The following is a 144,179-nucleotide window of genomic DNA, read 5'->3' as shown; positions in this document are numbered from 1 at the left end:
TACAGTCTTCTTGTACTTATGTCGGCATTGTGAATTTTGTATTTAATTCCGATGCAATTACTGTGTTTCATCGACAATAAGAAGGTCCAAGGTATACAGTAAACCTGAAGTGAAGCATCGCAATCTATAACCAGTGTCACAGGAATGGTTCAAAACATAGTCAGTAAGAAGAGTCGGTCTTCATGTCCTTAAGTCGGCATAGTGCCTTTTTTATTTAATTCTGGTGCAATTTCTGTGTTTCATCATCAATAAGAAGGTCAGATGGATACAGAAAACCTGAACTGAAGCATCGGAATCTATAACTAGTGTCACAGGAATGGTTCAAAATATAGACAGTAGGAAGATACAGTCTTCTTGAACGTAAGTCGGCCTTGTGCCTTTTCTATTTAATTCCGATGCAATTTCTGTGTTTCATCGTCAATAGGAGGGTCCGAGGGATACAGTAAACCTGGAGTGAAGCATCGGAATCTATAACTAGTGTCACAGGAATGGTTCAAAACATAGACAGTACTTAAGTCGGCTTTGTGCCTTTTGTATTTAATTCCGAAGCAATTTTTGTGTTTCATCGTCAATAAGAAGGTCCAAGGGATACAGTAAACCTCGAGTGAAGCATCGGAATCTATAACTAGTGTCACAGGAATGGTTCAAAACATAGACAGTACTTATGTCGGCCTTGTGCCTTTTGTATTTAATTCCGAAGCAATTTTTGTGTTTCATCGTCAATAAGAAGGTCCAAGGGATACAGTAAGCCTGGAGTGAAGCATCGGAATCTATAACTAGTGTCAATGGAATGGTTCAAAACATAGACAGTAAGAAGAGTCAGTCTTCTTGTACTTAAGTCGGCATTGTGCCTTTTGTATTTAATTCCGGTGCAATTTCTGTGTTTCATCGTCAATAGGAAGGTCAGAGTAATACAGTAAACCTGAAGTAAAGCATCTAAGTCTATATCTAGTGTCACTGGAATGTTTCAAAACATAGTCAGTAAGAAGAGTCAGTCATCTTGCCCTTAAGTCAGCCTTGTGCCTTTTCTATTTAATTCCGATGCAATATCTGTGTTTCATCGTCAATAAGAAGGTCCAAGGTATACAGTAAACCTGGAATGAAGCATCGGAATCTATAACTAGTGTCACAGGAATGGTTCAAAACATAGACAGTACTTATGTCGGCTTTGTGCCTTTTGTATTTAATTCCGATGCAATTTCTGTGTTTTATCGTCAATAAGAAGGTCCAAGGGATACAGGAAAATTGAAGTGAAGCATCGAAATCTACAACTAGCGTCACAGGAATGGTTCAAAACATAGTCAGTAAGAAGAGTCAGTCTTCTGGTCTTAAGTCGGCATTGTGCCTTTTGTATTTAATTCCGATGCAATTTCTGTGTTTCATCGTCAATAAGAAGGTGCAAGGGATACAGTAAACCTGGAGTGAAGCATCGGAATCTGTAACTAGTGTCAATGGAATGGTTCAAAACATAGACAGTAAGAAGAGTCAGTCTTCTTGTACTTAAATCGGCATTGTGTCTTTTGTATTTAATTCGTGTGCAATTTCTGTGTTTCATCGTCAATAGGAAGGTCAGAGGGATACAGTAAACCTGGAGTGAAGCATCGGAATCTATAACTAGTGTCACATGAATGGTTCAAAACATAGAAAGTAAGAAGATACAGACTTCTTGTACTGATGTCGTCATTGTGAATTTTGTATTTAATTCCGATGCAATTACTGTGTGTCATCGTCAATAAGAAGGTCCAAGGGATACAGTAAACCTGAAGTGAAGCATCGCAATCTATAACCAGTGTCACAGGAATGGTTCAAAGCATAGTCATTGAGAAGAGTCGGTATTCATGGACTTAAGTCGGCATAGTGCCCTTTTTATTTAGTTCTGGTGCAATTTCAGTGTTTCATCATCAATAAGAAGGTCAGATGGATACAGAAAACCTGAACTGTAGCATCGGAATCTATAACTAGTGTCAAAGGAATGGTTCAAAACATGGTCAGTAAGAAGAGTCTGTCTTCTTGTCCTTATGTCGGCATTGTGCCTTTTGTATTTAATTCCGATGCAATTTCTGTGCTTCATCGTCAATCAGAAGGTCCAAGGGATACAGTAAACCTGGTGTGAAGCATCGGATTCTATAACTAGTGTCACAGGAATGGTTCAAAATATAGACAGTAGGAAGATACAGTCTTCTTGTACGTAAGTCGGCATTGTACCTTTTGTATTTAATTCCGATGCAATTTCTGTGATTCATCGCCAATAAGAAGGTCCAAGTGATAGAGTAAACCTGAAGTGAAGCATTGGAATCTATAACTAGTGTCACAGGAATGGTTCAAAACATAGACAGTAAGAAGAGTCAGTCTCCTTGTACTTAAGTCGGCATTGTGCCTTTTGTGTTTAATTCCGATGCAATTTCTGTGTTTCATCGTCAATAAGAAAGTCCAAGGGATACAGTAAACCTGGAGTGAAGTATCGGAATCTATAACTAGCGTCAATGGAAATGGTTCAAAACATAGACAGTAAGAAGAGTCAGACTTCTTGTACTTAAATCGGCATTGTGTCTTTTGTATTTAATTCTGGTGAAATTTCTAAGTTTCATCGTCAATAGGAAGATCAGAGGAACACAGAAAACCTGAAGTGAAGCATCGGAATCTATAACTAGTGTCACTGGAATGGTTCAAAACATAGTCAGTAAGAAGAGTCAGTCTTCTTGTTCTTAAGTCGGCCTTGCGCCTTTTCTATTTAATTCCGATGCAATTTCTGTGTTTCATCGTCAATAAGAGGGTCCGAGGGATACAGTAAACCTGGAGTGAAGCATCGGAATCTATAACTAGTGTCACAGGAATGGTTCAAAACATAGACAGTACTTAAGTCGGCATTGTGCCTTTTGTATTTAATTTGGATGCAATTTCGGTGTTTCATCGTCAATTAGAAGGTCCAAGCGAAACAGGAAACCTGAAGTGAAGCATCGGAATCTATAGCTAGTGTCACAGGAATGGTTCAAAACATAGTCAGTAGGAAGAGTCAGTCTTCTTGCCCTTAAATCGGCATTGTGTCTTTTCTATTTAATTCCGATGCAATTTCAGTGTTTCATCGTCAATAATTAGGTCCAAGGGATACAGTAAACCTGGAGTGAAGCATCCGAATCTATAACTAGTGTCAATGAAATGTTCAAAACATAGACAGTAAGAAGAGTCAGTGTTCTTGTACTTAAGTCGGCATTGTGTCTTTTGTATTTAATCCCGGTGCAATCTCTGTGTTTCATCGTCAATAGGAAGGTCAGAGGGATACAGTAAACCTGAAGTGAAGCATCGGAATCTATAACTAGTGTCACTGGAATGGTTCAAAACATAGTCAGTAAGAAGAGTCAGTCTTCTTGTCCTTAAGTCGGCCTTGTGCCTTTTCTATTTAATTCCGATGCAATTTCTGTGTTTCATCGTCAATAAGAAGGTCCGAGGGATACAGTAAACCTGGAGTGAAGCATCGGAATCTATAACTAGTATCACAGGAATGGTTCAAAACATAGTCAGTAGGAAGAGTCAGTCTTCTTGCCCTTAAGTCGGCATTGTGCCTTTGTATTTAATTCCGATTCAATTTCTCTGTTTCATCGTCAATAAGAAGGTCCAAGGGATACAGTAAACCTGGAGTGAAGCATCGGAATCTATAACTAGTGTCACAGGAATGGTTAAAAACATAGTCAGTAAGAAGAGTCAGTCTTCTTGTCCTTAAGTCGGCCTTGTGCTTTTGTATTTATTTCCGAAGCAATTTTTGTGTTTCATCGTCAATAAGAAGGTCCAAGGGATACAGTAAGCCTGGAGTGAAGCATCGGAATCTATAACTAGTGTCAATGGAATGGTTCAAAACATAGACAGTAAGAAGAGTCAGTCTTCATGTACTTAAGTCGGCATTGTTCCTTTTGTATTTAATTCCGGTGCAATTTCTGTGTTTCATCGTCAATAGGAAGGTCAGAGGGATACAGTAAAACTGAAGTAAAGCATCTAAATCTATATCTAGTGTCACTGGAATGTTTCAAAACATAGTCAGTAAGAAGAGTCAGTCATCTTGCCCTTAAGTCAGCCTTGTGATTTTCTATTTAATTCCGATGCAATATCTGTGTTTGATCGTCAATAAGAAGGTCCAAGCCATACAGTAAACCTGGAATGAAGCATCGGAAACTATAACTAGTGTCACAGGAATGGTTCAAAACATAGACAGTACTTATGTCGGCTTTGTGCCTTTTGTATTTAATTCCGATGCAATATCTGTGTTTGATCGTCAATAAGAAGGTCCAAGCCATACAGTAAACCTGGAATGAAGCATCGGAAACTATAACTAGTGTCACAGGAATGGTTCAAAACATAGACAGTACTTATGTCGGCTTTGTGCCTTTTGTATTTAATTCCGATGCAATTTCTGTGTTTTATCGTCAATAAGAAGGTCCAAGGGATACAGGAAACCTGAAGTGAAGCATCGAAATCTACAACTAGTGTCACAGGAATGGTTCAAAACATAGTCAGTAAGAAGAGTCAGTCTTCTTGTCCTTTAGTCGGCATTGTGCCATTTGTATTTAATTCCGATGCAATTTCTGTGTTTCATCGTCAATAAGAAGGTGCAAGGGATACAGTAAACCTGGAGTGAAGCATCGGAATCTATAACTAGTGTCAATGGAATGGTTCAAAACATAGACAGTAAGAAGAGTCAGTCTTCTTGTACTTAAATCGGCATTGTGTCTTTTGTATTTAATTCGTGTGCAATTTCTGTGTTTCATCGTCAATAGGAAGGTCAGAGGGATACAGTAAACCTGGAGTGAAGCATCGGAATCTATAACTAGTGTCACATGAATGGTTCAAAACATAGACAGTAAGAAGATACAGTCTTCTTGTACTAATGTCGGCATTGTGAATTTTGTATTTAATTCCGATGCAATTACTGTGTTTCATCGTCAATAAGAAGGTCCAAGGGATACAGTAAACCTGAAGTGAAGCATCGCAATCTATAACCAGTGTCACATGAATGGTTCAAAACATAGTCAGTGAGAAGAGTCGGTCTTCATGTACTTAAGTCGGCATAGTGCCTTTTTTATTTAATTCTGGTGCAATTTCTGTGTTTCATCATCAATAAGATGGTCAGATGGATACAGAAAACCTGAACTGAAGCATCGGAATCTATAACTAGTGTCACAGGAATGGTTCAAAACATGGTCAGTAAGAAGAGTCTGTCTTCTTGTCCTTATGTCGGCATTGTGCCTTTTGTATTTAATTCCGATGCAATTTCTGTGCTTCATCGTCAATCGGAAGGTCCAAGGGATACAGTAAACCTGGTGTGAAGCATCGGAATCTATAACTAGTGTCACAGGAATGGTTCAAAATATAGACAGTAGGAAGATACAGTCTTCTTGTACGTAAGTCGGCATTGTCCCTTTTGTATTTAATTCCGATGCAATTTCTGTGATTCATCGCCAATAAGAAGGTCCAAGTGATAGAGTAAACCTGAAGTGAAGCATTGGAATCTATAACTAGTGTCACAGGAATGGTTCAAAACATAGACAGTAAGAAGAGTCAGTCTCCTTGTACTTATGTCGGCATTGTGCCTTTTGTATTTAATTCCGATGCAATTTCTGTGTTTCATCGAAAATAAGAAGGTCAGAGCGATTCAGTAACCCTGAAGTGAAGCATCGGAATCTATAACTAGTGTCACAGAAATGGTTCAAAACATTGTCAGTAAGAAGAGTCAGCCTTCTTGTACTTGAGTCGGCATTGTGCCTTTTGTATTAAATTCCGATGCAATTTCTGTGTTTCATAGTCAATAAGAAGGTCCAAGGGATACAGTAAACCTGAAGTGAAGCATCGGAATCTATAACTAGTGTCACAGGAATCGTTCAAACGTAGACAGTAAGAAGAGTCAGTCTTCTTGTACTTAAGTCGGCATTGTGCCTTTTCTATTTAATTCCGGTGCAATTTCTGTGTTTCATCGTCAATGAGAAGGTCAGAGGGATACAGTAAACCTGAAGTGAAACATCGGAATCTAGAACTAGTGTCACAGGAATGGTTCAAAACATGGTCAGTAAGAAGAGTCAGTCTTTTTGTACTTAAGTCGGCATTGTGCCTTTTATATTTAATTCCGATGTAATTTCTGTGTTTCATCGTCAATAAGAAGTTCCAAATGATACAGTAAACCTAAAGTGAAGCATCGGAAACGCTAACTAGTGTCACAGGAATGGTTCAAAACATAGACAGTAAGAAGAGTCAGTCCTCCTGTACTTAAGTCGGTATTGTGCCCTTTGTATTTAATACCGATGCAATTTATGTGTTTCATCGTCAATATGGTCAGAGGGATACAGTAAACCTGAAGTGAAGCATCGGAATCTAAAACTAGTGTCACAGGAATGGGTAAAAACATAGACAGTGGGAAGAGTCAGTTTTCTTGTACTTAAGTCGGCATTTTGCTTTTTGTATTTAATTCCGATGCAATTTCAGTGTTTCATCGTCAATAAGAAGGTCCAAGGGATACAGTAAACCTGGAGTGAAGCATCGGAATCTATAACTAATGTCAATGGAATGGTTCAAAACATAGACAGTAAGAAGAGTCAGTCTTCTTGTACTTAAGTCGGCATTGTGCCTTTTGTATTTAATTTCGGTGCAATTTCTGTGTTTCATCGTCAATAAGAAGGTCAGAGGGATACTGTAAACATGAAGTGAAGCCTCGGAATCTATAACTATTGTCACAGGAATGGTTCAAATCATAGTCAGTAAGAAGAGTCAGTCTTCTTGTCCTTACGTCGGCATTGTGCCTTTTGTATTTAATTCCGATGCAATATCTGTGTTTCATTGTCAATAAGAGGGTCCAAGGGATACAGTAAACCTGAAGTGAAGCATCGGAATCTATAACTAGTGTCACAGGAATGGTTCAAAACATAGACAGTAGGAAGATACAGTCTTCTTGTACTTAAGTCGGCATTGTGCCATTTGTATTTCATTCCGATGCAATTTCTGTGTTTCATCGTCAATACAAAGGTCAGAGGGATACAGTAAACCTGAAGTGAAGCATCGGAATCTATAACTAGTGTCACTGGAATGGTTCAAATCATAGTCAGTAAGAAGAGTCAGTCTTCTTGTCCTTAAGTCGGCATTGTGCCCTTTGAATTTATTTCCGATGCAATTTCTGTGTTTCATCGTCAATTAGAAGTTCCGAGGGATACAGTAAACCTGGAGTGAAGCAACGAAATCTATAACTAGTGTCACAGGAATGGTTCAAAACATAGTCAGTAAGAAGAGTCAGTTTTCTTGTACTTAAGTCGGCATTGTGCCTTTTGTATTTAATTAGGATGCAATTTCTGTGTTTCATCGTCAATAAGAAGTACCAGGGGATACAGGATACCTGAAGTGAAGCATCGGAATCTAAAACTAGTGTAACAGGATTGGTTCAAAACATAGTCAGTAGGAAGTGTCGGACTTCTTGCCCTTAAGTTGGCATTGTGCCATTGTATTTAATTCCGATGCAATTTCTGTGTTTCATCGTCAATAAGAAGGTCCAAGGGATACAGTAAGCCTGGAGTGAAGCATCGGAATCTATAACTAGTGTCAATGGAATGGTTCAAAACATAGACAGTAAGAAGAGTCAGTCTTCTTGTACTTAAGTCGGCATTGTTCCATTTGTAATTAATTCCGGTGCAATTTCTGTGTTTCATCGTCAATAGGAAGGTCAGAGGGATACAGTAAACCCGAAGTAAAGCATCTAAATCTATATCTAGTGTCACTGGAATGTTTCAAAACATAGTCAGTAAGAAGAGTCAGTCATCTTGCCCTTAAGTCAGCCTTGTGATTTTCTATTTAATTCCGATGCAATATCTGTGTTTGATCGTCAATAAGAAGGTCCAAGGTATACAGTAAACCTGGAATGAATCATCGGAATCTATAACTAGTGTCACAGGAATGGTTCAAAACATAGACAGTACTTATGTCGGCTTTGTGCCTTTTGTATTTAATTCCGATGCAATTTCTGTGTTTTATCGTCAATAAGAAGGTCCAAGGGATACAGGAAACCTGAAGTGAAGCATCGAAATCTACAACTAGTGTCACAGGAATGGTTCAAAACATAGTCAGTAAGAAGAGTCAGTCTTCTTGTCCTTTAGTCGGCATTGTGCCATTTGTATTTAATTCCGATGCAATTTCTGTGTTTCTTCGTCAATAAGAAGGTGCAAGGGATACAGTAAACCTGGAGTGAAGCATCGGAATCTACAACTAGTGTCAATGGAATGATTCAAAACATAGACAGTAAGAAGAGTCAGTCTTCTTGTACTTAAATCGGCATTGTGTCTTTTGTATTTAATTCGTGTGCAATTTCTGTGTTTCATCGTCAATAGGAAGGTCAGAGGGATACAGTAAACCTGGAGTGAAGCATCGGAATCTATAACTAGTGTCACAGGAATGGTTCAAAATATAGACAGTAGGAAGATACAGTCTTCTTGTACGTAAGTCGGCATTGTCCCTTTTGTATTTAATTCCGATGCAATTTCTGTGATTCATCGCCAACAAGAAGGTCCAAGTGATAGAGTAAACCTGAAGTGAAGCATTGGAATCTATAACTAGTGTCACAGGAATGGTTCAAAACATAGACAGTAAGAAGAATCAGTCTCCTTGTACTTAATTCGGCATTGTGCCTTTTGTATTTAATTCCGATGCAATTTCTGTGTTTCATCGAAAATAAGAAGGTCAGAGCGATTCAGTAACCCTGAAGTGAAGCATCGGAATCTATAACTAGTGTCACAGATATGGTTCAAAACATTGTCAGTAAGAAGAGTCAGCCTTCTTGTACTTGAGTCGGCATTGTGCCTTTTGTATTAAATTCCGATGCAATTTCTGTGTTTCATAGTCAATAAGAAGGTCCAAGGGATACAGTAAACCTGAAGTGAAGCATAGGAATCTATAACTAGTGTCACAGGAATGGTTCAAACGTAGACAGTAAGAAGAGTCAGTCTTCTTGTACTTAAGTCGGCATTGTGCCTTTTCTATTTAATTCCGGTGCAATTTCTGTGTTTCATCGTCAATGAAAAGGTCAGAGGGATACAGTAAACCTGAAGTGAAGCATCGGAATCTAGATCTACTATCACAGGAATGGTTCAAAACATAGTCAGTAAGAAGAGTCAGTCTTTTTGTACTTCAGTCGGCATTGTGCCTTTTATATTTAATTCCGATGTAATTTCTGTGTTTCATCGTCAATAAGAAGTTCCAAATGATACAGTAAACCTAAAGTGAAGCATCGGAAACGCTAACTAGTGTCACAGGAATGGTTCAAAACATAGACAGTAAGAAGAGTCAGTCCTCCTGTACTTAAGTCGGTATTGTGCCTTTTCTATTTAATTCCGATGCAATTTCTGTGTTTCATCGTCAATATGGTCAGAGGGATACAGTAAACCTGAAGTGAAGCATCGGAACCTAAAACTAGTGTCACAGGAATGGGTAAAAACATAGACAGTGGGAAGAGTCAGTCTTCTTATACTTAAGTCGGCATTTTGCCTTTTGTATTTAATTCCGATGCAATTTCAGTGTTTCATCGTCAATAAGAAGGTCCAAGGGATACAGTAAACCTGGAGTGAAGCATCGGAATCTATAACTAATGTCAATGGAATGGTTCAAAACATAGACAGTAAGAAGAGTCAGTCTTCTTGTACTTAAGTCGGCATTGTGCCTTTTGTATTTAATTCCGGTGCAATTTCTGTGTTTCATCGTCAATAAGAAGGTCAGTGGGATACTGTAAACCTGGAGTGAAGCATCGGAATCTATAACTAGTGTCACAGGAATGGTTCAAAGCATTGTCAGTAAGAAGAGCCAGTCTTCTTGTCCTTAAGTCGGCATTGTGATTTGGTATTTAATTCCGATGCAATTTTTGTGTTTCATCGTCAATAAGAAGGTCCAAGGGATACAGTAAACCTGGAGTGAAGCATCGGAATCTATAACTAGTGTCAATGGAATGGTTTAAAGCATAGACAGTAAAAAGAGTCAGTCTTCTTGTACTTAAGTCGGCATTGTGCCATTTGTATTTAATTCCGGTGCAATTTCTGTGTTTCATCGTCAATAGGAAGGTCAGAGGTATACAGTATACCTGAAGTGAAGCATCTAAATCTATAACTAGTGTCACTGGAATGGATCAAAGCATAGCCAGTAAGAAGAGTCAGTCTTCTTACCCTTAAATCAGCCTTGTGCCTTTTCTACTTAATTCCGATGCAATATCTGTATTTCATCGTCAATAAGAAGGTCCAAGTTATACAGTAAACCTGGAATGAATCATCGGAATCTATAACTAGTGTCACAGGAATGGTTCAAAAAATAGGCAGTACTTATGTCGGCATTGTGCCCTTTGTATTTAATTCCGATGCAATTTCTGTGTTTTATCGTCAATAAGAAGGTCCAAGGGATACAGGAAACCTGAAGTAATGCATCGGAATCTACAACTAGTGTCACTGGAATGGTTCAAATATAGTCAGTAAGAAGAGTCAGTCTTCTTGTTCTTAACTCGGCATTGTGCTTTTTGTATTTAATTCCAATGCAATTTCTCTGTTTCATCGTCAATAAGAAGGTCCAAGGGATACAGTAAACCTGAAGTGAAGCATCGGAATCTATAACTAGTGTCACAGGAATGGTTCAAACATAGACAGTAAGAAGAGTCAGTCTTCTTGTACTTAAGTCGGCTTGTGCCTTTTCTATTTAATTCCGGTGCAATTTCTGTGTGTCATCGTCAATGAGAAGGTCAGAGGGATACAGTAAACCTGAAGTGAAGCATCGGAATCTATAAGTAGTGTCACAGGAGAGGGTAAAACATAGACAGTGGGAAGAGTCAGTCTTCTTGTACTTAAGTCGTCATTTTGCCTTTTGTATTTAATTCCGATGCAATTTCAGTGTTTCATCGTCAATAAGAAGGTCCAAGGGATACAGTAAACCTGGAGTGAAGCATCGGAATCTATAACTAGTGTCAATGGAATGGTTCAGAACATAGACAGTAAGTAGAGTCAGTCTTCTTGTACTTAAGTCGGCATTGTGCCTTTTGTATTTAATTCCGGTGCAATTTCTGTGTTTCATCGTCAATAAGAAGGTCAGAGGGATACAGTAAACCTGAAGTAAAGCATCGGAATCTATAACTATTGTGACAGGAATGGTTCAAAACATAGTCAGTAAGAAGAGTCAGTCTTCTTGTCCTTAAGTCGGCATTGTGCCTTTTGTATTTAATTCCGATGCAATATTTGTGTTTCATCGTCAACAAGAGGGTCCAAGGTATACAGTAAACCTGAAGTGAAGCATCGGAATCTATAACTAGTGTCACAGGAATGGTTCAAATCATAGACAGTAGGAAGATACAGTCTTCTTGTACTTAAGTCGGCATTTTGCCATTTGTATTTAATTCCGAAGCTATTTCTGTGTTTCATCGTCAATGAGATGGTCCAAGGGATACAGTAAACCTGGAGTGAAGCATCGGAATCTATAACTAGTGTCACAGGAATGGTTCAAAACATAGACAGTGTGAAGAGTCAGTCTTCTTGTACTTAAGTCGGCATTGTGCCCTTTGTATTTATTTCCGATGCAATTTCTGTGTTTCATCGTCAATAAGAAGGTCCGAGGGATACAGTAAACCTGGAGTGAAGCAACGGAATCTATAACTAGTGTCACAGGAATGGTTCAAAACATAGTCAGTAAGAACAGTCAGTTTTCTTGTAATTAAGTCGGCATTGTGCCTTTTGTATTTAATTCCGATGCAATTTCTGTGTTTCATCGTCAATAAGAAGGTCCAGGGCATACAGGATACCTAAAGTGAACCATCGGAATCTAAAACTAGTGTCACAGGAATGGTTCAAAGCATAGTCAGTAGGAAGTGTCGGTCTTCTTGCCCTTAAGTTGGCATTGTGCAATTGTATTTAATTCCGATGCAATTTCTGTGTTTCATCGTCAATAAGATGGTCCAAGGGATACAGTAAACCTGGAGTGAAGCATCGGAATCTATAACTACTGTCAATGGAATGGTTTAAAGCATAGACAGTAAGAAGAGTCAGTCTTCTTGTACTTAAGTCGGCATTGTGCCTTTTGTATATCATTCCGGTGCAAATTCTGTGTTTCATCGTCAATAGGAAGGTCAGAGGGACACAGTAAACCTGAAGTGAAGCATCTAAATCTATAACTAGTGTCACTGGAATGGATCAAAACATAGACAGTAAGAAGAGTCAGTCTTCATTCCCTTAAATCAGCCTTGTGCCTTTTCTACATAATTCCGATGCAATATCTGTGCTTCATCGTCAATAAGAAGGTCCAAGGTATACAGTAAACCTGGAATGAAGCATCGGAATCTATAACTAGTGTCGCAGGAATGGTTCAAAACAAAGGCAGTACTTATGTCGGCATTGTGCCCTTTGTATTTAATTCCGATGCAATTTCTGTGTTTTATCGTCAATAAGAAGGTCCAAGGGATACAGGAAACCTGAAGTGATGCATCGAAATCTACAACTAGTGTCACAGGAATGGTTCAAAACATAGTCAGTAAGAAGAGTCAGTCTTCTTGTCCTTTAGTCGGCATTGTGCCATTTGTATTTAATTCCGATGCAATTTCTGTGTTTCATCGTCAATAAGAAGGTGCAAGGGATACAGTAAACCTGGAGTGAAGCATCGGAATCTATAACTAGTGTCAATGGAATGGTTCAAAACATAGACAGTAAGAAGAGTCAGTCTTCTTGTACTTAAATCGACATTGTGTCTTTTGTATTTAATTCGTGTGCAATTTCTGTGTTTCATCGTCAATAGGAAGGTCAGAGGGATACAGTAAACCTGGAGTGAAGCATCGGAATCTATAACTAGTGTCACATGAATGGTTCAAAACATAGACAGTAAGAAGATACAGTCTTCTTGTACTAATGTCGGCATTGTGAATTTTGTATTTAATTCCGATGCAATTACTGTGTTTCATCGTCAATAAGAAGGTCCAAGGGATACAGTAAACCTGAAGTGAAGCATCGCAATCTATAACCAGTGTCACAGGAATGGTTCAAAACATAGTCAGTGAGAAGAGTCGGTCTTCATGTACTTAAGTCGGCATAGTGCCTTTTTTATTTAATTCTGGTGCAATTTCTGTGTTTCATCATCAATAAGAAGGTCAGATGGATACAGAAAACCTGAACTGAAGCATCGGAATCTATAACTAGTGTCACAGGAATGGTTCAAAACATGGTCAGTAAGAAGAGTCTGTCTTCTTGTCCTTATGTCGGCATTGTGCCTTTTGTATTTAATTCCGATGCAATTTCTGTGCTTCATCGTCAATCGGAAGGTCCAAGGGATACAGTAAACCTGGTGTGAAGCATCGGAATCTATAACTAGTGTCACAGGAATGGTTCAAAATATAGACAGTAGGAAGATACAGTCTTCTTGTACGTAAGTCGGCATTGTCCCTTTTGTATTTAATTCCGATGCAATTTCTGTGATTCATCGCCAATAAGAAGGTCCAAGTGATAGAGTAAACCTGAAGTGAAGCATTGGAATCTATAACTAGTGTCACAGGAATGGTTCAAAACATAGACAGTAAGAAGAGTCAGTCTCCTTGTACTTATGTCGGCATTGTGCCTTTTGTATTTAATTCCGATGCAATTTCTGTGTTTCATCGAAAATAAGAAGGTCAGAGCGATTCAGTAACCCTGAAGTGAAGCATCGGAATCTATAACTAGTGTCACAGAAATGGTTCAAAACATTGTCAGTAAGAAGAGTCAGCCTTCTTGTACTTGAGTCGGCATTGTGCCTTTTGTATTAAATTCCGATGCAATTTCTGTGTTTCATAGTCAATAAGAAGGTCCAAGGGATACAGTAAACCTGAAGTGAAGCATCGGAATCTATAACTAGTGTCACAGGAATCGTTCAAACGTAGACAGTAAGAAGAGTCAGTCTTCTTGTTCTTAAGTCGGCATTGTGCCTTTTCTATTTAATTCCGGTGCAATTTCTGTGTTTCATCGTCAATGAGAAGGTCAGAGGGATACAGTAAACCTGAAGTGAAACATCGGAATCTAGAACTAGTGTCACAGGAATGGTTCAAAACATAGTCAGTAAGAAGAGTCAGTCTTTTTGTACTTAAGTCGGCATTGTGCCTTTTATATTTAATTCCGATGTAATTTCTGTGTTTCATCGTCAATAAGAAGTTCCAAATGATACAGTAAACCTAAAGTGAAGCATCGGAAACGCTAACTAGTGTCACAGGAATGGTTCAAAACATAGACAGTAAGAAGAGTCAGTCCTCCTGTACTTAAGTCGGTATTGTGCCCTTTGTATTTAATACCGATGCAATTTATGTGTTTCATCGTCAATATGGTCAGAGGGATACAGTAAACCTGAAGTGAAGCATCGGAATCTAAAACTAGTGTCACAGGAATGGGTAAAAACATAGACAGTGGGAAGAGTCAGTCTTCTTGTACTTAAGTCGGCATTTTGCTTTTTGTATTTAATTCCGATGCAATTTCAGTGTTTCATCGTCAATAAGAAGGTCCAAGGGATACAGTAAACCTGGAGTGAAGCATCGGAATCTATAACTATTGTCACAGGAATGGTTCAAATCATAGTCAGTAAGAAGAGTCAGTCTTCTTGTCCTTACGTCGGCATTGTGCCTTTTGTATTTAATTCCGATGCAATATCTGTGTTTCATTGTCAATAAGAGGGTCCAAGGGATACAGTAAACCTGAAGTGAAGCATCGGAATCTATAACTAGTGTCACAGGAATGGTTCAAAACATAGACAGTAGGAAGATACAGTCTTCTTGTACTTAAGTCGGCATTGTGCCATTTGTATTTCATTCCGATGCAATTTCTGTGTTTCATCGTCAATACAAAGGTCAGAGGGATACAGTAAACCTGAAGTGAAGCATCGGAATCTATAACTAGTGTCACTGGAATGGTTCAAATCATAGTCAGTAAGAAGAGTCAGTCTTCTTGTCCTTAAGTCGGCATTGTGCCCTTTGAATTTATTTCCGATGCAATTTCTGTGTTTCATCGTCAATTAGAAGTTCCGAGGGATACAGTAAACCTGGAGTGAAGCAACGAAATCTATAACTAGTGTCACAGGAATGGTTCAAAACATAGTCAGTAAGAAGAGTCAGTTTTCTTGTACTTAAGTCGGCATTGTGCCTTTTGTATTTAATTAGGATGCAATTTCTGTGTTTCATCGTCAATAAGAAGTACCAGGGGATACAGGATACCTGAAGTGAAGCATCGGAATCTAAAACTAGTGTAACAGGATTGGTTCAAAACATAGTCAGTAGGAAGTGTCGGACTTCTTGCCCTTAAGTTGGCATTGTGCCATTGTATTTAATTCCGGTGCAATTTCTGTGTTTCATCGTCAATAAGAAGGTCCAAGGGATACAGTAAGCCTGGAGTGAAGCATCGGAATCTATAACTAGTGTCAATGGAATGGTTCAAAACATAGACAGTAAGAAGAGTCAGTCTTCTTGTACTTAAGTCGGCATTGTTCCATTTGTAATTAATTCCGGTGCAATTTCTGTGTTTCATCGTCAATAGGAAGGTCAGAGGGATACAGTAAACCTGAAGTAAAGCATCTAAATCTATATCTAGTGTCACTGGAATGTTTCAAAACATAGTCAGTAAGAAGAGTCAGTCATCTTGCCCTTAAGTCAGCCTTGTGATTTTCTATTTAATTCCGATGCAATATCTGTGTTTGATCGTCAATAAGAAGGTCCAAGGTATACAGTAAACCTGGAATGAAGCATCGGAATCTATAACTAGTGTCACAGGAATGGTTCAAAACATAGACAGTACTTATGTCGGCTTTGTGCCTTTTGTATTTAATTCCGATGCAATTTCTGTGTTTTATCGTCAATAAGAAGGTCCAAGGGATACAGGAAACCTGAAGTGAAGCATCGAAATCTACAACTAGTGTCACAGGAATGGTTCAAAACATAGTCAGTAAGAAGAGTCAGTCTTCTTGTCCTTTAGTCGGCATTGTGCCATTTGTATTTAATTCCGATGCAATTTCTGTGTTTCTTCGTCAATAAGAAGGTGCAAGGGATACAGTAAACCTGGAGTGAAGCATCGGAATCTACAACTAGTGTCAATGGAATGATTCAAAACATAGACAGTAAGAAGAGTCAGTCTTCTTGTACTTAAATCGGCATTGTGTCTTTTGTATTTAATTCGTGTGCAATTTCTGTGTTTCATCGTCAATAGGAAGGTCAGAGGGATACAGTAAACCTGGAGTGAAGCATCGGAATCTATAACTAGTGTACAGGAATGGTTCAAAATATAGACAGTAGGAAGATACAGTCTTCTTGTACGTAAGTCGGCATTGTCCCTTTTGTATTTAATTCCGATGCAATTTCTGTGATTCATCGCCAACAAGAAGGTCCAAGTGATAGAGTAAACCTGAAGTGAAGCATTGGAATCTATAACTAGTGTCACAGGAATGGTTCAAAACATAGTCAGTAAGAAGAGTCAGTCTTCTTGTCCTTTAGTCGGCATTGTGCCATTTGTATTTAATTCCGATGCAATTTCTGTGTTTCTTCGTCAATAAGAAGGTGCAAGGGATACAGTAAACCTGGAGTGAAGCATCGGAATCTACAACTAGTGTCAATGGAATGATTCAAAACATAGACAGTAAGAAGAATCAGTCTCCTTGTACTTAAGTCGGCATTGTGCCTTTTCTATTTAATTCCGGTGCAATTTCTGTGTTTCATCGTAAATGAAAAGGTCAGAGGGATACAGTAAACCTGAAGTGAAGCATCGGAATCTAGATCTACTATCACAGGAATGGTTCAAAACATAGTCAGTAAGAAGAGTCAGTCTTTTTGTACTTCAGTCGGCATTGTGCCTTTTATATTTAATTCCGATGCAATTTCTGTGTCTCATCGTCAATATGGTCAGAGGGATACAGTAAACCTGAAGTGAAGCATCGGAACCTAAAACTAGTGTCACAGGAATGGGTAAAAACATAGACAGTGGGAAGAGTCAGTCTTCTTATACTTAAGTCGGCATTTTGCCTTTTGTATTTAATTCCGATGCAATTTCAGTGTTTCATCGTCAATAAGAAGGTCCAAGGGATACAGTAAACCTGGAGTGAAGCATCGGAATCTATAACTAATGTCAATGGAATGGTTCAAAACATAGACAGTAAGAAGAGTCAGTCTTCTTGTACTTAAGTCGGCAATGTGCCTTTTGTATTTAATTCCGGTGCAATTTCTGTGTTTCATCGTCAATAAGAAGGTCAGAGGGATACTGTAAACCTGGAGTGAAGCATCGGAATCTATAACTAGTGTCACAGGAATGGTTCAAAGCATTGTCAGTAAGAAGAGCCAGTCTTCTTGTCCTTAAGTCGGCATTGTGATTTTGTATTTAATTCCGATGCAATTTTTGTGTTTCATCGTCAATAAGAAGGTCCAAGGGATACAGTAAACCTGGAGTGAAGCATCGGAATCTATAACTAGTGTCAATGGAATGGTTTAAAGCATAGACAGTAAGAAGAGTCAGTCTTCTTGTACTTAAGTCGGCATTGTGCCATTTGTATTTAATTCCGGTGCAATTTCTGTGTTTCATCGTCAATAGGAAGGTCAGAGGGATACAGTATACCTGAAGTGAAGCATCTAAATCTATAACTAGTGTCACTGGAATGGATCAAAGCATAGCCAGTAAGAAGAGTCAGTCTTCTTACCCTTAAATCAGCCTTGTGCATTTTCTACTTAATTCCGATGCAATATCTGTGTTTCATCGTCAATAAGAAGGTCCAAGTTATACAGTAAACCTGGAATGAATCATCGGAATCTATAACTAGTGTCACAGGAATGGTTCAAAAAATAGGCAGTACTTATGTCGGCATTGTGCCCTTTGTATTTAATTCCGATGCAATTTCTGTGTTTTATCGTCAATAAGAAGGTCCAAGGGATACAGGAAACCTGAAGTAATGCATCGGAATCTACAACTAGTGTCACTGGAATGGTTCAAATATAGTCAGTAAGAAGAGTCAGTCTTCTTGTTCTTAACTCGGCATTGTGCTTTTTGTATATAATTCCAATGCAATTTCTGTGTTTCATCGTCAATAATAAGGTCCAAGGGATACAGTAAACCTGAAGTGAAGCATCGGAATCTATAACTAGTGTCACAGGAATGGTTCAAACTTAGACAGTAAGAAGAGTCAGTCTTCTTGTACTTAAGTCGGCTTGTGCCTTTTCTATTTAATTCCGGTGCAATTTCTGTGTTTCATCGTCAATGAGAAGGTCAGAGGGATACAGTAAACCTGAAGTAAAGCATCGGAATCTATAACTATTGTGACAGGAATGGTTCAAAACATAGTCAGTAAGAAGAGTCAGTCTTCTTGTCCTTAAGTCGGCATTGTGCCTTTTGTATTTAATTCCGATGCAATATCTGTGTTTCATCGTCAACAAGAGGGTCCAAGGTATACAGTAAACCTGGAGTGAAGCATCGGAATCTATAACTAGTGTCAATGGAATGGTTCAGAACATAGACAGTAAGTAGAGTCAGTCTTCTTGTACTGAAGTCGGCATTGTGCCTTTTGTATTTAATTCCGGTGCAATTTCTGTGTTTCATCGTCAATAAGAAGGTCAGAGGGATACAGTAAACCTGAAGTAAAGCATCGGAATCTATAACTATTGTGACAGGAATGGTTCAAAACATAGTCAGTAAGAAGAGTCAGTCTTCTTGTCCTTAAGTCGGCATTGTGCCTTTTGTATTTAATTCCGATGCAATATCTGTGTTTCATCGTCAACAAGAGGGTCCAAGGTATACAGTAAACCTGAAGTGAAGCATCGGAATCTATAACTAGTGTCACAGGAATGGTTCAAATCATAGACAGTAGGAAGATACAGTCTTCTTGTACTTAAGTCGGCATTTTGCCATTTGTATTTAATTCCGAAGCTATTTCTGTGTTTCATCGTCAATGAGAAGGTCCAAGGGATACAGTAAACCTGGAGTGAAGCATCGGAATCTATAACTAGTGTCACAGGAATGGTTCAAAACATAGACAGTGTGAAGAGTCAGTCTTCTTGTACTTAAGTCGGCATTGTGCCCTTTGTATTTATTTCCGATGCAATTTCTGTGTTTCATCGTCAATAAGAAGGTCCGAGGGGTACAGTAAACCTGGAGTGAAGCAACGGAATCTATAACTAGTGTCACAGGAATGGTTCAAAACATAGTCAGTAAGAACAGTCAGTTTTCTTGTACTTAAGTCGGCATTGTGCCTTTTGTATTTAATTCCGATGCAATTTCTGTGTTTCATCGTCAATAAGAAGGTCCAGGGCATACAGGATACCTAAAGTGAACCATCGGAATCTAAAACTAGTGTCACAGGAATGGTTCAAAGCATAGTCAGTAGGAAGTGTCGGTCTTCTTGCCCTTAAGTTGGCATTGTGCAATTGTATTTAATTCCGATGCAATTTCTGTGTTTCATCGTCAATAAGATGGTCCAAGGGATACAGTAAACCTGGAGTGAAGCATCGGAATCTATAACTACTGTCAATGGAATGGTTTAAAGCATAGGCAGTAAGAAGAGTCAGTCTTCTTGTACTTAAGTCGGCATTGTGCCTTTTGTATATCATTCCGGTGCAATTTCTGTGTTTCATCGTCAATAGGAAGGTCAGAGGGACACAGTAAACCTGAAGTGAAGCATCAAAATCTATAACTAGTGTCACTGGAATGGATCAAAACATAGACAGTAAGAAGAGTCAGTCTTCATTCCCTTAAATCAGCCTTGTGCCTTTTCTACATAATTCCGATGCAATATCTGTGCTTCATCGTCAATAAGAAGGTCCAAGGTATACAGTAAACCTGGAATGAAGCATCGGAATCTATAACTAGTGTCGCAGGAATGGTTCAAAACAAAGGCAGTACTTATGTCGGCATTGAGCCCTTTGTATTTAATTCCGATGCAATTTCTGTGTTTTATCGTCAATAAGAAGGTCCAAGGGATACAGGAAGCCTGAAGTGATGCATCGGAATCTACAACTAGTGTCACTGGAATGGTTCAAAACATAGTCAGTAAGAAGAGTCAGTCTTCTTGTTCTTAAGTCGGCATTGTGCCTTTTGTATTTAATTCCGATGCAATTTCTGTGTTTCATCGTCAATAAGAAGGTCCAAGGGATACAGTAAACCTGAAGTGAAGCATCGGAAGCTGTAACTAGTGTCACAGGAATGGTTCAAAACATAGTCAGTAAGAAGAGTCGGTCTTCATGTACTTAAGTCAGCATAGTGCCGTTTTTATTTAATTCCGGTGCAAATTCTGTGTTTCATCATAAATAAGAAGGTCAGATGGATACAGTAAACCTGAACTGAAGCATCGGAATCTATAACTAGTGTCACAGGAATGGTTCAAAATCATAGTAAGTAAGAAGAGTCAGTCTTCTTGCCCTTATGTTGGCATTGTGCCATTGTATTTAATTCCGATGCAATTTCTGTGTTTCATCGTCAATAAGAAGGTCCAAGGGATACAGTAAGCCTGGAGTGAAGCATCGGAATCTATAACTAGTGTCAATGGAATGGTTCAAAACATAGACAGTAAGAAGAGTCAGTCTTCTTGTACTTAAGTCGGCATTGTTCCATTTGTAATTAATTCCGGTGCAATTTCTGTGTTTCATCGTCAATAGGAAGGTCAGAGGGATACAGTAAACCCGAAGTAAAGCATCTAAATCTATATCTAGTGTCACTGGAATGTTTCAAAACATAGTCAGTATGAAGAGTCAGTCATCTTGCCCTTAAGTCAGCCTTGTGATTTTCTATTTAATTCCGATGCAATATCTGTGTTTGATCGTCAATAAGAAGGTCCAAGGTATACAGTAAACCTGGAATGAATCATCGGAATCTATAACTTGTGTCACAGGAATGGTTCAAAACATAGACAGTACTTATGTCGGCTTTGTGCCTTTTGTATTTAATTCCGATGCAATTTCTGTGTTTCATAGTCAATAAGAAGGTCCAAGGGATACAGTAAACCTGAAGTGAAGCATCGGAATCTATAACTAGTGTCACAGGAATCGTTCAAACGTAGACAGTAAGAAGAGTCAGTCTTCTTGTTCTTAAGTCGGCATTGTGCCTTTTCTATTTAATTCCGGTGCAATTTCTGTGTTTCATCGTCAATGAGAAGGTCAGAGGGATACAGTAAACCTGAAGTGAAACATCGGAATCTAGAACTAGTGTCACAGGAATGGTTCAAAACATAGTCAGTAAGAAGAGTCAGTCTTTTTGTACTTAAGTCGGCATTGTGCCTTTTATATTTAATTCCGATGTAATTTCTGTGTTTCATCGTCAATAAGAAGTTCCAAATGATACAGTAAACCTAAAGTGAAGCATCGGAAACGCTAACTAGTGTCACAGGAATGGTTCAAAACATAGACAGTAAGAAGAGTCAGTCCTCCTGTACTTAAGTCGGTATTGTGCCCTTTGTATTTAATACCGATGCAATTTATGTGTTTCATCGTCAATATGGTCAGAGGGATACAGTAAACCTGAAGTGAAGCATCGGAATCTAAAACTAGTGTCACAGGAATGGGTAAAAACATAGACAGTGGGAAGAGTCAGTCTTCTTGTACTTAAGTCGGCATTTTGCTTTTTGTATTTAATTCCGATGCAATTTCAGTGTTTCATCGTCAATAAGAAGGTCCAAGGGATACAGTAAACCTGGAGTGAAGCATCGGAATCTATAACTATTGTCACAGGAATGGTTCAAATCATAGTCAGTAAGAAGAGTCAGTCTTCTTGTCCTTACGTCGGCATTGTGCCTTTTGTATTTAATTCCGATGCAATATCTGTGTTTCATTGTCAATAAGAGGGTCCAAGGGATACAGTAAACCTGAAGTGAAGCATCGGAATCTATAACTAGTGTCACAGGAATGGTTCAAAACATAGACAGTAGGAAGATACAGTCTTCTTGTACTTAAGTCGGCATTGTGCCATTTGTATTTCATTCCGATGCAATTTCTGTGTTTCATCGTCAATACAAAGGTCAGAGGGATACAGTAAACCTGAAGTGAAGCATCGGAATCTATAACTAGTGTCACTGGAATGGTTCAAATCATAGTCAGTAAGAAGAGTCAGTCTTCTTGTCCTTAAGTCGGCATTGTGCCCTTTGAATTTATTTCCGATGCAATTTCTGTGTTTCATCGTCAATTAGAAGTTCCGAGGGAAACAGTAAACCTGGAGTGAAGCAACGAAATCTATAACTAGTGTCACAGGAATGGTTCAAAACATAGTCAGTAAGAAGAGTCAGTTTTCTTGTACTTAAGTCGGCATTGTGCCTTTTGTATTTAATTAGGATGCAATTTCTGTGTTTCATCGTCAATAAGAAGTACCAGGGGATACAGGATACCTGAAGTGAAGCATCGGAATCTAAAACTAGTGTAACAGGATTGGTTCAAAACATAGTCAGTAGGAAGTGTCGGACTTCTTGCCCTTAAGTTGGCATTGTGCCATTGTATTTAATTCCGGTGCAATTTCTGTGTTTCATCGTCAATAAGAAGGTCCAAGGGATACAGTAAGCCTGGAGTGAAGCATCGGAATCTATAACTAGTGTCAATGGAATGGTTCAAAACATAGACAGTAAGAAGAGTCAGTCTTCTTGTACTTAAGTCGGCATTGTTCCATTTGTAATTAATTCCGGTGCAATTTCTGTGTTTCATCGTCAATAGGAAGGTCAGAGGGATACAGTAAACCTGAAGTAAAGCATCTAAATCTATATCTAGTGTCACTGGAATGTTTCAAAACATAGTCAGTAAGAAGAGTCAGTCATCTTGCCCTTAAGTCAGCCTTGTGATTTTCTATTTAATTCCGATGCAATATCTGTGTTTGATCGTCAATAAGAAGGTCCAAGGTATACAGTAAACCTGGAATGAAGCATCGGAATCTATAACTAGTGTCACAGGAATGGTTCAAAACATAGACAGTACTTATGTCGGCTTTGTGCCTTTTGTATTTAATTCCGATGCAATTTCTGTGTTTTATCGTCAATAAGAAGGTCCAAGGGATACAGGAAACCTGAAGTGAAGCATCGAAATCTACAACTAGTGTCACAGGAATGGTTCAAAACATAGTCAGTAAGAAGAGTCAGTCTTCTTGTCCTTTAGTCGGCATTGTGCCATTTGTATTTAATTCCGATGCAATTTCTGTGTTTCTTCGTCAATAAGAAGGTGCAAGGGATACAGTAAACCTGGAGTGAAGCATCGGAATCTACAACTAGTGTCAATGGAATGATTCAAAACATAGACAGTAAGAAGAGTCAGTCTTCTTGTACTTAAATCGGCATTGTGTCTTTTGTATTTAATTCGTGTGCAATTTCTGTGTTTCATCGTCAATAGGAAGGTCAGAGGGATACAGTAAACCTGGAGTGAAGCATCGGAATCTATAACTAGTGTACAGGAATGGTTCAAAATATAGACAGTAGGAAGATACAGTCTTCTTGTACGTAAGTCGGCATTGTCCCTTTTGTATTTAATTCCGATGCAATTTCTGTGATTCATCGCCAACAAGAAGGTCCAAGTGATAGAGTAAACCTGAAGTGAAGCATTGGAATCTATAACTAGTGTCACAGGAATGGTTCAAAACATAGTCAGTAAGAAGAGTCAGTCTTCTTGTCCTTTAGTCGGCATTGTGCCATTTGTATTTAATTCCGATGCAATTTCTGTGTTTCTTCGTCAATAAGAAGGTGCAAGGGATACAGTAAACCTGGAGTGAAGCATCGGAATCTACAACTAGTGTCAATGGAATGATTCAAAACATAGACAGTAAGAAGAATCAGTCTCCTTGTACTTAAGTCGGCATTGTGCCTTTTCTATTTAATTCCGGTGCAATTTCTGTGTTTCATCGTAAATGAAAAGGTCAGAGGGATACAGTAAACCTGAAGTGAAGCATCGGAATCTAGATCTACTATCACAGGAATGGTTCAAAACATAGTCAGTAAGAAGAGTCAGTCTTTTTGTACTTCAGTCGGCATTGTGCCTTTTATATTTAATTCCGATGCAATTTCTGTGTCTCATCGTCAATATGGTCAGAGGGATACAGTAAACCTGAAGTGAAGCATCGGAACCTAAAACTAGTGTCACAGGAATGGGTAAAAACATAGACAGTGGGAAGAGTCAGTCTTCTTATACTTAAGTCGGCATTTTGCCTTTTGTATTTAATTCCGATGCAATTTCAGTGTTTCATCGTCAATAAGAAGGTCCAAGGGATACAGTAAACCTGGAGTGAAGCATCGGAATCTATAACTAATGTCAATGGAATGGTTCAAAACATAGACAGTAAGAAGAGTCAGTCTTCTTGTACTTAAGTCGGCAATGTGCCTTTTGTATTTAATTCCGGTGCAATTTCTGTGTTTCATCGTCAATAAGAAGGTCAGAGGGATACTGTAAACCTGGAGTGAAGCATCGGAATCTATAACTAGTGTCACAGGAATGGTTCAAAGCATTGTCAGTAAGAAGAGCCAGTCTTCTTGTCCTTAAGTCGGCATTGTGATTTTGTATTTAATTCCGATGCAATTTTTGTGTTTCATCGTCAATAAGAAGGTCCAAGGGATACAGTAAACCTGGAGTGAAGCATCGGAATCTATAACTAGTGTCAATGGAATGGTTTAAAGCATAGACAGTAAGAAGAGTCAGTCTTCTTGTACTTAAGTCGGCATTGTGCCATTTGTATTTAATTCCGGTGCAATTTCTGTGTTTCATCGTCAATAGGAAGGTCAGAGGGATACAGTATACCTGAAGTGAAGCATCTAAATCTATAACTAGTGTCACTGGAATGGATCAAAGCATAGCCAGTAAGAAGAGTCAGTCTTCTTACCCTTAAATCAGCCTTGTGCATTTTCTACTTAATTCCGATGCAATATCTGTGTTTCATCGTCAATAAGAAGGTCCAAGTTATACAGTAAACCTGGAATGAATCATCGGAATCTATAACTAGTGTCACAGGAATGGTTCAAAAAATAGGCAGTACTTATGTCGGCATTGTGCCCTTTGTATTTAATTCCGATGCAATTTCTGTGTTTTATCGTCAATAAGAAGGTCCAAGGGATACAGGAAACCTGAAGTAATGCATCGGAATCTACAACTAGTGTCACTGGAATGGTTCAAATATAGTCAGTAAGAAGAGTCAGTCTTCTTGTTCTTAACTCGGCATTGTGCTTTTTGTATATAATTCCAATGCAATTTCTGTGTTTCATCGTCAATAATAAGGTCCAAGGGATACAGTAAACCTGAAGTGAAGCATCGGAATCTATAACTAGTGTCACAGGAATGGTTCAAACTTAGACAGTAAGAAGAGTCAGTCTTCTTGTACTTAAGTCGGCTTGTGCCTTTTCTATTTAATTCCGGTGCAATTTCTGTGTTTCATCGTCAATGAGAAGGTCAGAGGGATACAGTAAACCTGAAGTAAAGCATCGGAATCTATAACTATTGTGACAGGAATGGTTCAAAACATAGTCAGTAAGAAGAGTCAGTCTTCTTGTCCTTAAGTCGGCATTGTGCCTTTTGTATTTAATTCCGATGCAATATCTGTGTTTCATCGTCAACAAGAGGGTCCAAGGTATACAGTAAACCTGGAGTGAAGCATCGGAATCTATAACTAGTGTCAATGGAATGGTTCAGAACATAGACAGTAAGTAGAGTCAGTCTTCTTGTACTGAAGTCGGCATTGTGCCTTTTGTATTTAATTCCGGTGCAATTTCTGTGTTTCATCGTCAATAAGAAGGTCAGAGGGATACAGTAAACCTGAAGTAAAGCATCGGAATCTATAACTATTGTGACAGGAATGGTTCAAAACATAGTCAGTAAGAAGAGTCAGTCTTCTTGTCCTTAAGTCGGCATTGTGCCTTTTGTATTTAATTCCGATGCAATATCTGTGTTTCATCGTCAACAAGAGGGTCCAAGGTATACAGTAAACCTGAAGTGAAGCATCGGAATCTATAACTAGTGTCACAGGAATGGTTCAAATCATAGACAGTAGGAAGATACAGTCTTCTTGTACTTAAGTCGGCATTTTGCCATTTGTATTTAATTCCGAAGCTATTTCTGTGTTTCATCGTCAATGAGAAGGTCCAAGGGATACAGTAAACCTGGAGTGAAGCATCGGAATCTATAACTAGTGTCACAGGAATGGTTCAAAACATAGACAGTGTGAAGAGTCAGTCTTCTTGTACTTAAGTCGGCATTGTGCCCTTTGTATTTATTTCCGATGCAATTTCTGTGTTTCATCGTCAATAAGAAGGTCCGAGGGGTACAGTAAACCTGGAGTGAAGCAACGGAATCTATAACTAGTGTCACAGGAATGGTTCAAAACATAGTCAGTAAGAACAGTCAGTTTTCTTGTACTTAAGTCGGCATTGTGCCTTTTGTATTTAATTCCGATGCAATTTCTGTGTTTCATCGTCAATAAGAAGGTCCAGGGCATACAGGATACCTAAAGTGAACCATCGGAATCTAAAACTAGTGTCACAGGAATGGTTCAAAGCATAGTCAGTAGGAAGTGTCGGTCTTCTTGCCCTTAAGTTGGCATTGTGCAATTGTATTTAATTCCGATGCAATTTCTGTGTTTCATCGTCAATAAGATGGTCCAAGGGATACAGTAAACCTGGAGTGAAGCATCGGAATCTATAACTACTGTCAATGGAATGGTTTAAAGCATAGGCAGTAAGAAGAGTCAGTCTTCTTGTACTTAAGTCGGCATTGTGCCTTTTGTATATCATTCCGGTGCAATTTCTGTGTTTCATCGTCAATAGGAAGGTCAGAGGGACACAGTAAACCTGAAGTGAAGCATCAAAATCTATAACTAGTGTCACTGGAATGGATCAAAACATAGACAGTAAGAAGAGTCAGTCTTCATTCCCTTAAATCAGCCTTGTGCCTTTTCTACATAATTCCGATGCAATATCTGTGCTTCATCGTCAATAAGAAGGTCCAAGGTATACAGTAAACCTGGAATGAAGCATCGGAATCTATAACTAGTGTCGCAGGAATGGTTCAAAACAAAGGCAGTACTTATGTCGGCATTGAGCCCTTTGTATTTAATTCCGATGCAATTTCTGTGTTTTATCGTCAATAAGAAGGTCCAAGGGATACAGGAAGCCTGAAGTGATGCATCGGAATCTACAACTAGTGTCACTGGAATGGTTCAAAACATAGTCAGTAAGAAGAGTCAGTCTTCTTGTTCTTAAGTCGGCATTGTGCCTTTTGTATTTAATTCCGATGCAATTTCTGTGTTTCATCGTCAATAAGAAGGTCCAAGGGATACAGTAAACCTGAAGTGAAGCATCGGAAGCTGTAACTAGTGTCACAGGAATGGTTCAAAACATAGTCAGTAAGAAGAGTCGGTCTTCATGTACTTAAGTCAGCATAGTGCCGTTTTTATTTAATTCCGGTGCAAATTCTGTGTTTCATCATAAATAAGAAGGTCAGATGGATACAGTAAACCTGAACTGAAGCATCGGAATCTATAACTAGTGTCACAGGAATGGTTCAAAATCATAGTAAGTAAGAAGAGTCAGTCTTCTTGCCCTTATGTTGGCATTGTGCCATTGTATTTAATTCCGATGCAATTTCTGTGTTTCATCGTCAATAAGAAGGTCCAAGGGATACAGTAAGCCTGGAGTGAAGCATCGGAATCTATAACTAGTGTCAATGGAATGGTTCAAAACATAGACAGTAAGAAGAGTCAGTCTTCTTGTACTTAAGTCGGCATTGTTCCATTTGTAATTAATTCCGGTGCAATTTCTGTGTTTCATCGTCAATAGGAAGGTCAGAGGGATACAGTAAACCCGAAGTAAAGCATCTAAATCTATATCTAGTGTCACTGGAATGTTTCAAAACATAGTCAGTATGAAGAGTCAGTCATCTTGCCCTTAAGTCAGCCTTGTGATTTTCTATTTAATTCCGATGCAATATCTGTGTTTGATCGTCAATAAGAAGGTCCAAGGTATACAGTAAACCTGGAATGAATCATCGGAATCTATAACTTGTGTCACAGGAATGGTTCAAAACATAGACAGTACTTATGTCGGCTTTGTGCCTTTTGTATTTAATTCCGATGCAATTTCTGTGTTTTATCGTCAATAAGAAGGTCCAAGGGATACAGGAAACCTGAAGTGAAGCATCGAAATCTACAACTAGTGTCACAGGAATGGTTCAAAACATAGTCAGTAAGAAGAGTCAGTCTTCTTGTCCTTTAGTCGGCATTGTGCCATTTGTATTTAATTCCGATGCAATTTCTGTGTTTCTTCGTCAATAAGAAGGTGCAAGGGATACAGTAAACCTGGAGTGAAGCATCGGAATCTACAACTAGTGTCAATGGAATGATTCAAAACATAGACAGTAAGAAGAGTCAGTCTTCTTGTACTTAAATCGGCATTGTGTCTTTTGTATTTAATTCGTGTGCAATTTCTGTGTTTCATCGTCAATAGGAAGGTCAGAGGGATACAGTAAACCTGGAGTGAAGCATCGGAATCTATAACTAGTGTCACAGGAATGGTTCAAAATATAGACAGTAGGAAGATACAGTCTTCTTGTACGTAAGTCGGCATTGTCCCTTTTGTATTTAATTCCGATGCAATTTCTGTGATTCATCGCCAACAAGAAGGTCCAAGTGATAGAGTAAACCTGAAGTGAAGCATTGGAATCTATAACTAGTGTCACAGGAATGGTTCAAAACATAGACAGTAAGAAGAATCAGTCTCCTTGTACTTAATTCGGCATTGTGCCTTTCGTATTTAATTCCGATGCAATTTCTGTGTTTCATCGAAAATAAGAAGGTCAGAGCGATTCAGTAACCCTGAAGTGAAGCATCGGAATCTATAACTAGTGTCACAGATATGGTTCAAAACATTGTCAGTAAGAAGAGTCAGCCTTCTTGTACTTGAGTCGGCATTGTGCCTTTTGTATTAAATTCCGATGCAATTTCTGTGTTTCATAGTCAATAAGAAGGTCCAAGGGATACAGTAAACCTGAAGTGAAGCATAGGAATCTATAACTAGTGTCACAGGAATGGTTCAAACGTAGACAGTAAGAAGAGTCAGTCTTCTTGTACTTAAGTCGGCATTGTGCCTTTTCTATTTAATTCCGGTGCAATTTCTGTGTTTCATCGTCAATGAAAAGGTCAGAGGGATACAGTAAACCTGAAGTGAAGCATCGGAATCTAGATCTACTATCACAGGAATGGTTCAAAACATAGTCAGTAAGAAGAGTCAGTCTTTTTGTACTTCAGTCGGCATTGTGCCTTTTATATTTAATTCCGATGTTATTTCTGTGTTTCATCGTCAATAAGAAGTTCCAAATGATACAGTAAACCTAAAGTGAAGCATCGGAAACGCTAACTAGTGTCACAGGAATGGTTCAAAACATAGACAGTAAGAAGAGTCAGTCCTCCTGTACTTAAGTCGGTATTGTGCCTTTTCTATTTAATTCCGATGCAATTTCTGTGTTTCATCGTCAATATGGTCAGAGGGATACAGTAAACCTGAAGTGAAGCATCGGAACCTAAAACTAGTGTCACAGGAATGGGTAAAAACATAGACAGTGGGAAGAGTCAGTCTTCTTATACTTAAGTCGGCATTTTGCCTTTTGTATTTAATTCCGATGCAATTTCAGTGTTTCATCGTCAATAAGAAGGTCCAAGGGATACAGTAAACCTGGAGTGAAGCATCGGAATCTATAACTAATGTCAATGGAATGGTTCAAAACATAGACAGTAAGAAGAGTCAGTCTTCTTGTACTTAAGTCGGCATTGTGCCTTTTGTATTTAATTCCGGTGCAATTTCTGTGTTTCATCGTCAATAAGAAGGTCAGAGGGATACTGTAAACCTGGAGTGAAGCATCGGAATCTATAACTAGTGTCACAGGAATGGTTCAAAGCATTGTCAGTAAGAAGAGCCAGTCTTCTTGTCCTTAAGTCGGCATTGTGATTTGGTATTTAATTCCGATGCAATTTTTGTGTTTCATCGTCAATAAGAAGGTCCAAGGGATACAGTAAACCTGGAGTGAAGCATCGGAATCTATAACTAGTGTCAATGGAATGGTTTAAAGCATAGACAGTAAAAAGAGTCAGTCTTCTTGTACTTAAGTCGGCATTGTGCCATTTGTATTTAATTCCGGTGCAATTTCTGTGTTTCATCGTCAATAGGAAGGTCAGAGGGATACAGTATACCTGAAGTGAAGCATCTAAATCTATAACTAGTGTCACTGGAATGGATCAAAGCATAGCCAGTAAGAAGAGTCAGTCTTCTTACCCTTAAATCAGCCTTGTGCCTTTTCTACTTAATTCCGATGCAATATCTGTGTTTCATCGTCAATAAGAAGGTCCAAGTTATACAGTAAACCTGGAATGAATCATCGGAATCTATAACTAGTGTCACAGGAATGGTTCAAAAAATAGGCAGTACTTATGTCGGCATTGTGCCCTTTGTATTTAATTCCGATGCAATTTCTGTGTTTTATCGTCAATAAGAAGGTCCAAGGGATACAGGAAACCTGAAGTAATGCATCGGAATCTACAACTAGTGTCACTGGAATGGTTCAAATATAGTCAGTAAGAAGAGTCAGTCTTCTTGTTCTTAACTCGGCATTGTGCTTTTTGTATTTAATTCCAATGCAATTTCTCTGTTTCATCGTCAATAAGAAGGTCCAAGGGATACAGTAAACCTGAAGTGAAGCATCGGAATCTATAACTAGTGTCACAGGAATGGTTCAAACATAGACAGTAAGAAGAGTCAGTCTTCTTGTACTTAAGTCGGCTTGTGCCTTTTCTATTTAATTCCGGTGCAATTTCTGTGTGACATCGTCAATGAGAAGGTCAGAGGGATACAGTAAACCTGAAGTGAAGCATCGGAATCTATAAGTAGTGTCACAGGAGAGGGTAAAACATAGACAGTGGGAAGAGTCAGTCTTCTTGTACTTAAGTCGTCATTTTGCCTTTTGTATTTAATTCCGATGCAATTTCAGTGTTTCATCGTCAATAAGAAGGTCCAAGGGATACAGTAAACCTGGAGTGAAGCATCGGAATCTATAACTAGTGTCAATGGAATGGTTCAGAACATAGACAGTAAGTAGAGTCAGTCTTCTTGTACTTAAGTCGGCATTGTGCCTTTTGTATTTAATTCCGGTGCAATTTCTGTGTTTCATCGTCAATAAGAAGGTCAGAGGGATACAGTAAACCTGAAGTAAAGCATCGGAATCTATAACTATTGTGACAGGAATGGTTCAAAACATAGTCAGTAAGAAGAGTCAGTCTTCTTGTCCTTAAGTCGGCATTGTGCCTTTTGTATTTAATTCCGATGCAATATTTGTGTTTCATCGTCAACAAGAGGGTCCAAGGTATACAGTAAACCTGAAGTGAAGCATCGGAATCTATAACTAGTGTCACAGGAATGGTTCAAATCATAGACAGTAGGAAGATACAGTCTTCTTGTACTTAAGTCGGCATTTTGCCATTTGTATTTAATTCCGAAGCTATTTCTGTGTTTCATCGTCAATGAGAAGGTCCAAGGGATACAGTAAACCTGGAGTGAAGCATCGGAATCTATAACTAGTGTCACAGGAATGGTTCAAAACATAGACAGTGTGAAGAGTCAGTCTTCTTGTACTTAAGTCGGCATTGTGCCCTTTGTATTTATTTCCGATGCAATTTCTGTGTTTCATCGTCAATAAGAAGGTCCGAGGGATACAGTAAACCTGGAGTGAAGCAACGGAATCTATAACTAGTGTCACAGGAATGGTTCAAAACATAGTCAGTAAGAACAGTCAGTTTTCTTGTACTTAAGTCGGCATTGTGCCTTTTGTATTTAATTCCGATGCAATTTCTGTGTTTCATCGTCAATAAGAAGGTCCAGGGCATACAGGATACCTAAAGTGAACCATCGGAATCTAAAACTAGTGTCACAGGAATGGTTCAAAGCATAGTCAGTAGGAAGTGTCGGTCTTCTTGCTCTTAAGTTGGCATTGTGCAATTGTATTTAATTCCGATGCAATTTCTGTGTTTCATCGTCAATAAGATGGTCCAAGGGATACAGTAAACCTGGAGTGAAGCATCGGAATCTATAACTACTGTCAATGGAATGGTTTAAAGCATAGACAGTAAGAAGAGTCAGTCTTCTTGTACTTAAGTCGGCATTGTGCCTTTTGTATATCATTCCGGTGCAAATTCTGTGTTTCATCGTCAATAGGAAGGTCAGAGGGACACAGTAAACCTGAAGTGAAGCATCTAAATCTATAACTAGTGTCACTGGAATGGATCAAAACATAGACAGTAAGAAGAGTCAGTCTTCATTCCCTTAAATCAGCCTTGTGCCTTTTCTACATAATTCCGATGCAATATCTGTGCTTCATCGTCAATAAGAAGGTCCAAGGTATACAGTAAACCTGGAATGAAGCATCGGAATCTATAACTAGTGTCGCAGGAATGGTTCAAAACAAAGGCAGTACTTATGTCGGCATTGTGCCCTTTGTATTTAATTCCGATGCAATTTCTGTGTTTTATCGTCAATAAGAAGGTCCAAGGGATACAGGAAACCTGAAGTGATGCATCGAAATCTACAACTAGTGTCACAGGAATGGTTCAAAACATAGTCAGTAAGAAGAGTCAGTCTTCTTGTCCTTTAGTCGGCATTGTGCCATTTGTATTTAATTCCGATGCAATTTCTGTGTTTCATCGTCAATAAGAAGGTGCAAGGGATACAGTAAACCAGGAGTGAAGCATCGGAATCTATAACTAGTGTCAATGGAATGGTTCAAAACATAGACAGTAAGAAGAGTCAGTCTTCTTGTACTTAAATCGGCATTGTGTCTTTTGTATTTAATTCGTGTGCAATTTCTGTGTTTCATCGTCAATAGGAAGGTCAGAGGGATACAGTAAACCTGGAGTGAAGCATCGGAATCTATAACTAGTGTCACATGAATGGTTCAAAACATAGACAGTAAGAAGATACAGTCTTCTTGTACTAATGTCGGCATTGTGAATTTTGTATTTAATTCCGATGCAATTACTGTGTTTCATCGTCAATAAGAAGGTCCAAGGGATACAGTAAACCTGAAGTGAAGCATCGCAATCTATAACCATTGTCACAGGAATGGTTCAAAACATAGTCAGTGAGAAGAGTCGGTCTTCACGTACTTAAGTCGGCATAGTGCCTTTTTTATTTAATTCTGGTGCAATTTCTGTGTTTCATCATCAATAAGAAGGTCAGATGGATACAGAAAACCTGAACTGAAGCATCGGAATCTATAACTAGTGTCACAGGAATGGTTCAAAACATGGTCAGTAAGAAGAGTCTGTCTTCTTGTCCTTATGTCGGCATTGTGCCTTTTGTATTTAATTCCGATGCAATTTCTGTGCTTCATCGTCAATCGGAAGGTCCAAGGGATACAGTAAACCTGGTGTGAAGCATCGGAATCTATAACTAGTGTCACAGGAATGGTTCAAAATATAGACAGTAGGAAGATACAGTCTTCTTGTACGTAAGTCGGCATTGTCCCTTTTGTATTTAATTCCGATGCAATTTCTGTGATTCATCGCCAATAAGAAGGTCCAAGTGATAGAGTAAACCTGAAGTGAAGCATTGGAATCTATAACTAGTGTCACAGGAATGGTTCAAAACATAGACAGTAAGAAGAGTCAGTCTCCTTGTACTTATGTCGGCATTGTGCCTTTTGTATTTAATTCCGATGCAATTTCTGTGTTTCATCGAAAATAAGAAGGTCAGAGCGATTCAGTAACCCTGAAGTGAAGCATCGGAATCTATAACTAGTGTCACAGAAATGGTTCAAAACATTGTCAGTAAGAAGAGTCAGCCTTCTTGTACTTGAGTCGGCATTGTGCCTTTTGTATTAAATTCCGATGCAATTTCTGTGTTTCATAGTCAATAAGAAGGTCCAAGGGATACAGTAAACCTGAAGTGAAGCATCGGAATCTATAACTAGTGTCACAGGAATCGTTCAAACGTAGACAGTAAGAAGAGTCAGTCTTCTTGTACTTAAGTCGGCATTGTGCCTTTTCTATTTAATTCCGGTGCAATTTCTGTGTTTCATCGTCAATGAGAAGGTCAGAGGGATACAGTAAACCTGAAGTGAAACATCGGAATCTAGAACTAGTGTCACAGGAATGGTTCAAAGCATAGTCAGTAAGAAGAGTCAGTCTTTTTGTACTTAAGTCGGCATTGTGCCTTTTATATTTAATTCCGATGTAATTTCTGTGTTTCATCGTCAATAAGAAGTTCCAAATGATACAGTAAACCTAAAGTGAAGCATCGGAAACGCTAACTAGTGTCACAGGAATGGTTCAAAACATAGACAGTAAGAAGAGTCAGTCCTCCTGTACTTAAGTCGGTATTGTGCCCTTTGTATTTAATACCGATGCAATTTATGTGTTTCATCGTCAATATGGTCAGAGGGATACAGTAAACCTGAAGTGAAGCATCGGAATCTAAAACTAGTGTCACAGGAATGGGTAAAAACATAGACAGTGGGAAGAGTCAGTCTTCTTGTACTTAAGTCGGCATTTTGCTTTTTGTATTTAATTCCGATGCAATTTCAGTGTTTCATCGTCAATAAGAAGGTCCAAGGGATACAGTAAACCTGGAGTGAAGCATCGGAATCTATAACTATTGTCACAGGAATGGTTCAAATCATAGTCAGTAAGAAGAGTCAGTCTTCTTGTCCTTACGTCGGCATTGTGCCTTTTGTATTTAATTCCGATGCAATATCTGTGTTTCATTGTCAATAAGAGGGTCCAAGGGATACAGTAAACCTGAAGTGAAGCATCGGAATCTATAACTAGTGTCACAGGAATGGTTCAAAACATAGACAGTAGGAAGATACAGTCTTCTTGTACTTAAGTCGGCATTGTGCCATTTGTATTTCATTCCGATGCAATTTCTGTGTTTCATCGTCAATACAAAGGTCAGAGGGATACAGTAAACCTGAAGTGAAGCATCGGAATCTATAACTAGTGTCACTGGAATGGTTCAAATCATAGTCAGTAAGAAGAGTCAGTCTTCTTGCCCTTAAGTCGGCATTGTGCCCTTTGAATTTATTTCCGATGCAATTTCTGTGTTTCATCGTCAATTAGAAGTTCCGAGGGAAACAGTAAACCTGGAGTGAAGCAACGAAATCTATAACTAGTGTCACAGGAATGGTTCAAAACATAGTCAGTAAGAAGAGTCAGTTTTCTTGTACTTAAGTCGGCATTGTGCCTTTTGTATTTAATTAGGATGCAATTTCTGTGTTTCATCGTCAATAAGAAGTACCAGGGGATACAGGATACCTGAAGTGAAGCATCGGAATCTAAAACTAGTGTAACAGGATTGGTTCAAAACATAGTCAGTAGGAAGTGTCGGACTTCTTGCCCTTAAGTTGGCATTGTGCCATTGTATTTAATTCCGGTGCAATTTCTGTGTTTCATCGTCAATAAGAAGGTCCAAGGGATACAGTAAGCCTGGAGTGAAGCATCGGAATCTATAACTAGTGTCAATGGAATGGTTCAAAACATAGACAGTAAGAAGAGTCAGTCTTCTTGTACTTAAGTCGGCATTGTTCCATTTGTAATTAATTCCGGTGCAATTTCTGTGTTTCATCGTCAATAGGAAGGTCAGAGGGATACAGTAAACCTGAAGTAAAGCATCTAAATCTATATCTAGTGTCACTGGAATGTTTCAAAACATAGTCAGTAAGAAGAGTCAGTCATCTTGCCCTTAAGTCAGCCTTGTGATTTTCTATTTAATTCCGATGCAATATCTGTGTTTGATCGTCAATAAGAAGGTCCAAGGTATACAGTAAACCTGGAATGAAGCATCGGAATCTATAACTAGTGTCACAGGAATGGTTCAAAACATAGACAGTACTTATGTCGGCTTTGTGCCTTTTGTATTTAATTCCGATGCAATTTCTGTGTTTTATCGTCAATAAGAAGGTCCAAGGGATACAGGAAACCTGAAGTGAAGCATCGAAATCTACAACTAGTGTCACAGGAATGGTTCAAAACATAGTCAGTAAGAAGAGTCAGTCTTCTTGTCCTTTAGTCGGCATTGTGCCATTTGTATTTAATTCCGATGCAATTTCTGTGTTTCTTCGTCAATAAGAAGGTGCAAGGGATACAGTAAACCTGGAGTGAAGCATCGGAATCTACAACTAGTGTCAATGGAATGATTCAAAACATAGACAGTAAGAAGAGTCAGTCTTCTTGTACTTAAATCAGCATTGTGTCTTTTGTATTTAATTCGTGTGCAATTTCTGTGTTTCATCGTCAATAGGAAGGTCAGAGGGATACAGTAAACCTGGAGTGAAGCATCGGAATCTATAACTAGTGTACAGGAATGGTTCAAAATATAGACAGTAGGAAGATACAGTCTTCTTGTACGTAAGTCGGCATTGTCCCTTTTGTATTTAATTCCGATGCAATTTCTGTGATTCATCGCCAGCAAGAAGGTCCAAGTGATAGAGTAAACCTGAAGTGAAGCATTGGAATCTATAACTAGTGTCACAGGAATGGTTCAAAACATAGACAGTAAGAAGAATCAGTCTCCTTGTACTTAAGTCGGCATTGTGCCTTTGGTATTTAATTCCGATGCAATTTCTGTGTTTCATCGAAAATAAGAAGGTCAGAGCGATTCAGTAACCCTGAAGTGAAGCATCGGAATCTATAACTAGTGTCACACATATGGTTCAAAACATTGTCAGTAAGAAGAGTCAGCCTTCTTGTACTTGAGTCGGCATTGTGCCTTTTGTATTAAATTCCGATGCAATTTCTGTGTTTCATAGTCAATAAGAAGGTCCAAGGGATACAGTAAACCTGAAGTGAAGCATAGGAATCTATAACTAGTGTCACAGGAATGGTTCAAACGTAGACAGTAAGAAGAGTCAGTCTTCTTGTACTTAAGTCGGCATTGTGCCTTTTCTATTTAATTCCGGTGCAATTTCTGTGTTTCATCGTAAATGAAAAGGTCAGAGGGATACAGTAAACCTGAAGTGAAGCATCGGAATCTAGATCTACTATCACAGGAATGGTTCAAAACATAGTCAGTAAGAAGAGTCAGTCTTTTTGTACTTCAGTCGGCATTGTGCCTTTTATATTTAATTCCGATGCAATTTCTGTGTCTCATCGTCAATATGGTCAGAGGGATACAGTAAACCTGAAGTGAAGCATTGGAACCTAAAACTAGTGTCACAGGAATGGGTAAAAACATAGACAGTGGGAAGAGTCAGTCTTCTTATACTTAAGTCGGCATTTTGCCTTTTGTATTTAATTCCGATGCAATTTCAGTGTTTCATCGTCAATAAGAAGGTCCAAGGGATACAGTAAACCTGGAGTGAAGCATCGGAATCTATAACTAATGTCAATGGAATGGTTCAAAACATAGACAGTAAGAAGAGTCAGTCTTCTTGTACTTAAGTCGGCAATGTGCCTTTTGTATTTAATTCCGGTGCAATTTCTGTGTTTCATCGTCAATAAGAAGGTCAGAGGGATACTGTAAACCTGGAGTGAAGCATCGGAATCTATAACTAGTGTCACAGGAATGGTTCAAAGCATTGTCAGTAAGAAGAGCCAGTCTTCTTGTCCTTAAGTCGGCATTGTGATTTTGTATTTAATTCCGATGCAATTTTTGTGTTTCATCGTCAATAAGAAGGTCCAAGGGATACAGTTAACCTAGAGTGAAGCATCGGAATCTATAACTAGTGTCAATGGAATGGTTTAAAGCATAGACAGTAAGAAGAGTCAGTCTTCTTGTACTTAAGTCGGCATTGTGCCATTTGTATTTAATTCCGGTGCAATTTCTGTGTTTCATCGTCAATAGGAAGGTCAGAGGGATACAGTATACCTGAAGTGAAGCATCTAAATCTATAACTAGTGTCACTGGAATGGATCAAAGCATAGCCAGTAAGAAGAGTCAGTCTTCTTACCCTTAAATCAGCCTTGTGCATTTTCTACTTAATTCCGATGCAATATCTGTGTTTCATCGTCAATAAGAAGGTCCAAGTTATACAGTAAACCTGGAATGAATCATCGGAATCTATAACTAGTGTCACAGGAATGGTTCAAAAAATAGGCAGTACTTATGTCGGCATTGTGCCCTTTGTATTTAATTCCGATGCAATTTCTGTGTTTTATCGTCAATAAGAAGGTCCAAGGGATACAGGAAACCTGAAGTAATGCATCGGAATCTACAACTAGTGTCACTGGAATGGTTCAAATATAGTCAGTAAGAAGAGTCAGTCTTCTTGTTCTTAACTCGGCATTGTGCTTTTTGTATATAATTCCAATGCAATTTCTGTGTTTCATCGTCAATAAGAAGGTCCAAGGGATACAGTAAACCTGAAGTGAAGCATCGGAATCTATAACTAGTGTCACAGGAATGGTTCAAACTTAGACAGTAAGAAGAGTCAGTCTTCTTGTACTTAAGTCGGCTTGTGCCTTTTCTATTTAATTCCGGTGCAATTTCTGTGTTTCATCGTCACTGAGAAGGTCAGAGGGATACAGTAAACCTGAAGTAAAGCATCGGAATCTATAACTATTGTGACAGGAATGGTTCAAAACATAGTCAGTAAGAAGAGTCAGTCTTCTTGTCCTTAAGTCGGCATTGTGCCTTTTGTATTTAATTCCGATGCAATATCTGTGTTTCATCGTCAACAAGAGGGTCCAAGGTATACAGTAAACCTGGAGTGAAGCATCGGAATCTATAACTAGTGTCAATGGAATGGTTCAGAACATAGACAGTAAGTAGAGTCAGTCTTCTTGTACTGAAGTCGGCATTGTGCCTTTTGTATTTAATTCCGGTGCAATTTCTGTGTTTCATCGTCAATAAGAAGGTCAGAGGGATACAGTAAACCTGAAGTAAAGCATCGGAATCTATAACTATTGTGACAGGAATGGTTCAAAACATAGTCAGTAAGAAGAGTCAGTCTTCTTGTCCTTAAGTCGGCATTGTGCCTTTTGTATTTAATTCCGATGCAATATCTGTGTTTCATCGTCAACAAGCGGGTCCAAGGTATACAGTAAACCTGAAGTGAAGCATCGGAATCTATAACTAGTGTCACAGGAATGGTTCAAATCATAGACAGTAGGAAGATACAGTCTTCTTGTACTTAAGTCGGCATTTTGCCATTTGTATTTAATTCCGAAGCTATTTCTGTGCTTCATCGTCAATGAGAAGGTCCAAGGGATACAGTAAACCTGGAGTGAAGCATCGGAATCTATAACTAGTGTCACAGGAATGGTTCAAAACATAGACAGTGTGAAGAGTCAGTCTTCTTGTACTTAAGTCGGCATTGTGCCCTTTGTATTTATTTCCGATGCAATTTCTGTGTTTCATCGTCAATAAGAAGGTCCGAGGGGTACAGTAAACCTGGAGTGAAGCAACGGAATCTATAACTAGTGTCACAGGAATGGTTCAAAACATAGTCAGTAAGAACAGTCAGTTTTCTTGTACTTAAGTCGGCATTGTGCCTTTTGTATTTAATTCCGATGCAATTTCTGTGTTTCATCGTCAATAAGAAGGTCCAGGGCATACAGGATACCTAAAGTGAACCATCGGAATCTAAAACTAGTGTCACAGGAATGGTTCAAAGCATAGTCAGTAGGAAGTGTCGGTCTTCTTGCCCTTAAGTTGGCATTGTGCAATTGTATTTAATTCCGATGCAATTTCTGTGTTTCATCGTCAATAAGATGGTCCAAGGGATACAGTAAACCTGGAGTGAAGCATCGGAATCTATAACTACTGTCAATGGAATGGTTTAAAGCATAGACAGTAAGAAGAGTCAGTCTTCTTGTACTTAAGTCGGCATTGTGCCTTTTGTATATCATTCCGGTGCAATTTCTGTGTTTCATCGTCAATAGGAAGGTCAGAGGGACACAGTAAACCTGAAGTGAAGCATCAAAATCTATAACTAGTGTCACTGGAATGGATCAAAACATAGACAGTAAGAAGAGTCAGTCTTCATTCCCTTAAATCAGCCTTGTGCCTTTTCTACATAATTCCGATGCAATATCTGTGCTTCATCGTCAATAAGAAGGTCCAAGGTATACAGTAAACCTGGAATGAAGCATCGGAATCTATAACTAGTGTCGCAGGAATGGTTCAAAACAAAGGCAGTACTTATGTCGGCATTGAGCCCTTTGTATTTAATTCCGATGCAATTTCTGTGTTTTATCGTCAATAAGAAGGTCCAAGGGATACAGGAAACCTGAAGTGATGCATCGGAATCTACAACTAGTGTCACTGGAATGGTTCAAAACATAGTCAGTAAGAAGAGTCGGTCTTCTTGTACTTAAGTCGGCATTGTGCCTGTTGTATTTAATTCCGATGCAATTTTTGTGTTTCATCTTCAATAAGAAGGTCCAAGGGATACAGTTAACCTGAAGTGAAGCATCGGAAGCTGTAACTAGTGTCACAGGAATGGTTCAAAACATAGTCAGTAAGAAGAGTCGGTCTTCATGTACTTAAGTCAGCATAGTGCCGTTTTTATTTAATTCCGGTGCAAATTCTGTGTTTCATCATAAATAAGAAGGTCAGATGGATACAGTAAACCTGAACTGAAGCATCGGAATCTATAACTAGTGTCACAGGAATGGTTCAAAATCATAGTAAGTAAGAAGAGTCAGTCTTCTTGCCCTTATGTTGGCATTGTGCCTTTTGTATTTAATTCCGATGCAATTCCTGTGTTTCATCGTCAATGAGAAGGTCCAAGGGATACAGTAAACCTGGAGTGAAGCATCGGAATCTATAAATAGTGTCACAGGAATGGTTCAAAACATAGACAGTAGGAAGATACAGTCTTCTTGTACATAAGTCGGCATTGTGCCTTTTGTATTTAATTCCGATGCAATTTCTGTGTTTCATCGCCAATAAGAAGGTCTAAGGGATACAGTAAACCTGAAGTGAAGCATCGGAATCTATAACTAGTGTCACAGGAATGGTTCAAAACATAGACAGTAAGAAGAGTCGGTCTTCTTGTACTTAAGTCGGCATTGTGCCTGTTGTATTTAATTCCGATGCAATTTCTGTGATTCATCATCAATAAGAAGGTCAGAGGGATTCAGTAACCCTGAAGTGAAGCATCGGAATCTATAACTAGTGTCACAGAAATGGTTCAAAACATTGTCAGTAAGAAGAGTCAGTCTTCTAGTACTTTAGTCGGCATTGTGCCTTTTGTATTAAATTCCGATGCAATTTCTGTGTTTCATCGTCAATAAGAAGGTCCAAGGGATACAGTAAACCTGAAGTGAAGCATCGGAATCTATAACTAGTGTCTCAGGAATGGTTCAAATCATAGACAGTAAGAAGAGTCAGTCTTCTTGTACTTAAGTCGGTATTGTGACTTTTGTATTTAATTCCGATGCAATTTCTGTGTTTCATTGTCAATAAGGTCAGAGGTATGCAGTAAACCTGAAGTGAAGAATCGGAATCTATAACTAGTGTCTCAGGAATGGTTCAAAACATAGACAGTGGGAAGAGTCCGTCTTCTTGTACTTATGTCGGCATTTTGCCTTTAGTATTTAATTCCGATGCAATTTCAGTGTTTCATCGTCAATAAGAAGGTCCAAGGGATACAGTAAACCTGGAGTGAAGCATCGGAATCTATAACTTGTGTCACAGGAATGGTTCAAAACATAGTCAGTAAGAAGAGTCAGTCTTCATGTACTTAAGTCGGCATTGTGCCTTTTGTATTTAATTCCGATGCAATTTCTGTGGTTGATCGTCAATAAGAAGATCTAAGGGATATAGTAAACCTGAAGTGAAGCATTGGAATCTATAACTAGTGTCACAGGAATAGTTCAAAACAAAGTCAGTAAGAAGAGTCTGTCTTCTTGTCCTTAAGTCGGCATTGTGCCTTTTGTATTTAATTCCGAAGCTATTTCTGTGTTTCATCGTCAATGAGAAAGTCCAAGGGATACAGTAAAGCTGGAGTGAAGCATCGGAATCTATAACTAGTGTCACAGGAATGGTTCAAACATAGACAGTGGAAGAGTCAGTCCACTTGTACTTAAGTCGGCATTTTGCCCTTTGTATTTAATTCCGAAGCTATTTCTGTGTTTCATCGTCAATGAGAAGGCCCAAGGGATACAGTAAACATGGAGTGAAGCATCGGAATCTATAACTAGTGTCACAGGAATGTTTCAAAACATAGACAGTAAGAAGATACAGTCTTCTTTTACTTATGTCGGCATTGGGCCTTTTGTATTTAATTCCGATGCAATTTCTGTGTTTCATCGCCAACAAGAAGGTCCAAAGGATACAGTAAACCTGAAGTGAAGCACCGGAATCAATAACTAGTGTCACAGGAATGGTTCAAAACGTAGTCAGTAAGATGAGTCAGTCTTCTTGTACTTGAGTCGGCATTGTGCGTTTTGTATTAAATTCCGATGCAATGTCTGTGTTCCACCGTCAATAAGAAGGTCCAAGGAATACATTAAACCTGAAGTCAAGCATCGGAATCTATGACTAGTGTCACAGGAATGGTTCAAAACATAGACAGTAAGAAGAGTCGGTCTTCTTGTACTTAAGTCGGCATTGTGCTTTTTCTATTTAATTCCGGTGCAATTTCTGTGGTTCATCGTCAATAAGAAGGTCCAAATGATACAGTTAAGCTGAAGTGAAGCATCGGAGTCGCTAACTAGTGTCACAGGAATGGTTCAAAACATAGGCAGTAAGAAGAGTCAGTCTTCCTGTACTTAAGTCGGTATTGTGCCTTTTGTATTTAATTCCGATGCGATTTCTGTGTTTCATCGTCAATAAGGTCAGAGGGATACAGTAAACCTGAAGTTAAGCATCGGAATCTATAACTAGAGTCACAGGAATGGTTCAAAACATAGACAGTAAGAAGAGTCGGTCTTCTTGTACTTAAGTCGGCATTGTGCCTGTTGTATTTAAATCCGATGAAATTTCTGTGATTCATCATCAATAAGAAGGTCAGAGGGATTCAGTAACCCTGAAGTGAAGCATCGGAATCTATAACTAGTGTCACAGAAATGGTTCAAAACATTGTCAGTAAGAAGAGTCAGTCTTCTAGTACTTTAGTCGGCATTGTGCCTTTTGTATTAAATTCCGATGCAATTTCTGTGTTTCATCGTCAATAAGAAGGTCCAAGGGATACAGTAAACCTGAAGTGAAGCATCGGAATCTATAACTAGTGTCTCAGGAATGGTTCAAATCATAGACAGTAAGAAGAGTCAGTCTTCTTGTACTTAAGTCGGCATTGTGCCTTTTCTATTTAATTCCGGTGCAATTTCTGTGTTTCATCGTCAATAAGAAGGTCCGAGGGATACATTAAACGTGAAGTGAAGCATCGGAATCTATAAGTAGTGTCACAGGAACGGTTCAAAACATAGTCAGTAAGAAGAGTCAGTCTTTTTGTACTTAAGTCGGCATTGTGCCTTTTGTATTTAATTGCGAGGTAATTTCTGTCTTTCATCGTCAATAAGAAGTTCCAAATGATACAGTAAACCTGAAGTGAAGCATCGGAAACGCTAAATAGTGTCACAAGAATGGTTCAAAACATAGACAGTAAGAAGAGTCAGTCTTCTTGTACTTAAGTCGGTATTGTGCCTTTTGTATTTAATTCCGATGCAGTTTCTGTGTTTCATCGTCAATAAGGTCAGAGGGATGCAGTAAACCTGAAGTGAAGCATCGGAATCTATAACTAGTGTCTCAGGAATGGTTCAAAACATAGACAGTGGGAAGAGTCCGTCTTCTTGTACTTATGTCGGCATTTTGCCTTTAGTATTTAATTCCGATGCAATTTCAGTGTTTCATCGTCAATAAGAAGGTCCAAGGGATACAGTAAACCTGGAGTGAAGCATCGGAATCTATAACTTGTGTCACAGGAATGGTTCAAAACATAGTCAGTAAGAAGAGTCAGTCTTCATGTACTTAAGTCGGCATTGTGCCTTTTGTATTTAATTCCGATGCAATTTCTGTGGTTCATCGTCAATGAGAAGATCTAAGGGATATAGTAAACCTGAAGTGAAGCATTGGAATCTATAACTAGTGTCACAGGAATGTTTCAAAACATAGACAGTAAGAAGATACAGTCTTCTTTTACTTAAGTCGGCATTGGGCCTTTTGTATTTAATTCCGATGCAATTTCTGTGTTTCATCGCCAACAAGAAGGTCCAAGGGATACAGTAAACCTGAAGTGAAGCATCGGAATCAATAACTAGTGTCACAGGAATGGTTCAAAACGTAGTCAGTAAGATGAGTCAGTCTTCTTGTACTTGAGTCGGCATTGTGCCTTTTGTATTAAATTCCGATGCAATGTCTGTGTTCCACCGTCAATAAGAAGGTCCAAGGAATACAGTAAACCTGAAGTCAAGCATCGGAATCTATGACTAGTGCCACAGGAATGGTTCAAAACATAGACAGTAAGAAGAGTCGGTCTTCTTGTACTTAAGTCGACATTGTGCCTTTTCTATTTAATTCCGGTGCAATTTCTGTGGTTCATCGTTAATAAGAAGGTCCAAATGATACAGTTAAGCTGAAGTGAAGCATCGGAGTCGCTAACTAGTGTCACAGGAATGGTTCAAAACATAGGCAGTAAGAAGAGTCAGTCTTCTTGTACTTAAGTCGGTATTGTGCCTTTTGTATTTAATTCCCATGCGATTTCTGTGTTTCATCGTCAATGAGAAGGCCCAAGGGATACAGTAAACATGGAGTGAAGCATCGGAATCTATAACTAGTGTCACAGGAATGTTTCAAAACATAGACAGTAAGAAGATACAGTCTTCTTTTACTTAAGTCGGCATTGGGCCTTTTGTATTTAATTCCGATGCAATTTCTGTGTTTCATCGCCAACAAGAAGGTCCAAGGGATACAGTAAACCTGAAGTGAAGCATCGGAATCAATAACTAGTGCCACAGGAATGGTTCAAAACATAGACAGTAAGAAGAGTCGGTCTTCTTGTACTTAAGTCGGCATTGTGCCTTTTCTATTTAATTCCGGTGCAATTACTGTGGTTCATCGTTAATAAGAAGGTCCAAATGATACAGTTAAGCTGAAGTGAAGCATCGGAGTCGCTAACTAGTGTCACAGGAATGGTTCAAAACATAGGCAGTAAGAAGAGTCAGTCTTCTTGTACTTAAGTCGGTATTGTGCCTTTTGTATTTAATTCCCATGCGATTTCTGTGTTTCATCGTCAATAAGGTCAGAGGGATACAGTAAACCTGAAGTTAAGCATCGGAATCTATAACTAGTGTCACAGGAATGGTTCAAAACATAGACAGTAGTAAGAGTCAGTCTTCTTGTACTAAAGTCGGCATTTTGCATTTTGTATTTAATTCCGACGCAATTTCAGTGTGTCATCGTCAATAAAAAGGTCCAAGGGATGCAGTAAACCTGGAGTGAAGCATCGAAATCTATAACTAGTGTCCATGGAATGGTTCAAAACATAGACAGTGGGAAGAGTCAGTCTTCTTGTACTTAAGTCGGCATTTTGCCTTTAGTATTTAATTCCGATGCAATTTCAGTGTTTCATCGTCAATAAAAAGGTCCAAGGGATACAGTAAACCTGGAGTGAAGCATCGGAATCTATAACTAGTGTCACAGGAATAGTTCAAAACATAGTCAGTAAGAAGAGTCAGTCTTCATGTACTTAAGTCGGCAATGTGCCTTTTGTATTTAATTCCGATGCAACATCTGTGTTTCATCGTCAATAAGAACGTCCAAGGGATATAGTAAATCTGAAGTGAAGCATTGGAATCTATAACTAGTGTCACAGGATGGTTCAAAACAAAGTCAGTAATAAGAGTCGGTCTTCTTGTACATAAGTCGGCATTGTGCCTTTTGTATTTAATTCCGATGCAATTTCTGTGTTTCATCGTCAATTAGAAAGGTAAGAGGTATACAGTAAACCTGAAGTGAAGCATCATGATCTATAACTAGTGTCACTGGAATGGATCAAAGCATAGCCAGTAAGAAGAGTCTGTCTTCTTACCCTTAAATCAGCCTTGTGCCTTTTCTACTTAATTCCGATGCAATATCTGTGTTTCATCGTCAATAAGAAGGTCCAAGTTATACAGTAAACCTGGAATGAAGCACCGGAATCTATAACTAGTGTCACAGGAATGGTTAAAAACATAGGCAGTACTTATGACGGCATTGTGCCCTTTGTATTTAATTCCGATGCAATTTCTGTGTTTTATCGTCAATAAGAATGTCCAAGGGATACAGGAAACCTGAAGTAATGCATCGGAATCTACAACTAGTGTCACTGGAATGGTTCAAATATAGTCAGTAAGAAGAGTCAGTCTTCTTGTCCTTAACTCGGCATTGTGCCTTTTGTATTTAATTCCCATGCAATTTCTGTGTTTCATCGTCAATAAGAAGGTCCAAGGGATACAGTAAACCTGAAGTGAAGCATCGCCAATCTATAACTAGTGTCACAGGAATGGTTCAAAAATTTACAGTAAGAAGAGTCAGTCTTCTTGTACTTAAGTCGGCATTGTGCCTTTTCTATTTAATTCCGGTGCAATTTCTGTGTTTCATCGTCAATGAGAAGGTCAGAGGGATACAGTAAACCTAAAGTGAAGCATCGGAATCTAGAACTAGTGTCACAGGAATGGTTAAAAGCATAGTCAGTATGAAGAGTCAGTCTTTTTGTACTTAAGTCGGCATTGTGCTTTTTATATTTTATTCCGATGTAATTTCTGTGTTTCATCGTCAATAAGAAGATCCAAATGATACAGTAAACCTGAAGTGAAGCATCGGAAACGCTAACTAGTGTCACAGGAATGGTTCATAACATAGACAGTAAGAAGAGTCAGTCCTCCTGTACTTAAGTCGGTATTGTGCTTTTTGTATTTAATTCCGATGCAATTTCTGTGTTTCATCGTCAATATGGTCAGAGGGATACAGTAAACCTGAAGTGAAGCATCTGAATCTTTAACTTGTGTCACAGGAATGGGTAAAAACATAGAGAGTGGGAAGAGTCAGTCTTGTTGTACTTAAGTCGTCATTTTGCCTTTTGTATTTAATTCCGATGCAATTTCAGTGTTTCATCGTCAATAAGAAGGTCCAAGGGATACAGTAAACCTGGAGTGAAGCATCGGAATCTATAACTAGTGTCAATGGGATGGTTCAAAACATAGACAGTAAGTAGAGTCAGTCTTCTTGTACTTAAGTCGGCATTGTGCCTTTTGTATTTAATTCCGGTGCAATTTCTGTGTTTCATCGTCAATAAGAAGGTCAGAGGGATACAGTAAACCTGAAGTGAAGCATCGGAATCTATAACTATTGTGACAGGAATGGTTCAAAACATAGTCAGTAAGAAGAGTCAGTCTTCTTGTCCTTAAGTCGGCATTGTGCCTTTTGTATTTATTTCCGATGCAATATCTGTGTTTCATCGTCACCAAGAGGGTCCAAGGTATACAGTAAACATGGAGTGAAGCATCGGAATCTATAACTAGTGTCACAGGAATGGTTCAAAACATACACAGTGTGAAGATTCAGTCTTCTTGTACTTAAGTCGGCATTGTGCCCTTTGTATTTATTTCCCATGCAATTTCTGTGTTTCATCGTCAATAAGAAGGTCCGAGGGATACAGTAAACCTATAGTGAAGCAACGGAATCTATAACTAGTGTCACAGGAATGGTTCAAAACATAGTCAGTAAGAAGAGTCAGTTTTCTTGTACTTAAGTCGGCATTGTGCCTTTTGTATTTAATTTCGATGCAATTTCTGTGTTTCATCGTCAATAAGAAGGTCCAGGGGATGCAGGATACCCGAAGTGAAGCATCAGAATCTAAAACTAGTGTCACAGGAATGGTTCAAAACATAGTCAGTAGGAAGTGTCGGTCTTCTTGCCCTTAAGTTGGCATTGTGCCATTGTATTTAATTCCGATGCAATTTCTGTGTTTCATCGTCAATAAGAAGGTCCAAGGGATACAGTAAACCTGCAGTGAAGCATCGGAATCTATAACTAGTGTCAATGGAATGGTTTAAAGCATAGACAGTAAGAAGAGTCAGTCTTGTTGTACTTAAGTCGGCATTGTGCCTTTTGTATTTAATTCCGGTGCAATTTCTGTGTTTTATCGTCAATAGGAAGGTCAGAGGGATACAGTAAACCTGAAGTGAAGCATCTAAATCTATAACTAGTGTCACTGGAATGGATCAAAACACAGACAGTAAGAAGAGTCAGTCTTCATACCCTTAAATCAGCCTTGTGCCTTTTCTACTTAATTCCGATGCAATATCTGTGCTTCATCGTCTATAAGAAGGTCCAAGGTATACAGTAAACCTGGAATGAAGCATCGGAATCTATAACTAGTGTCACAGGAATGATTCAAAGCATAGGCAGTACTTATGTCAGCATTGTGCCCTTTGTATTTAATTCCGGTGCAATTTCTGTGTTTCATCATAAATAAGAAGGTCAGATGGATACAGTAAACCTGAGCTGAAGCATCGGAATCTATTACTAGTGTCACAGGAATGGTTCAAAACATAGACAGTAGGAAGATACAGTCTTCTTGTACATAAGTCGGCATTGTGCCTTTTGTACTTAATTCCGATGCAATTTCTGTGTTTCATCGCCAATAAGAAGGTCTAAGGGATACAGTAAACCTGAAGTGAAGCATCGGAATCTATAACTATTGTCACAGGAATGGTTCAAAACATAGACAGTAAGAAGAGTCAGTCTTCTTGTACTTAAGTCGGCATTGTGCCTTTTGTACTTAATTCCGATGCAATTTCTGTGTTTCATCATCAATAAGAAGGTCAGAGGGATTCAGTAACCCTGAAGTGAAGCATCGGAATCTATAACTAGTGTCACAGAAATGGTTCAAAACATTGTCAGTAAGAAGAGTCAGTCTTCTAGTACTTGAGTCGGCATTGTGCCTTTTCTATTTAAGTCCGATGCAATTTCTGTGGTTCATCGTCAGTAAGAAGATCCAAGGGATATAGTAAACCTGAAGTGAAGCATTGGAATCTATAACTAGTGTCACAGGACTGGTTCAAAACAAAGTCAGTAAGAAGAGTCAGTCTTCTTGTCCTTAAGTCGGCATTGTGCCTTTTGTATTTAATTCCGAAGCTATTTCTGTGTTTCATCGTCAATGAGAAGGTCCAAGGGATACAGTAAAGCTGGAGTGAAGCATCGGAATCTATAACTAGTGTCACAGGAATGGTTCAAACATAGACAGTGGGAAGAGTCAGTCTTCTTGTACTTAAGTCGGCATTTTGCCTTTTGTATTTAATTCCGATGCAATTTCAGTGTTTCATCGTCAATAAGAAGGTCCAAGGGATACAGTAAACCTGGAGTGAAGCATCGGAATCTATAACTAGTGTCACATGAATGGGTCAAATCATAGACAGTATGAAGAGTCAGTCTTCTTGTACTCATGTCGGCATTGTGCCTTTTGTATTTATTTCCGGTGCAATTTCTGTGTTTCATCGTCAATAAGAAGGTCAGAGGGATACAGTAAACCTGAAGTGAAGCATCGGAATCTATAACTAGTGTCACAGGAATCGTTCAAAACATAGTCAGTAAGAAGCGGCAGTATTCTTGTCCTTAAGTCAGCATTGTGCCTTTTGTATTTAATTCCGAAGCTATTTCTGTGTTTCTTCGTCAATGAGAAGGTCCAAGGGATACAGTAAACCTGGTGTGAAGCATCGGAATCTATAACTAGTGTCACAGGAATGTTTCAAAACATAGACAGTAAGAAGATACAGTCTTCTTTTACTTAAGTCGGCATTGGGCCTTTTGTATTTAATTCCGATGCAATTTCTGTGTTTCATCGCCAACAAGAAGGTCCAAGGGAAACAGTAAACCTGAAGTGAAGCATCGGAATCAGTAACTAGTGTCACAGGAATGGTTCAAAACGTAGTCAGTAAGATGAGTCAGTCTTCTTGTACTTGAGTCGGCATTGTGCCTTTTGTATTAAATTCCGATGCAATGTCTGTGTTCCACCGTCAATAAGAAGGTCCAAGGAATACAGTAAACCTGAAGTCAAGCATCGGAATCTTTGACTAGTGTCACAGGAATGGTTCAAAACATAGACAGTAAGAAGAGTCGGTCTTCTTGTACTTAAGTCGGCATTGTGCCTTTTCTATTTAATTCCGGTGCAATTTCTATGGTTCATCGTTAATAAGAAGGTCCAAATAATACAGTTAAGCTGAAGTGAAGCATCGGAATCGCTACCTAGTGTCACAGGAATGGTTCAAAACATAGGCAGTTAGAAGAGTCAGTCTTCTTGTACTTAAGTCGGTATTGTGCCTTTTGTATTTAATTCCGATGCGATTTCTGTGTTTCATCGTCAATAAGGTCAGAGGGATACAGTAAACCTGAAGTTAAGCATCGGAATCTATAACTAGTGTTACAGGAATGGTTCAAAACATAGACAGTAGGAAGAGTCAGTCTTCTTGTACTTAAGTCGGCATTGTGCCGTTTGTATTTAATTCCGGTGCAATTTCTGTGTTTCATCGTCAATTAGAAGGTCAGAGGGATACAGTAAACCTGAAGTGAAGCATCGGAATTTATAACTAGTGTCACAGGAATGGTTCAAAACATAATCAGTAAGAAGAGTCAGTCTTCTTGTGCTTAAGTCGGCATTGTGCCTTTTGCATTTAATTCCGAAGCTATTTCTGTGTTTCATCGTCAATGAGAAGGTCCAAGGGATACAGCAAACCTGGAATGAAGCATCGGAATTTATAACTAGTGTCACAGGAATGGTTCAAAACATAGTTACTAAGAAGTGTCAGTCTTCTTGTACCTAAGTCGGCATTTTGCATTTTGTATTTAATTCCGATGCAATTTCAGTGTGTCATCGTCAATAAGAAGGTCCAAGGGATACAATAAACCTGGAGTGAAGCATCGAAATCTATAACTAGTGTCAATGGAATGGTTCAAAACATAGACAGTAAGGAGAGTCAATCTTCTTGTACTTAAGTCGGCATTGTGCCTTTTGTATTTAATTCCGGTGCAATTTCTATGTTACATCGACAATAAGAAGGTCAGAGGGATACAGTAAACCTAAAGTAAAGCATCGGAATCCATAAGTATTGTCACGGGAATGGTTCAAAACATAGTCAGTAAGAAGAGTTAGTCTACTTGTCCTTAAGTCGGTATTGTGCCTTTTGTATTTAAATCGATGCAATATCTGTGTTTCATCGTCAATAAGAGGGTCCAAGGGATACAGTAAACCTGAAGTGAAGCATCGGACTCTATAACTAGTGTCATAGGAATGGTTCAAAACATAGACAGTAAGAGGAAACAGTCTTCTTGTACTTAAGTCGGCATTGTGCCTTTTGTATTTAATTCCGATGCAATTTCTGTGTTTCATCGTCAATTAGAAAGGTAAGAGGTATACAGTAAACCTGAAGTGAAGCATCATGATCTATAATTAGTGTCACAGGATTAGTTGAAAACATAGTAAGTAAGAAGAGTCAGTCTTCTTGTCCTTAAGTCGGCATTGTGCCTTTTGTATTTAATTCCGATGCAATTTCTGTGTTTCATCGTCAATAAGAAGGTCCAAGGGATATAGTAAACCTGAAGGGAAGCAATGGAATCTATAACTAGTGTCACAGGATGGTTCAAAACAAAGTCAGTAAGAAGAGTCAGTCTTCTTGTACACAAGTCGGCATTGTGCCATTTCTATTTAATTCCGATGCAATTTCAGTGTTTCATCGGCAATAAGAAGGTCCAAGAGATTCAGTAAACCTGGAGTGAAGCATCGGAATCTATAACTAGTGTCACATGAATGGGTCAAAACATAGACAGTATGAAGAGTCAGTCTTCTTGTACTTATACGGCATTGTGCCTTTTGTACTTAATTCCGGTGCAATTTCTGTGTTTCATCGTCAATAAGAAGGTCAGAGGGATACAGAAAACCTGAAGTGAAGCATCGGAATCTATAACTTGTGTCACAGGAATGGTTCAAAACATAGTCAGTAAGAAGAGTCAGTCTTCTTGTGCTTAAGTCGGCATTGTTCCTTTTGTATTTAATTCCGAAGCTATTTCTGTGTTTCATCGTCAATGAGAAGGTCCAAGGGATACAGTAAACCTGGAGTGAAGCATCGGAATCTATAACTAGTGTCACAGGAATGGTTCAAAACATAGACAGTGTGAAGAGTCAGTCTTCTTGTACATAAGTCGGCATTGTGCCTTTTGTATTTAATTCCGGTGCAATTTCTGTGTTTCATCGTCAATAAGAAGGTCAGAGGATTACAGTAAACCTGAAGTGAAGCATCGGAATCTTTAAGTAGTGTCACAGGAATGGGTAAAAACATAGACAGTGGGAAGAGTCAGTCTTCTTGTACTTAAGCGGCATTTTGCCTTTTGTTTTTAATTCCGATGCAATTTCAGTGTTTTATCGTCAATAAGAAAGTCCAAGGGATACAGTAAACCTGGAGTGAAGCATCGGAATCTACAACTAGTGTCAATGGAATGGTTCAAAACATAGACATTAAGTAGAGTCAGTCTTCTTGTACTTAAGTCGGCATTGTGCCTTTTGTATTTAATTCCGGTGCAATTTCTGTGTTTCGTCGTCAATATGAAGGTCAGAGGGATACAGTAAACATGAAGTGAAGCATCGGAATCTATAACTATTGTCACAGGAATGGTTCAAAACATAGTCAGTAAGAAGAGTCGGTCTTCTTGTCCTTAAGTCGGCATTGTGCCTTTTGTATTTAATTGCGATGCAATATCTGTGTTTCATCGTCAACAAGAGGGTCCAAGGGATACAGTAAACCTGAAGTAAAGCATCAGAATCTATAACTAGTGTCATAGGAATGGTTCAAAACATAGACAGTAGGAAGATACAGTCATCTTGTACTTAAGTCGGCATTGTGCCATTTGTATTTAATTCCGCTGCTATTTCTGTGTTTCGTCGTCAATGAGAAGGTCCAAGGGATACAGTAAACCTCGAGTGAAGCATCGGAATCTATAACTAGTGTCTCAGGAATGGTTCAAAACATAGACAGTGTGAAGAGTCAGTCTTCTTGTACTTCAGTCGGCATTGTGCCTTTCTTATTTAATTCCGGTGCAATTTCTGTGTTTCATCGTCAATATGAAAGTCAGAGGGATACAGTAAACCTGAAGTGAAGCATCGGAATCTTTAACTAGTGTCACAGGAATGGGTAAAAACATAGACAGTGGGAAGAGCCAGTCTTCTTGTACTTAAGTCGGCATTTTGCCTTTTGTATTTAATTCCGATGCAATTTCAGTGTTTCATCGTCAATAAGAAGGTCCAAGGGATACAGTAAACCTGGAGTGAAGCATCGGAATCTATAACTAGTGTCACAGGAATGTTTCAAAACATAGACAGTAAGAAGATACAGTCTTCATTTACTTAAGTCGGCATTGGGCCTTTTGTATTTAATTCCGATGCAATTTCTGTGTTTCATCGTCAGTAAGAAGGTCCAAGGGATCCAGTAAATCTGATGTGAAGCATCGGAATCTATAACTAGTGTCACAGGAATGGTTCAAAACATAGGCAGTAAGAAGAGTCAGTCTTCTTGTACTTAAGTCGGTATTGTGCCTTTTGTATTTAATTCCGATGCGATTTCTGTGTTTCATCCTCAATAAGGTCAGAGGGATACAGTAAACCTGAAGTTAAGCATCGGAATCTATAACTAGTGTCACAGGAATGGTTCAAAACATAGACAGTTGGAAGAGTCAGACTTCTTGTACTTAAGTCGGCATTTTGCATTTTGTATTTAATTCCGATGCAATTTCAGTGTGTCATCGTCAATAAAAAGGTCCAAGGGATGCAGTAAACCTGGAGTGAAGCATCGAAATCTATAACTAGTGTCCATGGAATGGTTCAAAACATAGACAGTGGGAAGAGTCAGTCTTCTTGTACTTAAGTCGGCATTTTGCCTTTAGTATTTAATTCCGAGCAATTTCAGTGTCTCTTCGGCAATAAAAACGTCCAAGGGATACAGTAAACCTGGAGTGAAGCATCGGAATCCATAACTAGTGTCACAGGAATGGTTCAAAACATAGTCAGTAAGAAGAGTCAGTCTTCATGTACTTAAGTCGGCATTGTGCCTTTTGCATTTAATTCCGATGCTATTTCTGTGTTTCATCGTCAATGAGAAGGTCCAAGGGATACAGTAAACCTGGAGTGAAGCATCGGAATCTATAACTAGTGTCACAGGAAAGGTTCAAAACATAGTCAGTAAGAAGAGTCAGTCTTCTTGTACTTAAGTCGGCATTTTGCATTTTGTATTTAATTCCGATGCAATTTCAGTGTGTCATCGTCAATAAGAAGGTCCAAGGGATACAGTAAACCTGGAGTGAAGCATCGAAACCTATGACTAGTGTCAATGGAATGGTTCAAATCATAGACAGTAAGAAGAGTCAGTCTTCTTGTACTTAAGTCGGCATTGTGCCTTTTGTATTTAATTCCGATGCAATTTCTGTGTTTCATCGTCAATAAGAAGGTAAGAGGTGTACAGTAAACCTGAAGTGAAGCATCATGATCTATAATTAGTGTCACAGGATTGGTTGAAAACATAGTCAGTAAGAATAGTCAGTCTTCTTGTCCTTAAGTCGGCATTGTGCCTTTTGTATTTTATTCCGATGCAAATTCTGTGTTTCATCGTCAATAAGAAGGTCCAAGGGATATAGTAAACCTGAAGTGAAGCATTGGAATCTATAATAAGTGTCACAGGATGGTTCAAAACAAAGTCACTAAGAAGAGTCAGTCTTCTTGTACATAAGTCGGCATTATGCCTTTTCTATTTAATTCCGATGCAATTTCAGTTTTTCATCGTCAAAAAGAAGGTCCAAGGGAATCAGTAAACCTGGAGTGAAGCATCGGAATCTATAACTAGTGTCACATGAATGGGTCAAAACATAGACAGTTTGAAGAGTCAGTCTTCTTGTACTTAAGTCGGCATTGTGCCTGTTGTATTTAATTCCGATGCAATTTCTGTGATTCATCATCAATAAGAAGGTCAGAGGGATTCAGTAACCCTGTAGTGAAGCATCGGAATCTATAACTAGTGTCTCAGGAATGGTTCAAATCATAGACAGTAAGAAGAGTCAGTCTTCTTGTACTTAAGTCGGCATTGTGCCTTTTCTATTTAATTCCGATGCAATTTCTGTGGTTCATCGTCAGTAAGAGGATCCAAGGGATATAGTAAACCTGAAGTGAAGCATTGGAATCTATAACTAGTGTCACAGGAATGGTTCAAAACAAAGTCAGTAAGAAGGGTCAGTCTTCTTGTCCTTAAGTCGGCATTGTGCCTTTTGTATTTAATTCCGAAGCTATTTCTGTGTTTCATCGTCAATGAGAAGGTCCAAGGGATACAGTAAAGCTGGAGTGAAGCATCGGAATCTATAACTAGTGTCACAGGAATGGTTCAAACATAGACAGTGGGAAGAGTCAGTCTTCTTGTACTTAAGTCGGCATTTTGCCTTTTGTATTTAATTCCGATGCAATTTCAGTGTTTCATCGTCAATAAGAAGGTCCAAGGGATACAGTAAACCTGGGGTGAAGCATCGGAATCTATAACTAGTGTCACATGAATGGGTCAAATCATAGACAGTATGAAGAGTCAGTCTTCTTGTACTCATGTCGGCATTGTGCCTTTTGTATTTATTTCCGGTGCAATTTCTGTGTTTCATCGTCAATACGAAGGTCAGAGGGATACAGTAAACCTGAAGTGAAGCATCGGAATCTATAACTAGTGTCACAGGAATCGTTCAAAACATAGTCAGTAAGAAGCGGCAGTATTCTTGTCCTTAAGTCAGCATTGTGCCTTTTGTATTTAATTCCGAAGCTATTTCTGTGTTTCATCGTCAATGAGAAGGTCCAAGGGATACAGTAAACGTGGTGTGAAGCATCGGAATCTATAACTAGTGTCACAGGATTGTTTCAAAACATAGACAGTAAGAAGATACAGTCTTCTTTTACTTAAGTCGGCATCGGGCCTTTTGTATTTAATTCCGATGCAATTTCTGTGTTTCATCGCCAACAATAAGGTCCAAGGGAAACAGTAAACCTGAAGTGAAGCATCGGAGTCAATAACTAGTGTCACAGGAATGGTTCAAAACGTAGTCAGTAAGATGAGTCAGTCTTCTTGTACTTGAGTCGGCATTGTGCCTTTTGTATTAAATTCCGATGCAATGTCTGTGTTCCGCCGTCAATAAGAAGGTCCAAGGAATACAGTAAACCTGAAGTCAAGCATCGGAATCTTTGACTAGTGTCACAGGAATGGTTCAAAACATAGACAGTAAGAAGAGTCGGTCTTCTTGTACTTAAGTCGGCATTGTGCCTTTTCTATTTAATTCCGGTGCAATTTCTATGGTTCATCGTTAATAAGAAGGTCCAAATAATACAGTTAAGCTGAAGTGAAGCATCGGAATCGCTACCTAGTGTCACAGGAATGGTTCAAAACATAGGCAGTTAGAAGAGTCAGTCTTCTTGTACTTAAGTCGGTATTGTGCCTTTTGTATTTAATTCCGATGCGATTTCTGTGTTTCATCGTCAATAAGGTCAGAGGGATACAGTAAACCTGAAGTTAAGCATCGGAATCTATAACTAGTGTCACAGGAATGGTCCAAACCATAGACAGTAGGAAGAGTCATTCTTCTTGTACTTAAGTCGGCATTGTGCCGTTTGTATTTAAATCCGGTGCAATTTCTGTGTTTCATCGTCAATTAGAAGGTCAGAGGGATACAGTAAACCTGAAGTGAAGCATCGGAATTTATAACTAGTGTCACAGGAATGGTTCAAAACATAATCAGTAAGAAGAGTCAGTCTTCTTGTGCTTAAGTCGGCATTGTGCCTTTTGCATTTAATTCCGAAGCTATTTCTGTGTTTCATCGTCAATGAGAAGGTCCAAGGGATACAGCAAACCTGGAGTGAAGCATCGGAATCTATAACTAGTGTCACAGGAATGGTTCAAAACATAGTTAGTAAGAAGTGTCAGTCTTCTTGTACTTAAGTCGGCATTTTGCATTTTGTATTTAATTCCGATGCAATTTCAGTGTGTCATCGTCAATAAGAAGGTCCAAGGGATACAATAAACCTCGAGTGAAGCATCGAAATCTATAACTAGTGTCAATGGAATGGTTCAAAACATAGACAGTAAGGAGAGTCAATCTTCTTGTACTTAAGTCGGCATTGTGCATTTTGTATTTAATTCCGGTGCAATTTCTATGTTACATCGTCAATAAGAAGGTCAGAGGGATACAGTAAACCTAAAGTAAAGCATCGGAATCCATAACTATTGTCACGGGAATGGTTCAAAACATAGTCAGTAACAAGAGTTAGTCTACTTGTCCTTAAGTCGGTATTGTGCCTTTTGTATTTAAATCCGATGCAATATCTGTGTTTCATCGTCAATAAGAGGGTCCAAGGGATACAGTAAACCTGAAGTGAAGCATCGGAATCTATAACTAGTGTCACATGAATGGGTCAAAGCATAGACAGTATGAAGAGTCAGTCTTCTTGTACTTATACGGCATTGTGCCTTTTGTACTTAATTCCGGTGCAATTTCTGTGTTTCATCGTCAATAAGAAGGTCAGAGGGATACAGTAAACCTGAAGTGAAGCATCGGAATCTATAACTAGTGTCACAGGAATGGTTCAAAACATAGTCAGTAAGAAGAGTCAGTCTTCTTGTGCTTAAGTCAGCATTGTGCCTTTTGTATTTAATTCCGAAGCTATTTCTGTGTTTCATCGTCAATGAGAAGGTCCAAGGGATACAGTAAACCTGGAGTGAAGCATCGGAATCTATAACTAGTGTCACAGGAATGGTTCAAACCATAGACAGTGTGAAGAGTCAGTCTTCTTGTACTTAAGCCGGCATTTTGCCTTTTGTTTTTAATTCCGATGCAATTTCAGTGTTTCATCGTCAATAAGAAGGTCCAAGGGATACAGTAAACCTGGAGTGAAGCATCGGAATCTACAACTAGTGTCAATGGAATGGTTCAAACCATAGACAGTGTGAAGAGTCAGTCTTCTTGTACTTAAGTCGGCATTGTGCCTTTTGTATTTAATTCCGGTGCAATTTCTGTGTTTCGTCGTCAATATGAAGGTCAGAGGGATACAGTAAACATGAAGTGAAGCATCGGAATCTATAACTATTTTCACAGGAATGGTTCAAAACATAGTCAGTAAGAAGAGTCGGTCTTCTTGTCCTTAAGTCGGCATTGTGCCTTTTGTATTTAATTGCGATGCAATATCTGTGTTTCATCGTCAACAAGAGGGTCCATGGGATACACTAAACCTGAAGTGAAGCATCGGAATCTATAACTAGTGTCATAGGAATGGTTCAAAACATAGACAGTAGGAAGATACAGTCATCTTGTACTTAAGTCGGCATTGTGCCATTTGTATTTAATTCCGCTGCTATTTCTGTGTTTCATCGTCAATGAGAAGGTCCAAGGGATACAGTAAACCTCGAGTGAAGCATCGGAATCTATAACTAGTGTCACAGGAATGGTTTAAAACATAGACAGTGTGAAGAGTCAGTCTTCTTGTACTTCAGTCGGCATTGTGCCTTTCTTATTTAATTCCGGTGCAACTTCTGTGTTTCATCGTCAATAAGAAAGTCAGAGGGATACAGTAAACCTGAAGTGAAGCATCGGAATCTTTAACTAGTGTCACAGGAATGGGTAAAAACATAGACAGTGGGAAGAGCCAGTCTTCTTGTACTTAAGTCGGCATTTTGCCTTTTGTATTTAATTCCGATGCAATTTCAGTGTTTCATCGTCAATAAGAAGGTCCAAGGGATACTGTAAACCTGGAGTGAAGCATCGGAATCAATAACTAGTGTCACAGGAATGGTTCAAAACGTAGTCAGTAAGAAGAGTCAGTCTTCTTGTACTTGAGTCGGCATTGTGCCTTTTGTATTAAATTCCGATGCAATTTCTGTTTTCCACCGTCAATAAGAAGGTCCAAGGAATACAGTAAACCTGAAGTCAAGCATCGGAATCTATGACTAGTGTCACAGGAATGGTTCAAAACATAGACAGTAAGAAGAGTCGGTCTTCTTGTACTTAAGTCGGCATTGTGCCTTTTCTATTTAATTCCGGTGCAATTTCTGTGTTTCATCGTTAGTAAGAAGGTCCAAATGATACAGTTAAGCTGAAGTGAAGCATCGGAATCGCTAACTAGTGTCACAGGAATGGTTCAAACATAGGCAGTAAGAAGAGTCACTCATCTTGTACTTAGGTCGGTATTGTGCCTTTTGTATTTAATTCCGATGCGATTTCTGTGTTTCATCCTCAATAAGGTCAGAGGGATACAGTAAACCTGAAGTTAAGCATCGGAATCTATAACTAGTGTCACAGGAATGGTTCAAAACATAGACAGTTGGAAGAGTCAGACTTCTTGTACTTAAGTCGGCATTTTGCATTTTGTATTTAATTCCGATGCAATTTCAGTGTGTCATCGTCAATAAAAAGGTCCAAGGGATGCAGTTAACCTGGAGTGAAGCATCGAAATCTATAACTAGTGTCCATGGAATAGTTCAAAACATAGACAGTGGGAAGAGTCAGTCTTCTTGTACTTAAGTCGGCATTTTGCCTTTAGTATTTAATTCCGATGCAATTTCAGTGTCTCTTCGGCAATAAAAACGTCCAAGGGAATACAGTAAACCTGGAGTGAAGCATCGGAATCTATAACTAGTGTCACAGGAATGGTTCAAAACATAGTCAGTAAGAAGAGTCAGTCTTCATGTACTTAAGTCGGCATTGTGCCTTTTGTATTTAATTCCGATGCAATTTCAGTGTTTCATCGTCAATAAGAAGGTCCAAGGGATATAGTAAATCTGAAGTGAAGCATTGGAATCTATAACTAGTGTCACAGGATGGTTCAAAACAAAGTCAGTAAGAAGAGTCAGTCTTTTTGTACATAAGTCGGCATTGTGCCTTTTCTATTTAATTCCGATGCAGTTTCTGTGTTTCATTGTCAATTAGAAGGTCAGAGGGATACACTAAACCTGAAGTGAAACATCGGAATCTATAACTAGTGTCACAGGAATGGTTCAAACATAATCAGTAAGAAGAGTCAGTCTTCTTGTGCTTAAGTCGGCATTGTGCCTTTTGCATTTAATTCCGATGCTATTTCTGTGTTTCATCGTCAATGAGAAGGTCCAAGGGATACAGTAAACCTGGAGTGAAGCATCGGAATCTATAACTAGTGTCACAGGAAAGGTTCAAAACATAGTCAGTAAGAAGAGTCAGTCTTCTTGTACTTAAGTCGTCATTTTGAATTTTGTATTTAATTCCGATGCAATTTCAGTGTGTCATCGTCAATAAGAAGGTCCAAGGGATACAGTAAACCTATAGTGAAGCATCTAAACCTATGACTAGTGTCAATGGAATGGTTCAAATCATAGACAGTAAGAAGAGTCAGTCTTCTTGTACTTAAGTCGGCATTGTGCCTTTTGTATTTAATTCCGGTGCAATTTCTATGTTTCATCGTCAATAAGAAGGTCAGAGGGATACAGTAAACCTGAAGTAAAGCATCGGAATCCATAACTATTGTCACGGGAATGGTTCAAAACATAGTCAGTAAGAAGCGTTAGTCTACTTGTCCTTAAGTCGGTATTGTGCCTTTTGTATTTAATTCCGATGCAATATCTGTGTTTCATCGTCAAAAAGAGGGTCCAAGGGATACAGTAAACCTGAAGTGAAGCATCGGAATCTATAACTAGTGTCATAGGAATGGTTCAAACATAGACAGTAAGAAGATACAGTCTTCTTGTACTTAAGTCGGCATTGTGCCTTTTGTATTTCATTCCGATGCAATTTCTGTGTTTCATCGTCAATAAGAAGGTAAGAGGTATACAGTAAACCTGAAGTGAAGCATCATGATCTATAATTAGTGTCACAGGATTGGTTGAAAACATAGTCAGTAAGAAGAGTCAGTCTTCTTGTCCTTAAGTCGGCATTGTGCCTTTTGTATTTTATTCCGATGCAAATTCTGTGTTTCATCGTCAATAAGAAGGTCCAAGGGATATAGTAAACCTGAAGTGAAGCATTGGAATCTATAACAAGTGTCACAGGATGGTTCAAAACAAAGTCAGTAAGAAGAGTCAGTCTTCTTGTACATAAGTCGGCATTATGCCTTTTCTATTTAATTCCGATGCAATTTCAGTTTTTCATCGTCAATAAGAAGGTCCAAGGGATTCAGTAAACCTGGAGTGAAGCATCGGAATCTATAACTAGTGTCACATGAATGGGTCAAAACATAGACAGTTTGAAGAGTCAGTTTCTTGTACTTAAGTCGGCATTGTGCCTTTTGTATTTAATTCCGGTGCAATTTCTGTGTTTCATCGTCAATAAGAAGGGCAGAGGGATACAGTAAACCTGAAGTGAAGCATCGGAATCTATAACTAGTGTCACAGGAATGGTTCAAAACATAGTCAGTAAGAAGAGTCAGTCTTCTTGTGCTTAAGTCGGCATTGTGCCTTTTGTATTTAATTCCGAAGCTATTTCTGTGTTTCATCGTCAATGAGAAGGTCCAAGGGCTACAGTAAACCTGAGTGAAGCATCGGAATCTATAACTAGTGTCACAGGAATGGTTCAAAACATAGACAGTGTGAAGAGTCAGTCTTCTTGTACTTAAGTCGGCATTGTGCCTTTTGTATTTAATTCCGGTGCAATTTCTGTGTTTCATCGTCAATAAGAAGGTCAGAGGGATACAGTAAACCTGAAGTGAAGCATCGGAATCTTTAACTAGCGTCACAGGAATGGGCAAAATCATAGACAGTGGGAAGAGTCAGTCTTCTTGTACTTAAGTCGGCAATTTGCCTTTTGTATTTAATTCCGATGCAATTTCAGTGTTTCATTGTCAATAAGAAGGTCCAAGGGATACAGTAAACCTGGAGTGAAGCATCGGAATCTATAACTAGTGTCATTGGAATGGTTCAAAACATAGACAGTAAGTACAGTCAGTCTTCTTGTACTTAAGTCGGCATTGTGCATTTTGTATTTAATTCCGGTGCAATATCTGTGTTTCATCGTCAATAAGAAGGTCAGAGGGATACAGTAAACCTGAAGTGAAGCATCGGAATATATAACTATTGTCACAGGAATGGTTCAAACATAGTCAGTAAGAAGAGTCAGTCTTCTTGTACTTAAGTCGGCATTGTGCATTTTGTATTTAATTCCGATGCAATATATGTGTTTCATCGTCAGCAAGAGGGTCCAAGCGATACAGTAAACCTGAAGTGAAGCATCGGAATCTATAACTAGTGTCACAGGAATGGTTCAAAACATACACAGTAGGAAGATACAGTCTTCTTGTACTTTAGTCGGCATTGTGCCATTTGTATTTCATTCCGATGCAATTTCTGTGTTTAATCGTCAATACAAAGGTCAGAGGGTTACAGTAAACCTGAAGTGAAGCATCGGAATCTATAACTAGTGTCCCTGGAATGGTTCAAATCATAGTCAGTAAGAAGAGTCAGTCTTCTTGTCCTTAAGTCGGCATTGTGCACTTTGTATTTATTTCCGATGCAATTTCTGTGTTTCATCGTCAATAAGAAGGTCCGAGGGAGACAGTAAACCTGGAGTGAAGCAACGGAATCTATAACTAGTGTCACAGGAATGGTTCAAAACATAGTCAGTAAGAAGAGTCAGTTTTCTTGTACTTAAGTCGGCATTGTGCCTTTTGTATTGAATTCCGATGCAATTTCTGTGTTTCATCGTCATTAAGAAGGTCCAGGTAATACAGGATACCTGAAGTGAAGCATCGGAATCTAAAACTAGTGTCACAGGAATGGTTCAAAACATAGTCAGCAGTAAGTGTCGGTCTTCTTGCCCTTAAGTTGGCATTGTGCCATTGTATTTAATTCCGATGCAATTTCTGTGTTTCATCGTCAATAAGAAGGTCCAAGGGATACAGTAAACCTGGAGTGAAGCATCGGAATCTATAACTAGTGTCAATGCAATGGTTTAAAGCATAGACAGTAAGAGGAGTCAGTCTTCTTGTACCCAAGTCGGCATTGTGCCTTTTGTATTTAATTCCGGTGCAATTTCTGTGTTTCATCGTCAATAGGAAGGTCAGAGGGATACAGTAAACCTGAAGTGAAGCATTTAAATCTATAACTAGTGTCACTGGAATGGATCAAAACATAGCCAGTAAGAAGAGTCAGTCTTCTTACACTTAAATCAGCTTTGTGAATTTCCTACTTAATTCCGATGCAATATCTGTGTTTCATCGTCAATAAGAAGGTCCAAGGTATACAGTAAACCTGGAATGAAGCATCGGAATCTATAACTAGTGTCACAGGAATGGTTCAAAACATAGGCAGTATTTATGTCGGCATTGAGCCCTTTGTATTTAATTCCGATGCAATTTCTGTGTTTTATCGTCAATAAGAAGGTCCAAGGGATACAGGAAACCTGAAGTGATGCATCGGAAACTACAACTAGTGTCACTGGAATGGTTCAAAACATAGTCAGTAAGAAGAGTCAGTCTTCTTGTCCTTAAGTCGGCATTGTGCCTTTTGTATTTAATTCCGATGCAATTTCTGTGTTTCATCGTCAATAAGAACGTCCGAGGGATACGGTAGACCTGGAGTGAAGCATCGGAATCTATTACTAGTGTCAATGGAATGGTTCAAAACATAGACAGTAAGAAAAGTCAGTCTTCTTGTCCTTAAGTCGGCATTGTGTCTTTTGTATTTATTTCCGGTGCAATTTCTGTGTTTCATTGTCAATAGGAAGGTCAGAGGGGTACAGAAAACCTGAAGTGAAGCATCGGAATCTATAACTAGTGTCACTGGAATGTTTCAAAACATAGTCAGTAAGAAGAGTCAGTCATCTTGCCCTTAAGTCAGCCTTGTGATTTTCTATTTAATTCCGATGCAATATCTGTGTTTGATCGTCAATAAGAAGGTCCAAGCCATACAGTAAACCTGGAATGAAGCATCGGAATCTATAACTAGTGTCACAGGAATGGTTCAAAACATAGACAGTACTTATGTCGGCATTGTGCCTTTTGTATTTAATTCCGATGCAATTTCTGTGTTTCATCGTCAATGAGAAGGTCCAAGGGATACAGCAAACCTGGAATGAAGCATCGGAATTTATAACTAGTGTCACAGGAATGGTTCAAAACATAGTTAGTAAGAAGTGTCAGTCTTCTTGTACCTAAGTCGGCATTTTGCATTTTGTATTTAATTCCGATGCAATTTCAGTGTGTCATCGTCAATATGAAGGTCCAAGGGATACAATAAACCTGGAGTGAAGCATCGAAATCTATAACTAGTGTCAATGGAATGGTTCAAAACATAGACAGTAAGGAGAGTCAATCTTCTTGTACTTAAGTCGGCATTGTGCCTTTTGCATTTAATTCCGGTGCAATTTCTATGTTACATCGACAATAAGAAGGTCAGAGGGATACAGTAAACCTAAAGTAAAGCATCGGAATCCATAAGTATTGTCACGGGAATGGTTCAAAACATAGTCAGTAAGAAGAGTTAGTCTACTTGTCCTTAAGTCGGTATTGTGCCTTTTGTATTTAAATCCGATGCAATATCTGTGTTTCATCGTCAATAAGAGGGTCCAAGGGATACAGTAAACCTGAAGTGAAGCATCGGACTCTATAACTAGTGCCATAGGAATGGTTCAAAACATAGACAGTAAGAGGAAACAGTCTTCTTGTACTTAAGTCGGCATTGTGCCTTTTGTATTTAATTCCGATGCAATTTCTGTGTTTCATCGTCAATTAGAAAGGTAAGAGGTATACAGTAAACCTGAAGTGAAGCATCATGATCTATAATTAGTGTCACAGGATTAGTTGAAAACATAGTAAGTAAGAAGAGTCAGTCTTCTTGTCCTTAAGTCGGCATTGTGCCTTTTGTATTTAATTCCGATGCAATTTCTGTGTTTCATCGTCAATAAGAAGGTCCAAGGGATATAGTAAACCTGAAGGGAAGCAATGGAATCTATAACTAGTGTCACAGGATGCTTCAAAACAAAGTCAGTAAGAAGAGTCAGTCTTCTTGTACACAAGTCGGCATTGTGCCATTTCTATTTAATTCCGATGCAATTTCAGTGTTTCATCGGCAATAAGAAGGTCCAAGAGATTCAGTAAACCTGGAGTGAAGCATCGGAATCTATAACTAGTGTCACATGAATGGGTCAAAAGATAGACAGTATGAAGAGTCAGTCTTCTTGTACTTATACGGCATTGTGCCTTTTGTACTTAATTCCGGTGCAATTTCTGTGTTTCATCGTCAATAAGAAGGTCAGAGGGATACAGAAAACCTGAAGTGAAGCATCGGAATCTATAACTTGTGTCACAGGAATGGTTCAAAACATAGTCAGTAAGAAGAGTCAGTCTTCTTGTGCTTAAGTCGGCATTGTTCCTTTTGTATTTAATTCCGAAGCTATTTCTGTGTTTCATCGTCAATGAGAAGGTCCAAGGGATACAGTAAACCTGGAGTGAAGCATCGGAATCTATAACTAGTGTCACAGGAATGGTTCAAAACATAGACAGTGTGAAGAGTCAGTCTTCTTGTACATAAGTCGGCATTGTGCCTTTTGTATTTAATTCCGGTGCAATTTCTGTGTTTCATCGTCAATAAGAAGGTCAGAGGGATACAGTAAACCTGAAGTGAAGCATCGGAATCTTTAAGTAGTGTCACAGGAATGGGTAAAAACATAGACAGTGGGAAGAGTCAGTCTTTTTGTACTTAAGCGGCATTTTCCCTTTTGTTTTTAATTCCGATGCAATTTCAGTGTTTTATCGTCAATAAGAAGGTCCAAGGGATACAGTAAACCTGGAGTGAAGCATCGGAATCTACAGCTAGTGTCAATGGAATGGTTCAAAACATAGACATTAAGTAGAGTCAGTCTTCTTGTACTTAAGTCGGCATTGTGCCTTTTGTATTTAATTCCGGTGCAATTTCTGTGTTTCGTCGTCTATATGAAGGTCAGAGGGATACAGTAAACATGAAGTGAAGCATCGGAATCTATAACTATTGTCACAGGAATGGTTCAAAATATAGTCAGTAAGAAGAGTCGGTCTTCTTGTCCTTAAGTCGGCATTGTGCCTTTTGTATTTAATTGCGATGCAATATCTGTGTTTCATCGTCAACAAGAGGGTCCAAGGGATACAGTAAACCTGAAGTAAAGCATCGGAATCTATAACTAGTGTCATAGGAATGGTTCAAAACATAGACAGTAGGAAGATACAGTCATCTTGTACTTAAGTCGGCATTGTGCCATTTGTATTTAATTCCGCTGCTATTTCTGTGTTTCGTCGTCAATGAGAAGGTCCAAGGGATACAGTAAACCTCGAGTGAAGCATCGGAATCTATAACTAGTGTCTCAGGAATGGTTCAAAACATAGACAGTGTGAAGAGTCAGTCTTCTTGTACTTCAGTCGGCATTGTGCCTTTTTTATTTAATTCCGGTGCAATTTCTGTGTTTCATCGTCAATATGAAAGTCAGAGGGATACAGTAAACCTGAAGTGAAGCATCGGAATCTTTAACTAGTGTCACAGGAATGGGTAAAAACATAGACAGTGGGAAGAGCCAGTCTTCTTGTACTTAAGTCGGCATTTTGCCTTTTGTATTTAATTCCGATGCAATTTCAGTGTTTCATCGTCAATAAGAAGGTCCAAGGGATACAGTAAACCTGGAGTGAAGCATCGGAATCTATAACTAGTGTCACAGGAATGTTTCAAAACATAGACAGTAAGAAGATACAGTCTTCATTTACTTAAGTCGGCATTGGGCCTTTTGTATTTAATTCCGATGCAATTTCTGTGTTTCATCGTCAGTAAGAAGGTCCAAGGGATCCAGTAAATCTGATGTGAAGCATCGGAATCTATAACTAGTGTCACAGGAATGGTTCAAAACATAGGCAGTAAGAAGAGTCAGTCTTCTTGTACTTAAGTCGGTATTGTGCCTTTTGTATTTAATTCCGATGCGATTTCTGTGTTTCATCCTCAATAAGGTCAGAGGGATACAGTAAACCTGAAGTTAAGCATCGGAATCTATAACTAGTGTCACAGGAATGGTTCAAAACATAGACAGATGGAAGAGTCAGACTTCTTGTACTTAAGTCGGCATTTTGCATTTTGTATTTAATTCCGATGCAATTTCAGTGTGTCATCGTCAATAAAAAGGTCCAAGGGATGCAGTAAACCTGGAGTGAAGCATCGAAATCTATAACTAGTGTCCATGGAATGGTTCAAAACATAGACAGTGGGAAGAGTCAGTCTTCTTGTACTTAAGTCGGCTTTTTGCTTTTAGTATTTAATTCCGAGCAATTTCAGTGTCTCTTCGGCAATAAAAACGTCCAAGGGATACAGTAAACCTGGAGTGAAGCATCGGAATCTATAACTAGTGTCACAGGAATGGTTCAAAACATAGTCAGTAAGAAGAGTCAGTCTTCATGTACTTAAGTCGGCATTGTGCCTTTTGTATTTAATTCCGATGCAATTTCAGTGTTTCATCGTCAATAAGAAGGTCCAAGGGATATAGTAAATCTGAAGTGAAGCATTGGAATCTATAACTAGTGTCACAGGATGGTTCAAAACAAAGTCAGTAAGAAGAGTCAGTCTTTTTGTACATAAGTCGGCATTGTGCCTTTTCTATTTAATTCCGATGCAGTTTCTGTGTTTCATTGTCAATTAGAAGGTCAGAGGGATACACTAAACCTGAAGTGAAGCATCGGAATCTATAACTAGTGTCACAGGAATGGTTCAAACATAATCAGTAAGAAGAGTCAGTCTTCTTGTGCTTAAGTCGGCATTGTGCCTTTTGCATTTAATTCCGATGCTATTTCTGTGTTTCATCGTCAATGAGAAGGTCCAAGGGATACAGTAAACCTGGAGTGAAGCATCGGAATCTATAACTAGTGTCACAGGAAAGGTTCAAAACATAGTCAGTAAGAAGAGTCAGTCTTCTTGTACTTAAGTCGGCATTTTGCATTTTGTATTTAATTCCGATGCAATTTCAGTGTGTCATCGTCAATAAGAAGGTCCAAGGGATACAGTAAACCTGGAGTGAAGCATCGAAACCTATGACTAGTGTCAATGGAATGGTTCAAATCATAGACAGTAAGAAGAGTCAGTCTTCTTGTACTTAAGTCGGCATTGTGCCTTTTGTATTTAATTCCGATGCAATTTCTGTGTTTCATCGTCAATAAGAAGGTAAGAGGTATACAGTAAACCTGAAGTGAAGCATCATGATCTATAATTAGTGTCACAGGATTGGTTGAAAACATAGTCAGTAGGAAGAGTCAGTCTTCTTGTCCTTAAGTCGGCATTGTGCCTTTTGTATTTTATTCCGATGCAAATTCTGTGTTTCATCGTCAATAAGAAGGTCCAAGGGATATAGTAAACCTGAAGTGAAGCATTGGAATCTATAATAAGTGTCACAGGATGGTTCAAAACAAAGTCACTAAGAAGAGTCAGTCTTCTTGTACATAAGTCGGCATTATGCCTTTTCTATTTAATTCCGATGCAATTTCAGTTTTTCATCGTCAAAAAGAAGGTCCAAGGGAATCAGTAAACCTGGAGTGAAGCATCGGAATCTATAACTAGTGTCACATGAATGGGTCAAAACATAGACAGTTTGAAGAGTCAGTCTTCTTGTACTTAAGTCGGCATTGTGCCTGTTGTATTTAATTCCGATGCAATTTCTGTGATTCATCATCAATAAGAAGGTCAGAGGGATTCAGTAACCCTGTAGTGAAGCATCGGAATCTATAACTAGTGTCACAGAAATGGTTCAAAACATTGTCAGTAAGAAGAGTCAGTCTTCTAGTACTTGAGTCGGCATTGTGCCTTTTGTATTAAATTCCTATGCAATTTCTGTGTTTCATCGTCAATAAGAAGGTCCAAGGGATACAGTAAACCTGATGTGAAGCATCGGAATCTATAACTAGTGTCTCAGGAATGGTTCAAATCATAGACAGTAAGAAGAGTCAGTCTTCTTGTACTTAAGTCGGCATTGTGCCTTTTCTATTTAATTCCGATGCAATTTCTGTGGTTCATCGTCAGTAAGAAGATCCAAGGGATATAGTAAACCTGAAGTGAAGCATTGGAATCTATAACTAGTGTCACAGGAATGGTTCAAAACAAAGTCAGTAAGAAGGGTCAGTCTTCTTGTCCTTAAGTCGGCATTGTGCCTTTTGTATTTAATTCCGATGCAATTTCAGTGTTTCATCGTCAATAAGAAGGTCCAAGGGATACAGTAAACCTGGGGTGAAGCATCGGAATCTATAACTAGTGTCACATGAATGGGTCAAATCATAGACAGTATGAAGAGTCAGTCTTCTTGTACTCATGTCGGCATTGTGCCTTTTGTATTTATTTCCGGTGCAATTTCTGTGTTTCATCGTCAATACGAAGGTCAGAGGGATACAGTAAACCTGAAGTGAAGCATCGGAATCTATAACTAGTGTCACAGGAATCGTTCAAAACATAGTCAGTAAGAAGCGGCAGTATTCTTGTCCTTAAGTCAGCATTGTGCCTTTTGTATTTAATTCCGAAGCTATTTCTGTGTTTCATCGTCAATGAGAAGGTCCAAGGGATACAGTAAACGTGGTGTGAAGCATCGGAATCTATAACTAGTGTCACAGGATTGTTTCAAAACATAGACAGTAAGAAGATACAGTCTTCTTTTACTTAAGTCGGCATTGGGCCTTTTGTATTTAATTCCGATGCAATTTCTGTGTTTCATCGCCAACAAGAAGGTCCAAGGGAAACAGTAAACCTGAAGTGAAGCATCGGAATCAATAACTAGTGTCACAGGAATGGTTCAAAACGTAGTCAGTAAGATGAGTCAGTCTTCTTGTACTTGAGTCGGCATTGTGCCTTTTGTATTAAATTCCGATGCAATGTCTGTGTTCCACCGTCAATAAGAAGGTCCAAGGAATACAGTAAACCTGAAGTCAAGCATCGGAATCTTTGACTAGTGTCACAGGAATGGTTCAAAACATAGACAGTAAGAAGAGTCGGTCTTCTTGTACTTAAGTCGGCATTGTGCCTTTTCTATTTAATTCCGGTGCAATTTCAATGGTTCATCGTTAATAAGAAGGTCCAAATAATACAGTTAAGCTGAAGTGAAGCATCGGAATCGCTACCTAGTGTCACAGGAATGGTTCAAAACATAGGCAGTTAGAAGAGTCAGTCTTCTTGTACTTAAGTCGGTATTGTGCCTTTTGTATTTAATTCCGATGCGATTTCTGTGTTTCATCGTCAATAAGGTCAGAGGGATACAGTAAACCTGAAGTTAAGCATCGGAATCTATAACTAGTGTCACAGGAATGGTCCAAAACATAGACAGTAGGAAGAGTCAGTCTTCTTGTACTTAAGTCGGCATTGTGCCGTTTGTATTTAATTCCGGTGCAATTTCTGTGTTTCATCGTCAATTAGAAGGTCAGAGGGATACAGTAAACCTGAAGTGAAGCATTGGAATTTATAACTAGTGTCACAGGAATGGTTCAAAACATAATCAGTAAGAAGAGTCAGTCTTCTTGTGCTTAAGTCGGCATTGTGCCTTTTGCATTTAATTCCGAAGCTATTTCTGTGTTTCATCGTCAATGAGAAGGTCCAAGGGATACAGCAAACCTGGAGTGAAGCATCGGAATCTATAACTAGTGTCACAGGAATGGTTCAAAGCATAGTTAGTAAGAAGTGTCAGTCTTCTTGTACTTAAGTCGGCATTTTGCATTTTGTATTTAATTCCGATGCAATTTCAGTGTGTCATCGTCAATAAGAAGGTCCAAGGGATACAATAAACCTCGAGTGAAGCATCGAAATCTATAACTAGTGTCAATGGAATGGTTCAAAACATAGACAGTAAGGAGAGTCAATCTTCTTGTACTTAAGTCGGCATTGTGCATTTTGTATTTAATTCCGGTGCAATTTCTATGTTACATCGTATATAAGAAGGTCAGAGGGATACAGTAAACCTAAAGTAACGCATCGGATTCCATAACTATTGTCACGGGAATGGTTCAAAACATAGTCAGTAACAAGAGTTAGTCTACTTGTCCTTAAGTCGGTATTGTGCCTTTTGTATTTAAATCCGATGCAATATCTGTGTTTCATCGTCAATAAGAGGGTCCAAGGGATACAGTAAACCTGAAGTGAAGCATCGGAATCTATAACTAGTGTCACATGAATGGGTCAAAGCATAGACAGTATGAAGAGTCAGTCTTCTTGTACTTATACGGCATTGTGCCTTTTGTACTTAATTCCGGTGCAATTTCTGTGTTTCATCGTCAATAAGAAGGTCAGAGGGATACAGTAAACCTGAAGTGAAGCATCGGAATCTATAACTAGTGTCACAGGAATGGTTCAAATCATAGTCAGTAAGAAGAGTCAGTCTTCTTGTGCTTAAGTCAGCATTGTGCCTTTTGTATTTAATTCCGAAGCTATTTCTGTGTTTCATCGTCAATGAGAAGGTCCAAGGGATACAGTAAACCTGGAGTGAAGCATCGGAATCTATAACTAGTGTCACAGGAATGGTTCAAAACATAGACAGTGTGAAGAGTCAGTCTTCTTGTACTTAAGCCGGCATTTTGCCTTTTGTTTTTAATTCCGATGCAATTTCAGTGTTTCATCGTCAATAAGAAGGTCCAAGGGATACAGTAAACCTGGAGTGAAGCATCGGAATCTACAACTAGTGTCAATGGAATGGTTCAAAACATAGACATTAAGTAGAGTCAGTCTTCTTGTACTTAAGTCGGCATTGTGCCTTTTGTATTTAATTCCGGTGCAATTTCTGTGTTTCGTCGTCAATATGAAGGTCAGAGGGATACAGTAAACATGAAGTGAAGCATCGGAATCTATAACTATTTTCACAGGAATGGTTCAAAACATAGTCAGTAAGAAGAGTCGGTCTTCTTGTCCTTAAGTCGGCATTGTGCCTTTTGTATTTAATTGCGATGCAATATCTGTGTTTCATCGTCAACAAGAGGGTCCATGGGATACACTAAACCTGAAGTGAAGCATCGGAATCTATAACTAGTGTCATAGGAATGGTTCAAAACATAGACAGTAGGAAGATACAGTCATCTTGTACTTAAGTCGGCATTGTGCCATTTGTATTTAATTCCGCTGCTATTTCTGTGTTTCATCGTCAATGAGAAGGTCCAAGGGATACAGTAAACCTCGAGTGAAGCATCGGAATCTATAACTAGTGTCACAGGAATGGTTCAAAACATAGACAGTGTGAAGAGTCAGTCTTCTTGTACTTCAGTCGGCATTGTGCCTTTCTTATTTAATTCCGGTGCAACTTCTGTGTTTCATCGTCAATAAGAAAGTCAGAGGGATACAGTAAACCTGAAGTGAAGCATCGGAATCTTTAACTAGTGTCACAGGAATGGGTAAAACATAGACAGTGGGAAGAGCCAGTCTTCTTGTACTTAAGTCGGCATTTTGCCTTTTGTATTTAATTCCGATGCAATTTCAGTGTTTCATCGTCAATAAGAAGGTCCAAGGGATACAGTAAACCTGGAGTGAAGCATCGGAATCAATAACTAGTGTCACAGGAATGGTTCAAAACGTAGTCAGTAAGAAGAGTCAGTCTTCTTGTACTTGAGTCGGCATTGTGCCTTTTGTATTAAATTCCGATGCAATTTCTGTTTTCCACCGTCAATAAGAAGGTCCAAGGAATACAGTAAACCTGAAGTCAAGCATCGGAATCTATGACTAGTGTCACAGGAATGGTTCAAAACATAGACAGTAAGAAGAGTCGGTCTTCTTGTACTTAAGTCGGCATTGTGCCTTTTCTATTTAATTCCGGTGCAATTTCTGTGTTTCATCGATAATAAGAAGGTCCAAATGATACAGTTAAGCTGAAGTGAAGCATCGGAATCGCTAACTAGTGTCACAGGAATGGTTCAAACATAGGCAGTAAGAAGAGTCAGTCATCTTGTACTTAGGTCGGTATTGTGCCTTTTGTATTTAATTCCGATGCGATTTCTGTGTTTCATCCTCAATAAGGTCAGAGGGATACAGTAAACCTGAAGTTAAGCATCGGAATCTATAACTAGTGTCACAGGAATGGTTCAAAACATAGACAGTTGGAAGAGTCAGACTTCTTGTACTTAAGTCGGCATTTTGCATTTTGTATTTAATTCCGATGCAATTTCAGTGTGTCATCGTCAATAAAAAGGTCCAAGGGATGCAGTTAACCTGGAGTGAAGCATCGAAATCTATAACTAGTGTCCATGGAATAGTTCAAAACATAGACAGTGGGAAGAGTCAGTCTTCTTGTACTTAAGTCGGCATTTTGCCTTTAGTATTTAATTCCGATGCAATTTCAGTGTCTCTTCGGCACTAAAAACGTCCAAGGGAATACAGTAAACCTGGAGTGAAGCATCGGAATCTATAACTAGTGTCACAGGAATGGTTCAAAACATAGTCAGTAAGAAGAGTCAGTCTTCATGTACTTAAGTCGGCATTGTGCCTTTTGTATTTAATTCCGATGCAATTTCAGTGTTTCATCGTCAATAAGAAGGTCCAAGGGATATAGTAAATCTGAAGTGAAGCATTGGAATCTATAACTAGTGTCACAGGATGGTTCAAAACAAAGTCAGTAAGAAGAGTCAGTCTTTTTGTACATAAGTCGGCATTGTGCCTTTTCTATTTAATTCCGATGCAGTTTCTGTGTTTCATTGTCAATTAGAAGGTCAGAGGGATACACTAAACCTGAAGTGAAACATCGGAATCTATAACTAGTGTCACAGGAATGGTTCAAACATAATCAGTAAGAAGAGTCAGTCTTCTTGTGCTTAAGTCGGCATTGTGCCTTTTGCATTTAATTCCGATGCTATTTCTGTGTTTCATCGTCAATGAGAAGGTCCAAGGGATACAGTAAACCTGGAGTGAAGCATCGGAATCTATAACTAGTGTCACAGGAAAGGTTCAAAACATAGTCAGTAAGAAGAGTCAGTCTTCTTGTACTTAAGTCGTCATTTTGCATTTTGTATTTAATTCCGATGCAATTTCAGTGTGTCATCGTCAATAAGAAGGTCCAAGGGATACAGTAAACCTATAGTGAAGCATCGAAACCTATGACTAGTGGCAATGGAATGGTTCAAATCATAGACAGTAAGAAGAGTCAGTCTTCTTGTACTTAAGTCGGCATTGTGCCTTTTGTATTTAATTCCGGTGCAATTTCTATGTTTCATCGTCAATAAGAAGGTCAGAGGGATACAGTAAACCTGAAGTAAAGCATCGGAATCCATAACTATTGTCACGGGAATGGTTCAAAACATAGTCAGTAAGAAGAGTTAGTCTACTTGTCCTTAAGTCGGTATTGTGCCTTTTGTATTTAATTCCGATGCAATATCTGTGTTTCATCGTCAAAAAGAGGGTCCAAGGGATACAGTAAACCTGAAGTGAAGCATCGGAATCTATAACTAGTGTCATAGGAATGGTTCAAACATAGACAGTAAGAAGATACAGTCTTCTTGTACTTAAGTCGGCATTGTGCCTTTTGTATTTCATTCCGATGCAATTTCTGTGTTTCATCGTCAATAAGAAGGTAAGAGGTATACAGTAAACCTGAAGTGAAGCATCATGATCTATAATTAGTGTCACAGGATTGGTTGAAAACATAGTCAGTAAGAAGAGTCAGTCTTCTTGTCCTTAAGTCGGCATTGCGCCTTTTGTATTTTATTCCGATGCAAATTCTGTGTTTCATCGTCAATAAGAAGGTCCAAGGGATATAGTAAACCTGAAGTGAAGCATTGGAATCTATAACAAGTGTCACAGGATGGTTCAAAACAAAGTCAGTAAGAACAGTCAGTCTTCTTGTACATAAGTCGGCATTATGCCTTTTCTATTTAATTCCGATGCAATTTCAGTTTTTCATCGTCAATAAGAAGGTCCAAGGGATTCAGTAAACCTGGAGTGAAGCATCGGAATCTATAACTAGTGTCACATGAATGGGTCAAAACATAGACAGTTTGAAGAGTCAGTTTCTTGTACTTAAGTCGGCATTGTGCCTTTTGTATTTAATTCCGGTGCAATTTCTGTGTTTCATCGTCAATAAGAAGGTCAGAGGGATACAGTAAACCTGAAGTGAAGCATCGGAATCTATAACTAGTGTCACAGGAATGGTTCAAAACATAGTCAGTAAGAAGAGTCAGTCTTCTTGTGCTTAAGTCGGCATTGTGCCTTTTGTATTTAATTCCGAAGCTATTTCTGTGTTTCATCGTCAATGAGAAGGTCCAAGGGCTACAGTAAACCTGAGTGAAGCATCGGAATCTATAACTAGTGTCACAGGAATGGTTCAAAACATAGACAGTGTGAAGAGTCAGTCTTCTTGTACTTAAGTCGGCATTGTGCCTTTTGTATTTAATTCCGGTGCAATTTCTGTGTTTCATCGTCAGTAAGAAGGTCAGAGGGATACAGTAAACCTGAAGTGAAGCATCGGAATCTTAAACTAGCGTCACAGGAATGGGCAAAATCATAGACAGTGGGAAGAGTCAGTCTTCTTGTACTTAAGTCGGCAATTTGCCTTTTGTATTTAATTCCGAAGCAATTTCAGTGTTTCATTGTCAATAAGAAGGTCCAAGGGATACAGTAAACCTGGAGTGAAGCATCGGAATCTATAACTAGTGTCATTGGAATGGTTCAAAACATAGACAGTAAGTACAGTCAGTCTTCTTGTACTTAAGTCGGCATTGTGCATTTTGTATTTAATTCCGGTGCAATATCTGTGTTTCATCGTCAATAAGAAGGTCAGAGGGATACAGTAAACCTGAAGTGAAGCATCGGAATATATAACTATTGTCACAGGAATGGTTCAAACATAGTCAGTAAGAAGAGTCAGTCTTCTTGTACTTAAGTCGGCATTGTGCATTTTGTATTTAATTCCGATGCAATATATGTGTTTCATCGTCAGCAAGAGGGTCCAAGCGATACAGTAAACCTGAAGTGAAGCATCGGAATCTATAACTAGTGTCACAGGAATGGTTCAAAACATAGACAGTAGGAAGATACAGTCTTCTTGTACTTTAGTCGGCATTGTGCCATTTGTATTTCATTCCGATGCAATTTCTGTGTTTAATCGTCAATACAAAGGTCAGAGGGTTACAGTAAACCTGAAGTGAAGCATCGGAATCTATAACTAGTGTCCCTGGAATGGTTCAAATCATAGTCAGTAAGAAGAGTCAGTCTTCTTGTCCTTAAGTCGGCATTGTGCACTTTGTATTTATTTCCGATGCAATTTCTGTGTTTCATCGTCAATAAGAAGGTCCGAGGGAGACAGTAAACCTGGAGTGAAGCAACGGAATCTATAACTAGTGTCACAGGAATGGTTCAAAACATAGTCAGTAAGAAGAGTCAGTTTTCTTGTACTTAAGTCGGCATTGTGCCTTTTGTATTGAATTCCGATGCAATTTCTGTGTTTCATCGTCAATAAGAAGGTCCAGGTAATACAGGATACCTGAAGTGAAGCATCGGAATCTAAAACTAGTGTCACAGGAATGGTTCAAAACATAGTCAGTAGTAAGTGTCGGTCTTCTTGCCCTTAAGTTGGCATTGTGCCATTGTATTTAATTCCGATGCAATTTCTGTGTTTCATCGTCAATAAGAAGGTCCAAGGGATACAGTAAACCTGGAGTGAAGCATCGGAATCTATAACTAGTGTCAATGGAATGGTTTAAAGCATAGACAGTAAGAGGAGTCAGTCTTCTTGTACCCAAGTCGGCATTGTGCCTTTTGTATTTAATTCCGGTGCAATTTCTGTGTTTCATCGTCAATAGGAAGGTCAGAGGGATACAGTAAACCTGAAGTGAAGCATTTAAATCTATAACTAGTGTCACTGGAATGGATCAAAACATAGCCAGTAAGAAGAGTCAGTCTTCTTACACTTAAATCAGCTTTGTGAATTTCCTACTTAATTCCGATGCAATATCTGTGTTTCATCGTCAATAAGAAGGTCCAAGGTATACAGTAAACCTGGAATGAAGCATCGGAATCTATAACTAGTGTCACAGGAATGGTTCAAAACATAGGCAGTATTTATGTCGGCATTGAGCCCTTTGTATTTAATTCCGATGCAATTTCTGTGTTTTATCGTCAATAAGAAGGTCCAAGGGATACAGGAAACCTGAAGTGATGCATCGGAAACTACAACTAGTGTCACTGGAATGGTTCAAAACATAGTCAGTAAGAAGAGTCAGTCTTCTTGTCCTTAAGTCGGCATTGTGCCTTTTGTATTTAATTCCGATGCAATTTCTGTGTTTCATCGTCAATAAGAACGTCCGAGGGATACGGTAGACCTGGAGTGAAGCATCGGAATCTATTACTAGTGTCAATGGAATGGTTCAAAACATAGACAGTAAGAAAAGTCAGTCTTCTTGTACTTAAGTCGGCATTGTGTCTTTTGTATTTATTTCCGGTGCAATTTCTGTGTTTCATTGTCAATAGGAAGGTCAGAGGGGTACAGAAAACCTGAAGTGAAGCATCGGAATCTATAACTAGTGTCACTGGAATGTTTCAAAACATAGTCAGTAAGAAGAGTCAGTCATCTTGCCCTTAAGTCAGCCTTGTGATTTTCTATTTAATTCCGATGCAATATCTGTGTTTGATCGTCAATAAGAAGGTCCAAGCCATACAGTAAACCTGGAATGAAGCATCGGAATCTATAACTAGTGTCACAGGAATGGTTCAAAACATAGACAGTACTTATGTCGGCATTGTGCCTTTTGTATTTAATTCCGATGCAATTTCTGTGTTTCATCGTCAATAAGAAGGTCCAAGGTATACAGGAAACTTGAAGTGAAGCAACGGAATCTATAACTTGTGTCACAGAATGGTTCAAAACATAGTCAGTAAGAAGCGTCGGTCTTCATGTACTTGAGTCGGCATTGTGCCTTTTGCATTTAATTCCGATGCAATTTCTGTGTTTCATCGTCAATAAGAAGGTCGAAGGGATTCACTAAACCTGGAGTGAAGCATCGGAATCTATAACTAGTGTCAATGGAATGGTTCAAAACATAGACAGTAAGAAGAGTAAGTCATCTTGTACTTAAGTTGGCATTGTGCCTTTTGTATTTAATTCCGGTGCGATTTCTGTGTTTCATCGTCAATTACAAGGTCAGATGGATACAGTAAACCTGAACTGAAGCATCGGAATCTATAACTAGTGTCACAGGAATGGTTCAAAACATAGTCAGTAAGAAGAGTCAGTCTTCTTGTCCTTATGTTGGTATTGTGCATTTTGTATTTAATTCCGATGCAATTTCTGTGTTTCATCGTCAATGAGAAGGACCAAGGGATACAGTAAACCTGGAGTGAAGCATCGGAATCTATAACTAGTGTCACAGGAATGGTTCAAAACATAGACAGTAGGAAGATACAGTCTTCTTGTACTTAAGTCGGCATTGTGCCTTTTGTATTTAATTCCGATGCAATTTCTGTGTTTCATCGTCAATAAGACGGTCTAAGGGATACAGTAAACCTGAAGTGAAGCATCGGAATCTACAACTAGTGTCACAGGAATGGTTCAAAACATAGACAGTAAGAAGAGTCAGTCTTGTTGTACTTAAGTCGGCATTGTGCCTGTTGTATTTAATTCCGATGCAATTTCTGTGATTCATAATCAATAAGAAGGTCAGAGGGATTCAGTAACCCTGAAGTGAAGCATCGGAATCTATAACTAGTGTCACAGAAATGGTTCAAAACATTGTAAGTAAGAAGAGTCAGTCTTCAGGTACTTGAGTCGGCATTGTGCCTTTTGTATTAAATTCCAATGCAATTTCTGTGTTTCATCGTCAATAGGAAGGTCCAAGGGATACAGTAAACCTGAAGTGAAGCATCGGAATCTATAACTAGTGTCTCAGGAATGGTTCAAAACATAGACAGTAAGAAGAGTCAGTCTTCTTGTACTTAAGTCGGCATGGTGCCTTTTCTATTTAATTCCGGTGCAATTTCTGTGTTATATCGTCTATAAGAAGGTCAGAGGGATACATTAAACCTGAAGTGAAGCATCGGAATCTATAACTAGTGTCACAGAACGGTTCAAAACATAGTCAGTAAGTAGAGTCAGTCTCTTTGTACTGAAGTCGGCATTGTGCCTTTTGTATTTAATTCCGAGGTAATTTCAGTGTGTCATCGTCAATAAGAAGGTCCAAGGGATGCAGTAAACCTGGAGTAAAGCATCGAAATCTATAACTAGTGTCAATGGAATGGTTCAAAACATAGACAGTGGGAAGAGTCAGTCTTCTTGTACTTAAGTGGGCATTGTGCCTTTAGTATATATTTCCGATGCAATATCAGTGTTTCATCGTCAATAAAAAGGTCCAAGGGATACAGTAAACCTGGAGTGAAGCATCGGAATCTATAACTAGTGTCACAGGAACGGTTCAAAACATAATCATTAGGAAGAGTCAGTCTTCTTGTGCTTAAGTCGGCATTGTGCCTTTTGGGTTTAAGTCCGGTGCAATTTCTGTGTTTCATCGTCAATAAGAAGGTCAGAGGTATACAGTAAACCTGAAGTGAAGCATCGGAATTTATAACTAGTGTCACAGGAATGGTTCAATACATAGAGAGTAAGAAGATGCAGTCTTCTTGTACTTAAGTCGGCATTGTGCCTTTTATATTTAATTCCTATGCAATTTCTGTGTTTTATCGTCAATAAGAAGGTCCAAGGGATACAGTAAACCTGAAGTATAGCATCGGAATCTATAACTAGTATCACAGGAATGGTTCAAAGCATAGTCAGTAAGAAGAGTCGGTCTTCGTGTACTTAAGTCGGCATTGTGCCTTTTGTATTTAATTTCGGTGCAATTTCTGTGTTTCATCGTCAATAAGAAGGTCAGAGGGATACAGAAAACCTGAAGTGAAGCATCGGAGTCTATAACTAGTGTCACAGGAATGGTTCAAAACATAGTCAGTAAAAGGAGTCGGTCCTTCATGTACTTAAGTCGGCATTGTGCCTTTTCTATTTAATTCCGATGCAATTTCAGTGTTTAATCGTCAATAAGAAGGTCCAAGGGATACAGTTAACCTGAAGTGAAGCATCGGATCTATAACTAGTGTTACAGGAATGGTTCAAAACATAGTCAGTAAGAAGAGTCAGTCTTCATGTTCTTAAGTCGGCATTGTGACTTTTGTATTTAATTCCGATGCAATTTCTGTGTTTCATCGTCAATAAGAAGGTCCAAGGGATACATTAAACCTGAAGTGAAGAATCGGAATCTATAACTAGTGTCACAGGAATGGTTCAAAACATAGTCAGTAACAAGAGTCAGTCTTCTTGTACGTAAGTCGGCATATTTGCCTAATCTATTTAATACCGATGCAATTTCAGTGTTTCATCGACAATAAGAAGGTCCAAGGGATACAGTTAACCTGAAGTGAAGCATCGGATCTATAACTAGTGTCACAGGAATGGTTCAAAACATAGTCAGTAAGAAGAGTCAGTCTTCTTGTACTTAAGTCGGCAATGGTGCCTTTTCTATTTAATTCCGGTGCAATTTCTGTGTTATATCGTCAATAAGAAGGTCAGAGGGATACATTAAACCTGAAGTGAAGCATCGGAATCTATAACTAGTGTCACAGGAACGGTTCAAAACATAGTCAGTAAGTAGAGTCAGTCTTTTTGTACTGAAGTCGGCATTGTGCCTTTTGTATTTAATTCCGAGGTAATTTCAGTGTGTCATCGTCAATAAGAAGGTCCAAGGGATGCAGTAAACCTGGAGTAAAGCATCGAAATCTATAACTAGTGTCAATGGAATGGTTCAAAACATAGACAGTGGGAAGAGTCAGTCTTCTTGTACTTAAGTGGGCATTGTGCCTTTAGTATATATTTCCGATGCAATATCAGTGTTTCATCGTCAATAAAAAGGTCCAAGGGATACAGTAAACCTGGAGTGAAGCATCGGAATCTATAACTATTGTCACAGGAATGGTTCAAAACATAATCATTAGGAAGAGTCAGTCTTCTTGTGCTTAAGTCGGCATTGTGCCTTTTGGGTTTAAGTCCGGTGCAATTTCTGTGTTTCATCGTCAATAAGAAGGTCTGAGGTATACAGTAAACCTGAAGTGAAGCATCGGAATTTATAACTAGTGTCACAGGAATGGTTCAATACATAGAGAGTAAGAAGATGCAGTCTTCTTGTACTTAAGTCGGCATTGTGCCTTTTATATTTAATTCCTATGCAATTTCTGTGTTTTATCGTCAATAAGAAGGTCCAAGGGATACAGTAAACCTGAAGTATAGCATCGGAATCTATAACTAGTATCACAGGAATGGTTCAAAGCATAGTCAGTAAGAAGAGTCGGTCTTCGTGTACTTAAGTCGGCATTGTGCCTTTTGTATTTAATTTCGGTGCAATTTCTGTGTTTCATCGTCAATAAGAAGGTTCAAGGGATACAGTAAACCTGAACTGAAGCATTGGAAACTATAACTAGTGACACAGGAATGGTTGAAAACATAGTCAGTAAGAAGAGTCAGTCTTCTTGTCCTTAAGTCGGCATTGTGCCTTTTGTATTTAATTCCGAAGCACTTTCTGTGCTTTATCGTCAATAAGAAGGTCCAAGGGATACAGTAAACCTGACGTGAAGCATAGAAATTTATAACTAGTGTCACAGGAATGGTTCAAAGCATAGACAGTAAGAAGAGTCAGTCATCTTGGTACTTAAGTCGGCATTGTGCCTTTTGTATTTAATTCCGATGAAATTTCTGTGTTTCATCGTCAATAAGATGATCTGAGGGATAAAGTAACCCTGAAGTGAAACATCGGAATCCTATAACTAGTCTCACAGAATGGTTCAAAACATAGTCAGTAAGAAGAGTCAGTCTTCTTGTACTTAAGTCGGCATTGTGCCGTTTGTATTTAATTCCGAAGCAATTTCTGTGTTTCATCGTCAATAAGAAGGACCAAGGGATACAGGAAACCTGGAGTGAAGCATCGGAATCTATAACTACTGTCACAGGAATGGTTCAAAACAGAGACAGTAAGAAGAATCAGTCTTCATGTACTTATGTCGGCATTGTGCCTTTTGTATTTAATTCCGATGCAATTTCTGTGTTTCATCGTCAATAAGAAGGTTCAAGGGATACAGTAAACCTGAACTGAAGCATTGGAAACTATAACTAGTGACACAGGAATGGTTCAAAACATAGTCAGTAAGAAGAGTCAGGCTTCATGTACATAAGTCGGCATTGTGCTTTTTGTATTTAATTACGATGCAATTTCTGTGTTTCATCGTCAATAAGAAGGTCCAAGGGATACAGTAAACCTGAAGTGAAGCATCGGAATCTATAACTAGTGTCACAAGAATGGTTGAAATCCTAGTCAGTAAGAAGAGTCAGTCTTCTTGTACTTAAGTAGCATTGTGCCTTTTCTATTTAATTCTGATGCAACTTCAGTGTTTCATCGTCAAAATGAAGATCCAAGGGATACAGTAAACCTGGAGTGAAGCATCGGAATCTATAACTAGTGTCAGTGGAATGGTTCAAAACATAGACAGTAAGACTTGTCAGACTTCTTGTACTTAAGTCGGCATTGTGCCTTTTGTATTTAATTCCGGTGCAATTTCTGTGTTTCATCGTCAATAGGTAGGTCAGAGGGATACAGTAAACCTGAAGTGAAGCATCGGAATCTATAACTAGTGTCACAGGAATGGTTCAAAACATAGTCAGTAAAAAGAGTCGGTCTTCATGTACTTAAGTCGGCATTGTGCCTTTTCTATTTAATTCCGATGCAATTTCAGTGTTTAATCGTCAATAAGAAGGTCCAAGGGATACAGTAAACCTGAAGTGAAGCATCGGATCTATAACTAGTGTTACAGGAATGGTTCAAAACATAGTCAGTAAGAAGAGTCAGTCTTCATGTTCTTAAGTCGGCATTGTGACTTTTGTATTTAATTCCGATGCAATTTCTGTGTTTCATCGTCAATAAGAAGGTCCAAGGGATACATTAAACCTGAAGTGAAGAATCGGAATCTATAACTAGTGTCACAGGAATGGTTCAAAACATAGTCAGTAACAAGAGTCAGTCTTCTTGTACGTAAGTCGGCATATTTGCCTAATCTATTTAATACCGATGCAATTTCAGTGTTTCATCGACAATAAGAAGGTCCAAGGGATACAGTTAACCTGAAGTGAAGCATCGGATCTATAACTAGTGTCACAGGAATGGTTCAAAACCATAGTCAGTAAAAAGAGTCGGTCTTCATGTACTTAAGTCGGCATTGTGCCTTTTCTATTTAATTCCGATGCAATTTCAGTGTTTAATCGTCAATAAGAAGGTCCAAGGGATACAGTAAACCTGAAGTGAAGCATCGGATCTATAACTAGTGTTACAGGAATGGTTCAAAACATAGTCAGTAAGAAGAGTCAGTCTTCATGTTCTTAAGTCGGCATTGTGACTTTTGTATTTAATTCCGATGCAATTTCTGTGTTTCATCGTCAATAAGAAGGTCCAAGGGATACATTAAACCTGAAGTGAAGAATCGGAATCTATAACTAGTGTCACAGGAATGGTTCAAAACATAGTCAGTAACAAGAGTCAGTCTTCTTGTACGTAAGTCGGCATATTTGCCTAATCTATTTAATACCGATGCAATTTCAGTGTTTCATCGACAATAAGAAGGTCCAAGGGATACAGTTAACCTGAAGTGAAGCATCGGATCTATAACTAGTGTCACAGGAATGGTTCAAAACATAGTCAGTAAGAAGAGTCGGTCTTCATGTACTTAAGTCGGCATTGTGCCTTTTCTATTTAATTCCGATGCAATTTCAGTGTTTAATCGTCAATAAGAAGGTCCAAGGGATACAGTAAACCGGGAGTGAAGCATCGGAATCTAAAACTAGTGTCAATGGAATATCTCAAAGCATAGTAAGAAGAGTCAGTCTTCTTGTACTTAAGTCGGGATTGTGCCTTTTGGGTTTAAGTCCGGTGCAAATTCTGTGTTTCATCGTCAATAAGAAGGTCAGAGGTATACAGTAAACCTGAAGTGAAGCATCGGAATTTATAACTAGTGTCACAGGAATGGTTCAATACATAGACAGTAAGAAGATGCAGTCTTCTTGTACTTAAGTCGGCATTGTGCCTTTTATATTTAATTCCTATGCAATTTCTGTGTTTTATCGTCAATAAGAAGGTCCAAGGGATACAGTAAACCTGAAGTATAGCATCGGAATCTATAACTAGTATCACAGGAATGGTTCAAAACATAGTCAGTAAAAGATTCAGTCTTCATGTACTTAAGCCGGCATTGTGCCTTTTGTATTTAATTCCGATGCAATTTCTGTGTCTCATCGTCAATAAGAAGGTCCAAGGGTTACAGTAAACCTGAAGTGAAGATTCGGAATCTATAACTAGTGTCACAGGAATGGTTCAAAACATAGTCAGTAAGAAGAGTCAGTCTTCTTGTACTTAAGTCGGCGTATTTGCCTAATCTATTTAATACTGATGCAGTTTCAGTGTTTCATCGACAATAAGAAGGTCCATGGGATACAGTAAACCGGGAGTGAAGCATCGGAATCTAAAATTAGTGTCAATGGAATGGCTCAAAGCACAGTAAGAAGAGTCAGTCTTCTTGTACTTAAGTCGGGATTGTGCCTTTTGGGTTTAAGTCCGGTGCAATTTCTGTGTTTCATCGTCAATAAGAAGGTCAGAGGTATACAGTAAACCTGAAGTGAAGCATCGGAATCTATAACTAGTGTCACAGAAATGGTTCAATACATAGACAGTAAGAAGATGCAGTCTTCTTGTACTTAAGTCGGCATTGAGCCTTTTGTATTTAATTCCGATGAAATTTCTGTGTTTCATCGTCAATAAGAAGGTCCAAGGGATACAGTAAACCTGACGTGAAGCATAGAAATCTATAACTAGTGTCACAGGAATGGTTCAAATCATAGACAGTAAGAAGAGTCAGTCATCTTGTACTTAAGTCGGCATTGAGCCTTTTGTATTTAATTCCGATGAAATTTCTGTGTTTCATCGTCAATAAGATGATCTGAGGGATAAAGTAACCCTGAAGTGAAGCATCGGAATCTATAACTAGTGTCACAGAATGGTTCAAAACATAGTCAGTAAGAAGAGTCAGTCCTCTTGTACATAAGTCGGCATTGTGCCGTTTGTATTTAATTCCGAAGCAATTTCTGTGTTTCATCGTCAATAAGAAGGACCAAGGGATACAGGAAACCTGGAGTGAAGCATCGGAATCTATAACTAGTGTCACAGGAATGGTTCAAAACAGAGACAGTAAGAAGAGTCAGTCTTCATGTACTTATGTCGGCATTGTGCCTTTTGTATTTAATTCCGATGCAATTTCTGTGTTTCATCATCAATAAGAAGGTTCAAGGGATACAGTAAACCTGAACTGAAGCATTGGAATCTATAACTAGTGACACAGGAATGGTTCAAAACATAGTCAGTAAGAAGAGTCAGGCTTCATGTACTTAAGACGGCATTGTGCTTTTTGTATTTAATTACGATGCAATTTCTGTGTTTCATCGTCAATAAGAAGGTCCAAGGGATACAGTAAACCTGAAGTGAAGCATCGGAATCTATAACTAGTGTCAGTGGAATGGTTCAAAACGTAGACAGTAAGACTTGTCAGACTTCTTGTACTTAAGTCGGCATTGTGCCTTTTGTATTTAATTCCTGTGCAATTTCTGTGTTTCATCGTCAATAGGTAGGTCAGAGGGATACAGTAAACCTGAAGTGAAGCATCGGAATCTATAACTAGTGTCACAGGAATGGTTCAAAACATAGTCAGTAAAAAGAGTCGGTCTTCATGTACTTAAGTCGGCATTGTGCCTTTTGTATTTTATTCCGGTGCAATGTCTGTGTTTCATCGACAATAAGAAGGTCAGATGGATACAGTAAACCTGAGGTGAAGCATCGGAATCTAAAACTAGTGTCACAGGAATGGTTCAAATCATAGTCAGTAAGAAGAGTCAGTCTTCTTGTCCTTAAGTCGGCATTGTGCATTTTCTATTTAATTCCTATGCAATTTCTGTGTTTCATCGTCAATAAGAAGGTCCAAGGGATACAATAAACCTGGAGTGAAGAATCGGAATCTATAACTAGTGTCACAGGAATGGTTCAAAACATAGACAGTAAGAAGAGTCAGTCATCTTGTACCTAAGTCGACATTGTGCCGCTTGTATTTAATTCCGATGCAATTTCTGTATTTCATCGTCAATAAGAAGGTCAGAGGGATACAGTAACCGTGAAGTGAAGCACCAGAATCGATAACTAGTGTCACAGAAATGGTTCAAAACATAGTCAGTAAGAAGAGTCAGTCTTCTTGTACTTATGTCAGCATTGTGCACTTTCTATTTATTTCCGATGCAATTTCTGTGTTTCATCGTCAATATGAAGGTCATAGGGATACAGTAAACCTGAAGTGTAGCATCGGAATCTATAACTAGTGTGACATTAATGGTTCAAAACATAATCGCAAGGAAAAGTCAGTCTTCTTGTCCTTAAGTCATCATTGTGCTTTTTGTATTTATTTCCTATGCAATTTCTGTGTTTCATCGTTAGTACGAAGGTCCAAGGGATACAGTAAACCTGAAGTGAAGCATCGCAATCTATAACTAGTGTCACAGGAATGGTTCATATCATAGTCAGTAAGAAGAGTCAGTCTTCTTGTACTTAAGTCGGCATTGTGTCTTTTCAATTTAATTTCGATGCAATTTCAGTGTTTCATCATCAATTAGAAAGGTCCAAGGGATACAGTAAACCTGGAGTGAAGCATCGGAATATATAACTAGTGTCAATGGAATGTTCAAAACATAGACAGTAGGAAGAGTCAGTGTTCTTGTACTTAAGTCGGGATTGTGCCTTTTGGGTTTAAGTCCGGTGCAATTTCTGTGTTTCATCGTCAATAAGATGGACAGAGGGATACAGGAACCCTGAAGTGACTCATCGGAATCTATAACTTGTGTCACAGGAATGGTTCAAATCATAGTCAGTAAGACGAGTCAGTCTTCTTGCACTTAAGTCGGCATTGTGCTTTTTGTATTTAATTCCGATGCAATTTCAGTGTTTCATCGTCAATAAGAAGGTCCAAGGGAAACAGTAAATCTGAAGTGAAGCATCGGAATCTATAACAAGTGTCACAGGAATGGTTCAAAACATAGTCAGTAAGAAGAGTCGGTCTTCATGTACTTAAGTCGGCATTGTGCCTTTTCTATTTAATTCCGATGCAATTTCAGTGTTTAATCGTCAATAAGAAGGCCCAAGGGATACAGTAAACCTGAAGTGAAGCATCGGATCTATAACTAGTGTTACAGGAATGGTTCAAAACATAGTCAGTAAGAAGAGTCAGTCTTCATGTCCTTAAGTCGGCATTGTGCCTTTTGTATTTAATTCCGATGCAATTTCTGTGTTTCATCGTCAATAAGAAGGTCCAAGGGATACAGTATACCTCACGTGAAGAATCGGAATCTATAACTAGTGTCACAGGAATGGTTCAAAACATAGTCAGTAGGAAGAGTCAGTCTTCTTGTCCTTAAGTCGGCATTGTGCCTTTTGTATTTAATTCCGATGCAATTTCTGTGTTCTATCGTCAATAAGAAGGCCCAAGGGATACAGTAAAATTGATGTGAAGCATAGATATCTATAACTAGTGTCACAGGAATGGTTCAAAGCATAGACAGTAAGAAGAGTCAGTCATCTTGTACTTAAGTCGGCATTGTGCCTTTTGTATTTAATTCCGATGCAATTTCTGTGTTTCATCGTCAATAAGATGATCTTAGGGATACAGTAACCCTGATGTGAAGCATCGGAATCTATAACTAGTGTCACAGAATGGTTCAAAACATAGTCAGTAAGAAGCGTCAGTCTTCTTGTACTTAAGTCGGCATTGTGCCTTTTGTATTTAATTCCGATGCAATTTCTGTGTTTCATCGTCAATAAGAAGGTCAGAGGGATACAGGAAACCTGAAAGGAAGCATCGGAATCCATAACTACTGTCACAGGTATGGTTCAAAGCATAGACAGTAAGAAGAGTCAGTCTTCTTGTACTTGAGTCGGCATTGTGCTTCTTAAATTAAATCCCGATGCAATTTCTGTGATTCATCGTCAATAAGAAGGTCAGGGGGATACAGTAAACCCGAAGTGAAGAATCGGAATCTATAACTAGTGTCACAGGAATGGTTCAAAAACATAGTCAGTAAGAAGAGTCAGTCTTCTTTCCTTAAATCGGCATTGTGCCTATTGTATTTAATTCCGATGCAATTTCTGTGTTACATCGTCAATAAGAAGGACCAAGGGATACAGGAAACCTGGAGTGAAGCATCGGAATCTATAACTAGTGTCACAGGAATGGTTCAAAACATAGACAGTAAGAAGAGTCAGTCTTCATGTACTTAAGTCGGCATTGTGCCTTTTGTATTTAATTCCGATGAAATTTCTGTGTTTCATCTTCAATAAGAAGGTTCAAGGGATACAGTAAACCTGAACTGAAGCATCGCAACCTATAACTAGTGACACAGGAATTGTTCAAAACATAGTCAGTAAGAAGAGTCAGTCTTCATGTACTTTAGTCAGCATTGTGCTTTTTGTATTTAATTACGATGCAATTTCTGTGTTTCATCGTCAATAAGAAGGTCCAAGGGATACAGTAAACATGAAGTGAAGCATCGGAATCTATAACTAGTGTCACAGGAATGGTTGAAAACATAGTCAGTAAGAAGAGTCAGTCTTCTTGTACTTATGTAGCATTGTGCCTTTTCTATTTAATTCCTATGCAATTTCTGTGTTTCATCGTCAATAAGAAGGTCCAAGGGATACAGTAAACCTGGAGTGAAGAATCGGAATCTATAACTAGTGTCACAGGAATGGTTCAAAACATAGACAGTAAGAAGAGTCAGTCTTCTTGTACCTAAGTCGACATTGTGCCGCTTGTATTTAATTCCGATGCAATTTCTGTATTTCATCGTCAATAAGAAGGTCAGAGGGATACAGTAACCCTGAAGTGAAGCACCGGAATCGATAACTAGCGTCACAGAAATGGTTCAAAACATAGTCAGTACGAAGAGTCAGTCTTCTTGTACTTATGTCGGCATTGTGCACTTTCTATTTAATTCCGATGAAATTTCTGTGTTTCATCGTCAATAAGAAGGTCAGAGGGATACAGTAAACCTGAAGTGAAGCTTCGGAATCTATAACTAGTGTCACATTAATGGTTCAAAACATAATCGGAATTAAGAGTCAGTCTTCTTGTCCTTAAGTCAACATTGTGCTTTTTGAATTTATTTCCTATGCAATTTCTGTGTTTCATCGTTAATACGAAGGTCCAAGGGATACAGAAAACCTGGAGTGAAGCATATGAATCTATAACTAATGTCACAGGAATGGTTCAAAACATAGACAGTAAGAAGAGTCAGTCTTCATGTACCTAAGTTGGCATTGTGCCTTTTGTATTTAATTCCGATGCAAATTCTTTGTTTCATCGTCAATAAGAAGGTTCAAGAGATACAGTAAACCTGAAGTGAAGCATCGGAATCTATAACTAGTGTCAATGGAACGTTCAAAACATAGACAGTAGGAAGAGTCAGTGTTCTTTTACTTAAGTCGGCATTGTGTCTTTTGTATTTAATTCCGGTGGAATTTCTGTGTTTCATCGTCAATAAGAAGGCTTAAGGGATACAGTAAACCTGGAGTGAAGCATCGGAATCTATAACTAGTGTCACAGGAATGGTTCAAAACATAGTCAGTAAGAAGAGTCAGTCTTCTTGTCCTTAAGTCGGCCTTGTGCTTTTGTATTTATTTCCGAAGCAATTTTTGTGTTTCATCGTCAATAAGAAGGTCCAAGGGTTACAGTAAACCTGGAATTAAGCATCGGAATCTATAACTAGTGTCACAGGAATGGTTCAAAACATAGACAGTACTTATGTCGGCATTGTGCCTTTCGTATTTAATTCCGATGCAATTTCTGTGTTTTATCGTCAATAAGAAGGTCCAAGGGATACAGGAAGCCTGAAGTGAAGCATCGAAATCTACAACTAGTGTTACAGGAATGGTTAAAAACATAGTCAGTAAGAAGAGTCAGTCTCCTTGTCCTTAAGTCGGCATTGTGCCTTTTGTGTTTAATTCCGATGCAATTTCTGTGTTTCATCGTCAATAAGAAAGTCCAAGGGATACAGTAAACCTGGAGTGAAGCATCGGAATCTATAACTAGTGTCAATGGAATGGTTCAAAACATAGACAGTAAGAAGAGTCAGTCTTCTTGTACTTAAATCGGCAATGTGTCTTTTTATTTAATTCCGGTGCAATTTCTGTGTTTCATCGTGAATAGGAAGGTCAGAGGGATACAGAAAACCTGAAGTGAAGCATCGGAATCTATAACTAGTGTCACTGGAATGGTTCAAAACATAGTCAGTAACAAGAGTCAGTCTTCTTGTCCTTAAGTCGGTCTTGTGCCTTTTCTATTTAATTCCGACGCAATTTCTGTGTTTCATCGTCAATAAGAGGGTCCGAGGGATACAGTAAACCTGGAGTGAAGCATCGGAATCTATAACTAGTGTCACAGGAATGGTTCAAAACATAGACAGTACTTAAGTCGGCATTGTGCCTTTTGTATTTAATTCCGATGAAATTTCTGTGTTTCATCGTCAATTAGAAGGACCAAGCGATACAGGAAACCTGAAGTGAAGCATCGGAATCTATAGCTAGTGTCACAGGAATGGTTCAAAACATAGTCAGTAGGAAGAGTCAGTCTTCTTGCCCTTAAGTTGGCATTGTGCCTTTGTATTTAATTCGGATGCAATTTCTGTGTTTCAACGACAATAAGAAGGTCCAAGGGATACAGTAAACCTGGAGTGAAGCATCGGAATCTATAACTAGTGTCACAGGAATGGTTCAAAACATAGTCAGTAAGAAGAGTCAGTCTTCTTGTCCTTAAGTGGGCCTTGTGCTTTTGTATTTATTTCCGAAGCAATTTTTGTGTTTCATCGTCAATAAGAAGGTCCAAGGGATACAGTAAGCCTGGAGTAAAGCATCGGAATCTATAACTAGTGCCAATGGAATGGTTCAAAACATAGACAGTAAGAAGAGTCAGTCTTCTTGTACTTAAGTCGGCATTGTGCCCTTTTCAAATAAATTCCGATGCAATTACTGTGTTTCATCGTCAATAAGAAGGCCAGAACGATACAGTAAACCTGAAGTGAAGCATCGGAATCTCTAACTAGTGTCACAGGAATGGTCCAAAGCATAGTCTGTAAGAAAAGTCAGTCTTCTTGTACTTACGTCGGCATTGTGCCCTTTGAATGTAATTGGATTGTAATGGAAGTCACTTATTACACATTTTTGCAGTAGTATCTTGAATCGTCCTTGCATTTACTCGCGACAATTGGCTTAAAATGTCCAGCATTCATGTGAGTATACCTCATTAACATGACGAAAACATATTATATCTATATATCACTGAACCAATGAATACTTTGAGTCCGTATTGAATAACTCAAGAAAAAAAAACCAAATGTTTGTCACGTCATTTCGTGTCCACTAAGCCCTATTCATGTTAGTGCATTAAACACATATTTGATAGTTCATTTGAATGACAACAATGTTGTACGGAGCTGGCGGCGCGAAGCAATTGTTGAGTAGCGTCGTCTGGAACGCCGCGTGCCGACGGCCGCTGGGTTCGACGACCGGCTCTCAGTAACAGCGACGTCGTGCTGACGTGGCGCCCAAGCAGTCGCGAACCGCGGCGAACCATTCGCCGATGTCGGCGAGTGGCAGTGGTTTACCGCGACCGGCTGGCTGGCGGCACGGCACTCGTCTCGGCTTCTCCGCATGGCTCCCCGTTGTAGCGCATGAAACAAACATTCCACCACGGTGTACTGTCTTTAAGGACACAGATTACTAGCTGTGGAAGAAGATGCAACTTGTTAAAAGCGTTTATTGTTCAGTAAGCCGTCGCTTCACTGGTATGCACAGGATGGTTTGGCGTGATAACAGGTTTCTTGTGGCATTGTGACACTGGTATTCAAGGTTCGTCACACGCACATTGTACTACACAGTTTCACTCACTCCACGGTTGGTACACTGCCAGAGCGTCTTTCAACACGTGAAAATGTTTCGTAACACACATACTAAATGTCCCCTTCGAGCGATGTTCGTTTAACTCGACTCCGAACGGATCAATAACTACTGTTTTTATACACTGTCTATTGCTCGTTGAGCACTGCACTAGGACAGTCTGCCACTCAACACTAGACTTATCGACGTATATATTGGTGCAGATACAACAGTCATTTTCTGTCCCTGCTACACACAATATTCCGTCCTTTCCTCCATTGTTTATGCACACAGTTTATTTTTTAATACCTTTTAACTGTTCTTCGCATACTCACTCTCATGTACATGGCGTCTATTTATTTTTACCTTATCACAACACACTTTTCATATTGTTACTAGGCGTATATAGCCCTTTTGTAAAATTTTTTAATTTTCTTATGTGTAGCTTGCCTGGTTATCACCCACCTATCAAACAGATTTTACCATGTGCATGACAGCTTGACTTGGGCATATTGATCAATAAATACTTCATTTAGCACTAGCATTATTTTTAATGATTTTTACTATATGACTACAGTGTAGGTTCCACATTGGTTGACTTAATTCGCGTATCGCGTAATGAATATTCAAGGGCGTGTACCAAGTACACAGGCTTCAATTGAAGCATTGTTATATATAAAGCGGATTTTCCACGGAACGGGCTTGTTTTTTGATTAGCTTATGCTCCAGTGTCGTTCTCATATCACTACTGGCAGCAAACATCACATAATTGTTGCATATTACAGAGTCCATGTTTGGCTAGTCAAGACTCTCTCTCTCAGGGTTCCTTATCCTAATACAATTACAACAGTTACCTTACTATATTAGATTGCATCATTAATTGCACTTACATACTACACATAGAAAATGATTCAAGAAATTAATCCTTTGTAAAATGATTCAAGAAACTAATCCTTACTTTATCAACAAGAAGATTGTCCGTTGTTTAATGAGCATATAATATTTTAAATGGCTCTAATTGTCTGTAAACAAAATCTTTCCTGTGTAAGCTATTGCCCACTTTCTGATTCCACTTCCTCCAAGTTTCATTACACACAAATTTCTTTCTTAATACTAACATACTTATATTCTGAAACACAATTAAAATCTTCCAACAACTATTACTCTTTATATGTGATATGTCACTGAATAAATAACTTCACATCTTTACGTGGATACAATCCTTTGATCTTCCCCGTATGGTGATGTGCTAACAAATAGCTACATTCGTGTGGCACGCTTATTACTTCAAAAGGCCCTGAATATAGCAATTGCCACTTACTATTCTGTTTTAAGGTGGCTGAGGATTTAGCGTGGTTATGAATAAGTACTAGATCTCCTACATTATATTTCTGTTCGTTAGTTACACCTCGGTCGTACTTCCTTTTCCTCTTTGCCGCACAGCTGGTTAGTCTGTTCCATAACTTTTTCATCTTTTCCTCCCTTGTTTCTGCCTTGACTGGTAGTCTCGGCAAAGGCGTGAGCCATTAATTCGGTGTCTCATTAAATCCATTCAATATCTCTACCGGTGGATAGTCTGTACTTGAATGGGGTGTTAAATTGTGTATTTCTACAAATTTCGGTACTAGCCCTGGCCATTTTGTATGTCGGTTCCCTATGTAGATTCTAAGGAACTTATTCAATTCTCTGAATATTCTTTCAACTAGACTGGCTTCGGGATGGAACCGGGATACCAGAATATGCTGTATATTTTGTTCCCGTAGGTAATTTTTCCAAGTTCGACCCGTGAAATAAGAAGCATTATCAGTCGTTATGGCTTCGGGTTTTCCCACTTGAGGCAAGTATTCTTGACTGATCCGCCTGACCATGGTTTTGGCAGTAGCTGATTTTATGCAATAAATTGCCAAGTATTTGGAAAAAATATCGTACATGGCCAGTATATATTTCATACCTCCTCTGGCCATGGGATAAGGACCGGCTACATCCACAGATACTATTTGAAGCGGCCTGAGTGGAACTATGGGATGTAATTCAAACTTAGTGGATCTATTATAATGTTTTGCTTTTTGACATATCACGCTAGTTCTAACTGTTGCCTGAATCTGGTGTTTCATACGGGGAAAGTAGCAGTATCTCGCCATGATCTCTGCACACTTTCCAATCCCTGCATGGCCCCATGCCAAGTGCGTGTGCCATATCATAACTTTTACCGACTGGTTAGGTATACATACCGCCCAGCAGTCTTCTTTCGTATTAAGTTTATGATACAAAATATGGTTCACTATTTTAAAACCTTGCTCATCTCTATTGTTAACACCCTCTTCAATATTATTAATGATTTTTTTCCACATCGGATCTGCCCTTTGTAATTCGCATATGTTTTTACATATATATATAAAAAATCCTTCATGTAAGTATTGTCACGCACTAACAGCACTTTATACTCCGCGGATTGCTCTAACATTTCTGCTAAATCCGGTAATCCCACCGGCAGTCGCGACAGAGCATCCGCTATTACGTTATCTTGGCCTTTTATGTACATAATCTTTATCCGGTATTCTTGTAAGACAAGCATCCATCTCCTCAGTCTGGTATGGAATAGTCTGCATGACATCAAAAAACTTAACGCCTGGTGGTCACTATACACTTTAATCTCCTTCCCTTGTAAATAATAATTAAACTTTTTCACAGCCCAGACTACTGCAAGTGCTTCCAATTCGGTTGCCGAGTAGGCTCTCTCGCAGCTAGTTAAGGTCCTACTGGCGAAGCCGATAATCTTTACTGTTGTCGGGTCATTTCCTTCCTCCCACTGAAATAAGCACGCTCCCAGGCCATAGGAACATGAATCCGCCGCAAGACAAAAATCTTTTGACAGATCTGGGTGCTGCAAAAATATTTGCATTCAGTAGGGCGGTTTTAATCGCTTCAAAAGCTTGTTGACATTTGTCAGTCCAAACCCACTGCACACTTTTTCGTAGCAGATTTAGTAGCGACGCGTCATTTAACAACTGATTGGGCACGAACCTTCTGAAAAAAGACGTGAGCCCAAGGAACGCTTTCAATTGCCTCTTAGTGCGGGGGCTTGGAAATTCTCGGATCGCCTCTAGTTTTTTGTTGTCTGGGCGTATACCAAGTGGTGTAATAAGATGGCCTAAAAATTTAATTTTATTTCGTCCAAATTTTGACTTTTCTAGGTTTGCTGTCACACCTGCTTGCTTAAATCTCTCTAGTACTCTACGCAACAATTCCATATGTTCGTCCCAAGTAGCAGTAGCGATTACCAGATCATCAACATATACAGTGATTTTTTCTAATAAGTCTGGACCCAGTACCGTGTCTAGTGCAGTAATAAACACTCCAGCACTCACATTCAATCCGAAGGGAAGTACCTTGAATTGGTAACTCCGCCCTCCGAATATGAAAGCTGTGTACTTCCTGGATTCCGGTGTAAGGGGAATTTGCCAATATGAACTTTTCAGATCGACCGAGGTCAAGTACTGTGCTCCATGAAATTTTTGTATCTGCTCATCTAAATTCTCAGGGCGAGTCCGGACAGGTATGATAATTTTGTTAATGTCCCTCGCATCTAACACTAGCCTGATTTTTCTATTGGCTTTCGCCACTGCTACAAGAGGACTACTGTATGGAGAGAAGGAGGGCTCAATGATATCCCAATCTAACATCTTCCGAATCTCTTTAGCTACTAATTCCCTCCTCGACCAAGGGATGGAGTAAGTTGCGCGACAGTATGTTTTGTGGGGCATCACCTCTATGTGATAGTGGTACCCTTTGACTATTCCTGGTCGGTCGGTAAATACCATAGTGTATTCCGATAGCAGCTGCGTCAACTGTTGCTTTTGTTTATCGCTTAAACCTTCAGATTCCTGCACTTTGGTTTGAAATGCCTCAACATTTGTTTCAAAATTTCGATCCTCTAAATTCGGGTAATAGAGGTCTGCTGCATGTGACAAATCATCAAGGTGTAGTACCCAAGGGTTCCTACCCTTGATATTGATTCGATTACAACACGGCACAAGTACCTCCTTCGATTTCATCATAGATAACTCAATCCTCCTACCCCTATTAACTATGCTTAATTTCCCCAAGGAGAGGTCGATCAATGCGTCCCTCTCACGGAGAAAATCTACTCCCAGAATGCAGGCCACCTTCAACCCTTTAACAACGAGGAACGAGCTCACTATGGCCTCGCCCTCCTTACAAATCTCCACCTGCACCTGGTACTTAACTGATTGGCTCTGTGCACTAATGGCTCCAGACACCTTACAATTATTAACCGGGAAAGTCGGAATGCTATGTCCTTTTCCCAGTGCCTTAAATAACTCCATACTCATTACACTTACTGAGGCACCTGTGTCGATGATTATATTCACTGCAACATCATTCATTTTCGCTTCGATAATAGCTTGCACATTTTCGTTATTATCTTTCTTACATTCGTGTGGTTCGTTCAGTAGATCTTTATCCATACTGACACCATCGTTGTATCGCAGCATACGTATCCCAGGTATATTATTATCACTCGTGTTGCTCTCACTCCATCCCTCGGCCATCGATGGAGAGCATATCGAGGCCGATTCTAGTTTGTTGAATTAGTTACTTGTGAAGTACTTGGAAGGCTATTGTCCGCGACCTCCACTATATGTACACTCTGATTTGTCGGCCGCCACGGCTGCGCAATAGGCGCGTTTTGCGGCGGTGGTCTATTGTTGTCATACCGGTCATTACCCTGTCGCTCTGGGCTTCTTCGCTGATTCTGCTGCCAATTTCGATTACTATCACTATAATTGCTCTGCCACTGACCTTGCGCATTTTTCCAGCGGTTGGTCCCTGACATTCCAGATTCGTACCGGTCGTCAAATCGACGCCTTTTGTTATAAGTTGTTTGTCCATACCCGTTCTGGCCTCTACCATTACTACCATTTTGCGAATGTTCTTGCCGCTTGTTACCACCCCCACCATTTCCATGGTTGTGGTTTTGTGCACTACTATTTCTGTCATGTTTACATCCTGACCCATTATTCCGCGAGTGATCACACGCTGATTTTGCGTCTTCCTGTATCAAGTCTATAGAATCTAGAACAGACAGGAAGTTTTCCATATCGCTTTCTGGTACGTGTATTAATTTCTCATTGATATGAATGGGTAAATGTGATTTTAGTAGTCTTATTATGTCTCTTGGTGATATAGGCTCGTCCCAGTAGCGTGTTTTGTTTATATATTTTTCAAAATACCGTCTCAAATTCCCCAGACGAGGTGAGTACGGTTCGGGATTATATACTTCTTTTCTTAGCCGCTCTTGTATACAAGGCGCCGAATATTTCGCTAGAAATGCCCTTTCGAACTGTTCATATGTCATGCAGCTCTCTGCTACTTCTGTAACCCACAACGCCGCATCACCCTGAATGTACGACATTACGTATTGAATTTTCTGTGTTTCGTTCCACACACTGGGCAAGATATTTTTAAAGCTTTTTATGAATACTACTGGGTGTACTGATTTCCGTTCAGTAGTAAACGTTTGAAATTGTCTATTTTTGATTAACCTTTCTTCCACTAATATTTTTGAACTACATGGTTTTGCTCCTTGGACACATGCTGTGTGCTCCGAACCGAAGCATTATCGACTACAGATTCCCCATTGTTGTATCGCGTATAAGTTTGTGCGTTGCCAAAACCATGGGCTGTTGGCGACAGAGGTTCCTGTTCCAAATGTTTTCTGCTTTGTGCTAAACCCTTCTCCAGGTCGGATATCCGTTTGTTCATATTCACTTGCCACTGCGGAATATCCTCACTGAGTATTTGTTTGATGGTTTGCACGTCGTTCTGTACCTGACTATTCACTGCGGTACTGAACGATTCGGAGCCTCTATTTTCTATGGCTGCTTGTACTTTGGAATTAATGTTCTTGTCAATCTCACACTCCTTCACTCCTAGCCATGAGTTGAATTCTGTTTCAATTTTAGTTGCTTGTTCGTTCCACTTCTGCTCTACAAGCTGCGTGGAATCTATTTCTAGCTTTTCTACTCGATTGGCTAATACACCTATTTCGTCTACCCTGTTAGTGTTTGCTACTTGCAGGTTGTTGACCTGTTCAGTCAGCTCCTGCACGGCCTTAGGTATCGACTCATAATTCTGTTCATATCTGCAATCTCTTTTTTCATGTTTTCTAACGATTGCACAAGTTGCTGGTCCCGCTCAGCTAGCCTACGATCTCGCTCAGCTTGCTGGCGGTCTCGCTCGACTTGCTGTTGCGCAAATTCTGCCTGGTAATTCAGCACGCGCTCTAATATAGCATGAAGCGAATACCCACCAGGCAGATTACCACTCTCTGGTTCCTGCTTTTCTGGTGGTGGTACAACTTCTTTCTCTACATCCCCTTGAGGACTAGTGGGCGGTGGCACCACTTCATGTGCCCCTGCCCCCACATTCTCACATGTTATATCCTCAAAGAGAGTACTAGTACTACTTGAGGTACCCGGTTCCACATTTCCTGCACTAACTAATTGTTGTCCCTCAGTATCCGTATTGCTCGGACGTTGACTACGCAACTTAACCATATTCATCAATTGCTTACTAAACCACAAAGTCTGACAGTTTTGCCCCTTGCACACAAAATACGTTAATTTATCTACACTAACTGCACACTAAAAATTACTATCTACCATCAACTTTGTCCTGTCACAAACACTAACATCAAACTACGCACAATATGCACACCACTAGCGAAATGAGATCACTTCACTGGAGCTCGACTTCTACAAACAGGACAACTACACTGTAGTCTTACCTTTAGTTTATCTTATCTCGGGGTACGGCTGCCCACGGATTACGTAGTCGTTACAGCTTCTCAGTACTATCAGGATCGTCTTCTCAGACTCGTTTGCAGTAGTACGTTTTGTCATGAAAGAGTGTTTACACATTCATTAATACATAGCATTGATCATGATATACATACATACATTTATTACTAAATACATATATATCTACACATACATAACAATCAACACTGAAAGAAAAATACATAAAATTTTATATTTGTGGCCACTGCAAATTCGGGTCCCGCGTTTTTGGGCGACAGTTTCACGTACAACTCTCTCGCGGATTGTAAAATTGTTGCTCTTTGGTTTATTTATTCTCTTTGTAACAACACATTTACGAAAAGAGTTACGTGAAATACTTTTAGCAATGCTGTGCTTTGCTTTTCTTTATCATCATTACCTTTTAGCGGAATAAAATGTATATATGGAAGTCTTATTGTTCTGTATCTGGCCTACAATTTAAGGAACGATTTTTCGTAACTGCAACTCATGCTAAGAATCAATATATCTTCCCTACTTCATAGTGACTAAAAGTTGAAATTACTTTGTTATGAACACTGATGTTACAGTTCGTGTGATCGTTCAAAAACACAAGTTCGCAGTGGATTTTATTTCTCGTTAAAATGCTATTTCATACCACGACTAGCCCAAGAACATGAGACTCTCATTAAAAAATACGTTGTCACTATAAAGTTTGCCAGATCAGAACTGAGCACAGCAAGATTCCTATCAGATTCTGAAGGTACATTAAATTATTTGCACTGTAAATTATATCCTATCAGCAGCCCGCGTCAATCTGCAACACATTATAAAATCTGCTGATCTTAACTGCCAGTCTGGGAGCTAAAAGAAATAATATTATTTTACTATTATTTTACCGCTTCCTTGCGGTATGCTCGACTATATTGTAAGTTGTTTAAATACGCCGCGGCAGCGGCTCTTCGTTCTCCACGCAGCTCAGCCCCACAGATAATATTTATATATCTGAAAAAATGTCTCAACAGGATGGGATAATATGCAAGCAAGCTTAACAATAAATAATACAAGTTTTCATTTAAACAACTCTATTAAAACCTTTAAATATCTCAGTGATTACAGACCTTTGTGAATTCACACGTAATGGCGTACATTGCTTAGTCTCGACAAAAGAATGCTACATTGGCGTTCTCTACGACAACAACAGGAGATCTCACTCGCACAACTTCCAAATTAAGAGGACAAAGACATTCATATTCAACACGTATTACATACTAGTTCCTTTTTTAATCTCTGTTTAACATTTATCTTCTGTGTCGGTTTTATTACTCGCCGACGCAGATGTTTTCAGAAATAAATAATAAAAAAAATACATAATTTTATACAATGACACAATATGATACATCTAATTCTCTAATTACTACATAATATATTGTTTTTGTTTCTCTAGACGTTACAAAGAGATACAGTAAACCTGAAGTGAAGCATCGGAATCTATAACTAGCGTCACAGGAATGGTTCAAAACATAGACAGTAAGAAGAGTCAGTCTTCTTGTACTTAAGTCGGCATTGTGCCTTTACTATTTAATTCCGATGCAATTTCTGTGTTTCATCGACAATAAGAAGGTCAGAGGGATACAGTAAACCTGAAGTGAAGCATCGGAATCTATAACTAGTGTCACAGGAATGGTTCAAATCATAGTCAGTAAGAAGAGTCACTCTTCTTGTACTTAAGTCGGCATTGTGCTTTTTCTATTTATTTCCGATGCAATTTCAGTGTTTCATCGTCAATAATAAGGTCAGAGGGATACAGTAAACCTGAAGTGAGGCATCGGAATCTGTAACTTGCGTCAGAGGAATGGTTCAAAACATAGACAGTAAAAAGAGTCAGTCTTCTTGTACTTAAGACGGCATTGTGCCTTTTCTATTTAATTCCGATGCAATTTCTGAGTTTCTTCGTCAGTAAGAAGGTCCAAAGGATACGGTAAACAAAAAATGAAGCATCGGAATCTATATGTAGTGTCACAGGAATGGTTCAAACATAGACAGTAAGGAGAGTCAGTCTTCTTGTATTTAAGTCGGCATTGTGCCATTTGTATTTATTTCCGATGCAATTTCTGTGTTTTAACCTCAATAAGAAGGTCAGAGGGATACAGTAAACCTGAAGTGAAGCATCGGATTCTATAACTAGTGTCACAGGAATGGTTTAAAACAGTCAGTAAGAAAAGTCAGCCTTCTTGTACTTAAGTCGGCATTGTGCCTTTTGTAAATAATTCCGATGCAATTCCTGTGTTTCATCGTCAATAAGAAGGTCAGAGGGATGCAGTAAACCTGAAGTGTAGCATCGGAATCTATAACTAGTGTCACAGGAATGGTTCAAAACATAGACAGTAGGATGAGTCGGTCTTCTTGTAATTAAGTCGGCATTGTGCCTTTTGTATTTAATTCCGATGCAATTTCTGTGTTTCATCGTCAATAAGAAGGTCCAAGGGATACAGTAAACCTAAAGTGAAGCATCGGAATCTATAACTAGTGTCACAGGAATGGTTCAAAACATAGACAGTAAGAAGAGTCAGTCTTCTTGTACTTAAGTCGGCATTGTGCCCTTTTAAGTTTAATTCCGATGCAATTACTGTGTTTCATCGTCAATAAGAAGGTCAGAGGGATACAGTAAACCTGAAGTGAAGCATCGCAATCTATAACTAGTGTCACAGGAATGGATCAAAACATAGACAGTAGGAAGAGTCAGTCTTCTTGTACCTTAGTCAGCATTGTGCCTTTTCTATTTAATTCCGATGCACTTTCTGTGTTTCATCGTCAATTAGAAGGTCCCAGGGATACAGTAAACCTGAAATGAAGCATCGGAATCTATAACTAGTGTCACAGGAATGTTTCAAAGCATAGACAGTAGGAAGAGTGAGTCTACATGTACTTAAGTCCCCATTGTGCCTTTTGTATTTAATTCCGATGCAATTTCTGTGTTTCATCGTCAATAAGAATGTCCAAGGAATACTGTAAACCTGAAGTGAAGCATCGGAATCTATAACTAGTGTCACAGGAATGGTTCAAAACATAGACAAATAGAAGAGTCAGTCTTCTTGTACTTAAGTCGGCATTCTGCCTTGTGAATTTAATTCCGATGCAGTTTCTGTGATTCATCGGTAATAAGAAGGTCAGAGGGATACATAAAAACTTAGGTGAAGCATCGGAATCGATAACTAGTGTCACAGGAATGGTTCAGAACAGTCAGTAAGAAGAGTCAGTCTTCTTGTACTTAAGTCGGCATTGTGCTTTTAACATTTGATTCCGATGCAATTTCTTTGTTTCATCGTCAGTAAGAAGGTCCAAGGGATCCAGTAAATCAGATGTGAAGCATCGGAATCTATAACTAGTGTCACAGGAATGGTTCAAATCATAGTCAGTAAGAAGAGTCAGTCGTCTTGTACTTAAGTCGGCATTGTGCTTCTACTATTTATATCCGATGCAATTTCAGTGTTTCATCGTCAATAATAAGGTCAGAGGGCTACAGTAAACCTGAACTGAAGCATGGGAATCTGTAACTTGCGTCAGAGGAATGGTTCAAAACATAGACAGTAAAAAGAGTCAGTCTTCTTGTACTTAAGTCGGCATTGTGCCTTTTCTATTTAATTCCGATGAAATTTCTGTGTTTCATCGTCAATAAGAAGGTCAGAGGGATACAGTAAACCTGAAGTGAAACATCGGAATCTATAACTAGTGTCACAAGAATGGTTCAAAACATAGTCAGTAAGAAGAGTCAGTCTTCTTGTACTTAAGTCGGCATTGTGGGTTTTGTATTTAATTCCGATGCAATTTCTGTGTTTCATCGTCAATAAGAAGGTCCAAGGGATACAGTAAACCTGAAGTGAAGCATCGGAATCTATAACTAGTGTCACAGGAATGGTTCAAAACATAGACAGTAAGAAGAGTCAGTCTTCTTGTACTTAAATCGGCATTGTGCCCTTTTAAGTTTAATTCCGATGCAATTACTGTGTTTCATCGTCAATAAGATGGTCAGAGGGATACAGTAAACCTGAAGTGAAGCATCGGAATCTCTAACTAGTGTCACAGGAATGGTTAAAAATATAGTCAGTAAGAAGAGTCAGTCTTCTTGTACTTACGACGGCACTGTGCCTTTTGTATTTAATTCCGATGCAATATCTGTGTTTCATCGTCAATAAGAAGGTCAGAGGGATACAGTAAACCTGAAGTGATGCATCGGAATCTGTAACTAGCGTCTCAGGAATGGTTAAAAACATAGACAGTAAGAAGAGTCAGTCTTCTTGTACTTAAGTCGGCATTGGGCCTTTTCTAATTAATTCCGATGCAATTTCTGAGTTTCATCGTCAATAAGAAGGTCAGAGGGATACAGTAAACCTGTAGTGAAATATCGGAATCTATAACTAGTGTCACAGGAATGGTTCAAATCATAGTCAGTAAGAAGAGTCAGTCTTCTTGTACTTAAGTCGGCATTGTGCTTTTTCTATTTATTTCCGGTGCAATTTCAGTGTTCCATCGTCAATAATAAGGTCAGAGGGATACAGTAAACCTGACGTGAAGCATCTGAATCTGTAACTTGCGTAGAGGAATGGTTCAAAACATAGACAGTAAGAAGAGTCAGTCTTCTTGTACTTAAGTCGGCATTGTGCCTTTTCTATTTAATTCCGATGCAATTTCTGTGTTTCATCGTCAATAAGAAGGTCAGAGGGATACAGTGAACCTGAGGTGAGGCATCGGAATCTATAACTAGTGTCACAGGACTGGTTCAAATCATAGACTGTAGAAACAGTCAGTGTTCTTGTAGTTATGTCGGCATTGTGCCTTTTGTATTTAATTCCGATGCAATATCTGTGTTTCATCGTCAATAAGAAGGTCCAAGGGAATCAAAAAACGTGAAGTGAATCATCGGAATCTGTAACTAGCGTCACAGGAGTGGTTCAAAACATAGTCAGTAAGAAGAGTCAGTCTTCTTGTACTTAAGACGGCATTGTGCCTTTTCTATTTAATTCCGATGCAATTTCTGTGTTTCGTCGTCAATAAGAACGTCCAAGGGATACAGTAAACCTGAAGTGAAGCATCGGAAACTATAACTAGTTTCACTGGAATGGTTCAAACATAGACAGTAGGTAGAGTCAGTCTTCTTGTACTTAAGTCGGCATTGTGCCTTTTCTATTTAATTGAGGTGCAATTTCTGTGTTTCATCGTCAATAAGAAGGTCCAAGGGATACAGTAAACCTGAAGTGAAGCATCGGAATCTGTAACTAGTTTCACAGGAATGGTTCAAACATAGACCGTAGGAAGATTCAGTCTACATGTACTTAAGTCGGCATCGTGCCTTTTCTATTTAATTCCGATGCAATCCCTGTGTTTCATCGACAATAAGAAGGTCAGAGGGATACAGTAAACCTGAAGTGAAGCATCGGAATCTATAACTAGTGTCACAGGAATGGTTCAAATCATAGTCAGTAAGAAGAGTCACTCTTCTTGTACTTAAGTCGGCATTGTGCTTTTTCTATTTATTTCCGATGCAATTTCAGTGTTTCATCGTCAATAATAAGGTCAGAGGGATACAGTAAACCTGAAGTGAAGCATCGGAATCTGTAACTTGCGTCAGAGGAATGGTTCAAAAGATAGACAGTAAGAAGAGTCAGTCTTCTTGAACTTAAGACGGCATTGTGCATTTTCTATTTAATTCCGATGCAATTTCTGAGTTTCTTCGTCAATAAGAAGGTCCAAAGGATACGGTAAACAAAAAATGAAGCATCGGAATCTATATGTAGTGTCACAGGAATGGTTAAAAGCATAGACAGTAAGGAGAGTCAGTCTTCTTGTATTTAAGTCGGCATTGTGCCATTTGTATTTATTTCCGATGCAATTTCTGTGTTTTACTTCAATAAGAAGGTCAGAGGGATACAGTAAACCTGAAGTGAAGCATCGGATTCTATAACTAGTGTCACAGGAATGGTTTAAAACAGTCAGTAAGAAAAGTCAGCCTTCTTGTACTTAAGTCGGCATTGTGCCTTTTGTAAATAATTCCGATGCAATTCCTGTGTTTCATCGTCAATAAGAAGGTCAGAGGGATGCAGTAAACCTGAAGTGTAGCATCGGAATCTATAACTAGTGTCACAGGAATGGTTCAAAACATAGACAGTAGGATGAGTCGGTCTTCTTGTAATTAAGTCGGCATTGTGCCTTTTGTATTTAATTCCGATGCAATTTCTGTGTTTCATCCTCAATAAGAAGGTCCAAGGGATACAGTAAACCTGAAGTGAAGCATTGGTATCTATAACTAGTGTCACAGGAATGGTTCAAAGCATAGACAGTAAGATAGGTCAGTCTTCTTGTACTTAAGTCGGCTTTGTGCCTTTTGTATTCAATTCCGATGCAATTTCTGTGTTCCATCGTCAATAAGAAGGTCAGAGGGATACAGTAAACCTGAAGTGAAGCATCGGAATCTATAACTAGTGTTACAGGAATGTTTCAAAACATAGACAGTAGGAAGAGTCAGTCTTCTTGTACCTAAGTCAGCATTGTGCCTTTTCTATTTAATTCCGATGCACTTTCTGTGTTTCATCGTCAATTAGAAGGTCCCAGGGATACAGTAAACCTGAAATGAAGAATCGGAATCTGTAACTAGTGTCACAGGAATGTTTCAAAGCATAGACAGTAGGCAGAGTGAGTCTACATGTACTTAAGTCGGCATTGTGCCTTTTGTATTTAATTCCGATGCAATTTCTGTGTTCCATCGTCAATAAGTAGGTCCAAGGAATACAGTAAACCAGAAGTGAAGCATCGGAATCTATAACTAGTGTCACAGGAATGGTTCAAAACATAGACAAATAGAAGCATCAGTCTTCTTGTACTGAAGTCGGCATTGTGCCTTGTGAATTTAATTCCGATGCAGTTTCTGTGATTCATCGGTAATAAGAAGGTCAGAGGGATACATAAAAACTTAGGTGAAGCATCGGAATCGATAACTAGTGTCACAGGAATGGTTCAGAACAGTCAGTAAGAAGAGTCAGTCTTCTTGTACTTAAGTCTGCATTGTGCTTTTTGCATTTAATTCCGATGCAATTTCTTTGTTTCATCGTCAATAAGAAGGTCCAAGGGATCCAGTAAATCTGATGTGAAGCATCGGAATCTATAACTAGTGTCACAGGAATGGTTCAAATCATAGTCAGTAAGAAGAGTCAGTCGTCTTGTACTTAAGTCGTCATTGTGCTTTTACTGTTTATATCCGATGCAATTTCAGTGTTTAATCGTCAATAATAAGGTCAGAGGGATACAGTAAACCTGAACTGAAGCATGGGAATCTGTAACTTGCGTCAGAGGAATGGTTCGAAACATAAACAGTAAAAAGAGTCAGTCTTCTTGTACTTAAGTCGGCATTGTGCCTTTTCTATTTAATTCCGATGAAATTTCTGTGTTTCATCGTCAATAAGAAGGTCAGAAGGATACAGTAAACCTAAAGTGAAACATCGGAATCTATAACTAGTGTCACCAGAATGGTTCAAAACATAGTCAGAAAGAAGAGTCAATCTTCTTGTACTTAAGTCGGCATTGTGGGTTTTTTATTTAATTCCGATGCAATTTCTGTGTTTCATCGTCAATAAGAAGGTCCTAGGGATACAGTAAACCTGAAGTGAAGCATCGGAATTTATAACTAGTGTCACAGGAATGGTTCAAAACATAGACAGTAAGAAGTGTCAGTCTTCTTGTACTTAAGTCGGCATTGTGCCCTTTTAAGTTTAATTCCGATGCAATTACTGTGTTTCATCGTCAATAAGATGGTCAGAGGGATACAGTAAACCTGAAGTGAAGCATCGGAATCTCTAACTAGTGTCACAGGAATGGTTCAAAATATAGTCAGTAAGAAGAGTCAGTCTTCTTGTACTTACGACGGCACTGTGCCTTTTGTATTTAATTCCGATGCAATATCTGTGTTTCATGGTCAATAAGAAGGTCAGAGGGATACAGTAAACCTGAAGTGATGCATCGGAATCTGTAACTAGCGTCACAGGAATGGTTAAAAACATAGACAGTAAGAAGAGTCAGTCTTCTTGTACTTAAGTCGGCATTGTGCCTTTTCTAATCAATTCCGATGCAATTTCTGAGTTTCATCGTCAACAAGAAGGTCAGAGGGATACAGTAAACCTGAAGTGAAATATCGGAATCTATAACTAGTGTCACAGGAATGGTTCAAATCATAGTCAGTAAGAAGAGTCAGTCTTCTTGTACTTAAGTCGGCATTGTGCTTTTTCTATTTATTTCCGGTGCAATTTCAGTGTTTCATCGTCAATAATAAGGTCAGAGGGATACAGTAAACCTGAAGTGAAGCATGGGAATCTGTAACTTGCGTAGAGGAATGATTGAAAACATAGACAGTAAGAAGAGTCAGTCTTCTTGTACTTAAGTCGGCATTGTGCCTTTTCTATTTAATTCCTATGAAATTTCTGTGTTTCATCGTCAAAAAGAAGGTCAGAGGGATACAGTAAACCTGAAGTGAAGCTTCGGAAACTATATCTAGTGTCACAGGAATGGTTCGAAACAGTCGGTAAGAAGAGTCAGTCTTCTTGTACTTAAGTCGGCATATGAGCTTTTTGTATTTAATTCCGATGCAATTTCTTTGTTTCATCGTCAATAAGAAGGTCCAAGGGATACAGTGAATCTGAAGTGAAGCATTGGAATCTATAACTAGTGTCACAGGAATGGTTCAAAGAATAGACAGTAAGAAGAGTCAGTCTTCTTGTACTTAAGTCGGCATTGTGCCTTTTGTATTTAAGTCCGATGCAATTTTTGTGTTTCATCGACAAAAAGAAGGTCAGAGGGATACAGTAAACCTGAAGTGAAGCATCGGATTCTATAACTAGTGTCACAGGAATGGTTTAAAACAGTCAGTAAGAAAAGTCAGCCTTCTTGTACTTAAGTCGGCATTGTGCCTTTTGTAAATAATTCCGATGCAATTCCTGTGTTTCATCGTCAATAAGAAGGTCAGAGGGATGCAGTAAACCTGAAGTGTAGCATCGGAATCTATAACTAGTGTCACAGGAATGGTTCAAAGCATAGACAGTAGGATGAGTCGGTCTTCTTGTAATTAAGTCGGCATTGTGCCTTTTGTATTTAATTCCGATGCAATTTCTGTGTTTCATCCTCAATAAGAAGGTCCAAGGGATACAGTAAACCTGAAGTGAAGCATTGGTATCTATAACTAGTGTCACAGGAATGGTTCAAAGCATAGACAGTAAGATAGGTCAGTCTTCTTGTACTTAAGTCGGCTTTGTGCCTTTTGTATTCAATTCCGATGCAATTTCTGTGTTTCATCGTCAATAAGAAGGTCAGAGGGATACAGTAAACCTGAAGTGAAGCATCGGAATCTATAACTAGTGTTACAGGAATGGTTCAAAACATAGACAGTAGGAAGAGTCAGTCTTCTTGTACCTAAGTCAGCATTGTGCCTTTTCTATTTAATTCCGATGCACTTTCTGTGTTTCATCGTCAATTAGAAGGTCCCAGGGATACAGTAAACCTGAAATGAAGAATCGGAATCTGTAACTAGTGTCACAGGAATGTTTCAAAGCATAGACAGTAGGAAGAGTGAGTCTACATGTACTTAAGTCGGCATTGTGCCTTTTGTATTTAATTCCGATGCAATTTCTGTGTTCCATCGTCAATAAGTAGGTCCAAGGAATACAGTAAACCAGAAGTGAAGCATCGGAATCTATAACTAGTGTCACAGGAATGGTTCAAAACATAGACAAATAGAAGCATCAGTCTTCTTGTACTGAAGTCGGCATTGTGCCTTGTGAATTTATGTCCGATGCAGTTTCTGTGATTCATCGGTAATAAGAAGGTCAGAGGGATACATAAAAACTTAGGTGAAGCATCGGAATCGATAACTAGTGTCACAGGAATGGTTCAGAACAGTCAGTAAGAAGAGTCAGTCTTCTTGTACTTAAGTCTGCATTGTGCTTTTTGCATTTAATTCCGATGCAATTTCTTTGTTTCATCGTCAATAAGAAGGTACAAGGGATCCAGTAAATCTGATGTGAAGCATCGGAATCTATAACTAGTGTCACAGGAATGGTTCAAATCATAGTCAGTAAGAAGAGTCAGTCGTCTTGTACGTAAGTCGTCATTGTGCTTTTACTATTTATATCCGATGCAATTTCAGTGTTTAATCGTCAATAATAAGGTCAGAGGGATACAGTAAACCTGAACTGAAGCATGGGAATCTGTAACTTGCGTCAGAGGAATGGTTCGAAACATAAACAGTAAAAAGAGTCAGTCTTCTTGTACTTAAGTCGGCATTGTGCCTTTTCTATTTAATTCCGATGAAATTTCTGTGTTTCATCGTCAATAAGAAGGTCAGAGGGATACAGTAAACCTAAAGTGAAACATCGGAATCTATAACTAGTGTCACCAGAATGGTTCAAAACATAGTCAGAAAGAAGAGTCAATCTTCTTGTACTTAAGTCGGCATTGTGGGTTGTTTATTTAATTCCGATGCAATTTCTGTGTTTCATCGTCAATAAGAAGGTCCTAGGGATACAGTAAACCTGAAGTGAAGCATCGGAATTTATAACTAGTGTCACAGGAATGGTTCAAAACATAGACAGTAAGAAGTGTCAGTCTTCTTGTACTTAAGTCGGCATTGTGCCCTTTTAAGTTTAATTCCGATGCAATTACTGTGTTTCATCGTCAATAAGATGGTCAGAGGGATACAGTAAACCTGAAGTGAAGCATCGGAATCTCTAACTAGTGTAACAGGAATGGTTCAAAATATAGTCAGTAAGAAGAGTCAGTCTTCTTGTACTTACGACGGCACTGTGCCTTTTGTATTTAATTCCGATGCAATATCTGTGTTTCATGGTCAATAAGAAGGTCAGAGGGACACAGTAAACCTGAAGTGATGCATCGGAATCTGTAACTAGCGTCACAGGAATGGTTAAAAACATAGACAGTAAGAAGAGTCAGTCTTCTTGTACTTAAGTCGGCATTGTGCCTTTTCTAATCAATTCCGATGCAATTTCTGAGTTTCATCGTCAATAAGAAGGTCAGAGGGATACAGTAAACCTGAAGTGAAATATCGGAATCTATAACTAGTGTCACAGGAATGGTTCAAATCATAGTCAGTAAGAAGAGTCAGTCTTCTTGTACTTAAGTCGGCATTGTGCTTTTTCTATTTATTTCCGGTGCAATTTCAGTGTTTCATCGTCAATAATAAGGTCAGAGGGATACAGTAAACCTGAAGTGAAGCATGGGAATCTGTAACTTGCGTAGAGGAATGATTGAAAACATAGACAGTAAGAAGAGTCAGTCTTCTTGTACTTAAGTCGGCATTGTGCCTTTTCTATTTAATTGAGGTGCAATTTCTGTGTTTCATCGTCAATAAGAAGGTCCAAGGGATACAGTAAACCTGAAGTGAAGCATCGGAATCTGTAACTAGTTTCACAGGAATGGTTCAAACATAGACCGTAGGAAGATTCAGTCTACATGTACTTAAGTCGGCATCGTGCCTTTTGTATTTATTTCCGATTCAATTTCTGTGTTTCATCGTCAATAAGAACGTCAGAGGGATACAGTTAGGCTGAAGTGAAGCATCGGAATCTATAACTAGTGTCACAGGAATGGAATAAAACATAGACAGTAGGAAGATTCAGTCTACATGTACTTAAGTCGGCATCGTGCCTTTTGTATTTATTTCCGATGCAATTTCTGTGTTTCATCGTCAATAAGAACGTCAGAGGGATACAGTAAAGCTGAAGTGAAGCATCGGAATCTATAACTAGTGTCACAGGAATGGTTCAAAACATAGACAGAAGGAAGAGTCAGTCTTCTTGTACTTAAGCCAGTATTGTGAATATTGTTTTTAACTCCGGTGCACTATCTGTGATTCATCGTCAATAAGAAGATCCAAGGGATACAGTAAACCTGAAATGAAGCATCGGAATGTATAACTAGCGTCACAGGAATGTTTCAAACATAGACAGTAGGAAGATTCAGTCTACAAGTACTTAAGTCGTCATTGTGCCTTTTGTATTTAATTCCAATGCAATTTCTGTGTTTCATCATCAATAAGATGGTCAGAGGGATACAGTAAACCTGAAGTGAAGCATCGGAATCTGTAACTTGCGTCAGAGGAATGGTTCAAAACATAGACAGTAAGAAGAGTCAGTCTTCTTGTACTTAAGTCGGCATTGTGCTTTTTCTATTTATTTCCGATGCAATTTCAGTGTTTCATCGTCAATAATAAGGTCAGAGGGATACAGTAAACCTGAAGTGAAGCATCGGAATCTGTAACTTGCGTCAGAGGAATGGTTCAAAACATAGACAGTAAGGAGAGTCAGTCTTCTTGTACTTAAGTCGGCATTGTGCCTTTACTATTTAATTCCGATGCAATTCCTGTGTTTCATCGACAATAAGAAGGTCAGAGGGATACAGTAAACCTGAAGTGAAGCATCGGAATCTATAACTAGTGTCACAGGAATGGTTCAAATCATAGTCAGTGAGAAGAGTCACTCTTCTTGTACTTAAGTCGGCATTGTGCTTTTTCTATTTATTTCCGATGCAATTTCAGTGTTTCATCGTCAATAATAAGGTCAGAGGGATACAGTAAACCTGAAGTGAAGCATCGGAATCTGTAACTTGCGTCAGAGGAATGGTTCAAAAGATAGACAGTAAGAAGAGTCACTCTTCTTGTACTTAAGTCGGCATTGTGCATTTTCTATTTAATTCCGATGCAATTTCTGAGTTTCTTCGTCAATAAGAAGGTCCAAAGGATACGGTAAACAAAAAATGAAGCATCGGAATCTATATGTAGTGTCACAGGAATGGTTCAAAACATAGACAGTAAGGAGAGTCAGTCTTCTTGTATTTAAGTCGGCATTGTGCCATTTGTATTTATTTCCGATGCAATTTCTGTGTTTTAACTTCAATAAGAAGGTCAGAGGGATACAGTAAACCTGAAGTGATGCATCGGATTCTATAACTAGTGTCACAGGAATGGTTTAAAACAGTCAGTAAGAAAAGTCAGCCTTCTTGTACTTAAGTCGGCATTGTGCCTTTTGTAAATAATTCCGATGCAATTCCTGTGTTTCATCGTCAATAAGAAGGTCAGAGGGATGCAGTAAACCTGAAGTGTAGCATCGGAATCTATAACTAGTGTCACAGGAATGGTTCAAATCATAGACAGTAGGATGAGTCGGTCTTCTTGTAATTAAGTCGGCATTGTGCCTTTTGTATTTAATTCCGATGCAATTTCTGTGTTTCATCATCAATAAGAAGGTCCAAGGGATACAGTAAACCTGAAGTGAAGCATTGGTATCTATAACTAGTGTCACAGGAATGGTTCAAAGCATAGACAGTAAGATAGGTCAGTCTTCTTGTACTTAAGTCGGCTTTGTGCCTTTTGTATTCAATTCCGATGCAATTTCTGTGTTTCATCGTCAATAAGAAGGTCAGAGGGATACAGTAAACCTGAAGTGAAGCATCGGAATCTATAACTAGCGTTACAGGAATGGTTCAAAACATAGACAGTAGGAAGAGTCAGTCTTCTTGTACCTAAGTCAGCATTGTGCCTTTTCTATTTAATTCCGATGCACTTTCTGTGTTTCATCGTCAATTAGAAGGTCCCAGGGATACAGTAAACCTGAAATGAAGAATCGGAATCTATAACTAGTGTCACAGGAATGTTTCAAAGCATAGACAGTAGGAAGAGTGAGTCTACATGTACTTAAGTCGGCATTGTGCCTTTTGTATTTAATTCCGATGCAATTTCTGTGTTCCATCGTCAATAAGTAGGTCCAAGGAATACAGTAAACCAGAAGTGAAGCATCGGAATCTATAACTAGTGTCACAGGAATGGTTCAAAACATGGACAAATAGAAGCATCAGTCTTCTTGTACTGAAGTCGGCATTGTGCCTTGTGAATTTAATTCCGATGCAGTTTCTGTGATTCATCGGCAATAAGAAGGTCAGAGGGATACATAAAAACTTAGGTGAAGCATCGGAATCGATAACTAGTGTCACAGGAATGGTTCAGAACAGTCAGTAAGAAGAGTCAGTCTTCTTGTACTTAAGTCTGCATTGTGCTTTTTGCATTTAATTCCGATGCAATTTCTTTGTTTCATCGTCAATAAGAAGGTCCAAGGGATCCAGTAAATCTGATGTGAAGCATCGGAATCTATAACTAGTGTCACAGGAATGGTTCAAATCATAGTCAGTAAGAAGAGTCAGTCGTCTTGTACTTAAGTCGTCATTGTGCTTTTACTATTTATATCCGATGCAATTTCAGTGTTTAATCGTCAATAATAAGGTCAGAGGGATACAGTAAACCTGAACTGAAGCATGGGAATCTGTAACTTGCGTCAGACGAATGGTTCGAAACATAAACAGTAAAAAGAGTCAGTCTTCTTGTACTTAAGTCGGCATTGTGCTTTTTCTATTTAATTCCGATGAAATTTCTGTGTTTCATCGTCAATAAGAAGGTCAGAGGGATACAGTAAACCTAAAGTGAAACATCGGAATCTATAACTAGTGTCAGCAGAATGGTTCAAAACATAGTCAGTAAGAAGAGTCAATCTTCTTGTACTTAAGTCGGCATTGTGGGTTTTTTATTTAATTCCGATGCAATTTCTGTGTTTCATCGTCAATAAGAAGGTCCTAGGGATACAGTAAACCTGAAGTGAAGCATCGGAATTTATAACTAGTGTCACAGGAATGGTTCAAAACATAGACAGTAAGAAGTGTCAGTCTTCTTGTACTTAAGTCGGCATTGTGCCCTTTTAAGTTTAATTCCGATGCAATTACTGTGTTTCATCGTCAATAAGATGGTCAGAGGGATACAGTAAACCTGAAGTGAAGCATCGGAATCTCTAACTAGTGTCACAGGAATGGTTCAAACTATAGTCAGTAAGAAGAGTCAGTCTTCTTGTACTTACGACGGCACTGTGCCTTTTGTATTTAATTCCGATGCAATATCTGTGTTTCATGGTCAATAAGAAGGTCAGAGGGATACAGTAAACCTGAAGTGATGCATCGTAATCTGTAACTAGCGTCACAGGAATGGTTAAAAACATAGACAGTAAGAAGAGTCAGTCTTCTTGTACTTAAGTCGGCATTGTGCCTTTTCTAATCAATTCCGATGCAATTTCTGAGTTTCATCGTCAATAAGAAGGTCAGAGGGATACAGTAAACCTGAAGTGAAATATCGGAATCTATAACTAGTGTCACAGGAATGGTTCAAAGCATAGACAGTAGGAAGAGTGAGTCTACATGTACTTAAGTCGGCATTGTGCCTTTTGTATTTAATTCCGATGCAATTTCTGTGTTCCATCGTCAATAAGTAGGTCCAAGGAATACAGTAAACCAGAAGTGAAGCATCAGAATCTGTAACTAGTGTCACAGGAATGGTTCAAAACATAGACAAATAGAAGCATCAGTCTTCTTGTACTGAAGTCGGCATTGTGCCTTGTGAATTTAATTCCGATGCAGTTTCTGTGATTCATCGGTAATAAGAAGGTCAGAGGGATACATAAAAACTTAGGTGAAGCATCGGAATCGATAACTAGTGTCACAGGAATGGTTCAGAACAGTCAGTAAGAAGAGTCAGTCTTCTTGTACTTAAGTCTGCATTGTGCTTTTTGCATTTAATTCCGATGCAATTTCTTTGTTTCATCGTCAATAAGAAGGTCCAAGGGATCCAGTAAATCTGATGTGAAGCATCGGAATCTATAACTAGTGTCACAGGAATGGTTCAAATCATAGTCAGTAAGAAGAGTCAGTCCTCTTGTACTTAAGTCGTCATTGTGCTTTTACTATTTATATCCGATGCAATTTCAGTGTTTAATCGTCAATAATAAGGTCAGAGGGATACAGTAAACCTGAACTGAAGCATGGGAATCTGTAACTTGCGTCAGAGGAATGGTTCGAAACATAGACAGTAAAAAGAGTCAGTCTTCTTGTACTTAAGTCGGCATTGTGCCTTTTCTATTTAATTCCGATGAAATTTCTGTGTTTCATCGTCAATAAGAAGGTCAGAGGGATACAGTAAACCTGAAGTGAAACATCGGAATCTATAACTAGTGTCACAGGAATGGTTCAAATCATAGTCAGTAAGAAGAGTCAGTCTTCTTGTACTTAAGTCGGCATTGTGCTTTTTCTATTTATTTCCGGTGCAATTTCAGTGTTCCATCGTCAATAATAAGGTCAGAGGGATACAGTAAACCTGACGTGAAGCATCTGAATCTGTAACTTGCGTAGAGGAATGGTTCAAAAAATAGACAGTAAAAAGAGTCAGTCTTCTTGTACTTAAGTCGGCATTGTGCCTTTTCTATTTAATTCCGATGCAATTTCTGTGTTTCATCGTCAATAAGAAGGTCAGAGGGATACAGCGAACCTGAGGTGAGTCATCGGAATCTATAACTAGTGTCACAGGACTGGTTCAAATCATAGACTGTAGAAACAGTCAGTCTTCTTGTAGTTATGTCGGCATTGTGCCTTTTGTATTTAATTCCGATGCAATATCTGTGTTTCATCGTCAATAAGAAGGTCCAAGGGAATCAAAAAACGTGAAGTGAATCATCGGAATCTGTAACTAGCGTCACAGGAGTGGTTCAAAACATAGTCAGTAGGAAGAGTCAGTCTTCTTGTACTTAAGACGGCATTGGGCCTTTTCTATTTAATTCCGATGCAATTTCTGTGTTTCGTCGTCAATAAGAACGTCCAAGGGATACAGTAAACCTGAAGTGAAGCATCGGAAACTATAACTAGTTTCACTGGAATGGTTCAAACATAGACAGTAGGTAGAGTCAGTCTTCTTGTACTTAAGTCGGCATTGTGCCTTTTCTATTTAATTGAGGTGCAATTTCTGTGTTTCATCGTCAATAAGAAGGTCCAAGGGATACAGTAAACCTGAAGTGAAGCATCGGAATCTGTAACTAGTTTCACAGGAATGGTTCAAACATAGACCGTAGGAAGATTCAGTCTACATGTACTTAAGTCGGCATCGTGCCTTTTGTATTTATTTCCGATTCAATTTCTGTGTTTCATCTTCAATAAGAACGTCAGAGGGATACAGTTAGGCTGAAGTGAAGCATCGGAATCTATAACTAGTGTCACAGGAATGGAATAAAACATAGACAGTAGGAAGATTCAGTCTACATGTACTTAAGTCGGCATCGTGCCTTTTGTATTTATTTCCGATGCAATTTCTGTGTTTCATCGTCAATAAGAACGTCAGAGGGATACAGTAAAGCTGAAGTGAAGCATCGGAATCTATAACTAGTGTCACAGGAATGGTTCAAAACATAGACAGAAGGAAGAGTCAGTCTTCTTGTACTTAAGCCAGTATTGTGAATATTGTATTTAACTCCGGTGCACTATCTGTGATTCATCGTCAATAAGAAGATCCAAGGGATACAGTAAACCTGAAATGAAGCATCGGAATGTATAACTAGCGTCACAGGAATGTTTCAAACATAGACAGTAGGAAGATTCAGTCTACAAGTACTTAAGTCGTCATTGTGCCTTTTGTATTTAATTCCAATGCAATTTCTGTGTTTCATCATCAATAAGATGGTCAGAGGGATACAGTAAACCTGAAGTGAAGCATCGGAATCTGTAACTTGCGTCAGAGGAATGGTTCAAAACATAGACAGTAAGAAGAGTCAGTCTTCTTGTACTTAAGTCGGCATTGTGCTTTTTCTATTTATTTCCGATGCAATTTCAGTGTTTCATCGTCAATAATAAGGTCAGAGGGATACAGTAAACCTGAAGTGAAGCATCGGAATCTGTAACTTGCGTCAGAGGAATGGTTCAAAACATAGACAGTAAGGAGAGTCAGTCTTCTTGTACTTAAGTCGGCATTGTGCCTTTACTATTTAATTCCGATGCAATTCCTGTGTTTCATCGACAATAAGAAGGTCAGAGGGATACAGTAAACCTGAAGTGAAGCATCGGAATCTATAACTAGTGTCACAGGAATGGTTCAAATCATAGTCAGTAAGAAGAGTCACTCTTCTTGTACTTAAGTCGGCATTGTGCTTTTTCTATTTATTTCCGATGCAATTTCAGTGTTTCATCGTCAATAATAAGGTCAGAGGGATACAGTAAACCTGAAGTGAAGCATCGGAATCTGTAACTTGCGTCAGAGGAATGGTTCAAAAGATAGACAGTAAGAAGAGTCACTCTTCTTGTACTTAAGTCGGCATTGTGCATTTTCTATTTAATTCCGATGCAATTTCTGAGTTTCTTCGTCAATAAGAAGGTCCAAAGGATACGGTAAACAAAAAATGAAGCATCGGAATCTATATGTAGTGTCACAGGAATGGTTCAAAACATAGACAGTAAGGAGAGTCAGTCTTCTTGTATTTAAGTCGGCATTGTGCCATTTGTATTTATTTCCGATGCAATTTCTGTGTTTTAACTTCAATAAGAAGGTCAGAGGGATACAGTAAACCTGAAGTGATGCATCGGATTCTATAACTAGTGTCACAGGAATGGTTTAAAACAGTCAGTAAGAAAAGTCAGCCTTCTTGTACTTAAGTCGGCATTGTGCCTTTTGTAAATAATTCCGATGCAATTCCTGTGTTTCATCGTCAATAAGAAGGTCAGAGGGATGCAGTAAACCTGAAGTGTAGCATCGGAATCTATAACTAGTGTCACAGGAATGGTTCAAATCATAGACAGTAGAATGAGTCGGTCTTCTTGTAATTAAGTCGGCATTGTGCCTTTTGTATTTAATTCCGATGCAATTTCTGTGTTTCATCCTCAATAAGAAGGTCCAAGGGATACAGTAAACCTGAAGTGAAGCATTGGTATCTATAACTAGTGTCACAGGAATGGTTCAAAGCATAGACAGTAAGATAGGTCAGTCTTCTTGTACTTAAGTCGGCTTTGTGCCTTTTGTATTCAATTCCGATGCAATTTCTGTGTTTCATCGTCAATAAGAAGGTCAGAGGGATACAGTAAACCTGAAGTGAAGCATCGGAATCTATAACTAGCGTTACAGGAATGGTTCAAAACATAGACAGTAGGAAGAGTCAGTCTTCTTGTACCTAAGTCAGCATTGTGCCTTTTCTATTTAATTCCGATGCACTTTCTGTGTTTCATCGTCAATTAGAAGGTCCCAGGGATACAGTAAACCTGAAATGAAGAATCGGAATCTATAACTAGTGTCACAGGAATGTTTCAAAGCATAGACAGTAGGAAGAGTGAGTCTACATGTACTTAAGTCGGCATTGTGCCTTTTGTATTTAATTCCGATGCAATTTCTGTGTTCCATCGTCAATAAGTAGGTCCAAGGAATACAGTAAACCAGAAGTGAAGCATCGGAATCTATAACTAGTGTCACAGGAATGGTTCAAAACATGGACAAATAGAAGCATCAGTCTTCTTGTACTGAAGTCGGCATTGTGCCTTGTGAATTTAATTCCGATGCAGTTTCTGTGATTCATCGGCAATAAGAAGGTCAGAGGGATACATAAAAACTTAGGTGAAGCATCGGAATCGATAACTAGTGTCACAGGAATGGTTCAGAACAGTCAGTAAGAAGAGTCAGTCTTCTTGTACTTAAGTCTGCATTGTGCTTTTTGCATTTAATTCCGATGCAATTTCTTTGTTTCATCGTCAATAAGAAGGTCCAAGGGATCCAGTAAATCTGATGTGAAGCATCGGAATCTATAACTAGTGTCACAGGAATGGTTCAAATCATAGTCAGTAAGAAGAGTCAGTCGTCTTGTACTTAAGTCGTCATTGTGCTTTTACTATTTATATCCGATGCAATTTCAGTGTTTAATCGTCAATAATAAGGTCAGAGGGATAGAGTAAACCTGAACTGAAGCATGGGAATCTGTAACTTGCGTCAGAGGAATGGTTCGAAACATAAACAGTAAAAAGAGTCAGTCTTCTTGTACTTAAGTCGGCATTGTGCTTTTTCTATTTAATTCCGATGAAATTTCTGTGTTTCATCGTCAATAAGAAGGTCAGAGGGATACAGTAAACCTAAAGTGAAACATCGGAATCTATAACTAGTGTCACCAGAATGGTTCAAAACATAGTCAGTAAGAAGAGTCAATCTTCTTGTACTTAAGTCGGCATTGTGGGTTTTTTATTTAATTCCGATGCAATTTCTGTGTTTCATCGTCAATAAGAAGGTCCTAGGGATACAGTAAACCTGAAGTGAAGCATCGGAATTTATAACTAGTGTCACAGGAATGGTTCAAAACATAGACAGTAAGAAGTGTCAGTCTTCTTGTACTTAAGTCGGCATTGTGCCCTTTTAAGTTTAATTCCGATGCAATTACTGTGTTTCATCGTCAATAAGATGGTCAGAGGGATACAGTAAACCTGAAGTGAAGCATCGGAATCTCTAACTAGTGTCACAGGAATGGTTCAAACTATAGTCAGTAAGAAGAGTCAGTCTTCTTGTACTTACGACGGCACTGTGCCTTTTGTATTTAATTCCGATGCAATATCTGTGTTTCATGGTCAATAAGAAGGTCAGAGGGATACAGTAAACCTGAAGTGATGCATCGTAATCTGTAACTAGCGTCACAGGAATGGTTAAAAACATAGACAGTAAGAAGAGTCAGTCTTCTTGTACTTAAGTCGGCATTGTGCCTTTTCTAATCAATTCCGATGCAATTTCTGAGTTTCATCGTCAATAAGAAGGTCAGAGGGATACAGTAAACCTGAAGTGAAATATCGGAATCTATAACTAGTGTCACAGGAATGGTTCAAAGCATAGACAGTAGGAAGAGTGAGTCTACATGTACTTAAGTCGGCATTGTGCCTTTTGTATTTAATTCCGATGCAATTTCTGTGTTCCATCGTCAATAAGTAGGTCCAAGGAATACAGTAAACCAGAAGTGAAGCATCGGAATCTGTAACTAGTGTCACAGGAATGGTTCAAAACATAGACAAATAGAAGCATCAGTCTTCTTGTACTGAAGTCGGCATTGTGCCTTGTGAATTTAATTCCGATGCAGTTTCTGTGATTCATCGGTAATAAGAAGGTCAGAGGGATACATAAAAACTTAGGTGAAGCATCGGAATCGATAACTAGTGTCACAGGAATGGTTCAGAACAGTCAGTAAGAAGAGTCAGTCTTCTTGTACTTAAGTCTGCATTGTGCTTTTTGCATTTAATTCCGATGCAATTTCTTTGATTCATCGTCAATAAGAAGGTCCAAGGGATCCAGTAAATCTGATGTGAAGCATCGGAATCTATAACTAGTGTCACAGGAATGGTTCAAATCATAGTCAGTAAGAAGAGTCAGTCCTCTTGTACTTAAGTCGTCATTGTGCTTTTACTATTTATATCCGATGCAATTTCAGTGTTTAATCGTCAATAATAAGGTCAGAGGGATACAGTAAACCTGAACTGAAGCATGGGAATCTGTAACTTGCGTCAGAGGAATGGTTCGAAACATAAACAGTAAAAAGAGTCAGTCTTCTTGTACTTAAGTCGGCATTGTGCCTTTTCTATTTAATTCCGATGAAATTTCTGTGTTTCATCGTCAATAAGAAGGTCAGAGGGATACAGTAAACCTAAAGTGAAACATCGGAATCTATAACTAGTGTCACCAGAATGGTTCAAAACATAGTCAGTAAGAAGAGTCAATCTTCTTGTACTTAAGTCGGCATTGTGGGTTTTTTATTTAATTCCGATGCAATTTCTGTGTTTCATCGACAATAAGAAGGTCCTAGGGATAACGTAAACCTGAAGTGAAGCATCGGAATTTATAACTAGTGTCACAGGAATGGTTCAAAACATAGACAGTAAGAAGTGTCAGTCTTCTTGTACTTAAGTCGGCATTGTGCCCTTTTAAGTTTAATTCCGATGCAATTACTGTGTTTCATCGTCAATAAGATGGTCAGAGGGATACAGTAAACCTGAAGTGAAGCATCGGAATCTCTAACTAGTGTCACAGGAATGGTTCAAACTATAGTCAGTAAGAAGAGTCAGTCTTCTTGTACTTACGACGGCACTGTGCCTTTTGTATTTAATTCCGATGCAATATCTGTGTTTCATGGTCAATAAGAAGGTCAGAGGGAAACAGTAAACCTGAAGTGATGCATCGGAATCTGTAACTAGCGTCACAGGAATGGTTAAAAACATAGACAGTAAGAAGAGTCAGTCTTCTTGTACTTAAGTCGGCATTGTGCCTTTTCTAATCAATTCCGATGCAATTTCTGAGTTTCATCGTCAATAAGAAGGTCAGAGGGATACAGTAAACCTGAAGTGAAGCATCTGAATCTGTAACTTGCGTAGAGGAATGATTGAAAACATAGACAGTAAGAAGAGTCAGTCTTCTTGTACTTAAGTCGGCATTGTGCCTTTTCTATTTAATTCCTATGAAATTTCTGTGTTTCATCGTCAAAAAGAAGGTCAGAGGGATACAGTAAACCTGAAGTGAAGCTTCGGAAACTATATCTAGTGTCACAGGAATGGTTCGAAACAGTCAGTAAGAAGAGTCAGTCTTCTTGTACTTAAGTCGGCATTGAGCTTTTTGTATTTAATTCCGATGCAATTTCTTTGTTTCATCGTCAATAAGAAGGTCCAAGGGATACAGTGAATCTGAAGTGAAGCATTGGAATCTATAACTAGTGTCACAGGAATGGTTCAAAGAATAGACAGTAAGAAGAGTCAGTCTTCTTGTACTTAAGTCGGCATTGTGCCTTTTGTATTTAAGTCCGATGCAATTTTTGTGTTTCATCGACAAAAAGAAGGTCAGGGGGATACAGTAAACCTGAAGTGAAGCATCGGAATCTATAACTAGTGTCACTGGAATGGTTCAAAGCATAGACAGTAGGAAGATTCAGTCTACATGTACTTAAGACGGCATTGTGCCTTTTCTATTTAATTCCGATGCAATTTCTGTGTTTCATCGTCAATACGAAGGTCAGAGGGATACAGTGAACCTGAGGTGAGGCATCGGAGTCTATAACTAGTGTCACAGGACTGGTTCAAAACATAGACTGTAGGAACAGTCAGTCTTCTTGTACTTATGTCGGCATTGTGCCTTTTGTATTTAATTCCGATGAAATATCTGTGTTTCATTGTCAATAAGAAGGTCCAAGGGATACAGTAAACGTGAAGTGAATCATCGGAATCTGTAACTAGCGTCACAGGAGTGGTTCAAAACATAGTCAGTAAGAAGAGTCAGTCTTCTTGTACTTCAGTCGGCATTGTGCCTTTTCTATTTAATTCCGATGCAATTTCTGTGTTTCATCGTCAATAAGAACGTCCAAGGTATACAGTAAACCTGAAGTGAAGCATCGGAATCTGTAACTAGTTTCACAGGAATGGTTCAAACATAGACCGTAGGAAGATTCAGTCTACATGTACTTAAGTCGGCATCGTGCCTTTTGTATTTATTTCCGATGCAATTTCTGTGTTTCATCGTCAATAAGAACGTCAGAGGGATACAGTTAAGCTGAAGTGAAGCATCGGAATCTATAACTAGTGTCACAGGAATGGTTCAAATCATAGACAGTTGGAAGAGTCAGTCTTCTTGTACTAACTCGGTATTGTGCCTATTGTATTTAACTCCGATGCACTATCTGTGTTTCATCGTCAATAAGAAGATCCAAGGGATACAGTAAACCTGAAATGAAGCACCGGAATCTATAACTAGTGTCACAGGAATGGTTCAAAACATAGACAGTAGGAAGATTCAGTCTACATGTACTTAAGTCGGCATCGTGCCTTTTGTATTTATTTCCGATGCAATTTCTGTGTTTCATCGTCAATAAGAACGTCAGAGGGATACAGTGAAGCTCAAGTGAAGCATCGGAATCTATAACCAGTGTCACAGGAATGGTTCAAAACATAGACAGAAGGAAGAGTCAGTCTTCTTGTACCTAAGTCAGCATTGTGCCTTTTCTATTTAATTCCGATGCACTTTCTGTGTTTCATCGTCAATTAGAAGGTCCCAGGGATACAGAAAACCTGAAATGAAGCATCGGAATCTATAACTAGTGTCACAGGAATGTTTCAAAGCATAGACAGTAGGAAGAGTGAGTCTACATGTACTTAAGTCCCCATTGTGCCTTTTGTATTTAATTCCGATGCAATTTCTGTGTTTCATCGTCAATAAGAATGTCCAAGGAATACAGTAAACCTGAAGTGAAGCATCGGAATCTATAACTAGTGTCACAGGAATGGTTCTAAACATAGACAAATAGAAGAGTCAGTCTTCTTGTACTTAAGTCGGCATTCTGCCTTGTGAATTTAATTCCGATGCAGTTTCTGTGATTCATCGGTAATAAGAAGGTCAGAGGGATACATAAAAACTTAAGTGAAGCATCGGAATCGATAACTAGTGTCACAGGAACGGTTCAGAACAGTCAGTAAGAAGAGTCAGTCTTCTTGTACTTAAGTCGGCATTGTGCTTTTTACATTTAATTCCGATGCAATTTCTTTGTTTCATCGTCAGTAAGAAGGTCCAAGGGATCCAGTAGATCTGATGTGAAGCATCGGAATCTATAACTAGTGTCACAGGAGTGGTTCAAATCATAGTCAGTAAGAAGAGTCAGTCATCTTGTACTTAAGTCGGCATTGAGCTTTTACTATTTATATCCGATGCAATTTCAGTGTTTCATCGTCAATAATAAGGTCAGAGGGATACAGTAAACCTGAACTGAAGCATGGGAATCTGTAACTTGCGTCAGAGGAATGGTTCAAAACATAGACAGTAAAAAGAGTCAGTCTTCTTGTACTTAAGTCGGCATTGTGCCTTTTCTATTTAATTCCGATGAAATTTCTGTGTTTCATCGTCAATAAGAAGGTCAGAGGGATACAGTAAACCTGAAGTGAAACATCGGAATCTATAACTAGTGTCACAAGAATGATTCAAAACATAGTCAGTAAGAAGAGTCAGTCTTCTTGTACTTAAGTCGGCATTGTGGGTTTTAGTATTTAATTCCGATGCAATTTCTGGGTTTCATCGTCAATAAGAAGGTCCAAGGGATACAGTAAACCTGAAGTGAAGCATCGGAATCTATAACTAGTGTCACAGGAATGGTTCAAAACATAGACAGTAAGAAGAGTCAGTCTTCTTGTACTTAAGTCGGCATTGTGCCTTTTCTATTTAATTCCTATGAAATTTCTGTGTTTCATCGTCAAAATGAAGGTCAGAGGGATACAGTAAACCTGAAGTGAAGCATCGGAAACTATATCTAGTGTCACAGGAATGGTTCGACACAGTCAGTAAGAAGAGTCAGTCTTCTTGTACTTTAGTCGGCATTGAGCCTTTTGTATTTAATTCCGATGCAATTTCTTTGTTTCATCGTCAATAAGAAGGTCCAAGGGATACAGTGAATCTGAAGTGAAGCATTGGAATCTATAACTAGTGTCACAGGAATGGTTCAAAGAATAGACAGTAAGAAGAGTCAGTCTTCTTGTACTTAAGTCGGCATTGTGCCTTTTGTATTTAAGTCCGATGCAATTTTTGTGTTTCATCGACAAAAAGAAGGTCAGAGCGATACAGTAAACCTGTAGTGAAGCATCGGATTCTATAACTAATGTCACTGGAATGGTTCAAAGCATAGACAGTAGGAAGATTCAGTCTACATGTACTTAAGACGGCATTGTGCCTTTTCTATTTAATTCCGATGCAATTTCTGTGTTTCATCGTCAATACGAAGGTCAGAGGGATACAGTGAACCTGAGGTGAGGCATCGGAATCTATAACTAGTGTCACAGGACTGGTTCAAAACATAGACTGTAGGAACAGTCAGTCTTCTTGTACTTATGTCGGCATTGTGCCTTTTGTATTTAATTCCGATGCAATATCTGTGTTTCATCGTCAATAAGAAGGTCCAAGGGATACAGTAAACGTGAAGTGAATCATCGGAATCTGTAACTTGCGTCACAGGAGTGGTTCAAAACATAGTCAGTAAGAAGAGTCAGTCTTCTTGTACTTTAGTCGGCATTGTGCCTTTTCTATTTAATTCCGATGCAATTTCTGTGTTTCATCGTCAATAAGAACGTCCAAGGTATACAGTAAACCTGAAGTGAAGCATCGGAATCTATAACTAGTTTCACTGGAATGGTTCAAAACATAGACAGTAGGTAGAGTCAATCTTCTTGTACTTAAGTCGGCATTGTGCCTTTTCTATTTAATTGAGGTGCAATTTCTGTGTTTCATCGTCAATAAGAAGGTCCAAGGGATACAGTAAACCTGAAGTGAAGCATCGGAATCTGTAACTAGTTTCACAGGAATGGTTCAAACATAGACCGTAGGAAGATTCAGTCTACATGTACTTAAGTCGGCATCGTGCCTTTTGTATTTATTTCCGATGCAATTTCTGTGTTTCATCGTCAATAAGAACGTCAGAGGGATACAGTTAAGCTGAAGTGAAGCATCGGAATCTATAACTAGTGTCACAGGAATGGTTCAAATCATAGACAGTTGGAAGAGTCAGTCTTCTTGTACTAACTCGGTATTGTGCCTATTGTATTTAACTCCGATGCACTATCTGTGTTTCATCGTCAATAAGAAGATCCAAGGGATACAGTAAACCTGAAATGAAGCACCGGAATCTATAACTAGTGTCACAGGAATGGTTCAAAACATAGACAGTAGGAAGATTCAGTCTACATGTACTTAAGTCGGCATCGTGCATTTTGTATTTATTTCCGATGCAATTTCTGTGTTTCATCGTCAATAAGAACGTCAGAGGGATACAGTGAAGCTGAAGTGAAGCATCGGAATCTATAACTAGTGTCACAGGAATGGTTCAAAACATAGACAGAAGGAAGAGTCAGTCTTCTTGTACCTAAGTCAGCATTGTGCCTTTTCTATTTAATTCCGATGCACTTTCTGTGTTTCATCGTCAATTAGAAGGTCCCAGGGATACAGTAAACCTGAAATGAAGCATCGGAATCTATAAGTAGTGTCACAGGAATGTTTCAAAGCATAGACAGTAGGAAGAGTGAGTCTACATGTACTTAAGTCCCCATTGTGCCTTTTGTATTTAATTCCGATGCAATTTCTGTGTTTCATCGTCAATAAGAATGTCCAAGGAATACAGTAAACCTGAATTGAAGCATCGGAATCTATAACTAGTGTCACAGGAATGGTTCAAAACATAGACAAATAGAAGAGTCAGTCTTCTTGTACTTAAGTCGGCATTCTGCCTTGTGAATTTAATTCCGATGCAGTTTCTGTGATTCATCGGTAATAAGAAGGTCAGAGGGATACATAAAAACTTAGGTGAAGCATCGGAATCGATAACTAGTGTCACAGGAATGGTTCAGAACAGTCAGTAAGAAGAGTCAGTCTTCTTGTACTTAAGTCGGCATTGTGCTTTTTACATTTAATTCCGATGCAATTTCTTTGTTTCATCGTCAGTAAGAAGGTCCAAGGGATCCAGTAAATCTGATGTGAAGCATCGGAATCTGTAACTAGTGTCACAGGAATGGTTCAAATCATAGTCAGTAAGAAGAGTAAGTCGTCTTGTACTTAAGTCGGCATTGTGCTTTTACTATTTATATCCGATGCAATTTCAGTGTTTCATCGTCAATAATAAGGTCAGAGGGATACAGTAAACCTGAACTGAAGCATGGGAATCTGTAACTTGCGTCAGTGGAATGGTTCAAAACATAGACAGTAAAAAGAGTCAGTCTTCTTGTACTTAAGTCGGCATTGTGCCTTTTCTATTTAATTCCGATGAAATTTCTGTGTTTCATCGTCAATAAGAAGGTCAGAGGGATACAGTAAACCTGAAGTGAAACATCGGAATCTATAACTAGTGTCACAAGAATGGTTCAAAGCATAGTCAGTAAGAAGAGTCAGTCTTCTTGTACTTAAGTCGGCATTGTGTGTTTTGTATTTAATTCCGATGCAATTTCTGTGTTTCATCGTCAATAAGAAGGTCCAAGGGATACAGTAAACCTGAAGTGAAGCATCGGATTCCATAACTAGTGTCACAGGAATGGTTCAAAACATAGACAGTAAGAAGAGTCAGTCTTCTTGTACTTAAGTCGGCATTGTGCCCTTTTAAGTTTAATTCCGATGCAATTACTGTGTTTCATCGTCAATAAGATGGTCAGAGGGATACAGTAAACCTGAAGTGAAGCATCGGAATCTCTAACTAGTGTCACAGGAATGGTTCAAAATATAGTCAGTAAGAGGAGTCAGCCTTCTTGTACTTACGACGGCACTGTGCCTTTTGTATTTAATTCCGATGCAATATCTGTGTTTCATGGTCAATAAGAAGGTCAGAGGGATACAGTAAACCTGAAGTGATGCATCGGAATCTGTAACTAGCGTCACAGGAATGGTTAAAAACATAGACAGTAAGAAGAGTCAGTCTTCTTGTACTTAAGTCGGCATTGTGCCTTTTCTAATCAATTCCGATGCAATTTTTGAGTTTCATCGTCAATAAGAAGGTCAGAGGGATACAGTAAACCTGAAGTGAAATATCGGAATCTATAACTAGTGTCACAGGAATGGTTCAAAGCATAGACAGTAGGAAGAGTGAGTCTACATGTACTTAAGTCGGCATTGTGCCTTTTGTATTTAATTCCGATGCAATTTCTGTGTTCCATCGTCAATAAGTAGGTCCAAGGAATACAGTAAACCAGAAGTGAAGCATCGGAATCTATAACTAGTGTCACAGGAATGGTTCAAAACATAGACAAATAGAAGCATCAGTCTTCTTGTACTGAAGTCGGCATTGTGCCTTGTGAATTTAATTCCGATGCAGTTTCTGTGATTCATCGGTAATAAGAAGGTCAGAGGGATACATAAAAACTTAGGTGAAGCATCGGAATCGATAACTAGTGTCACAGGAATGGTTCAGAACAGTCAGTAAGAAGAGTCAGTCTTCTTGTACTTAAGTCTGCATTGTGCTTTTTGCATTTAATTCCGATGCAATTTCTTTGTTTCATCGTCAATAAGTAGGTCCAAGGGATCCAGTAAATCTGATGTGAAGCATCGGAATCTATAACTAGTGTCACAGGAATGGTTCAAATCATAGTCAGTAAGAAGAGTCAGTCCTCTTGTACTTAAGTCGTCATTGTGCTTTTACTATTTATATCCGATGCAATTTCAGTGTTTAATCGTCAATAATAAGGTCAGAGGGATACAGTAAACCTGAACTGAAGCATGGGAATCTGTAACTTGCGTCAGAGGAATGGTTCGAAACATAAACAGTAAAAAGAGTCAGTCTTCTTGTACTTAAGTCGGCATTGTGCCTTTTCTATTTAATTCCGATGAAATTTCTGTGTTTCATCGTCAATAAGAAGGTCAGAGGGATACAGTAAACCTAAAGTGAAACATCGGAATCTATAACTAGTGTCACCAGAATGGTTCAAAACATAGTCAGTAAGAAGAGTCAATCTTCTTGTACTTAAGTCGGCATTGTGGGTTTTTTATTTAATTCCGATGCAATTTCTGTGTTTCATCGTCAATAAGAAGGTCCTAGGGATACAGTAAACCTGAAGTGAAGCATCGGAATTTATAACTAGTGTCACAGGAATGGTTCAAAACATAGACAGTAATAAGTGTCAGTCTTCTTGTACTTAAGTCGGCATTGTGCCCTTTTAAGTTTAATTCCGATGCAATTACTGTGTTTCATCGTCAATAAGATGGTCAGAGGGATACAGTAAACCTGAAGTGAAGCATCGGAATCTCTAACTAGTGTCACAGGAATGGTTCAAACTATAGTCAGTAAGAAGAGTCAGTCTTCTTGTACTTACGACGGCACTGTGCCTTTTGTATTTAATTCCGATGCAATATCTGTGTTTCATGGTCAATAAGAAGGTCAGAGGGATACAGTAAACCTGAAGTGATGCATCGGAATCTGTAACTAGCGTCACAGGAATGGTTAAAAACATAGACAGTAAGAAGAGTCAGTCTTCTTGTACTTAAGTCGGCATTGTGCCTTTTCTAATCAATTCCGATGCAATTTCTGAGTTTCATCGTCAATAAGAAGGTCAGAGGGATACAGTAAACCTGAAGTGAAATATCGGAATCGATAACTAGTGTCACAGGAATGGTTCAAATCATAGTCAGTAAGAAGAGTCAGTCTTCTTGTACTTAAGTCGGCATTGTGCTTTTTCTATTTATTTCCGGTGCAATTTCAGTGTTTCATCGTCAATAATAAGGTCAGAGGGATACAGTAAACCTGAAGTGAAGCATCTGAATCTGTAACTTGCGTAGAGGAATGATTGAAAACATAGACAGTAAGAAGAGTCAGTCTTCTTGTACTTAAGTCGGCATTGTGCCTTTTCTATTTAATTCCTATGAAATTTCTGTGTTTCATCGTCAAAAAGAAGGTCAGAGGGATACAGTAAACCTGAAGTGAAGCTTCGGAAACTATATCTAGTGTCACAGGAATGGTTCGAAACAGTCAGTAAGAAGAGTCAGTCTTCTTGTACTTAAGTCGGCATTGAGCTTTTTGTATTTAATTCCGATGCAATTTCTTTGTTTCATCGTCAATAAGAAGGTCCAAGGGATACAGTGAATCTGAAGTGAAGCATTGGAATCTATAACTAGTGTCACAGGAATGGTTCAAAGAATAGACAGTAAGAAGAGTCAGTCTTCTTGTACTTAAGTCGGCATTGTGCCTTTTGTATTTAAGTCCGATGCAATTTTTGTGTTTCATCGACAAAAAGAAGGTCAGAGGGATACAGTAAACCTGAAGTGAAGCATCGGAATCTATAACTAGTGTCACTGGAATGGTTCAAAGCATAGACAGTAGGAAGATTCAGTCTACATGTACTTAAGACGGCATTGTGCCTTTTCTATTTAATTCCGATGCAATTTCTGTGTTTCATCGTCAATACGAAGGTCAGAGGGATACAGTGAACCTGAGGTGAGGCATCGGAGTCTATAACTAGTGTCACAGGACTGGTTCAAAACATAGACTGTAGGAACAGTCAGTCTTCTTGTACTTATGTCGGCATTGTGCCTTTTGTATTTAATTCCGATGCAATATCTGTGTTTCATCGTCAATAAGAAGGTCCAAGGGATACAGTAAACGTGAAGTGAATCATCGGAATCTGTAACTAGCGTCACAGGAGTGGTTCAAAACATAGTCAGTAAGAAGAGTCAGTCTTCTTGTACTTCAGTCGGCATTGTGCCTTTTCTATTTAATTCCGATGCAATTTCTGTGTTTCATCGTCAATAAGAACGTCCAAGGTATACAGTAAACCTGAAGTGAAGCATCGGAAACTATAACTAGTTCCACTGGAATGGTTCAAAACATAGACAGTAGGTAGAGTCAGTCTTCTTGTACTTAAGTCGGCATTGTGCCTTTTCTATTTAATTGAGGTGCAATTTCTGTGTTTCATCGTCAATAAGAAGGTCCAAGGGATACAGAAACCTGAAGTGAAGCATCGGAATCTGTAACTAGTTTCACAGGAATGGTTCAAACATAGACCGTAGGAAGATTCAGTCTACATGTACTTAAGTCGGCATCGTGCCTTTTGTATTTATTTCCGATGCAATTTCTGTGTTTCATCGTCAATAAGAATGTCAGAGGGATACAGTTAAGCTGAAGTGAAGCATCGGAATCTATAACTAGTGTCACAGGAATGGTTCAAATCATAGACAGTTGGAAGAGTCAGTCTTCTTGTACTAACTCGGTATTGTGCCTATTGTATTTAACTCCGATGCACTATCTGTGTTTCATCGTCAATAAGAAGATCCAAGGGATACAGTAAACCTGAAATGAAGCACCGGAATCTATAACTAGTGTCACAGGAATGGTTCAAAACATAGACAGTAGGAAGATTCAGTCTACATGTACTTAAGTCGGCATCGTGCCTTTTGTATTTATTTCCGATGCAATTTCTGTGTTTCATCGTCAATAAGAACGTCAGAGGGATACAGTGAAGCTCAAGTGAAGCATCGGAATCTATAACTAGTGTCACAGGAATGGTTCAAAACATAGACAGAAGGAAGAGTCAGTCTTCTTGTACCTAAGTCAGCATTGTGCCTTTTCTATTTAATTCCGATGCACTTTCTGTGTTTCATCGTCAATTAGAAGGTCCCAGGGATACAGTAAACCTGAAATGAAGCATCGGAATCTATAACTAGTGTCACAGGAATGTTTCAAAGCATAGACAGTAGGAAGAGTGAGTCTACATGTACTTAAGTCCCCATTGTGCCTTTTGTATTTAATTCCGATGCAATTTCTGTGTTTCATCGTCAATAAGAATGTCCAAGGAATACAGTAAACCTGAAGTGAAGCATCGGAATCTATAACTAGTGTCACAGGAATAGTTCAAAACATAGACAAATAGAAGAGTCAGTCTTCTTGTACTTAAGTCGGCATTCTGCCTTGTGAATTTAATTCCGATGCAGTTTCTGTGATTCATCGGTAATAAGAAGGTCAGAGGGATACATAAAAACTTAAGTGAAGCATCGGAATCGATAACTAGTGTCACAGGAACGGTTCAGAACAGTCAGTAAGAAGAGTCAGTCTTCTTGTACTTAAGTCGGCATTGTGCTTTTTACATTTAATTCCGATGCAATTTCTTTGTTTCATCGTCAGTAAGAAGGTCCAAGGGATCCAGTAGATCTGATGTGAAGCATCGGAATCTATAACTAGTGTCACAGGAATGGTTCAAATCATAGTCAGTAAGAAGAGTCAGTCATCTTGTACTTAAGTGGGCATTGTGCTATTACTATTTATATCCGATGCAATTTCAGTGTTTCATCGTCAATAATAAGGTCAGAGGGATACAGTAAACCTGAACTGAAGCATGGGAATCTGTAACTTGCGTCAGAGCAATGGTTCAAAACATAGACAGTAAAAAGAGTCAGTCTTCTTGTCCTTAAGTCGGCATTGTGCCTTTTCTATTTAATTCAGATGAAATTTCTGTGTTTCATCGTCAATAAGAAGGTCAGAGGGATACAGTAAACCTGAAGTGAAACATCGGAATCTATAACTAGTGTCACAAGAATGATTCAAAACATAGTCAGTAAGAAGAGTCAGTCTTCTTGTACTTAAGTCGGCATTGTGGGTTTTAGTATTTAATTCCGATGCAATTTCTGGGTTTCATCGTCAATAAGAAGGTCCAAGGGATACAGTAAACCTGAAGTGAAGCATCGGAATCTATAACTAGTGTCACAGGAATGGTTCAAAACATAGACAGTAAGAAGAGTCAGTCTTCTTGTACTTAAGTCGGCATTGTGCCTTTTCTATTTAATTCCTATGAAATTTCTGTGTTTCATCGTCAAAATGAAGGTCAGAGGGATACAGTAAACCTGAAGTGAAGCATCGGAAACTATATCTAGTGTCACAGGAATGTTTCGAAACAGTCAGTAAGAAGAGTCAGTCTTCTTGTACTTTAGTCGGCATTGAGCCTTTTGTATTTAATTCCGATGCAATTTCTTTGTTTCATCGTCAATAAGAAGGTCCAAGGGATACAGTGAATCTGAAGTGAAGCATTGGAATCTATAACTAGTGTCACAGGAATGGTTCAAAGAATAGACAGTAAGAAGAGTCAGTCTTCTTGTACTTAAGTCGGCATTGTGCCTTTTGTATTTAAGTCCGATGCAATTTTTGTGTTTCATCGACAAAAAGAAGGTCAGAGTGATACAGTAAACCTGAAGTGAAGCATCGGATTCTATAACTAATGTCACTGGAATGGTTCAAAGCATAGACAGTAGGAAGATTCAGTCTACATGTACTTAAGACGGCATTGTGCCTTTTCTATTTAATTCCGATGCAATTTCTGTGTTTCATCGTCAATACGAAGGTCAGAGGGATACAGTGAACCTGAGGTGAGGCATCGGAATCTATAACTAGTGTCATAGGACTGGATCAAAACATAGACTGTAGGAAAAGTCAGTCTTCTTGTACTTATGTCGGCATTGTGCCTTTTGTATTTAATTCCGATGCAATATCTGTGTTTCATCGTCAATAAGAAGGTCCAAGGGATACAGTAAACGTGAAGTGAATCATCGGAATCTGTAACTTGCGTCACAGGAGTGGTTCAAAACATAGTCAGTAAGAAGAGTCAGTCTTCTTGTACTTTAGTCGGCATTGTGCCTTTTCTATTTAATTCCGATGCAATTTCTGTGTTTCATCGTCAATAAGAACGTCCAAGGTATACAGTAAACCTGAAGTGAAGCATCGGAAACTATAACTAGTTTCACTGGAATGGTTCAAAACATAGACAGTAGGTAGAGTCAATCTTCTTGTACTTAAGTCGGCATTGTGCCTTTTCTATTTAATTGAGGTGCAATTTCTGTGTTTCATCGTCAATAAGAAGGTCCAAGGGATACAGTAAACCTGAAGTGAAGCATCGGAATCTGTAACTAGTTTCACAGGAATGGTTCAAACATAGACCGTAGGAAGATTCAGTCCACATGTACTTAAGTCGGCATCGTGCCTTTTGTATTTATTTCCGATGCAATTTCTGTGTTTCATCGTCAATAAGAACGTCAGAGGGATACAGTTAAGCTGAAGTGAAGCATCGGAATCTATAACTAGTGTCACAGGAATGGTTCAAATCATAGACAGTTGGAAGAGTCAGTCTTCTTGTACTAACTCGGTATTGTGCCTATTGTATTTAACTCCGATGCACTATCTGTGTTTCATCGTCAATAAGAAGATCCAAGGGATACAGTAAACCTGAAATGAAGCACCGGAATCTATAACTAGTGTCACAGGAATGGTTCAAAACATAGACAGTAGGAAGATTCAGTCTACATGTACTTAAGTCGGCATCGTGCATTTTGTATTTATTTCCGATGCAATTTCTGTGTTTCATCGTCAATAAGAACGTCAGAGGGATACAGTGAAGCTGATGTGAAGCATCGGAATCGATAACTAGTGTCACAGGAATGGTTCAAAACATAGACAGAAGGAAGAGTCAGTCTTCTTGTACCTAAGTCAGCATTGTGCCTTTTCTATTTAATTCCGATGCACTTTCTGTGTTTCATCGTCAATTAGAAGGTCCCAGGGATACAGTAAACCTGAAATGAAGCATCGGAATCTATAAGTAGTGTCACAGGAATGTTTCAAAGCATAGACAGTAGGAAGAGTGAGTCTACATGTACTTAAGTCCCCATTGTGCCTTTTGTATTTAATTCCGATGCAATTTCTGTGTTTCATTGTCAATAAGAATGTCCAAGGAATACAGTAAACCTGAAGTGAAGCATCGGAATCTATAAGTAGTGTCACAGGAATGGTTCAAAACATAGACAAATAGAAGAGTCAGTCTTCTTGTACTTAAGTCGGCATTCTGCCTTGTGAATTTAATTACGATGCAGTTTCTGTGATTCATCGGTAATAAGAAGGTCAGAGGGATACATAAAAACTTAGGTGAAGCATCGGAATCGATAACTAGTGTCACAGGAATGGTTCAGAACAGTCAGTAAGAAGAGTCAGTCTTCTTGTACTTAAGTCGGCATTGTGCTTTTTACATTTAATTCCGATGCAATTTCTTTGTTTCATCGTCAGTAAGAAGGTCCAAGGGATCCAGTAAATCTGATGTGAAGCATCGGAATCTGTAACTAGTGTCACAGGAATGGTTCAAATCATAGTCAGTGAGAAGAGTCAGTCGTCTTGTACTTAAGTCGGCATTGTGCTTTTACTATTTATATCCGATGCAATTTCAGTGTTTCATCGTCAATAATAAGGTCAGAGGGATACAGTAAACCTGAACTGAAGCATGGGAATCTGTAACTTGCGTCAGAGGAATGGTTCAAAACATAGACAGTAAAAAGAGTCAGTCTTCTTGTACTTAAGTCGGCATTGTGCCTTTTCTATTTAATTACGATGAAATTTCTGTGTTTCATCGTCAATAAGAAGGTCAGAGGGATACAGTAAACCTGAAGTGAAACATCGGAATCTATAACTAGTGTCACAAGAATGGTTCAAAGCATAGTCAGTAAGAAGAGTCAGTCTTCTTGTACTTAAGTCGGCATTGTGTGTTTTGTATTTAATTCCGATGCAATTTCTGTGTTTCATCGTCAATAAGAAGGTCCAAGGGATACAGTAAACCTGAAGTGAAGCATCGGAATCTGTAACTAGTGTCACAGGAATGGTTCAAACATAGACCGTAGGAAGATTCAGTCTACATGTACTTAAGTCGGCATCGTGCCTTTTGTATTTATTTCCGATGCAATTTCTGTGTTTCATCGTCAATAAGAACGTCAGAGGGATACAGTTAAGCTGAAGTGAAGCATCGGAATCTATAACTAGTGTCACAGGAATGGTATAAAGCATATACAGTAGGAAGATTCAGTCTACATGTACTTAAGTCGGCATCGTGCCTTTTGTATTTATTTCCGATGCAATTTCTGTGTTTCATCGTCAATAAGAACGTCAGAGGGATACAGTAAATCTGAAGTGAAGCATCGGAATCTATAACTAGTGTCACAGGAATGGTTCAAAACATAGACAGAAGGAAGAGTCAGTCTTCTTGTACTTAAGCCAGTATTGTGCCTATTGTATTTAACTCCGGTGCACTATCTGTGATTCATCGTCAATAAGAAGATCCAAGGGATACGGTAAACCTGAAATGAAGCATCGGAATCTATAACTAGCGTCACAGGAATGTTTCAAACATAGACTGTAGGAAGATTCAGTCTACAAGTACTTAAGTCGTCATTGTGCCTTTTGTATTTAATTCCAATGCAATTTCTGTGTTTCATCGTCAATAAGATGGTCAGAGGGATACAGTAAACCTGAAGTGAAGCATCGGAATCTGTAACTTGCGTCAGAGGAATGGTTCAAAACATAGACAGTAAGAAGAGTCAGTCTTCTTGTACTTAAGTCGGCATTGTGCTTTTTCTATTTATTTCCGATGCAATTTCAGTGTTTCATCGTCAATAATAAGGTCAGAGGGATACAGTAAACCTGAAGTGAAGCATCGGAATCTGTAACTTGCGTCAGAGGAATGGTTCAAAACATAGACAGTAAAAAGAGTCAGTCATCTTGTACTTAAGTCGGCATTGTGCCTTTACTATTTAATTCCGATACAATTCCTGTGTTTCATCGACAATAAGAAGGTCAGAGGGGTACAGTAAACCTGAAGTGAAGCATCGGAATCTATAACTAGTGTAACAGGAATGGTTCAAATCATAGTCAGTAAGAAGAGTCACTCTTCTTGTACTTAAGTCGGCATTGTGCTTTTTCTATTTATTTCCGATGCAATTTCAGTGTTTCATCGTCAATTATAAGGTCAGAGGGATACAGTAAACCTGAAGTGAAGCATCGGATTCTGTAACTTGCGTCAGAGGAATGGTTTAAAACATAGACAGTAAGAAGAGTCAGTCTTCTAGTACTTAAGACAGCATTGTGCATTTTCTATTTAATTCCGAAGCAATTTCTGAGTTTCTTCGTCAATAAGAAGGTCCAAAGGATACGGTAAACAAAAAATGAAGCATCGGAATCTATATGTAGTGTCACAGGAATGGTTCAAAACATAGACAGTAAGGAGAGTCAGTCTTCTTGTATTTAAGTCGGCATTGTGCCATTTGTATTTATTTCCGATGCAATTTCTGTGTTTTAACTTCAATAAGAAGGTCAGAGGGATACAGTAAACCTGAAGTGAAGCATCGGATTCTATAACTAGTGTCACAGAAATGGTTTAAAACAGTCAGTAAGAAAAGTCAGCCTTCCTGTACTTAAGTCGGCATTGTGCCTTTTGTAAATAATTCCGATGCAATTCCTGTGTTTCATCGTCAATAAGAAGGTCAGAAGGATGCAGTAAACCTGAAGTGTAGCATCGGAATCTATAACTAGTGTCACAGGAATGGTTCAAAACATAGACAGTAGGATGAGTCGGTCTTCTTGTAATTAAGTCGGCATTGTGCCTTTTGTATTTAATTCCGATGCAATTTCTGTGTTTCATCCTCAATAAAAAGGTCCAAGGGATACAGTAAACCTGAAGTGAAGCATTGGTATCTATAACTAGTGTCACAGGAATGGTTCAAAGCATAGACAGTAAGATAGGTCAGTCTTCTTGTACTTAAGTCGGCTTTGTGCCTTTTGTATTCAATTCCGATGCAATTTCTGTGTTTCATCGTCAATAAGAAGGTCAGAGGGATACAGTAATCCTGAAGTGAAGCATCGGAATCTATAACTAGTGTTACAGGAATGGTTCAAAACATAGACAGTAGGAAGAGTCCGTCTTCTTGTACCTAAGTCAGCATTGTGCCTTTTCTATTTAATTCCGATGCACTTTCTGTGTTTCATCGTCAATTAGAAGGTCCCAGGGATACAGTAAACCTGAAATGAAGAATCGGAATCTATAACTAGTGTCACAGGAATGTTTCAAAGCATAGACAGTAGGAAGAGTGAGTCTACATGTACTTAAGTCGGCATTGTGCCTTTTGTATTTAATTCCGATGCAATTTCTGTGTTCCATCGTCAATAAGAAGGTCCAAGGAATACAGTAAACCTGAAGTGAAGCATCGGAATCTATAACTAGTGTCACAGGAATGGTTCAAAACATAGACAAATAGAAGCGTCAGTCTCCTTGTACTGAAGTCGGCATTGTGCCTTGTGAATTTAATTCCGATGCAGTTTCTGTGATTCATCGGTAATAAGAAGGTCAGAGGGATACATAAAAACTTAGGTGAAGCATCGGAATCGATAACTAGTGTCACAGGAATGGTTCAGAACAGTCAGTAAGAAGAGTCAGTCTTCTTGTACTTAAGTCGGCATTGTGCTTTTTACATTTAATTCCGATGCAATTTCTTTGTTTCATCGTCAGTAAGAAGGTCCAAGGGATCCAGTAAATCTGATGTGAAGCATCGGAATCTGTAACTAGTGTCACAGGAATGGTTCAAATCATAGTCAGTGAGAAGAGTCAGTCGTCTTGTACTTAAGTCGGCATTGTGCTTTTACTATTTATATCCGATGCAATTTCAGTGTTTCATCGTCAATAATAAGGTCAGAGGGATACAGTAAACCTGAACTGAAGCATGGGAATCTGTAACTTGCGTCAGAGGAATGGTTCAAAACATAGACAGTAAAAAGAGTCAGTCTTCTTGTACTTAAGTCGGCATTGTGCCTTTTCTATTTAATTCCGATGAAATTTCTGTGTTTCATCGTCAATAAGAAGGTCAGAGGGATACAGTAAACCTGAAGTGAAACATCGGAATCTATAACTAGTGTCACAAGAATGGTTCAAAGCATAGTCAGTAAGAAGAGTCAGTCTTCTTGTACTTAAGTCGGCATTGTGTGTTTTGTATTTAATTCCGATGCAATTTCTGTGTTTCATCGTCAATAAGAAGGTCCAAGGGATACAGTAAACCTGAAGTGAAGCATCGGAATCTGTAACTAGTGTCACAGGAATGGTTCAAACATAGACCGTAGGAAGATTCAGTCTACATGTACTTAAGTCGGCATCGTGCCTTTTGTATTTATTTCCGATGCAATTTCTGTGTTTCATCGTCAATAAGAACGTCAGAGGGATACAGTTAAGCTGAAGTGAAGCATCGGAATCTATAACTAGTGTCACAGGAATGGTATAAAGCATATACAGTAGGAAGATTCAGTCTACATGTACTTAAGTCGGCATCGTGCCTTTTGTATTTATTTCCGATGCAATTTCTGTGTTTCATCGTCAATAAGAACGTCAGAGGGATACAGTAAAGCTGAAGTGAAGCATCGGAATCTATAACTAGTGTCACAGGAATGGTTCAAAACATAGACAGAAGGAAGAGTCAGTCTTCTTGTACTTAAGCCAGTATTGTGCCTATTGTATTTAACTCCGGTGCACTATCTGTGATTCATCGTCAATAAGAAGATCCAAGGGATACGGTAAACCTGAAATGAAGCATCGGAATCTATAACTAGCGTCACAGGAATGTTTCAAACATAGACTGTAGGAAGATTCAGTCTACAAGTACTTAAGTCGTCATTGTGCCTTTTGTATTTAATTCCAATGCAATTTCTGTGTTTCATCGTCAATAAGATGGTCAGAGGGATACAGTAAACCTGAAGTGAAGCATCGGAATCTGTAACTTGCGTCAGAGGAATGGTTCAAAACATAGACAGTAAGAAGAGTCAGTCTTCTTGTACTTAAGTCGGCATTGTGCTTTTTCTATTTATTTCCGATGCAATTTCAGTGTTTCATCGTCAATAATAAGGTCAGAGGGATACAGTAAACCTGAAGTGAAGCATCGGAATCTGTAACTTGCGTCAGAGGAATGGTTCAAAACATAGACAGTAAAAAGAGTCAGTCATCTTGTACTTAAGTCGGCATTGTGCCTTTACTATTTAATTCCGATACAATTCCTGTGTTTCATCGACAATAAGAGGGTCAGAGGGGTACAGTAAACCTGAAGTGAAGCATCGGAATCTATAACTAGTGTAACAGGAATGGTTCAAATCATAGTCAGTAAGAAGAGTCACTCTTCTTGTACTTAAGTCGGCATTGTGCTTTTTCTATTTATTTCCGATGCAATTTCAGTGTTTCATCGTCAATTATAAGGTCAGAGGGATACAGTAAACCTGAAGTGAAGCATCGGATTCTGTAACTTGCGTCAGAGGAATGGTTTAAAACATAGACAGTAAGAAGAGTCAGTCTTCTAGTACTTAAGACAGCATTGTGCATTTTCTATTTAATTCCGAAGCAATTTCTGAGTTTCTTCGTCAATAAGAAGGTCCAAAGGATACGGTAAACAAAAAATGAAGCATCGGAATCTATATGTAGTGTCACAGGAATGGTTCAAAACATAGACAGTAAGGAGAGTCAGTCTTCTTGTATTTAAGTCGGCATTGTGCCATTTGTATTTATTTCCGATGCAATTTCTGTGTTTTAACTTCAATAAGAAGGTCAGAGGGATACAGTAAACCTGAAGTGAAGCATCGGATTCTATAACTAGTGTCACAGAAATGGTTTAAAACAGTCAGTAAGAAAAGTCAGCCTTCCTGTACTTAAGTCGGCATTGTGCCTTTTGTAAATAATTCCGATGCAATTCCTGTGTTTCATCGTCAATAAGAAGGTCAGAAGGATGCAGTAAACCTGAAGTGTAGCATCGGAATCTATAACTAGTGTCACAGGAATGGTTCAAAACATAGACAGTAGGATGAGTCGGTCTTCTTGTAATTAAGTCGGCATTGTGCCTTTTGTATTTAATTCCGATGCAATTTCTGTGTTTCATCCTCAATAAAAAGGTCCAAGGGATACAGTAAACCTGAAGTGAAGCATTGGTATCTATAACTAGTGTCACAGGAATGGTTCAAAGCATAGACAGTAAGATAGGTCAGTCTTCTTGTACTTAAGTCGGCTTTGTGCCTTTTGTATTCAATTCCGATGCAATTTCTGTGTTTCATCGTCAATAAGAAGGTCAGAGGGATACAGTAATCCTGAAGTGAAGCATCGGAATCTATAACTAGTGTTACAGGAATGGTTCAAAACATAGACAGTAGGAAGAGTCCGTCTTCTTGTACCTAAGTCAGCATTGTGCCTTTTCTATTTAATTCCGATGCACTTTCTGTGTTTCATCGTCAATTAGAAGGTCCCAGGGATACAGTAAACCTGAAATGAAGAATCGGAATCTATAACTAGTGTCACAGGAATGTTTCAAAGCATAGACAGTAGGAAGAGTGAGTCTACATGTACTTAAGTCGGCATTGTGCCTTTTGTATTTAATTCCGATGCAATTTCTGTGTTCCATCGTCAATAAGAAGGTCCAAGGAATACAGTAAACCTGAAGTGAAGCATCGGAATCTATAACTAGTGTCACAGGAATGGTTCAAAACATAGACAAATAGAAGCGTCAGTCTCCTTGTACTGAAGTCGGCATTGTGCCTTGTGAATTTAATTCCGATGCAGTTTCTGTGATTCATCGGTAATAAGAAGGTCAGAGGGATACATAAAAACTTAGGTGAAGCATCGGAATCGATAACTAGTGTCACAGGAATGGTTCAGAACAGTCAGTAAGAAGAGTCAGTCTTCTTGTACTTAAGTCGGCATTGTGCTTTTTGCATTTAATTCCGATGCAATTTCTTTGTTTCATCGTCAATAAGAAGATCCAAGGGATCCAGTAAATCTGATGTGAAGCATCGGAATCTATAACTAGTGTCACAGGAATGGTTCAAATCATAGTCAGTAGGAAGAGTCAGTCGTCTTGTACTTAAGTCGTCATTGTGCTTTTACTATTTATATCCGATGCAATTTCAGTGTTTCATCGTCAATAATAAGGTCAGAGGGATACAGTAAACCTGAACTGAAGCATGGGAATCTGTAACTTGCGTCAGAGGAATGGTTCGAAACATAAACAGTAAAAAGAGTCAGTCTTCTTGTACTTAAGTCGGCATTGTGCCTTTTCTATTTAATTCCGATGAAATTTCTGTGTTTCATCGTCAATAAGAAGGTCAGAGGGATACAGTAAACCTGAAGTGAAACATCGGAATCTATAACTAGTGTCACAAGAATGGTTCAAAACATAGTCAGTAAGAAGAGTCAATCTTCTTGTACTTAAGTCGGCATTGTGGGTTTTGTATTTAATTCCGATGCAATTTCTGTGTTTCATCGTCAATAAGAAGGTCCTAGGGATACAGTAAACCTGAAGTGAAGCATCGGAATTTATAACTAGTGTCACAGGAATGGTTCAAAACATAGACAGTAAGAAGAGTCAGTCTTCTTGTACTTAAGTCGGCATTGTGCCCTTTTAAGTTTAATTCCGATGCAATTACTGTGTTTCATCGTCAATAAGATGGTCAGAGGGATACAGTAAACCTGAAGTGAAGCATCGGAATCTCTAACTAGTGTCACAGAAATGGTTCAAAATATAGTCAGTAAGAAGAGTCAGTCTACTTGTACTTACGACGGCACTGTGCCTTTTGTATTTAATTCCGATGCAATATCTGTGTTTCATCGTCAGTAAGAAGGTCAGAGGGATACAGTAAACCTGAAGTGATGCATCGGAATCTGTAACTAGCGTCACAGGAATGCTTAAAAACATAGACAGTAAGAAGAGTCAATCTTCTTGTACTTAAGTCGGCATTGTGCCTTTTCTAATCAATTCCGATGCAATTTCTGAGTTTCATCGTCAATAAGAAGGTCAGAGGGATACAGTAAACCTGAAGTGAAATATCGGAATCTATAACTAGTGTCACAGGAATGGTTCAAATCATAGTCAGTAAGAAGAGTCAGTCTTCTTGTACTTAAGTCGGCATTGTGCTTTTTCTATTTATTTCCGGTGCAATTTCAGTGTTTCATCGTCAATAATAAGGTCAGAGGGATACAGTAAACCTGAAGTGAAGCATCTGAATCTGTAACTTGAGTAGAGGAATGATTGAAAACATAGACAGTAAGAAGAGTCAGTCTTCTTGTACTTAAGTCGGCATTGTGCCTTTTCTATTTAATTCCTATGAAATTTCTGTGTTTCATCGTCAAAAAGAAGGTCAGAGGGATACAGTAAACCTGTAGTGAAGCATCGGAATCTATAACTAGTGTCACAGGAATGGTTCAAAGAATAGACAGTAAGAAGAGTCAGTCTTCTTGTACTTAAGTCGGCATTGTGCCTTTTGTATTTAAGTCCGATGCAATTTTTGTGTTTCATCGACAAAAAGAAGGTCAGAGGGATACAGTAAACCTGTAGTGAAGCATCGGAATCTATAACTAGTGTCACTGGAATGGTTCAAAGCATAGACAGTAGGAAGATTCAGTCTACATGTACTTAAGACGGCATTGTGCCTTTTCTATTTAATTCCGATGCAATTTCTGTGTTTCATCGTCAATACGAAGGTCAGAGGGATACAGTGAACCTGAGGTGAGGCATCGGAATCTATAACTAGTGTCACAGGACTGGTTCAAAACATAGACTGTAGGAACAGTCAGTCTTCTTGTACTTATGTCGGCATTGTGCCTTTTGTATTTAATTCCGATGCAATATCTGTGTTTCATCGTCAATAAGAAGGTCCAAGGGATACAGTAAACGTGAAGTGAATCATCGGAATCTGTAACTAGCGTCACAGGAGTGGTTCAAAACATAGTCAGTAAGAAGAGTCAGTCTTCTTGTACTTCAGTCGGCATTGTGCCTTTTCTATTTAATTCCGATGCAATTTCTGTGTTTCATCGTCAATAAGAACGTCCAAGGTATACAGTAAACCTGAAGTGAAGCATCGGAAACTATAACTAGTTTCACTGGAATGGTTGAAACCATAGACAGTAGGTAGAGTCAGTCTTCTTGTACTTAAGTCGGCATTGTGCCTTTTCTATTTAATTGAGGTGCAATTTCTGTGTTTCATCGTCAATAAGAAGGTCCAAGGGATACAGTAAACCTGAAGTGAAGCATCGGAATCTGTAACTAGTTTCACAGGAATAGTTCAAACATAGACCGTAGGAAGATTCAGTCTACATGTACTTAAGTCGGCATCGTGCCTTTTGTATTTATTTCCGATGCAATTTCTGTGTTTCATCGTCAATAAGAACGTCAGAGGGATACAGTTAAGCTGAAGTGAAGCATCGGAATCTATAACTAGTGTCACAGGAATGGTTCAAAACATAGACAGAAGGAAGAGTCAGTCTTCTTGTACTTAAGCCAGTATTCTGCCTATTGTATTTAACTCCGGTGCACTATCTGTGATTCATCGTCAATAAGAAGATCCAAGGGATACAGTAAACCTGAAATGAAGCATCGGAATCTATAACTAGTATCACAGGAATGTTTCAAACATAGACAGTAGGAAGATTCAGTCTACATGTACTTAAGTCGTCATTGTGCCTTTTGTATTTAATTCCAATGCAATTTCTGTGTTTCATCGTCAATAAGAAGGTCAGAGGGATACACTAAACCTGAAGTGAAGCATCGGAATCCATATATAGTGTCACAGGAATGGTTTAAAACATTGACAGTAAGGAGAGTCAGTCTTCATGTACTTATGTCGGCATTGTGACTTTTGTATTTAATTCCGATGCAATTTCTGTGTTTCATCGTCAATAAGAAGGTCAGAGGGATACAGTAAACCTGAAGTGAAGCATCGGAAACTATAACTAGTGTCACAGGAATGGTTCAAAACAGTCAGTAAGAAGAGTCAGTCCTCTTGTACTTAAGTCGGCATTGTGCCTTTTGTGTTTAATTCCGATGCAATTTCTGTGTTTCATCGTCAATAAGAAGGTCAGAGGGATACAGTAAACCTGAAGTGAAGCATCGGAATCTGTAACTAGTGTCACAGGAATGGTTCAAATCATAGTCAGTAAGAAGAGTCAGTCATCTTGTACTTAAGTCGGTATTGTGCCTTTTGTGTTTAATTCCGATGCAATTTCTGTGTTTCATCGTCAATAAGAAGGAACAAGGGATAGAGTAAACCTGAAATGAAGCATCGGAATCTATAACTAGTGTCACAGGAATGGTTCAAAACATAGACGGTAAGAAGAGCCAGTCTTCTTGTACTTAAGTCGGCATTGTGCCCATTTCCATTTAATTCCGATGCAATTACTGTGTTTCATCGTCAATTAGATGGTCAGACGGATACAGTAAACCTGAAGTGAAGCATCGGAATCTCTAACTAGTGTCACAGGAATGATTCAAATCATAGTCAGTAAGAAGAGTCAGTCCTCTTGTACTT

This window comes from Schistocerca piceifrons, unplaced genomic scaffold, assembly GCF_021461385.2.
Source record: "Schistocerca piceifrons isolate TAMUIC-IGC-003096 unplaced genomic scaffold, iqSchPice1.1 HiC_scaffold_1718, whole genome shotgun sequence".
NCBI lineage: Eukaryota > Metazoa > Arthropoda > Insecta > Orthoptera > Acrididae > Schistocerca > Schistocerca piceifrons.
Note: the sequence above shows the minus strand (reverse complement) of the source record.